Below are 144,179 nucleotides of genomic sequence, written 5' to 3' on the forward strand. Positions count from 1 at the left end.
ATCTACGGTAAATTCTCTTGGATTATTACTCGAGTACTGCCATAATATTACACAATTACAGCTCGCACAGTGATTATTCTGCTGATGTTTTAACGCTATGATAAATTCAACATCGAGATCAAAAGTCTCTTTTTTGTCACTTTGTTTATAACCGGCTAATTTTTTTCTTACTATATCACATTGACATTCGTCAAGGCCTCGACATTTATCGAGGACATCATCAATAATTTCTGTAAGTCTATGACAATTCTCCGTAGCTGAGATATTCTTCTGACTCGAGACACTGCCAAATAAACTAAGTTTGACCATTCGACACGATCATCTACAATCCAAACTCACGTAGATGGTTAACCCCTGAGATGAGTGAATTGTCATTGCGTATCCTAACGTCCACGGGGATTTATCCGTACTCAGCGCATCCTCAACAACACTAATATCAACCGCGATAACATCATTTAATACGAGATTCTGTTTCATAGTCTGTCATGATATATCAACGTCGATATTTTGTCGTCGTGTATCAGCTGGTCTATAACACAATTGTACATGTAGATCTGAAAATTTTTCTTTATGCTAGTCAAATAACCGCTGTTGAAGTGTATCACGAACTATCTTTCTACTTGCCACTATCAAATCATTTGGTCTCCACACTTGTAGAAAGTCGTTCATTGAATTTTCTGAATTATTTTACGCATTAATTCACATTGAATTTTATTCGGTTGTAGTCTGATTATTTTTTTTTAAATTCCCTTAATTCTAATCAAAAGATCTGTGATCATCAGTTATCTCCTCGTAATAATCTAAACAATTCTTTAGCCAATTATGTGGAGATGGTCCAACAAACGGTGGTGGTTGTCCGTGATCGGCGCACATTATCACAGCTGTATTTTTCAATAACAGCCAATCGAGAAACATTTTTAATATATCTTTACACATTGTGCACACTTCATCCGAAATAATAATTTTTGGAATATATTTAGCTCCCATTCGGTCAGGAGTCCATTTGTCGCCCTTGTTTTGAAAAAAGCTGTGATAAGTACATGATTAACTCCTCGTTGTTTCATATGTCTGGCAAGACTGTGTGTAGGTGTTAGCACAATCATGTCATCGCAATTCTGTTGAAATAATTCCATCACTTGAGTCGTCTTGCTAGAACCTCCTGGGCCGTTTAGATAGACTGTCTTATGTCTGGATACTGGATCATACACAGATGCCGCCCTCGACATTTGTCGAGGCGATAATTCTCATATCTGATTGCTACGATAACTATCTTTAATGGTAATATCTGCGGATTCAGTATAATTATATAACATTTCTTGTTTTATTCTCCACGACCCCCATGATGCATCAGTGTTTGTAAAACGAGTTACCAATGATGTATACTTGCTATCAATATAAAATGAATCCGTAGCAACTCTGACAGCGGTGTCACGGAATCTATTTAGCATCGATAATAAATTTATAGACACATAAGCAAGTGTTGAAGATCTTAAATGAGTATACTGAGGCGAATCGCCATTTATATAACCAACAACAATACCTAATCGTGTTCCATCAGAGAAGTAATCGTTTTTCCTACTTTCAAATATATTTCTTTCTGTTGCATCAGCGATTATAAATACATATTCAGCATCATCTAGAATTAATCGTGCATAAGGCCGTCGGTGATCATATGCTCCACCTTGAGTAAACTTGCCAATTATTCTTCTACCGAGATCCTTTGCGGCGCTATCATCACCAGGTGATGGTAACCAAACTTCGGTCTGCTTCCGATATGATATTACTGCCTCACTTAGAATCAGCGATATCAGTACTTTACAATCGTAATAAAACTATTGATGCCCAGCGTTTTTCTGAAAAGTGCCTACCAAACCAAACATAACAGATCGGATGAAGACCCATAGCCATTTCAAACGACACTTTACGAGCAAACCCGGTCAGGTCAAAGTCAGGTAGTGGTCCATTTGTCGATACTTTCGTCATGTCGTTTGTGGGGTGTCCAAATCTTTTAAAATGTCCAGAACACTCAACCGCTCCTAAAAAAAACTTCCTGGATAACACGCGGAAAAATCCACCGAGATAACGTCGTTGCGGTCATATATGGTATTCCACAATCCACCGTGTCCGTATTCACAGCAACTTAATTGAACGTCTTCAAGAAATTCAAATCGTGTTGGCTTCCACGAATTTTTCTCTCTTGCAAAGTGAGCTGCAACTGACGAAACTGTAAAACAATTATTTAGGAATTGCTTAATATTTTTTGAAAATTTCTGCGCAAGAATTTTAATCGTTTCGTGAAGAGATTCTTTAAGATATATTTAGCCGTTAGGTCGTACAAATTGATCATATTTTTCATCATCGGAACTTTTAAATAACCATACTGACACAGGATCGTTCTTACTTATTTCGTGAATAAAATCAAACATGTTTCTCCCAGAGTTCTCTGAGGGGTAAATTCTTACAGTTCGATCTCGAGGAAATATTGTGATTGCACTGGTCCACGCGTGAGCATTATGATCAAGAATTTCAATTGGTGTCCCCTTTCCTTTATTCTTTGATTCATATAAAACCTCTCTGGTAACGTTTTTACTACTATTGGAAATTTTAATTTACTTGATAACTCGGTAACATCATTAATTGTAGCTCCGGTATCCTTAACCGATTCAGCCCATTCATATGTTTTTTTTACGTCTTAAATCAGTTAACCCATTTCCACGTATCGAATTTGTAAAATGTTCGATTACTCGTTCGGCTACACAATTCAGTTTGGAAAATCTAATTGGTGCAAGATCATCGACTTTGGGTTTATCACTTAGCTGATAAATTCCATAAACAATCCCTGTTATAGGATACGCTCGTTCATAATATGGTCTGTCAATACCAGTCAGTAATCCTGGCTTGGAATTTTTACTTAACACAGCGGTTTTTCCATTAGCAAGGACAGGGTCACGTTTGTCACGGATAATCCACCCATCATCTGCTAGCACAATAAATTTTAATCTGAAAAATTATTTATGATCCAACTACATTCTCTCCAGTCGACCTTCCGGACATGTTTGCAAATTTCTTCCGTGACAAAGTACAAACTATTAGAGATAAGCCCGACATCACAATTTCAATTGACTTATCGTCACCATACAGTTGGGATACAGAATTTGAGCGGCAACCATTAGCAGCATTTGAACCTGTCTCTATGGATTTCGTACGTACAATCCTGATGAAGAATGCACCAAAGTCATGTGAACTTGATCCAATTCCAAGATCACTGCTGCTTGAGTGCTTAGATCCAGTATTGCCTTCACTAAATGATGTTATTAATACCTCTCTGTCATTTGGGGAATTCCCATCATTTTTCAAAACTGCCATTGTAAAGCCTCTGCTGAAGAAACCAACACTAGACCATAACGATTTAAAGAACTACCGCCCAGTTTCTAATCTCCCATTCCTATCAAAAATCTTAGAAAAGATTGTTCTATCCCAGCTTGTATCTCATCTCAATTTAAACAGTCTTTTTAGCAATGTACAATCTGCATATCGCCCTTGCCACAGTACTGAAACTACTCTTCTAAAAATAGTTAATGACATTCTCTTTGCTTTGGATAGCGGAAAGATTACAGTCCTCACCCTTCTTGATTTGTCGGCAGCATTTGACACAATAGACCATGGTATATTACTTCACCGTCTCCAGCATGTATTTGGCATTCATGATACAGCCTTACTGTGGTTCAAGTCCTACTTGGTCAACAGGACACAAATTGTATCTGCAAATGGAATACTCTCCAGCCCAGTTAATCTATGTTGTGGTGTTCCACAGGGGTCTGTTCTTGGACCTGTTCTCTTCATTCTATACACTCAGTAGCTCTCAAGTATCATAAATCATCTTCCAGTGTCTCACCAATTGTACGTTGATGACATCCAAATATACAAATCTAGCCACCCAACTGAAGTTGATGCTACCATCCAAGGTGTAGAGAGGTGCATTTCTGATGTGAAATCATGGATGACATGTAACAAGCTGCAGATGAATGATGATAAAACTGAGGCCATTCTGATCACAACACAAAGACTTTCTCATTCACATCCTTTACCTCAAACAATAAATATCAGCAACACCAACATTAAGTTCACACAATCAGTACGAAACCTAGGTGTTACTCTGGACAGTACTCTCATCTTGCACCAACATGTCATGAACATATGCAAGGCTGCATATCTTGAGCTGAGACGCATCAGCTCAATTCGCAAATAGCTTTCAGTTGATGCCACTAAAACACTTGTGTGTTCATTAGTACTTTCAAGATTGGACTACTGTAACTCAGTTATGTCTGGTTCATCTCAATATCTGCTCCAGAAACTTGAAAAAGTTCGAAACACAGCTGTTCGGATCATACTTAGAGTACCACAATCAGAGCACACCTCCCCGCTGCTCTGTACCCTACACTGGCTATCCATTCGATCCAGAATCAAACACAAAATTTGTTCTCTGTGCTACGTTTCACTGTCGGACTCTAGTCCAACTTACCTATCCGACCTCACCCATGTGGACACACCAACAAGATACTTACGCTCCTCTTCTGACAATCGTATGCTCATTATTCCCACTATCAAAACAAAGTCATATGGACAGCGTTCTTTTGCATACCAGGGCCCAGCAACGTGGAATGAATTGCCCACTGAACTTAGACACAAAGACACAGTGATCCCATTTAAGAATGCTCTCAAAACTCACTTATTTCGACAGCAAGAACAAACTTAAAGACCTAATAATGTTTCCTACCTTAAATATTCTCAGCATGTTTTTTGTTTTTTGTTTTCTACTTTGATGTTGTTTGTTTTTTGTAATCGTATCATTATATGGTTTTTATCTTATACGTGTTGTCTAAGGTTGTAAAGCTCTTAGAGCTTCTAAAGATTAGGCCTATAGAAAGTCCTCATTATTATTATTATTATAATCGAATATCTGTTCCGCTCGCGTATGGTGCATTGTAGCATCAATGACTTCGTCGGCGTCACGTACAATTTTGAATGATGACCATACGTGAGATGCTTTATCATCATGAAATTCATTGTTAGCATCACTGATAATATTAATCAGATTAATCGTCGGATCAGTCAGAGTTCGCCTCCGCAAATCAGGGGTTCTTCTGTCAAAATCGAATCTAGAAATTTTCAAAGGCTGGATTGTAGATAATCTCTCAGATTCTTCCATATTATATTTCAGACAAGTATTTAAATAGAAAAATTATATATACGATGGCTCAAGTAAGAATCAGTGTAAGTGGTTGATGGTAGGATCTTCAACTCCTTGTAATAAATCCTGCGTGAAGGAATTATGTGGTCAATATTTGCAAAGTGTGCGACCGGTGAGTCTTGGTCCACAGCCTTGTTTAGGATGTGGTGTTGGAGTTAGAGAAAAAACATACTTGTGTGCGTGCTGTGGTGGTGGTAAACGGTATAGAGAATTATAACGATATTACGATAAAAAAATAACATTCTTGACGCTAGGTCATATATAAGGTTATAAGAACCCCTGAAGATTATATAGCTAGATTTGAAGATAAGTTATAATTTAGACAAATAATATTATATATAAATGGAGCAAAAAGAATTTGTCAGACATTCCACCCTTAAAAATTATGAAGCATCTCGTGATGGTACAATCTATAACTGTCGGTTGAAAAGACCAGTTGGTGTAGTCAATAATACTGGTTATCTTAGTTTCACCGCTGGGAAAGAGAAGTATTACAATCACAGGTTTGTATTCGAGGTTTATCACGGGAAGATCAAAGACGGTCTTGTTCTCGATCATATGAACAGCAACAAACTAGATAATTCTCTTCAAAATTTACAGGCTATCACACAGAGCAAGAATTCTGCACCTGGAAGGACTGGAGGAAAGAAAAAGCCTAAGGCAGTTAAATCTTTCAATATAGAGACCGGTAACGAGAAAATATTTAAGTCAATAACCGCAGCTACCATGCATTTCAGTATTAACCCAGCGGGGGTACGACGTGTTGCAAATAAAGTGACCCAATCGGCCTTTTCTTACGGGTACGAAAATTGGATCTCATTCTCTTATGTAAAGATACAGGCAATAAACGGACATAACTCTACTGAGGTTATGTAACGCGGTTAACAGAGTTATCCTCGTTTCCTGTTCTGATTAACCGAATTCTAGTTTCACTATCGTTGTTCAATACTGTGCATCACAATGATACCTTTAATAACCTATACTTGTGTAGCCGAGTTTTTTCTTAATTGTATACACATTACAATTTTTCATAGACTCAGTGGTAAGTTATTATTCTTTCCTCTTTGCATTTCAGAATATTTTTTATGGTAATGGTTAACACAGAAGTAAAATATCTCCGATTACTCCCCGTAGATTGTATCAAGGGCTGTCAATACGGGCATGTGCAATTGACTACTGGGATAAATAATAATAACAAAATTCAGAGACGATATACATGTTTTACTGAATCCGTCTGGTTTTCTGGTTCATCTGTATTTTTTCTGCGATTATAATTAAGAAAAAATTAAGAATATAAGTCACACCTGTCTTTGAATTTCTAGGTATCAGTCCAGCTTATATACTAGAGGGTCCGTATTCTTAATTGGGGTTTTCGAAACTCAACAGGTAAACGCATCTTCCCGCCATGTCAACACATGGCGGGCGCCTTTTCTGCTCCCAGGAGTTGATTTTGGGGAAGGGTGTGCAAAATCTGTTGAGCGTAGAAAATAACCCCGTATCTGTCTGTTCCGCCCTATATGTATTGTACCGTCCTATATGTATTGTGCCGCCCTTGGAAAAACTACCTTGCTGTAAATACCGTAAATGTATTGTGCCGTCCTCCTCCACAGAGAATCTAAGTTAATTAAGTTAATTAAGATTTATGTGGTGTGATGTCCTTAATTAAGGTTTACTGTATCCTTGTAAACTCGCTAGATGCGGTGGCACCCTAGGAGTTTAAATAGTAAATACTATGTGCTGTGCCGTCCTTGGGAAACACGCACTTTTGAGTCTACTAGACTATTGTTTGACAGGTTAGAGGCTCACATAGGGGGTGTGTCGTCCTTATGTGTTGTGACGTCCTCGAGGCTTACATAGGGGGTTGTGTTTCGTATGCCCCTGAGCCTGCAGAAAGTCATTTAGGTACCCTAGAGGCTCATATGTGGTTCTGTTGTCCTTAGTGTACACTCCTCTTGACTTGCTAGGATATTATATGACACCCTAGGAGTTCATATAGGAGTGTAAAATATTTTTCTTTTAAATATATATATATATATATATATATATATATATATATATATATATATATATATATATATATATATAATGAATTATGAAAATATCAATGATGTTATTTCTGCGATTCAAAAATTAGAGCGCGACGGCATAAATATATCTGATGAACTAAATCCTGAAAAAAATTATTTCTGATTTTAAGACACTGCAAGAAAAAAAGAAGATAGAGGATATACTTTACCATCTGAATATCGATTCGTAAAGAAGATTCAGACAGCAACGTGTCAATCGCTAGCTACAATAAAAGATAGTGAAGTAAAGAAATTTCTCTCTCTCTCTCTCTCTCTCTCTCTCTCTCTCTCTCTCGTGCAATCGAAAAATTTAGATCAGAATTATCTCGTGAACATGAAGCAAAGAAGATAATTAATACTCGTGTGAGGCAACTAAGAAAGATTATTTCAGGTAATGAAAATGAAAGTTAGACTCCTTGATAAGAAAGTGAAAGTAGCATATCAGTCCAGCTCGTTGATACAAGGACAAGGACGGAGAATTACTTTTTTGTGCTGTTTCTGGCCAATTTTCAGTAAAAAAAATTTTAAAAATTGTGAAATCTGAGCGACAGTTTGGGTTTGATCCAGTATTAATCTCTGTCAGTCCCCCTTGGATGTCAAGGAAGAGAATGATTTTTTTGTGCTGTTCCTTAGATAACCGCAGATTTTTAAGATTGCAAATCATTAAGATTTTACATAAAAGTTCAGATTTAGCGTTTCATTTCTTAGGTTAGTCAAGTTCCCGGATTGGTCAGTTAATCTGAAATTTGTTCTTGATAACAGTGGATTATGACACCGCAAATAGACGGTATTGACTGGTTCTTGCACAATAAGAGACCCAGGTGGTACTTGTGGGGTAAAAGTGTACAAGATGTATCCTTGCTGCGCTTGTGTGGATATTTCTTTGTTTATCTGAGAACTTCCATTAGTTGCATCACAGACGAGGTTGACTGCGATCACCGAGGTTATATTTACAATTTCCGGAGATACACGACGGCCTGTCCCATCGGTGCCATTGTTGTGTCTGAGAATGTTGTCCCTGGATGGCGTTATCTTTCTCCACTCGGCGTGTATTTTAGGAAAGAACTCATCAATGATATCGTTGAGTGATTTTTGCAACTCGGTTGGGTAATACCCAGTAAACTTAAATGTCGGTAGATCAGCTTCTGTTATCTTATATTTATCAAGAAATGTTTGTTTATAGCGATTTCTTTCGTCCGTGTAATTAAGTATTGCCTGAATTACAAACTGGTTAAGATATTCCGTGTAGGATACAAGCTGATTTAATATTTCTATTTGTTTGATGATTTTCTCGCGTGAACTTATTATATCAAAACGATGTTCTTGGAAACTTTGCTGTAGTTTTTCTCGTGTTTTATTTTCTTGATTAATGTCTTTAAAATAGTCAATAATAAAGTCTAAGCGAATCTCAATAGATTTAGTTCCTCCTTCAGGGGACTTTTTAACAATGAAATTTCACACTATATGGTCGTTACTAAATAATCTAAAAGTAATACTCAACACCGTTAAATTTTTCAGATCAGGGAAATAATGATATTTGAACGATGGGGTAATTCCATGATACGAAATTTTGTCTGAAGTAAAATCAACCCTATGTAGGTTCAGGCGGTGGTGGAGGTATCGGCGGTGCAACATCAGGCCATCCTAATACTGATCTGATCGATGATTGATATACATCAACGGTGTAATCCGGAGAGGTTATCTCGACTGCAGATGATATTGTTGGTTCGTGGACGGTTATTGCTATCTTGGATTCCACTCCGGTGATATTTTTTATTCTACGTGCAAATTCATCATTGATCTGTTCGAATTGATAACTTTCGGTTGGTATTCCAACGACGTTCCAGTCGGGGGTTCCATCTGGTTTATTTTTATTTGCAAACACTAGTGAATTATTTGATTGTAATCTACCGACTGATTTCTGATTTAATATTTGGCCAACTGTGGTATACTCGCAAATGTGCAAGAGCGATCTCGCTTACTGAAATCGCAGTTGGAAAATTAATACTGAATTCAGTGGTTGTTGAGCTTGTCGATATCATTGTTGTTCTTACCGGCGCTGTGTTCGCGGCTATCTGCTGAAGTAGTTCGGTCATTATCATTTTCTTTTTCTTTCGAATGGTGGTTTTCTGAATCAATTTCTTCATTGTATATCTTCACCATGTTGGTAAATTCGAAATCTGATATTGTTGTGTCGTCGAGGCCGGATGATATCAGTGATGATAATTTGAATATGCTGTTGTTGCTGTACTTAACCGCGTAGAATGATCGTGCAATTTTGTATTCGTGCACGTGGATATCTTTTTCGCGATAATATTAAAAACACCTGTAATTCCTGCTGATGATGAAACACGTAATTTTGTTGCAGCTATAGCTGCCGCTGCAGTTATCGGAGTCAGCGCTGATAATACTATACCGGTGGAAGCAACTAACGTCGACACTGAATAAACCAAAACATTAATAGCAACTGCACGCTGCTTGTGTTTTTTACTTTCACGGTGTGCCTTTCAATGATGGTTTTGAACGCTGATTGCCATTCACGTACTTGATCATATCTATATTTTTGGACTTTTGATTCTGTTGGCGCCATTATCATTTTACGCACTTACCAATTGAGGCGTCCAAGCGAAAATTCCAGACACCACCAGTAAGATGTAGCGGTTAATTTCTTATCAGCTGCTTCCAGTATAAATATTTCTTCGGTTCTGATATTTCAGACAACAAACACAACCCCGGAAAACGTATCGGTTGAATGCCGCCAGGGATACGTTGTAAATATCTCAAATTTTGCAGCACTGAACACAGTCTATACACACCAGTAACTGTTGTGATATGTTTGAGAGCTTTATTCTGCTGTGACCATGTTGCGAATCCGGATGACACTGTGTATACTACGTTGGTGATCTGTTTGTGAGGAATTTTAATCAGACTAATTTTGTTAACGATATCAGGAATTCCACTTACGATGTCTTTGAGTGTTTTCTTAATCGTATCAATGTTCGTCTTGATATCAGAGAGTTTCATGTCAGCTGTGAGCGAAGTACCAAAGAAATTATCTGCGATTTCATCAATTTTTCTAAAATTTCTACGAAGATCCGTGAACATACTCACATGAACGTCATACTCGTCCCGTAATGTGGATAATTTATTATCTACGGTGCTGTAGTTAACGTCCACATATTTTTTGTTGCCGCGTCTTCGTCGGATGTTGGGTCTCCGAGCGTTACTATTTATTTCCGCTCATGCTGAGATCACCTGTCATTGTGTCACCAGTATTATTTAAACGATTAGCGATTTCATTTCTGATGGTTGTAAACGATATCCTTGAATCTCTGATTCTAACTTCGTCAGTAAACACTGGGATGTTATCCGTGACCGCACCGAGTACTCGTCGAGCTATATCATTCCATTTGATGTTGCTGGTTTTTAGCCTGCCATATCGGTCCTGAAAAACAACAACCTCATACCGGTCAACCCCAGCCAGGTTCATGAGATCATTAAGATCATCTCTGGTCACGTATTTTGATAAGTCTATGTCAATCTTTTTTTTACTAATATCACTACGAGATCTTCCGTAAATGTCAACCATTATTCATTTCGTTTTTTTTTTTTTCAAATCGTGGATTTCCAACGCTGACTTGTGTAATCATGGACAGCTTTGTGAGGCAGTAATGATGATTTTGATATAGCGTCAAGTACAGCAATTGCTTCACGGCCGCATATTGGCGGATCGGTTAATTTTTGTGTTGGTAACGTTGAGTACAAAATTTGGATCCCTGACTGTTTGACATACTTGATAAATTCCTGCGGGGGAGCTAACTCGTACGAGTCAAAATAAATAATCCCACGAGGGTCAATCGCGTAAGATACCTAGTGAGTTCCAGGTCCAGTGCTGTTATCGAGATTAATAATACCTGTTTCAGTGTAGTTTGGTTGTTGTGGTAATTGATCTCGCATTAAAAACCCTCTGAAATTTTTTTTATTTTGAGTTGTTTAGCCGCATCGATTAAATCAAAATTTGACATTGCTGTAAAACCCCAAGGTGAGTTCAACGTAGATAAGTTCCCGGAAGTCTTAGACCTTTTCCATAATAAGTTTCCGGAAGTCTTAGGCCGCTCCCCTTTTTTAATCCCTTTTCCCATTACTTTTTCTGCTACCTTGCTACCAAGATATCCAACACCACCTAACGCGGCTGCTTTTGCAATACCTGGGGCAGCATCAGATAACAACGCTGGTATTGCTGCAAGAAATGGAAATGTTCATCCCGTTTTAACTCCGTCGTTGATAGCACCAGCAGAAAGTTTAAATCGTACTCCAGTCTTGGATTGTTTAGCGTCATTGAGATGTTTAAGCTGACGCGCTGTCAACAACAGTTTATTTTCACCGCCTTTGATTTGATTGTGCTTTAGCATTATTGTTGTTCCTCATTTTTTTGCTGATACGGATTGTAGCTTTTTGATCTGACCAGGAGTCAGACTGACACTAGTATGATGGTAAGACATTTTTATAAAATACTCGTGTTTCTAAATAACGTGGATTAAAGATTTTCCACTGGTGCATTAACGACTCTCATTTGACCACTTCCACCTTCAAGTAACATTGCTTTGTCACTAAGTATAACCGTGATTACTCTGTAATTAACACCACCTGTATTTGTTCTGGCGTTGAAGTGTATATCAACGACAGACTGTTTGGATAAATCAAGATGCTGCAGTGAAAAGTAATAAATCGGATACAGATTTCTAAAATCATGCTGTGGATCTATAATCCAGTATCTACGTTTTGATCACGTCCCATAAACGTCATTAAGCGATGGTATGCACGCGCTACATGATTGTGTTCAAAATTCAATTTTATGCTTAATATTGGTTCTTGTTGTCCGTTTATCTGCAAAGAAACCTCGGTAACACCAAGTCGGTCAAATATCATATGACTACGTTCTTGTGAGTTCAATCGATCATAATTCTGAAAATCAACAAATATATACCGTGGTGTAGAAACATTTTTCTGTGATGCTATATGCCATGTAAAATCCCCGTTGACGGCAGATTGTGTACTAACTGTGGTTGTTGTCAACCAGGACAACAGAGACTTACCACCTGTGCTCATAAAAGATAATAGTCGCTGTTCTTCAGCAAGCGATTGAGTCATTACCGGCATCCACAACGAAAGTTTTGACAGTACTACTGTACCAGCATCACCAGCAGGTCTCCAGAGCGCGTCGTTGTCGGTATCCCTTCTCACAACAGCAACTGTGTGTTTAGCTCCAAAGATAACTTTTCTAACATTTCTGCAAAATCCAAAGATATGCAACAGTGGAATTGCGCATGAAAAATGTCTATATTCCCCCTTCAAATTGTTCGGCGTGTTGCAAATCCTAGGTTAAAATCTGGATTAGCGCTTAGACCACAGACTCTGCAAGTGCAATTCCGGCAGCATTAGTATGTTTTCTTGGCCGTCTTTCAGTATACTGTTTGGTAACGGGGGAATTAGAATTATCCTTCGCAAACAGCATTGTTGGACCTGCTGATTTTGTATAATCATCAGAGTATCTTGCTAGTCCTATTATTGTTGTAGCAACGTCAACATTTTGCTGAATCGTCTCGATGATGTCTCCATCAATCAAATAATTAGCGCTCTCAAACAATGCCATAATACCGTTGTTGACAAAGCCAATTTCAAACCCGGCTGCATATGTAGTATCATCTGTTTTTTATAATTTGACCTTCTACCTCAGTAAAAGCCTCGTCGGGTAAAATGTATCTGCTTGTATCATGAATTTGTAGTTCGTTGGGTTCGCGTGTGTTATAAGAATAAAATTGATAATCACGTACACTTTCGTCCTTAAGGACAGGTACTTCCATGTCTAATGCTGTGTCGGATATGTGCGCTTAAACATTTTTATTATAACTGTTTCCGTCTAACACGTGAATAGCTTCTTCGGGAAACTCCACTTCCTGATATTAAACTTGAAATATTATACCATGCTTCACCGAGTCCTTGATCTGCTAGCGCTGCCAGTTTCTGATTTGCAGCTTGATTTATTACTTCACTGACATTTGCAGGCATAACTTCAGTGCTTGTCAGTTTCACTGGTAGCTGTGATTTTCGTCGTATTAATCGTGATAGTCTTTCTTTGATTGCCGAGAATGCCTTACCAGCAACATTCACGATTGCACCAGGAGCTTTTTCACGAATAACATCAACGGCTTTCATTGACAATTGTTTTCAACAGGCGCTACTTTTGAAGCTAACCTTCTGAATAATCCCTGAACAACATCACCAAGTCCATCTCCATAAATCTCTTTGCAAACAGGTAATCGTGAGTTTACTGCTCTGACCATTACAGGTAAATGTTGACTATTGTGTATGATCATCTTATTTTACTTGCCGTTTATCTAATCACTTTAATCATCGAGTTCATCAATAAGTTCTCGGTAAACGCCAATATCCATGATATCACCTGTGAATAATCGCTGACAAATATCAACTGCTTCATTAATTATTTCCGGAGAATTATTACCAGCACGCGCTCCTCCTGAGAACTTCTAACCGTTGCACGTCATTGAGAATATTGTTAGGACAAGCAAGACTACTTCCCAAACCACTTCCGGTTGCTCCTTCTTCCTCATTTGTCATTTCCACGCTTTTCTTAAATAGTCTTAAGGGTGATCTTTCTTCTTTTGCTTTCTTAAGTAGCTCTTCAGACCTTTTAAGTTCTGACACCAACTTTTGCTGCAGTGAAGAAAATTGTTGTTCTATCTGTTGCTGCGGTGGAGGAAGTTGATATGAAGGTTCTTGCTGTTGTTCTATTTGTTTTAATGTCTCTCTATAAAGTCTTAGTACTTCTTCAACAAGACTTCTGTATTCTAAATCATCATCTCTGTTTTGTGTTTTGTTTCTATATATGCGATATATCCATTTCAAAAGATTATCATCGTTTACTTTTTCATAACCGGGTTTTAAAATACTAGATTTATTAAACATACTAATTAATATTTTTTCAGGTAGTGTTTCACTTTTGGTATTTCTAATATCTTCGCCAAAACGTCCTTTTTTAATCAATTCAATGTTTTCTCTTATTGGTTTAGGTACAAGTTCTTTTTTCGTGTCGGCGACTTCAGTACGAATTTTGTCAATACCCTCAAGCATTTCTTCATCGACAGATGGAGGTTGAGCTGCAGCTATTTCAGTTGGAAGTTCTCGTAAAAACTTTTTTGTTTTCTTAGTTGTCGCTGCTATTTTTTCAGTTTGCTCAGCGGTTTGTTTTGATACTTGAAGAAGACTTTCAGTACCTGTTGCCACTCTTTCAGTAGCTTTAGTGATGGGCTTAAATAATTGTTCTGTGCCTTTCACAAATTCAACTTGTGCTTCTTGTCGAGCCTGTAGATTTTCTCTAAAAGAATCTCTCACGGGGAGAAATTTCTTAATTGCTTCTAGTCGCTCACGAGCTAACCGGGCAGTATAAGATTCCGGATGAACCATTATTTGATATAACAATTTTTAATTAATAGAAGCAGAGAGGGTGAAGCCTCATACTTGGCACTCAGTTTGCAGTCCCTTTTTTTACGATTTCCAGGAAGGCTTAGTTTTTCTTATAACGAGTGAGTCAATTAGAGGTTGTTCGCCCTGTCTGCTGCTACCATTTTTCCATCCTTTGTTGTGTATTTAATGCTCGAGTTAACACAGATACTTTAATGCAATTTTGGTAAATTAATTCGTCCAGAGCTAATGTTGTTATGTTATCCACACTGACGACGTTAAATAAAATGTGTTATATATTGTATTTATAGTATCTAGCTTTCTTGAAAAGATATACTTGCACTACCTCTGGACTTTAGGAGGGCTGTCTGTTTCACAAATTGAGCAGTATGTTTTGCAGGCTGTCCTGGTAAGATTATTATCCTGTTTGTTAATAGGTCCTGTCTTCGTGCCTAAGAACTATTGATTATTTTCTCCCTTACAAGCACCACCTCCTTAGACGATGTGAATGAATCGGTCTTTACCGACACACACACACCACGATTTTCACAGAAAATACAAGTCACAATTCAGCTCCATGAGCGTTTTGAATTTGTTTTGGGAAAGATCTCAATAATAACATTACAACTTTATTTAAGCGTTTAGTACAATCAGAGCTGAAAAGTAGAGTCCTAACTTGATTGCATTAAGATTAAAGTTCAAACTTTTATCTTAGCCAATGAGGGACTTCAAAGTACACGGATGTAAAAGATCTTCTGTATATGTCTTTGAACAGTCCATCTGGCCCTTGCACAATGCATGTAGATAAAATCTGAAGACAAAAAATAGATTGCAGTAGATTTAGCGCAACTGTTGAGTTAATTGCACATATGTTTGCAACTCGTTGTAACTGGGCTTTTATATACATTCAATGGAAAAGTGTCTGAGTGGTTATTTTTTTGCGTCTTTCGCCACAAGTGTCGCGTTGTTAGAAATTTACTCATAAGATACAAAAAATTGTTTTTATATTCATCAATATAAAATTAGCCTTAAAAATGATCCTTTCCCCGGTTTAGCACACAAAAAAGATGGGGAGTGATTGCTAGTGTCCAGAAATACGGTGTCTTTTACTCGCCACTGGGACGTAATATAGTGACCATAATCCAGCTGAGTTCCAAATATATATATATATATATATATATATATATATATATATATATATATATATATATATATATATATATATATATATATATATATATATATTGTTGTTGTTGTTGTTGTTTTAGGGTTTAACGCCATTTTTCAGCACACGATAGGCTATACATGGCGGCCAGTATTAATGGTGGAGGAAGAACCCGGGAAAACCCCAGAAAGAACCACCGACCCACGAGAAGCTACTGGCAAGCTTTCTCACATACCCACATAGGCTGAATCCGAGACTCGAACCCACGCAGACAGAGGTGAGATGGCAGTGATCTGTAACGGAGAGCGCTTTAGACCACTCGGCCACTTATATATATATATTTTTTATAATAATAATAATAATAATAATAATAATAACAAACACCTCCGAACATAAATTAAATTGTGAACCAAGATTCTGGTTACATCACTATAGTGCACATCTGAGTTTACGGAACGGCCATCGAGTGTGAAGCTAACACAGTATAATATATTCCCATATAGTCTTGGATGTTGCACATACGAAGATTTTTATCCGTTTGTAACATGAAAATGATCGTTCGATTCGAAATCAATACAATGACTTTTCAGATTCCACGGAACACATAACCGGTACCGTATTTTAAAGTAAACAAAATGAGCGGTACTTCAAAGTAAGCGCTTGTTTGTTTTGTCTGTTTTTAAATATTAAATACGACATATTCTACGCGCTGATCTATCCCTGCATATAATAAAATGATAAGAAGATACAGTAGTCCCTTGCAGTTCTTACAAAAGTGAAAGAATAAAAACTATTCCTCCTTGCCATTTTTCCTGAATGCAGTTGTAGTTAAACGTGTGAATCCATAGCGTTATTGTTGTCATTTTTGTTATAGTTATTGTTTTTGTTGTAGTTATTTTTCTTCCTATTGCTGTTTATTGAGTTAGCATTGAGGTAGTAATTGATTGGATGAATTGCTTTCACCTTTAATACTATTGACAGTATTGTTCTTATAGGTTTATTTTGTCTTACTGTATCGGGGTTTGTGGACTCGTTAGTGTTCGAACACCAGCTTTACACAATTGCGGTCTCGAGATTGGTTTCCAGTGCCGACACGCTTTTCATTCTTATAATAAAAGTGAAGAACCATATCTGCATGACAGTAGTTGTGACTGTACTTGGTGCCGAAATTAAATACGTTACACGATTTATTTCTAATGAAGGTAGTCTTGGCATATCGTTTTTGTTTTAATATCTTAAACGTACTGCAGAGTGTACAGAAATGAGGTATTGTATAAAAAAAAGACATGACTAATAGCATGTACATTCCAACTTGTCATATACTAAAAGTTAATACAAATAAGACAACTAATGCGCATGTACATTCCAACTTGTCATATACTAAAAGTTTATAGAAAATATGACATAACTAATACGCACGTGCATTCCAACTTGTCATGTACTAAAACTTAATACAAAATAAGACACAACTAATACTCATGTACGTTCCAACTTGTCATATACTAAAACTTAATACAAACATTCACGGGGATAACATTTCGTGGTTTGGGAGTAAACGAACTATTTCGTGAGGATACAACTTCATGGGGTCACACTGTTTACCATATTGTTTGTTCTACCATATCTTCTTCCTGGTCGTTTTAAATTCGGGGATATAGCAACTAAAATAACGAAATGATTTTTGTTGCTGTGGGGCTTAACGCCATTTTCAGCACAAGATAGGCTATACATGGCGGCCGGTTTAAATAACGAAATGAAATCCTCCACGAATGTTACTAGTTTTACAATATACGCTCGAACAACTACATTCAAAAAGGTTGTCTATTGAACGGTAGTACATAATCTTCAGGCTTCTTTGTTTGACACTGTAATTTGACCGGTCACTCAGTTTGAAGGAAATGTTCACATTTTGAAGCGATATTTGAGCCTCTTCAACATAATCAGTTAATAAAGGGTTTAAACGTTGGGTGAAATATCTCACAATAGGTACACAAAGACACAAGCACATGTGATTGCCAAGTCAGTCAGTTAGTCAATAAATTTTATGGCATGTCATTCGTTTTCACATATGAATAAAGTCACATATGTTTTGTTATCGGTATTGTCTTTAAGTTTGTATTGTCTTTAAGAGTTTCCACCAATACTTGTAAAAAGTATAAATCGAGTATTTCAAGAGAGAGAGAGAGAGAGAGAGAGAGAGAGAGAGAGAATTACCTTGTGTTGGTGAAGTTCAATTCTTATCAATGTTAAACTATTGTACAAAATAAGCCGTGTTTATATCAGACATAGTTGTTAATATATTTAATATTTACCTGCTCGATTAATCCAACGAATCAAATACTAAGAGTCCCATTTGTCAAGCGTTTATAATGAGCTGCCGGTTTTGACCGAAGCTGGATCAACCGGGCGTAAAACCCACTCATCCGCCATCTCACCTAATACCGAAAAAAAAGGGAATTAATGTAATTTTTTAGTGTGTTTCGAACATTAATACCAGTACAGTGCATGTCTAAGGAATGGGACATCATCGAGGGACTAAATGTTCCAATCATAAGTTCAGAGGAAGATTTCCTGCGTTTACTCATAAACTTGAAATGGGTGAACATGAGATGATTCATTTCTACATGTACTGGTTATAGACCAGGGAAGCTTTTTGGATTCTCTGTTGTCTGTCTTCAATTATCACAAGTCGGTTATCACTACTCCTCCAAAACCACTTGGAAGACTGCCATGAAACTTTACATGCATATTCATCCAATAGTCTAGTTCGTTCTAAATGAAAACAGGGACGCTGGGACGTACAATATGGCTGCCACAGTAAATCCAGTTGATTCTAAATGAAAATGGTACAGATGGATGCTCAATATGCCACCACAGTGGCCATCTTAAAAAGCTGGGTATGGTCCAATCAAAATGGGTCTTTTACTGAAAGACTTCTTAGGGTGTTTAGTTGGTGTTACATGGAAATCGCGTCATCTGGTATCCAATATGGTCTTGACATCTGCCATCTTGAAAGAGTTGATATTGCTACTTCTCCTAAACAAAAATTAATTCTGCCATTGGATTTTCACCAGAAGACTTCGTATTATGTCCAATTTAGCCTTAATAAAACGACACGCCTACACATCTAAAATGGCCACCACCATGGCCATCTTGAATATATTATTCTTGCCCCTCCTCCTGAATTAATGATCGTATCAACTTGGGTTTTTACTACACGACTTCTACTTGGTCGCGAATGTAAATGGCGCCAATGTGACTTTTAATATGGCCACAAGAACGTCCATCTTTAAAAACTTGTTGTCACTACTTCATCTAGACGGCTGGTCAGATCGACATTGTGATTTCCGTGACATACAGCTGGTCCTAAATGAAAAAAGTGCCAATCTGATAGCCAATATGACCATCATGGCATCCATTTTTAAAATTATGTTATCGATACTCCTTTAAAACGGTAAGTCAGATCAATGCGGTGTTTCCACCAGTAAACGTATGATGTTTTGTTGGCCATTAATACAATGGGTCCAGTCTGACTTCAAGTATGTCCACCACAGCAGCTAATTTGAAAATATTGTCATCACTGAAGAATATCACAGAATGTTTCAGCACTCTCAGTTAAAAGGGAGAAATGGACTTCTCTTAAATTCATGGAAATTCTTTTATCCGGTAGAGTGTCAGTCTCTTCAAGGGGCTTCCTTAGCTTTTGGTTGTTTACGGCATATCAACACATGAAGGTTATTTAGTACAGAGGCAGTCTCGGTAAAGTGCCTGGCACAGGCACACACCACAGTAACCAACCCTGGCAGATCGAAAGATATGATGGATCGTGTGTGTGTGTGTGCACTATGCCTTCACCTTTATATATATATATACACACACACACACACATATATATATATATATATATATATATATATATATATATATATATATATATATATACACACACACAGGTAGATGAAAGATGTATGGTTAGATGTTTGGGTGGATAAAGGGATAGATATATGAACATATTAATGGATATATTGATGGATGGCCAGTAACAAATTTAATGGGTTTTTTCTTCTTAACACGGCATATAAAGTAAAAATAATTGAAAATAGAGTAAATAATGAACATACTTAGAAACAGATGCTCTATGATATATTGTACAGATGCGAAATACTTGCTAATTAACTTATAGTGTGTTGGCATCCGTTAGTCTCGTGAGACGATGGAACTGCGCCCATGAGAGATGTCCCGGTTGGTGGTTGTGCAGCGTCTGCTGTGGCTGTGAAGTCCAATGCGGGAGTGGCAGTCCATGCTGCACTTGCAGGTTGCGTCTGGTGTTGGTTGGAGCTGCTGCTTCTTCCTCTGCGATCGTCTTTCATCAGCTAGCAAGCGTAGCTTGTCCTCTCCGGCTTTCAGACCAGTGATCAGAGCATGTCGCCAGCTTGATCAGTCTAGCTCTTCCCAGGTGTTGACATCGATATCAAGGGCTTTCATGTCGTGCTTGCAGACATCCTTGAAGCGTAGATGTGGCCGTCCAATCGACCTTTTGACAGAGGCGAGTTCTGAAAAAAAGAATGTCTTTGGGGATCCGTCCGTCATCCATCCGACGTACATGGCCCAGCCATCTGATGCGACGCTGGCGGAGGAGTGCGACCATGCTGTGAATCTAGGCACGCTCAAGCACCTCGTTGTTTGTTACTCGATCGCTCCAGGTGATCCCGAGTATGCGTCGGAGGCATCGCATGTGAAAGGCGCTCAGTCTTTTCTCTTGTGAGGCGTACAGAGTCCAGGTTTCACTGGCGTACATGAGAGTGCTTAGCACGCAGGCACTATACACGGTGATCTTAGTGTTCAGGGTCAGCATGCTGTTGTTCCACACCCTCTGTGACAACCTAGAGGGAGTTGTTGATGCCTTTCCGACCCGCTTGTTGAGCTCAGCATCGAGCGAGAGGTTGATGGTGATGGTACGGCCGAGGTACATGAACTGACTCACCACCTCAAGTTCGTAGTTGTTGACTATGATGCTTGGGGGGTCCGCGTCCTGAACCATCACGTTTGTTTTATTTAGGCTTATGGTTAATCCAAACTCATCGCAAGCTTTAGCAAAGCGGCCCATCAGGCGCTGAAGCTCAGCTTCTGTGTGGGTGGCTAGAGCAGCATCGTCTTACTCTTTGCCTTCAGTCGTGCCAGGTTGAACAGTCTGCCGTCTGATCGTGTGTGCAGGTAAATCCCTTCTGTGGACGTCCCAAAGGCGTGCTTGAGCAGGACTGCGAAGAAGATGCCAAAGAGCGTGAGGCAAGGACGCAGCCCTGTTTAACTCCACTGCGGACGTCAAAGAGATCGGATGTTGAGCCATCGTACTGCACTGTGTCTTTCATGTCATCGTAGAGGGACTGGATCATGCTTACCAGCTTTGAAGGGCAACCAATTTTCGCCAGGATTGTGAAGAGTCCGTCTCTGCTGACCAGATCGAATGCTTTCATGAGGTCTATAAAGTCCAGGAAGAGGGGTCTGTGTTGTTCTCTGCATTTTTCCTGCAGTTGCCTGACAGAGAAGATCATGTCGATTGTGGACAGTTCGGAGTAGTATTCCACCCAACGCTCCATCTGCTTGCCCTTGTTGTGGATGGTTTCGCCTGTGGCAGACTTCAGCGGTGCTGTCACTTTCTTCGTGGGACCCATTGCTTTCTTTATGCCATCGTACATGCCTCTGATGTTTCCGATATCTGCTGCTGACTGGATGCTCTGACAGAGCTGAAGCCAGTATTCATTGGCACACTGCCGTGCTAATCTCTGCACTTTGCTTCTGGTAGACCTGTATGCCTGTAGTGTCTTCTGGCAGGGGGGTCGCTTGTATTGCAGGTGGGCACTGCGACGCTCTTCTATGGCTGGCATGAGCGTGGCAGAGTTAGCCTCAAACCAGTCATTGTTCTTTGATTGCTTCTTACCAAAATCACGCGTGGATGTGCTGTACACAGTCTCTCTTATGTGATCCCATCTTTCTTTGGCACTGCCGTTGGGGGGTTCTGAATCAAACGTCTTGGAAAGAGCATAGGTGAATTCCTCAGCCTTGTTTCGACATGATATTTTGCTCACATCAATGCGTGGTTGACCCTCTTGCCTAGAGCGGTGGATCTTCTTCGGCTGAAGCTTCATTTTGCAGCACACCAGCGAGTGGTCGGTGTCGCAGTCAGCACTGTGGAAGGTACGGGTAAGAAGCACACCCTTCATGGCTGACCGTCTTGTAATGATCAAGTCCAGCTGGTGCCAGTGTTTAGACCGGGGATGCCTCCAAGACACTTTGTGCTGTGGCTTTGTCTGAAAGAATGAATTGGTGATGCTGAGGTCGTGGTACGAGCACATCTCTAGAAGGCGCTGCCCATTCTCATTCATCTTCCCAACGCCAAACTTGCCAAGACAGGAGGGCCAAGAGTCATGGTCGGCACCCACCCTAGCATTGAAGTCGCCCAGCAAAACCAAGTTCTCTTCCTTGGGAATTTTGTCGATGAGCGAGTTTAACTCATCGTAAAACTCATCCTTGGTATCTGTGGAGGATCTTAGTGTGGGAGCGTAAACGCTGATCAGGTTGACAGGCCCGTTTGTAGTGTGGAGGGGAAGGGATAGCAGTCTTCCATTTCCTTGTTGGCAGGGTTCTATCATCCCCAGCAGAGTGTGTGTTCCTGACAGCGAATCCAACACAAGACTCTGGCTTCGTCGGCGCTCTTTCCTTGCCAGAAGAATTTATAGTTCTTTTCTCTGAGGGACCCGGAATATGGTAGTCGTGTCTCCTGTAGTGAGGCGATGTCGACCTGGAATCTTGCAAGTTCGTCGTTGATGACTGAAGTCTTTCGAACATCACTGATTGTCTGGAGATCATCTGAAAGCCCAGTCAGCATGGTCCGGACATTCCAGGTACATAGCTTGAGGACTTAAGTTTTCCTTGTTGGTTTTCTTATGTTATTTCTTGGTGCAGTAGTTGCAGTCCGCTTGTCGGGTACCTTAAGCCTTACGCACCCAGCAAGGCAGGCGAACTGTGGCGGGGACGGCACCTTATTAGCTGAGGGCTGCCCAGTTTGAGGTGGAAGGTAGCTGTCCAGTGAAATATGTTGGTCTCTCCCACCGTCAGAAGCAACCCCTGGCGTCTGGCTCTACGCCAATCGAGCGGTGACTTATAACCGGTAAACTGCTGCTTCCCGTGTTGTGTCGACGCTGTGGAGCGAAGCTGGAGTGTCCTCTCCAGGGCGCAAGCCTGGGCAGGGTGATATGGAGAATCAACTGTTGCCCATGCAGCTGATCCCCCTTCTCCACGCAGCTGATGGATCCAAGGGAAATGACAAGCCGATACATCATAGCACCAGCTGAGTCGAAGGAGTCGCCGAGATGACACTTAAATTAATGCCATTTCGCCTTAGGGACTCCGTCTCCGGATTTTCTGTTGGGGTTTACTCCCTTAGCCTTTCCCATGAGAGGGTATAGTCGCAAGGCAGCGAAGGTTTGAAATCGTAGGTTACCTTCTTTTAGGTGGGCGACCACCCAAGGTTAACGAGCCCCATCTGCCCGAAGCATCTGGTTTTGAGGCGCCAGAAACTCGCCTGTCATCCCTTCTCCAGTCAGTTTAAACAGGTTCCGCCACTCGTGAAGGCCTGGAGCTGGATTTGGTTGTCAGAGGCTCTATCAGACGCAAGCCATTGGGTGATTTCCAAGGGAAGTGGGTGCTTATCTCCCACATCTGCCCCCCGCGATGACAACCCACGGAACCCAACTTTTAGTATGATGTACATTACCTTCAATTGAATTAACAGACATGATTTTGGTATTCCACAAAGAAGCTGCAAATTTGAAAGGAGGGTTTGGGGTCCTCCCCCAACGGGGTCTCGAGGGGCAGCATCCCAGATCTGGGGGTCCATTTTACAATCATAAAAAAGTGCTCATGGTTCAACTTATGATCATAATATATAACAAAATAATCATTTGAAAAACTAACAAACTTACCAAAAAGTTTCAACTTGACTTGAATAATTGCACAATATTTATTGTCACATGAATATGTTCTCCAATGATATTGGTGCTTAAGTTACTTCATGTGCATGTCAGTGTTCGCACTGTAATTAAGACATAAAAAAATTCTAAATTTTTGCAGCAAATAGATTTTACTTATACTTTTTCATAACAAATCTGTAAAATAAACACCCTAGTACATCAACTATATACAAAAAATCCCATACATTCACTGGTATTTTTCTCCAATGGACACAACCTGTTGCTCTTCCAGTTGAGCTCTTTGTGCGGCTTTGGCAAAGATTTGTTTAGCCTTCCTTATTGACTGACTTTATGGGCTTGATGTGCAATCGTTTCTTTTCCTTCTCAATGAGAGCCTTTTTCCTTTCAAGATGGTGCTTGTATTGGTGACATGCAGTGCGCATATTCTGACAGAGAGCTGTATCTGTTCTCTCATGCAAAAAATCTTTCTACTTATAGTAATTAACTGCAATTTTTCCAGATGCCTACTAAGCTTCAATTTTTCCATATGCAGCTTCTTTTATAGGTGCCGTTCCTAACTTCCAACTGCGATTAACGTAGAGCAGAAGTCACAAAATGCGTCCTCTAGCGTTGTTTTCTTATAAACTGAACAGCTAAATTTCCGTTGACTTTTTGCTCCAGCCATTCCCATTGCCATATGTTTTTTAAACCTTTATCTAAACTTCTCATGTCGTGGTCACTACTCTCAACAACTCGGGATGCCATTTTTTGCAAACACATTTCTTATTTCCATTGCCATCAGTTTCCATTACATGAAGATTCACAGGATGAATTTAAACTTTTGACCAATCAGAATACTCTTTACAAGAGTCGTGGGCTAACTAATATATGGAACGAATACATTACATGGGTCATTGCGGAATGGCACCGAACAGACTGTTTTTTAAAAACCCAGATCGGACACAATTTTTAAAAAAAGGGCTATATCAAGAAAAATCTGATTCAAGTCAGGAGAAAATGGAATTCCGCTTTAAGACGGAGAAAAATCATGTCTGAATTAAGTTTACATGCTGCTCTTAATTACCGATTTAAATTAACAGTTGAATTCATAAATGTTAACCCACCTTTACTACCCATGAGTTTATACAAAATCTGATTCATTTCTAAAGGTAGATCTGCACCACAACAAAGAACATATTCAATACACAATAAAGAAAATCAACAATGATCAAACTGTACAATTATATATATTATCCACGCCTTAACAAAGGCTTTAACAAAAATTGCTTTATGTATCTAGCCAAATAAATCTCACTCTTAATCCGTGTTCCAAAGGCCTTTGGATAATCCCTAATGTATACTTGAATATGTATTGTTCCATGTAGGCCTTGATAAGAACGAGTAAATAAGAGGGTCAATCCACTGAAAGCAAAACGATTGACAATAAATTATAAGTAGATAAATACATTCAGGGTATGTAATTTGTATAGAAATTGATTATCTCCCAACATACATATTCACACACACACATATAAGTAAATGTAATTGAATTGCAGTGATTCTGCGTATAGTGTATAGGGTGGGTGTGGGATTTACATTATCACACAGAGGTGTAAATATTTGTTTCTTAATTTGTGCATACAAGTTTTAATAATATATTTTAAAAGACAAACCACGACCATGTTTTCGTATTCAAAGACATATTCAATTCAAAGTTTATGTATTAATAATAATAATAATAATGAGGACTTTGTATAGCACCTAATCTTTAGAAGCTCTAAGCGCTTTACAACATGTATTCCGCCCCTTTTAAGGATACCAAGTTTCAGATGATGATTATACCAAAATAATACAGACTGACATGTACACTGGTACATGGACCCATTGAAATTGCACTAAATATCAAACCATGAACACTGGATGGCAGTCCCTTCTGCTTTTATCTTTCTTACGTATTCCTACTCAGACCAGGTAAGTTTTACGTAACTCAGGCGAAGTTAGATGATAAAAGATGGGCATTTGGAAAAGATTACCTTGTAGAAAGGGAAGATGTTATTTTAATAGATATTTTGACAAAGGATGTCGGTAAATATAGTAAAGGGTACATATGTATGTAAGTATGTATGTATGTATGTATGTATGTATGTATGTATGTATGTATGTATGTTCACATGCATGTATCTATGAATTGTTATAACTCTATGTTCTTAAACTAAGTAACAGAAAAGTGAAAACCAACAAGTTTTGTCAAGTTCAACAAATAATCTATTTCCATCAAAAGCAAAATAAAATATTAAAAATATAACTTACAATTATGGTGAATGATATCCTAAATAGTCCTAAAGGTTATATCACAAGTCCAAAATTATAGAGTATTCCAAATGAGTACCAGTGGTGTTCTGAACGAAGTCCAATCTATTGTGCTGATATGCCAATAGTCTGGAATAGTTTGATGTTCTAAAAACAGGGTGCTCAAACTCAAACCACCCTGAGGGCCGCATGATGGAGTTTTCAATGGGCCAAGGGCCGCACCACATTTGTTATGTCTCACGACACCTTGTGATGCCAATCGTTTTGCAGGCCACAGGATAGGGCTTGGAGGGCCACATGTTTAAGACCCCTGTTCTAACATTATTGATGTATCTCAGTGATAAAATCCAAAATGCCTTTCAATGAAATTTACTGGAATTCCAAGACATGTATTTAATCAAAAGTTTATGAGCACCTTGTAATTCCAATGAATAATTAAATAAATTAAATCCTCTCAAGTGAACACAACTAAATGACTCCACTAAGAATGTCTTTAAGAGAGGTGTAACTAATTCTCAGGTAAACATCCTTATAAAAAGAATTATTAAAAAAAACAAGGCAGCAGTTTCAGAACCAGAACGAGGGTCAAATAATCATTAACAGAATATTTAATTTGTCAACAATGTTAGGTCTTTTAACAGTTAACCATATGAAAATTAGATCATCAAATACCAAGCTGATCATCAAGACTTTTTCTACAACTTCCAAGGTAAAAAGGCCAGAATAACTCCGATTAAAAGTACATCATACTATCTTGAAGCTATGTCATGTATTTTAAAATGACACAATCTATAATCATACAAATGAAAATACAATATAGATATATATAACAGTAAGTGTGTGTGTGTTTGTATGTATGAATTTAGCAATCTATAGATAGATAGATAAAAAGATAGACGCTATTGAATCCATCTATCTCAATGGTCCTGCATGGAAAGGATAAAGCCTATAACAGCATCGGAAATTAGGAATACACTTAAGGTTACACCCTTCATTCTTTGCTGCAGTTTTATACTTACATGTTTATATTTTATTTGCCTCTGCAGTTGTCTATATATGCTTCTCCATCCTTAAGCATCAATGACCTTCATTTCTCCATCCATGGCCTTGTTTTGTTTCAGTTCAAACTATCAACTACATGGATCACATTTTGTGTATCACATGAAACACGTAGCTCAATTTCTAAAATTGTTAACCATTTTGAAGATTTTGGCCATGTCTGGATTATTTAGAGAATCACAACTTACAGTCATCAAGTTCACACATAATAAAACAAGGTTGGTCAACACCCAATAGTTTGGATGTGTCTGTGTGATTTGGATCTTTAATGTAGCTTTAACAATTTTACAGTCATATCGCTACAATATCTGCAGTGTGACAGTTTATAGTGATGTCTAGCACTGGGGCATTATGCCACAGATATGCTGCATGACGTCCCACTCTATCACATTATCCCGACAAAAGGCCAACCAGTCTGAACACTAACCTCTTAATGCTGAGCGCCCAGCTTAGTACCATTTAAAAAAGTATTTGGTACAACTCGGACTGAGTTCAAACCAGAGAGATCCTCATGCATCCGAGGCCTCTCAAACACTAGGCCACCAGAGCGGTCCTGAAGTTTTGTTATCCTAACTTTGGTTTCACAACATAACTACCTATGCAACTATCATTTATAGTTCTAGTTACCACCACTGAAGCTACTAATGTGAGTTGAGGTGGGGTGGGGTGGGGGCAATGTGATTAGTTTGTAATGAAGTTCATGGGGATCTGTGTTAAAAATCCAAATCACACACACACACACACTTCTGGGTCATAACTCCTCTAAATGACAACAAGGGATGCATGATATCCAAGTCATTTTTAAGTCTCATCGGAATCAAGGGGTATGATGGATGTGATTGAAATCCAATATTTTCTATCAACATTTTGATGTTGCAACTTAAGCCAGACTGGTCGCCTATCTTACTTTATTGTAAAGATATGTGCAGTAGCTACATAACTGCAGGGAACCAGGTTACAAACTAAGTCAGTAGGATTGACAATCAGAAGCCATAACACCTGTAAATGATGTGGAATGCTGGGAATCAAAGTCACTGAAGGGCTCATCTGTACAATGCAGAATTCCAAATTTGGTTGAAATCAATCAATCCTTTGGGAAAGGAGACAAGCTAACTGTATAGAATCTGATTACCTTTCATTTTAACATTCATAAAACTTGCTGCCAGTTACGTTCTATACAATTCTGTTATGGCTAATCAACAGATCAATTTGTTGTCTAGAAGATAATTAAATTGGAAAATCGACAGCAATCTCAATCATGCTTAGCCATGTATTAAAAAACTAATCTAAGTTATGCTTGAATGAGATCACTAGCACAATGGATGAACAAGACTTAATTCAACAAAGTTATTCTTAATTTATTTCTTAAAAAAAGAAATAGAAAAATACAGCACACATTGGTGCAACAAACTGTGGGAACTGTAAATAACTTGCACAACCTTTCCTCCATGGTATTGAGAGGTTGCATGACTGACAAAATTTGCAATCCTGTAGCATCTCTGTATATACCTGGTTCTACTTTAAAAGTCACAAGCTGACATAGGTAATGGGCAACTCTAGAGACTACTGACCAGTGGTTTTCAGTGACCAAGACCATCTGTCAAGGTATGCAGTCTTGAACTAAACTTGCTGTTCATAATCCATTACAGTATTATCATAATGGATTTATCTGACCTCTAGATCCCATAATCAATAGGTGTATTTATTAACATTGTGCATGTCATCCACAAAGTTTGGTCAAATAACTTAATCTAGAACAAAAGATAATTTGCAAAACCCATTTTTATTTTGACCTTTTGTCCTCAGATCAATAGGGTTCTCCCAAATCCAAATGGCAATCCCTTCATAAACTTTGGCCAAGATACATGGTCTAGAACTGAAGTCGTTATGTAAAAGAGATTATGCTTCCTTCAGACACAGTGACATTCAGCATGGGGCCCCAATCGCCTGAGTGGTCTAAAGTGCTCACCGTTACGGATCATTGCCATCTCACCTCTGTCTACATGGGTTCGAGTCTCAGGTTCGGCCAATGTGGGTATGTGCGAAAGCATGCCAGTAGCATCTCATGGGCTGGTGGTTCTTTCCTGGGTTTGCCGGGTTCTTCCTAAACCATGTATAGTCTATCTTGTATTGAAAAATGGTGTTAAACCCTATGATAACAATGACATTGAGCTTTTCTATTTTGACCCAAACATCAGAAGGCTCCTTTTTTACTTATGTGGAAAAAATCTACAAACCTTGGTGAAGGTACATGTTTGAGAGCTGAAGTTTTTGTACTGACACCATTTTTCTTCTTCCAGTGTCCCTGACCTGACTTTATAACTCAATATCAATAGTCTCGATCTGTTATGGAGAAACAATATTTTTCTTCAAAATGACATCGACCTTTGGCCTTGTAACCCCAAAATTGAAAAGCTTATTCCATATCACATGTGCAAATCATCAACATAGCTTGTTAAGTGTAGAAGGTGAAGCAGCCAAGTTATTGTGCAGAAATGAAACAGAAAACAAATGATTGGACAGATATCACAATATAATAAGCTGTGCCTTATGGCAGACAGATACAAATGAAAACTGTAATTGCAATTTTTTATATTAAATTTAGACTGCTCTCACAATAATAAGACTGACATAGCTAATTAGAATGGACTATTTAAGTACAATTTATTAAAGTAATTAAACATACATGCCAACACTACAGTTCTGAGAGGAACATAAGCACAGAGCAGCCTGTACTTACAGGCTAATTTTTATTAAGGTTACTAAATTTATCAGCTTTTTCTTTTCTAAAAAAATTATAAATTCAAACACTGCTTGTCTATTTTTTTACAAAAGTTTGATGCATATTTTTTACAATGAACAGTGTGAATGTGATCCTCTAGTAAATTCCACAAAAATGATATCAATAAAAAAGAAACAAAGGAATATATTTCTTTCACTCAGCACAGTTAGGCAATATAAAAACCATGTAATAATGATTTAAGATAAGTACATTGCATTTACAATCATCAATGCCCACTCAGGCCAACCATATATATATGAACAAAAATATATAAATCTGAAACAGATTTCATAAAATGTACAATATGCAGGGGAATCCTGCAATAAGAAAATAGCTGGTATTCTTAACTGCTGAATATATTATATACCAAGCCAAGGTAATGGGTGGGAGCAGAATACACGAATTGGCAGTCAAACAGACAATAATAGCTTTACTACCAGCCAAATTTTTTTACCAAAACTGGAGTTAGATGCTGTATAAAACATTAAGTATAATCTTTAAGTTATTGGTTTCTGAAACTTAAAAAATTATTTTTATCTACTTGTCAGTGGGCTTATGTCTTGAGTAGTGTCAAGGAATAAGGGACATATAAAACTATAATCTCGCCAGCAATGATATGACCATGTTATGTCCAAATCTGTGTTTTAATAAAACATAATAGGGTGGCCCAGCAGTTAAACCTCCCACTGCAAATAGCCATGAACAAAAAAAAAAAAAAAAAAAAAAAAACAACATGCCCAGTAACAAGGATGTTTGAGTTCCATTTTCTATGTAAAAGAGGAAACATTTTTTTCTGAAATAAGACCATACCAAATTAAGACATGATTCATCAAGTCTGATTTGGTGGTCTTAATTGGGAAGTTTAATCTATTGCAAATCACAAAATGTTCAAAAGCAATCAAAATGTAGAAAATGAATTGGGCAAACTTCTATTTATATAAAATATAACATGGTCATATCAAATGTGCACCAGAAAAAAAATCATTAAACTGGTAAAATTTTATCTTCCATATACCGAGTTCTTTTTGTTTTGGAAAAATGTAATGTACTAAAATGTTATAACAGAATTTGGTCTATAATATTGACAGTCACATCATGGGAAGTTTTCACATACCAAGGAAAAAATATACAGAAAATATAATGATACATAAACACATATACATGCTCACTTCTCTCAAAACTTATATTCAATTAGATACCACAACATATGCTAATATTTAGTAAACAGAATACAAATCAAGAATTTTGCAAAGGCTAGCAGTTTAACAATTACAAACATAATTGATAAGCACACATTCATGGATAAAATGTGCAGGATTTGGAGGTTAAACAGAAAGCATATAAAGATGCATTTCCTCCCAAAACAAAGTTTAAACTAATATGATGAGTGAATTTTGTTTGTATTACATTTCTACTGAAAACAACTGCCTAACAGTCAAAAGTTATTATAACTCAAAACCAGTCAAACTTTTTCAGGTTTTAGGAAACAGTTGTTTGCAGACTAAACATAAATAATGACTGCATTCAGTAAAAGTGGTTCTGAAAAATCAGATTTGGTTCCCACAAATGTAAACATGCACTGTGTTTCGATGATCGTTCTTGTTTTCAATTGTATCTTACATCCATTTGGACTTGGACAGGAGGGTCACAAGTCAGGCACAGATCTCCACGTAGTGAAACTGGAACAATGACTACATATTCTCAGCTATTTGCTTTCCCAGCCCTCAGGTTACTCATCGATGGGTTATGCATGGTTGCATGTGACAAATTGTGTAGTGATGCCAGAACAGTGACAGAATGTGCAATACACAATGCTTTGTCATCCCAAAAGTTACTTATGAGTGGGTTGAGTATGGTTACATGTGCCAGACACGCTATATAGTAACAGTGGAACAAAGACATCATGCACTCTACCCCTTGTTTTGCCAACCATCAAGTTGCTGATGGGGGTGGGGGTGATATGGTTTGCATGTGACATGCTGCCACCTTTGGCAGTCTGTTGATCACAATTTACCATCATTTGCAAGTGAATAAAGCTTTAAACAAAGAACATACTTAATACAATATATTGGAATATAATGAAAGAAAACTTAAGTATATTTTTATTTGGAGACTAGATCCCTATTGTGTTATATCATTATTATATTTCTGATGACTGAAGAATTACACAGGACTAGAAACATTCCTTCACTGGCAGTGTAGGAATGATTGTAAATTCAATTTGCCAATTTATCTTAAGTGTTCACAATCTGGGCTTCATAATAGAACTGACAAAGGGAATTACCGCTGTCCAAGTGAACATACAAGAATGAAAAATAATGCTCTTTTCACACTCATGCTCCTCATATCATTCAACATCATAACATTGTCACTAAGAATGGGAGAATTAGGTTACTATCACCGATATTTGGAACTGTATCAAAATATTTTCACTGTGTACGAATATCCAAAATACATGGTGCATTTTAAAAATGACAATATTCAGTGGAGACTTAAAATCTGAGATTATATAGTTAGAGAAGTCTGAGAAGAAAAGACTGCCAAAAAATGAAAGAAAAAAGAAGCAATGACCTACTTCCCATAAATCAAAACAAATAATGTCATTACTTATGGTAAAAAGGATTCTAAGAAACCAAACAAGAAATTGGCCATGGCCTAAATATCAAACCTGCCCCCAAGCTTGAAAATGAAATACAAGTCATACTGAACCTACTTTTGGTGGAAATGTATTTTACCCACAACACATATAGATTTCAATTTCCATGATTTTGTGGTCAAAGGTGCCCAAGTCACTGACCAATATGTGCAACTTAAACAATATCAATAAAGTATGATATCTAGGTTTAACCAACACAATATACCCATACACATAACTGAATGTCTCTCTAACCAATATTAGTTAAGAAACTGAGGTACAAGAAAAACTTAATACAAGTCAGGAATATGTGAATGTATGTCACACTGATCAACTTTTTGATAGAATGGTGTTGTACACAATACATTTTATCCACATACTATGAAATGTGACTTAATTGTTGGTTAGCTTGTTTTAACTGTACTTTCAACACATTATTGGCCATCATATGCCAAGAAAATGGGAGACAAGTGCCCTTACCCAAGGGCACTATGAGGCAGCAGATCCAAGCTGGCATGGACTGGTATCAAAGCCATGACCATTTGACTATAAATCCAATCTCAACCACAGCCCTGTCATGGTCCCTCATGGCATGTGAAACACTTTATTTATTTATTTAATTAATTAGATGAAATTTGTGGGAAAAAACTCAATATTTTACATCATATTATCATTTAATAAAATCCTGTACTTGATATAACATGACTGAAAATGCAGCAAGAACATTTACATACACTTGCAATCCTAGTAAATTCGCATGCTCTCTCACACACAATAGTCAGGTCAAAAAAACAGATACAATAGAGCTAACATAACATGATAATAACCAGAAATGTCATTTACACATCACAAATGCTGTTGTTGTTTTTGTTGTTGTTGTTACAGGATTTAACGCCATTTTTCAGCACACGATAGGCTATGCATGGCCGCCAGTATTAATGGTGGAGGAAGAATGCCGGGAAAACCCCGGAAAGAACCACCAATCCACGAGAAGCTACTGGCAAGCTTTCTCACATTCCCACATTAGCCGAATCCGAGACTCGAACCCACGCAGACAGAGGTGAGATGGCAGTGATCCGTAATGGAGAACGCTTTAGACCACTTGGCCACCCCACCACTAAGGCAAACCTTATTTGTCTCAAAAATGAAAAAGTAAATGCTGATTCTATTCTAACCTGGCAGGCTGATGATTTTCAAATTTTACAGATGTATTTAAAAAATATCTACTGGGTGATTATATTTTATAATTTAACCTAAATCTTTCCCTGTATTACTGATAACTTTATCTGCTAAGTTATCTACGACTAGCAATAGTACATACCCCAGAATATAATATCATTAAAGTTAAGCTGAAAAAAAGGAATCTGACATAATCAGATAGCTGAAGTTTTGCCTAAAAAATATCACAAACATAAGAAACAAGAAATTTTGCAGACTGTCATGTATTGCTTTCTCTACCATGGCATGATCCACAAACCTGCCAAGTCATTAGAGCAAGACAAATATGTCACTGTGATCTAATTTGTGAGAATTATCTCTCATGATAAATGCATCTATCAAGTTTCATAAATGTATATGATAAAGCATCAAATAAACAAAATTACTAGCAAAAATGCAACATAATCACTCAACCATGAAATGTATGTCATTGTGACCTTTTTCTACCTGTGATAAACAGTATCTTACTTGTTTTTTACACCAATCATGCTCGATAACTCTACATGCAACAGTGTCAGACAAACTACAAAATTTAGAAACTTAACAATGATGCTGAAGTCAACAACAGCAACAACATCATTGTGAAAGTGATACTTATGTTTCACATATGCTTCACACGAGGCAATATTTTAAACTATTCAGACATGAAAGTTTTGTGACTGTAAAACCTGAGATGAAAAAACTGATTACAGACTCTCTTGACTCTTTATAAAAGCAGCATCAGAGGAAATGGGGTAAAACATAATCCCTGGTGCATGAAAAGTAGGCCATCATAAACTACATTTGTTTGCAATGAGTAGCACCCTCCAAGTTTCATGACTGTACACAAAATGGAATCAGAGAAACTGAGCTAAATGCCAGAAATGTACATAATTGAAAGTACACGACCTATTTTTGCCTGTGGCAACTAGTACCCTTAAAGATAAACACACCCATCAAGTTTCTTACTGTACATAAACTTTACTATAGTAACTAATCCAAATGAAAAACCCAAACACTGATACCTCCAGCACCACCAACAAAAAACAACATTGTTAGAAAAATAATCTGTGTCTTGCCTATTGTTAAAATAATAACCATTATGTATCGCTCAGGAAGCTGAGGAATAAGGAGTTAGATTCAATAATGCCTTGCTATTATATTATTAGTCATAACGAGCATCAGTAAATATTGACAGAGCATGTATTTATCACATCGTATACACTTTTGTTAGTGCCATTACAATATGTGATAAAAACAGATTGGCACAAAGTGGTGCAACACCTTATTAATGAAAATCAGCAGCATCATTGAGTAATGCAAAGCTCCAAGCCTTATGTGATAAAAAGAATTTTAAACTTTTGTTCATTATGTATAAAATTTATGAAATTGACATATTCTGTACAACAATACAAAATGAGGCTCAGTACAATAGTACAATAGTACAAATATGACACTTGCAGAGTAGTTACTATATAGTACAATATGCCACTTGGTATAACAGTACAACAATATGATATGTAACTTGGTACAACATTTACAATATGTATTTGCTGCACACAGCCCATGGTATATATTATTCAACTCGTGCAAAATGTTTTAGATTAACTGAACACATGCTTAACACAAGTTCTTCTGCATAAGGGATACAATTACACATATCCTGAAGAAGTGAAATGGCTAAATTATGTTGTAATACTGTCCAAAGATAGATTGTTAACAAGCTATCACCTACCTGTAATCATTCAATTTTTATATTATTTTATTTTTTAAGGATCAGATTATATTGTTAATAATAATTATGAGTCAATACACTTGTCAAAACAACCAAATCTGAGACGAGTTCATAAAACACAGATGCATAACTATACTGTCTGAAATTAGCTAAATGTGAAATTGAATCAAGTTGATGTATGGACAGACATGAGTAACAACAACATAGCCCCACCAGTATCATTATGGGGCATTGGAAATTGCTAATTTATCGCATGTTTGACGTATTTAGTATTACACTCACAAATAGTAGACTTCCTATCTTATTTACATTGGTGCAATGACCAATAAGAGCAAAGTTATCTTATTTACTTAGGCAATTACCAAAAAGAGGGAGGCCCTGAGTGGCTGAGTGATCTAAAGCATTCACTGTTCTGGAACATGCCATTTTTCAGCACAATATAGGCTATACATGGTGGACAGTATAAATAGTGGAGAAAGAACCCAGGAAAATCCTGGAAAGAACCAGCAACCCAGGCAAGCTTTCTCATGTACCCACAATGGCCGAGCCAGAGACTCAAACCCACACAGACAGATGTGAGATGGCAGTGATCCGTAATGGTTCATTCTTAATGATAATTCTCCCTAAATCACATAAACGCTTTATCTGATTTGTCACCAAAAAGAAGCAGACTATGAATTTCATAGATTAATTGAATGTGAACCTTTATTGGTACCTGACAAATCTACAAACTATTTTAAGTATTTCATTTTTGATCAGATTGTAAAGGTTTACATACTGTCAGCCTGCTACAGTACTATATTTTCTGTAGATATTTTCTGTGATATGAATTATATATATATATATGTATATATGCAAAAGTGTGAATTATACTATCTGACAGAAATTTTCATTTCCATATCTACTTCATAAACATACATGTGTATATCATACAAAACTTTTGTGCTTCGGTTTGAGACTGAGATCATTACAAAGCTGATCAAAAACATTGCTCAAAGTTTTGAGCAAAAATTCAATTTTAGTTTTACAATTTTATGATCATAGCCTCTGTATGAATAGGTTTGCCAATTTTGGACAAGGCACATCATAATTCTTATATAACATTGTATCCCTATGAACAAGTAATTTAAGGCTGGAAATAGACTCATCCTTCTACTTGGTTCCATTTGTGTGCTTGGTTTGCGTAACTTCTAACGAGATCTGGTTGTAAGCATCCAACATTTGTTGTCTGACTCTCTCTGTCAACTCCCCAACATCTGAAGCCTTAAGGCCTTTTGTTGGCAATGCGGGTAGACAGGTGATGATGAACTTTCCTGGAACAAATTTTGGAAGAAATGGCTGAATTCAGTTACAGAAGTCTCTTGCTATTAAAAATTTTCAAGTCTCAAAAAGAACACAAGACAGCGATGTTAAATATCCCAATAAAAAGAAACAACAGACCTATTGGCCTATGTCAGTCCAACTCTAACACTGGGTAATAACTTTGGACACCTGCGCAATATTATTTCCATGGAAGGTGTATCATAGCAAGCCATGGGCAAAAATTGGCTATGATTTATTTATCATCCAGGGCTGATTTTTTTAAATTATCTTTTCTTGCTTTCCTGAGTACACATACAAATACATGATCAACAACACAATGTAACAATTCCTACACATGAATGAAAACGCCTGTTTAATTGATTCGTAAGTATCCATGTTTGGAAGAGAAACTTTGATTGACTCATTTATACGGGAAAATGAGTCATGTTGTGTCAGTGATTTGTTAAGCAGGTTTATGAGAAACAAAGAACCTCAGGACAGGCAGCCATGGATGAAAAGGACAAGATGAATTATAGATGTACACTGTATTAGTGTTATACAGTGGTATTTGTTGCCAGTGGTATGTACCACAATAATTTGTCACTGCAATGGTGTCAGTAAGGAATGCATGGAAATTCCCAATTAATCTTGTTCTGAATTTAATTACAATAACAGCATGCTTTCATAATAAAATGGTTTATAAAAATAATATTTGTGTAAAACAGCTGCATTTGTCACAAATTAATTTTGAATATTAAAACTATTTAAGTCACATGACACTTGTCATGCATGCCATCATGCATGCCATCATGGCCAAGTGGGATGCAGTGAAAGCTTTTCAGGCAATATCCAACTTTTGATATTTTTCTCTTTTTTGGGGTGGGGGGCTATGATTTTCTTTTGAGCTATGATATTTTATTTTATCTTAAGATAATTAGTTTGTTTCAAATATAATGGATATCATAAGGTGTTATTTTGCTAAAAATCTGATCAAGATATTTGTCCAGCTATTAACAGATGGAATATTTAAAATTAACTGTCAGGTCTCTGCTGTAAAATATTATATTCTTGGTCATTAATCCAAGTGTGGTATACCATAGTACATATTGTGGCATGTTCAGTAGTACCACAGTAAACAGTAGTATAAAACTTTTCTTGGTACCCAGCTCAAATGGTTTGTGACCTGTGAGGATGGGTTAAATGTAAGGCATTATGTAATCGCTAGCATTATGGGTATCTGTTGGACATTCAAAACTCATGGCCATCACCTAGCTGTCACTATATCAACAAAAATTCAAATGGTTATACAATCTCAACATTTTTCAAGACTGTCAGTATATACTAAAAACAGGTCAAATTAAAATTAAAAGGTAAATTGTCAATTAAAAATATTGAGTGATGTGCTAACAAGTGAGCATGGTTATTTCATATCTGTATGGACCTTAATTCTTTTGCTGTACTGTCTTGTAAACTAAACAAGTTTGTACAAATGGATCTGTTGCACCTGCCAGAACAAGTGTCATGTGAAAAACATTATTTCTGATTCCCAAGGTACCTAACAGAGTTGTGTTTACAAAAACATTTTTAGTAATCTAAGGAAGGAAAAGAGAGACATTAACCTGTAGCCTGTATAAGTAGTAATGCTTAATGCTCATGAACAATATTACCATGGGACAGTTTACACAGCTGACTGTTATAGAGATGATTAAGCTGTAAAGCCAGTCAGAGAAAAACAACCACCTGTGCATATATAACTTAAATTACAACAGCTATTGTGATTTGTTGTTAAAAATTCTTGAAGCATTGCTGTGGGATAGCACATTAGGTTAATTTGCATAGGTGAAGTGCATGAACTGGAACAAAACAATTTGCTGGAAGTCACATAATCAAAAAGATGCTGTTTGAAGAAACAAGGTATTATACCTCAAGGTCTTGAACAAGAACATTTATTAAAGATTATCTGCACATTCATTGCCCTAAATAATACCTAAGCTCTGGTGCATCAAAGAATGAAGGTAGAAGGAGAAGGTAGCATGTAAACACCAAAACATGGCTTAAATAACATTCTCCAAAGATGCATGATGTTTGATATGCCCATGAGGTACCACCGCTCTGTTGGCCTTGTGGTTAGAGCGTCCGCCTCAGATGTGGGAGGTCGTGGGTTCGATCCCCAGCTGAGTCATACCAAAGACTTACAAAAATGGTACTATCAGCTGCCTCGTTTGGCGTTCAGCATTAAGAGGTTAGTGTTAGGATTGGTCGGCCTGGTGTCAGAATAATGTGACTGGGTGGGAATATCATGCTACATGCCTGCAGCATGATGCCCCAGTGCTAGACATCACTATAAACTGCCACACTGCAGACATCGTAGCGATATGACTGAAAAATTGTTAAAGCTACGTTAAAAATCCAAATCACACACATACACACCCATGAAGTAGAAAAGGCTCGAACATCATGGCATTAATCTTCATAAATGAAGGGACCATCTCAGTAAGGAACTGATAAAATCTCTTGATTAGTGGGACAATCCACATACAAATAGTTGATGCCAGAATATCAGCAGAGCCCTTTTAAAGAAAGGCAAAGATGCTTCCTACCCTTCCTTCTCCCTCTAGAAGCCATCAAATAGAATTGCAAAGCCCAATATGGACATAAGAGTTTATTTTATTTATCCCCAGTACATGTACAACTGACACTAGAGGTCTCAATAGGGTGGAGATGCTGAATGGAGGCCAGGTAGGGGAGTGTACTATGCAGCTCACTACCAAGGCTAAAAGTCGAAACATATCCTTATGCTGCCAGGCAAATTGTTTGAGAAAGCTCTATGCCCATAGCTGAATGGGAGATCAAAAGAAGATTTGGACATGAGGTAGCCTCAAAAAGTCTTTCCAAACTGGAGAGAATCTTCTCATCATCTGAGCCTGAGGGCTTGGCACACATATCCAACAGCAGAAGAAAAAATCTTTAATGACCAAATCTCTTAATCCTCTGCTGCCCAAGTTCAGCATCAAACTCATTTAAGTCACTCTAACCTGATCCTTTTCTTACTCCTGGGGGCGGGACACTGTTACGTTGTGTCTTACTGATGCTGGGGAGACCTGGAAGTAAGAGCAGCCTCATCCTATAACTCCTCACATGGAGCGAGGTGACAGAATCGGCTGCAGGAGGAGATGATGTCAACCTGTAATATCAACCATCCTATATGGCCAAGGCCCAGATTTCATTGGCAGCATAAATGGGAAGGACAATTCTCCTCCATGAAATGATGTCCCTACATCATGTTTGAATTTTGAAGGATTATAAGAAAGAGGGACAGGCCAATCTGATCCCCTTCCATATTATGGGGCATGTATGCCAACTCCAGTTCCCACTGGTAGCTTGGTGAAAGGGTGTCTCGTCCAGATCCCTATCCAAGTACTACAAGAACTCTAATGACTGGTGACCAGTAGTCACAGACTGAAAAATAAGCCCATCCATTGTTCTGTGACCTGCAGGAGGACCTCTCCTCAGATCTTATTGATCTGGATCACAACTTTCCCTTTCCACTGTGGTTTGATCATCTGGCTATCAGAACAATCATGGATGATTATAATATTTATGAAGGGCATGAGACCCAAACTGAAACGCAATGTAATAACAGCAATGCCTTACTTCCTTGTATTATATTAATGATAATGATGTCTGATGCGAGACCTGTGATTCGACAACATTAAACATCAGCAATACTTAACCTGGGTACTGATGACAACAAATGTAGTGAAACCAGCTACAAACAACATATTATTCTGAATAAAAAAGTGTGAGTGTGAGTTGAATTAACTCCAGATACCAATGAATGGCATACTACCTGTTGTCAAACACAAAGTAACATTAGCAATACTTAACCTGAGTACTTATGGTTATGAACATAGTGAAACCAGTAAAATCGCAATATAATTATAATGCATAAAAATAAGTGGAGTGTGATGACAACTCAGCTCAAATTAATGTCATGTGTCAACCTGAACATGCTAAAAGTAACGCTGGTGTATGACTCCCTTCTGCAAGTGTAAATTTAACATAAAGCATTAGTTAATGAAACATGACACCAGATGTCCACTAATTAACTGAAGACTGAAATGGAAGCCATAAGCAAATCTGAGTTGAATGGGGAGACAATACCTATAATAGAGTCTGGAAAATAATACTGATTTAGGAACAAATGTGAATTTCTCAGTCCCAATAGAGAAAGGGGAAATGGGCACCGCTGATAAATGGAATAACATATACTTAAATCTTTCAAATGAGCTAATACTACCACCAAATATGCAAAGGACTAAGGTTATAAACACTCAAGGAATATGGAAAACCATATTTCAGTGCCAAGTACGCATTCTTGGCACAAGTGAAGACAACACTTCTGAAGAAATTGCTTTGAAGTGAACTGATACAAAATGGCATCCAGAGAAGGCATCCATAAGATGGCTACTGCACATAGGCCACTGAGGTGGGGAACAGACTGAGTTTGCATTCTTCTAGTTCTTAACTTTCTCCAACTTTCCATCTCATGTAAGGTTGGAAATTTTATTATGTGGACAAAGATAATTTCCATGCTGGAAGGGTAAGCTACATAAGAGTAATGGATATCACATCACTGATATTAAATTATACATCTTCACATACTGTAAACACCAAATCGACATGAGTCATCCTGAAGTAGTGTATACAACATATGATGTCACAGCAATACCAGAGCATCAAGGCAGATGCAGCAAGCACAAGGGTCTTCAGGAAAGTTAAAACAACACTACCATCCAAGTCTCTATTGAGTGCAGCAATGACCAGCAATAACTCTCAGCATCACCTTCAAACCATTTAATGAACTATCAATAGCAGTGAAGACTATAAATTAATATTGTACAGTGAATCAACGAAGTCTTTAATTTATTATCTGTATGGCTGTGATTCTGTGAGTGTACCCACATGACTGTTTTGATGATACAAGATAGCGCAGACTTCCCAGCCAGTATATTAAATATGAGAAAAGAAAATGCATTTTATTTTCTTAATCTCTGGTCATCTTCTGTAGGTTTATATAAACTGATAACTCATTTTCAATTGTACAGTGTTATTTATATGGGTCATGTGCACTAACTGAATTTGCAAACACAAAAAACATACTGAGTTTCAAAACCCCCCAAATTTCTCTGAAAGGTTGACAGGTACACCTGTGTCTTGCTCAACATAATTCAGGTTGAAAGGAAGACTTGGCAGAGCTTGAACAATAATGATGGTATCATATATCATATATTTGAATGGGATGGTTCTGAAGAGGATTTTCAATGGGATATCAGGATGAGGGGTTCAGACTCTTCACTCATGTAACTTAGGAGTCTCCAGCATATTTGTAGTAGTTCCTGGCATAAACTCTAGTTTCCCTCATTTTCAAAGGGATAGAAGGAAAATGAAAAGAACACATGCAATTTATTTTATCACATAACATAAATAAATTCTAAGCTATTTTTATATATTCCCCTCCCCATTTCATTTGCCTGCCACGTGATTTTTGCTGAAATTCTGCTAATAAGTTTATTTTTTCTTGTTCAGAAAGATATGTCCTCAAAAAGGTTTAAAAAAGATTTAAAAACTGGAAAAATTGCTAAAAAGTGGCCTGAATATCTAATCAGGTCATATACATACAATACAAATATACCTACCAAATGTTCATTTTGTCTACCTCATGATTTTTGCTTAATCTTTCTTACAAAATCTCAGAGAAAAAAGTTAAAGCCAAAAAACTTAAAAAATCTGTTGAACAAAAAAAGGAGAAATTGCTATACAGACTGTAAAATCTTAGAGGTCATCTAAATATTACCTCATTAACCCCTGGTGCCACGTTTATGCATCAGGAGGTAGTACCCTACTTCCGAGCTCCGTAGCGTCAAGGTCATTTAAATTACACCAAAGTGGTTGGCATTGCAGAAAGATAGACAGATGTAACTCAACAATGATACCAGATAATCTGGACTTTCTACTCACATTAGAAATAAAGAGGGAAAAACATTTTTTGAGACCCGATATTTGTACATAAAAAATTCGCCCATTGTTGAAATTGGATTTTGTGTCTGGATTTTAGACTTTCTGGCCTCAGATTTAAGGCAGACTGGCTTGAACTGCTCTGGCAGTCAAACCCTTGCAAAAGGTAGCACAAGTTGGGGATTTGGAGTAAAAAGTGTCCAGGACATGAAAATGATGGGTCCAATAGGCCCAACAAAACTAAAAGAAACCTCCAACTTATACCCTTCTGCACATGCATGAACGAAATAGCTGATGAAAAATGTTTAAAACTTAACTAGGGATCAGGCAAAGTGAAAATTTGTTGGAAGCAGATTTATTTGGATATTTTCAGAAGTAGCCCCCAAGATACTTTATTAACTTGCATTTCAGGTGAAAATGACAACAAAACCACGAGTTAATCAGTTAATACAGTATGCAAATCTAGTTTTATTAGTCTACCTAAAGTGAATTTTTAGTTCAAGAAATGTTAAAAATTCCAAAAGTTATAACGAAATTATATGAAAAAATAGAGCACTTCCACCAGAATCAAATCAGGAGCTGAGACAGGCTCAGGGTATCTAAATATCCAATTTGGTCTGGTTTGGTTCAATAGTTTTGGGCCTAATTTGCTTACCAGAAAGTTGATAGGGAAGGGTTATAATGATCTGAAAACAACTCATTACTCAAATAACATGCTCTGTCCCATTGTAAAGCATTATCTTTTATGCACCTATAAGAAGTAGGAAACTAACAAGTTTTTCTTAATGGCACTTTGTTTGATTTTTCAGTTTACAGAGGTTGTAGTGATAGATCATTAGGTGATCAACTCCATTCATCCATAAATGAACAAAATGTTTATTGCCAAAATAATGCAAATTCATAGCATATTTAAGTATCAAATCTTACCTGTAGTGAACCTCTTTTCTCTTTTTGAATAAAATTCTGAATAAGAGGAAAATACAACTGGAACAATAGGCACCTGCAAGCAGAAATTGATTAAAAGTTCTGCAATCAAAATTAAATGTCAAAGAAACTGCAAATATTTGCACATTTTTAATCTGCTCCCCCATCCCTTATCCTGTTCACCAGCACCTTCAGCCTGCATTTTGGATACCAAAACATTTGTATTATCTTTACATCAACAAAAACAAACAGGCAAATACGATCTTTTCTTAATTTGTGTAGATGGAGTTCAGGTTACATGGAATAATCTATCTTACTGATAAAAGTGTGACTACACAACTTCCATATTGCCCAACAGTCAGGAGAAATTAATAAAACTTGCCGAGAGTCCCTCTGCCACAATCAGTGACCCAGGCAATTCCAAAGCCTTTCCTTTTTATGTGAGTCAACTTCCAGCATTTTATGCAATTTCACTGGCATAAGACAAAATCTGGTTCCTTCTTCACAGATCTCCCAGTGTTAAACAAATCTATGCTGCAGTAGGCTCTCGACTTTTTTCCAAACAGTGTTGGATCAATCTCTTTCCTCCGAGCGAGTAAGTGATCCTAATTACTTCAGAGTGCCTTCAGTTCTTGCTTTGCCAATATCCTCCCCTTTCCATCATCTCCATTTCTGATGAAGTACTGCTGAACTAGGTAAAGGAAACACCTTTGTAGCTAGGTTCCAGATGCTCATTAAAAAGTGGGTGGTGGAGAATGTGTGGCATGCACAATCTCAAGATGTTTCTGAATGCATTTTCTAGGTAAACACAGACCTTCCAAGCCCCAAACAAGACCATATCAGTAAATCGATTTTTAAAAAAAAGGCTGGACCAGTTTGAAACAAGGTGTGACAAAATATCATGTACTTGACACCACAATTGCAACTGACTCGTCATCACCATACAGCTGGGATACAGAATTTGTGCTGCAACCATTAGCAGCATTTGAACCTGTCTCTATGGATTTTGTACGTACAATCCTGATACAGAGTTCACCAAAGTCATGTGAACCTGATCCAATTCCAACATCACTGTTGCTTGAGTGTTTAGATCCAGTATTGCCTTCACTAACTGATGTTATTAATACCTTTCTCTCATCCGATGATTCCCATCATTTTTCAAAACTGCCATTGTAAAGCCTCTGCTGAAGAAACCAACACTAGACCATAATGATTTAAAGAACTACTGCCCAATTTCTAATCTCCCATTCATATCAAAAATCTTAGAAAAGGTTGTTTTATCCCAGCTTGTATCTCATCTCAATTCAAACAGTCTTTTTAGCAATGTACAATCTGCATATCACCCTTGCCACAGTACTGAAACTACTCTTCTAAAAGTAGTTAATGACATTCTCTCTGCTTTGGACAGTGGAAAGATTACAGTCCTCACCCTCCTTGATTTGTCTGCAGCATTTGACACAATAGACCATGATATATTGCTTCAACGTCTCCAGCATGTATTTGGCATGATACAGCCTTACTGTGGTTCAAGTCCTACTTGGTCAACAGGACACAAATTGTGTCTGCAAATGGAATACACTCCAGCCCAGTTAATCTATGTTGTGGTGTTCCACAGGGGTTTGTTCTTGGACCTGTTCTCTTCATTCTATACACTCAGCCACTCTCTTGTGTCATAGATCATCATCCAGTGTCTCACCAATTGTACGCTGATGACACCCAAATATATAAATCTAGCCACCCAACTGAAGCTGATGCTACCATCCAAGGTGTAGAGAGGTGCATTTCTGATGTGAAATCATGGATGACATGTAACAAGCTGCAGATGAATGATGATAAAACTGAGGCCATTCTGATCACAACACATGACTTTCTCTTTCACATCCTTTACCTCAAACAATATCAGCAACACCAATATTAAATTCACACAGTCAGTACGTAACATAGGTGTTACTCTGGACAGTACTCTCATCTTGCACCAACACGTCATACACATATGCAAGGCTGCATATCTTGAACTGAGACGCATCAGCTCCATTTGCAAATATCTTTCAGTTGATGCCAATAAAACACGTGTGTTCATTAGTACTTTCAAGACTGGACTATTGTAATTCGATTCTGCCTGGTTCATCTCAATATCTACTCCAGAAACTTCAAAAAGTTCAAAACACAGCTGCTCGGATCATACTTAGAGTACCACGATCAGAGCACACATCCCTGCTGCTCTGTACCCTACACTGGCTATCCATTTGATCCAGAATCAAACACAAAATTTGTTCTCTGTGCTACGTTTCACTGACAGACTCCAGTCCAACATACCTATCTGACTTCACCCATGTGTACACACCAGCAAGATACTTATGCTCCTCTTCTCACAATCGTATACTCATTATTCCCACTATGAAAACAAAGTCATATGGACAACGCTCTTATGCATACCAGGGCCCAGCAACGTGGAATGAACTGCCCACTGAACTTATTCACAAAGACACAGTGATCCCATTCAAGAGTGCTCTTAAAACTCACTTATTTCGATTGCAAGAACAAACTTAAAGACCTAATAATGTTTCCTACCTTAAATATTTTCAGCATGTTTTTTATGTTTTCTAATTTCATGGTGTTTGTTTTTTGTAATCATACCATTATATATGTTTTTTATTTTACAGGTGTTGTCTAATGTTGTAAAGTGTTTAGAGCTTCTAAAGATTAGGCGCTATACAAAGTCCTCATTATTATTATTATGTACTGCTCTTGTTAAGCTGGAGATAGAAGTGTGATTCAAGACTTATGCAGCTATGGTAAACATTACATTCAATTCAAAATGTTTGTGAAGTTCACTGGAACCTTAATTACCTCCAGTATTGTTTCACAAATTGGCTTCTTGATATCTCTCAATCTGACATATTTCACATAGGCCATGGCAACAGCAATCATCTTCCCCGCCTTGTGACATACTCAAATCAACACAAGACGTCCACCAAATGTAATTGTTGCCCTTCCTGCTTTTTTCCCCAAGAATGTGAATATTCCTTTTTATTCATTGGACACCATTTGTAAAAAAAAAAAAACAATAAGCAAAAGATTGATCATGCAGATGTTTTGCATCACAAAAATATGTGCAGTTTAAAGCATCTGAGGTACTCCTGTAAAGTTAGTCTGGTTCTCTAATTCCACTGAATCTAACAGGAATCCTGGATCTAACTCAAACACAGAAAAGCCAGTCTCCAGATTTTACCATAAACAATCTTATTCCATAATTTGTGCTTTTATCCCCATAGTTCATATTTTAAGCATCATTTCCATAAGGCCTGCTGCAAAATTGTAAGGGTTGGAAGGTCTGACAACAGCCAGTGGTATTCAAGGTGGAGACAAGAAGATCAGTTTAACTCTTCACCTATCTGAACTAAACTGCCACCTGTCTCAAGCTGAAAGATGCATATTTTTCTCATTCCCATCCATCCACCCTTATGGAAATTCCTGTGGATTACATCTCGAGAAACTGTTATCAGTTTCCTTCTCTATAACAGCTAATGATGATAATAATAATAATAATAATAATATAATAATAATAACAAGGACTTTGTATAATGCCTAATCTTTAGAAGCTCTGAAACCTAAAACATTCAAAACATATATAATGATATAATTACAAAAAACAAGCACCATGAAATTAGAAAACATAAAACATGCTGAAAATATTTAAGGCAGGAAACAATATTAGGTCTTTAAGTTTGTTCTTGCAGTCGAAATAGGTGAATTTAAAGATATTTGCAAATGGAACTGATGTCTCAGCTCAAAGATACACAGCCTTGCATATGTTCATGACATGTTGGTGTTGGTGCAATGTGAGAGTATTGTTGAAAGTAACACCTAGGTTTCATAGTGACTGTCAAATTAATGTTGGTGTTGCTGATATTTATTGTTTGAGGTAAAGGATGTGAATGAGAAAGTCTTTGTGTTGTAATCAAAATGGCTTCAGTTTTATCATTATTCATCTGCAGCTTGTTACATGTCATCAATGAATCTGGTAGAAAGCCAAAGCCTCTCAGCTTTATGGTGGTCTCTTTTAGCAGTGATGAAACTACTCCACTGCATTACATCTCCTGTTCTGTACAATTTCATCTTTTTCCATATTTGTATAACATTCTCCAGAAAAATATGGTCAATTCCATTCTAGTCAAAGGAAAGAATCATCTTGTTTCCCTATTATATCATCTAGGTTTTCTGATCAATTGGAAAGTCCATTCTTTGTCTATCCCATCAGTTCATCTAACTGGGTATGGAATTTCTAACCCACCTCAATCTGGTATACATTCCCCACCTTCAGGTGGTCCGAACATTTGTCCTTGTATAACTGATATACAACAGAAAATGGATCATAATCAGGGAGTTACTGCAACTCCTTGGATTCTTTTATTCAGCAGCTATATTTTCCTTTTGGGTTGCCTCAACAGGTACCTGGTGCAGATGACCATGTTATCTGTAGGGTGTCCCTCTTCCATGCCACTTGACTACAGCATCAGTGTAAAAAGTGAGATATTATCATTCCTGTACCAGTGATGCAACCATGGTTAACACACGTCAGGAATACCTCTTGAATGGCTGCACCTAGATGTGACCATGTGTACAAATATTAGCACCTGTGGTTGAGGATTTTGACACTGTTAATGACTCATGGGGTCCAGAGGACAAAGGTCTCCACATCAATCTCATGGCGATGAAAGCTACCAAAGTCTTTCATCTTTGATGTGCCCATCTTGAGAACAAGATTGTGCTCATCATACCATGTTAGAAAACTTGGTGATGGTGACTATCTCCTCAAAAAGGGCAGTACCAAATCACCTCAACTCTACATTATGTGCTGGGCATTTCACTGGTTGTGTGTACAATGCAACACCAACATCCAGATGTGACATATTTCTGGAAGATTCTATTTTGGCTGATTTTCTATCAAGGGGGAAACAGATTCTCCTCATGGAATTGTCCCTCTATCTGTCAGTCTTTCATCACACTTGACAGCAATGAAGGCATCTGATGATTTATCTTTTAACAACCAGGTGGAATCACAAACTGTCTACCTTCATTTCCCCAGAAATGAATCCCTGAGGTTTGGTCTGTCAGTGCTTTCTCTCACTTGAGAGGGTCTATGGCCCTTTGTCACCAACTAAGTTCCTACTGTTATAAAAAAAACTGAGAGGCTAGAAATGCAAAATGAATCTGATTGCTTTCTTCACTGGGACATGTCCTGGATCACAGATCTTCTTGAGCTAGCAATAGATCTACACAGGAAGATCCAAATCTTCTCTAAAGGCTCTGGATGCATGTGTTCCATCCTTACCCAGAACATCCTCTCCCGACCACTTCACTCCTGTCTAGACAGCCTTGCAGCAGAAAAAATTCAACCATCAATCTTAGCAAGAATGGTACAAGCTAGCAGGCCCTTCCCCTCCACTAGCAGGCTCTCCACTTAAGTGGCTTACAAAGGGAAATGGTGCATTTTCAGGGACTGACGCAAAGTAGAAAATATTGTCCTTTTGAGTGCTGTGTCCCACATTAGCTGACTCTTCTTTGCCTGCTCAAGAAAAAGTTGGCTCCAATTAATATTAAGGACATGCCCATCATCATCATAGGGATCAAAGTTGTCATAACAAAGACCTCTCTGACTTCCTGTCCAACTTAGACTTCACAGACCTCTAACCCACTCATTCTTTTCCCAAGTGGAGTCTTGCCTAGATTTTTACTAGGTTTAATTAAAACAAGTATGAGCCTTTAGCCAGGACCACACTGAAGCTCCTATCATACCAAACCTGTTTCCTGATAGTTTCCTGACAGTGTTCACTCTGACATCTAAAGTCTGTGAATTATATTTAATTTCTGTTGACCTAAAATTTCAGTCAGATGGCTCAGAGGTCCTTATGATGCAACCTGGTTTCATCACCAGGAATTGTTTATTGTAAGTGGCCATTCAAAAAGTGATCATATGACCGTCTCCTTTATCGATACAACCCAAAAGGCTTTTAAACAGGACCTGGTACATTTGGGTGGAGCTCAAAGATGCCCGTTTCTCCCAGATAAACCTACGAAAGAGGACATTCAAGCCCTCACATTGTAGTTGAAGTGAACATGTGTCCATGTCATAAATGGATTAACGTGATAAACAAAGGACATGAATTAATATCCTACAGTGAACTGATGAGATTCATATCTAGGTTTATGTATTTGTAACATCAATAAGGCAACCTTTACAATGACTATAGAATTAGTTAATCCAGAAATTGCTAGTAAAATTTAACGAGACATGGTCATTCACCCAGGACAATAATGTATTAACTCCAAAAGCCAAATAAGCCTTTCTACAGGGCAAAGTGATGGGTGAGGGATATCTCTCACTTTCATTAAGCAAAAAAAGTGTTTCCTATTGCTCTAGTTTTAAAATTAGGTTAGGCAGATCATTTAAAACAAAAAAAAATCATACATATTTAATTGGATTGTTTTAAAAATTTTGTTTTTAACCATGACGAAAAAATGTTAGAGTCAGCAAACAGGGACAGTCAGATTATTCTTTTGCCTTATCAGTTATATGTTGGCTTTACACAACAGAAAAAGAAACCATATGAACTCTGACCTGTGTACATCTATGAGCAATTGCATTAACTCTTTACCTTCTGCTGACGCATATATGCGACCATAAAAATAGCCTTGTAACCCCAGCGATGCATATATAAGCTGCTAATAATATTCTCTCTGTCCCGGCTGGCTGATACATGCGTTTCCAGCCAAGGGCTGGGAAACCCCCAATATGCATATACAAGTTTCACATTAAAGCTTTGTACTGGATGAAATTACAAACATCTGTTCTTTTTTAAAATATTTAGCCAATGAAAATAATCCTTACATAAAATGATGAACATATTCTATTAGTAGTTTTACAGCATATAAGTGGGAAATTCTACTGAAAACGAGGTCAATGGTAACAGTATAGCAAAATGTCAACATTCATGTATTCCAACGACGATTCTGATGGAAGTTTTGAAGGATTTGAAAGTGATGATATTGATTTTAATCAGATTCAAGATGAAGGATTGGACATTAGTATCAGTCCTGTTTCGACACCTGACATTTCAGATTTATTTGAATCCAAGGAAGAAACACGAGACAATCAAATCTGGTCGGAACAAGTGAGACCGGTAAATGTGGACAACTTTACAGCAGTTTCTGGGCCAACATTTATTTTAGAAGAAAATGCAAGGGAGATAGATTTCTTTTTACATGCTTCAGACAGTATCATAAAAAATTACCAAATCTGCAATAAAATAGTGGACACGTTGGTGTGCAAAATAGTGGTGAGAAAAGTAATCTAATATATATTATAAACACATATATTGGGGTATATTTTTTTTTAATTATAAATATGTGAATATAAACATTGATTCATGTGGATTATATGTACTTGTTGGTGAAAATGAGTAGCACAAAATATTGGTAAGTGCTTAAAATTTTATTTTTCATTAAATTACATAGTTTGCATGGGACACGACTGATACATGTAAACAGCATGTGCACAAACTCAAGAAGCTCTCACTCAGGTAGCTATTATGATGCTCTGGGGTTCAGCCTACAAACAGCTGCTAGAAGGCAGGCTGCTTATCAGGCTTAGTAGGCAGGGCTGCAAGTACTTGCAGAAGGTAAAGAGTTAAAGAAGAAATGGTTAATTGCAATATGGATTTATATGAACCTGGTTTACATAACAGTGTACGTACAATGATACCTGCTGGACTAAGAAAACCAAACTCCTTTTAATTTTTCATCTACATTAAAAACAAACAAGCTGTAATCTGTATTAGATCTTCATCAGCAATCAGAATTAAATGGCATTAAACAAATGTCAACAGTGTTTATATCAGAGGTTTTATGACATGGTCATTCATAACAGTGTTGAAACATACATTCTGCCAAAAATTAATTACTGCTGGTCAATATCATTAAGTGGCAGTTCAAGACAGTGCAATGATCCTGGTTGTAAATGACAGGTGGTCACTTGTAGTAGATCTTTCAAATCAGATTTCATTGTAATCCAATTTTATCTGCAGTAAGTCATAAAGGAGGTGTTTACTCATTGTCAAAAATATAAAATATAAAACATATAAAATATTGCTTTTCTTCTTTGCAGTAGATTTTAGAAACTAAGTCTCCATGAAACAAGGCCCATATGGTATGCCTATGAAATGTTTTAGATTTAAAATGCAGTAAGTAACAACGCTACTTTGGATCTTAACCTGTGCTTGAACAGCTAGATGGAAGCCCCCCTTCTTAAAAGATGCAATAGAACCTCCATAGTTCCGAGTGCCTTCTGGAAAGATGTACACTTTAAGCTGAAAAACAAACCATAGCAGGAAGTTTAATAAGAGAAAAGTACTCATTACAACTGAACTGTAGTCATTACAAATTAACAGTACTCATAAGTTAACAGTACTCATTACACATGAATAGAACTCAGTCTAAGAATTTAATACTGTGACATCATTTACTTTTGTAGATATAAATCATTGTGGTTTTGCAAGAATATGATTCTTCAAAACAACCCAAAGATCGGTAATGTATTTCATTTCAGATTATTTTTTCTTGTTTTGTTTCTTTTCTTCTGAAAAGTATCTTCACTTTCCCATTTATTTTTTTCATATCTTATCTATGGATAATTATTTCATAATGGTTACTGTATTAATCTAAAAGCCTTAACACTGTCTGAAATTGTATACGATATATAGATATATGCTGATATTGGCAATTAATGTAATAAAGCTATACAAAAACAGTTACTGAATGGGAGTAAAAGTTAAGTTTCAATAAAATGATAAAATGAATATCAACCAACCTTCTTCTCATGTAACATCATTGCCGTTGCTTGTAGAGTTTCTATGGCTTTCTCATGGTTAAGTCGGTCAATAAATATGGCATGACAAAGCCAAGCTGCTGGTCCAAAGGGTCCAGCATAAATAAGCTCTTTTTTCATTAAGCTGACACAGCGGTCTGGCCAAATCTCAAACATCCCTGAAATAAAATTATTTTTAAATAATCAGAAAAGCAAATTTTAAAGTAATTTATGTTTGTCTGAGAATACTTACCCAATCACATTATGTTAAGAATATCAGCCTGCCACCTCGCGAATCCAGCCCTACTAAAAGACATTAATTGTCTCATTGTCTATTTTTTTTAGACAAAGGGCAGTAGCTATTGTCCATTACCTCCCCTTGATACCACCAGGTGTCGCAAGTTTTTGCTGAGTGAGACATTAACACGGATACTTGTATGGCAAGGTGGTTGAGATGTTTTTAAGTAATGTGATTGGGTAAATATTCTCAGAGAAACAATTTACTGTAAAAATTTGCTTTCTCTTTTGAATATGCCCCCCCAATCACATTACGTTAGGAGAATAAGTAATGGGAGGAGGGAATGCTGAGCATCCGGCCTCTACCTCAGGTATTCTTCTGGAAATGAGTGGATGGATTCACCATATAAAAGATAACCCATTCTCCTAATAATCTAAGCAACACAGCCCAATATCCCTTGATTTGGGGACTCATATATGGCTGAAAAGATGAAATTGTGATTTTCTCATCTACCAAAATTTTCACTGGTGAATCCAGCTAAGCTAATGTCAGTGTTTGACTGATCATTTGAAAGCAAATTTTTAAGTAAACTATGTTTCTCAGAGGATACTTAGTACCCAATCATATTATATTAGGAATATTAGCCTGCTACCTCGTGAATCCAGCCCTACTAAAAGACAAAAATCATCTTTATCCTGTCTATTGTTAGATATACAAAGGGCAGTAGCTCTTGCCCATTACCTCCCCTTGATACCACCATGGGTTGCCAGTTTTTAGCTGAGTGAGACATTAACATGGATGCTTGCATTGTGGGCTATTCTTGGAGAAACTAATTTACTTTAAAAATTTGCTTTCTCCTTTGAATATGCCACCCAATCACATTACATTAATAAGTAATGACAGGAGGGAATGCTGAGCATCTGGCCTCTACCTCGTGTATCCTTCTGGAGATGAGTGGTTGGATTCCCCATATGAAAGATAACCCATTCTCCTAATGACCTAAGCAATACAGCCCAAGATCCCTTGATCTGGGACTCGTGTGTGTGTGTGTGTGTGTATATCTTGCAATCCCGCTGATAACGCGGTGTCCAGCGTGGCTCTAATTTTTTTCTCCAAAGAAAATATATTTTAAATATCTTTAAAATATGCTGAACGTGAAAAAATTATGATAAGAATTGGTAAATTAAACCTTGATACATCACTAGTTTTATCATCAAAAATGGTGATTAATGCCCGTAAAGATAAGATAGAATCCATATTGTGAAATTTGCAAGTTCTAAATAAGATATCATATATTATGTAAGTTTTTTTAATGATAAATAGTTGTCAATACACTCTAAATAAACAGTCTGGTGAAATATCGATCAATGAAAACTTCTGGTAAAAGAAAACTGGTGGCAACAGAGAATGAAATAAACACCAATAAAATGTCTTGCTATGAGAAAGTCACATTCTAATCCTTTAATTCCATTTCAGAGTAAACATTATAATCGCAACATATTCTGTTCTATGAAAACATGAAAAAAGCCAATCAACCGTAACATCGAAACCTGTGAGTACTTCTGTGAGAACCTAATTACATGCTTTGTTTTGATCAACAACTTGGGGAGGTGTTTGCTGCATTAAAAAATCATTTAAAAGAGACCTGTTTTGTTTTATCATTTTGAATATGTCTTTTGTAAGGTAGATACAAAGAAAAAATTCAAAGGCATGCAAATCTGAGCATAAGTTCATTTTATCTGACCAATCAAAAATGGTTTCACATTTTTATGTATTTAGCATCATTAAATTATGTATTACCAAACAGTAATGTTTCTTAATCATTTGTAAATGTGACCATGGAGAGTAAAGGAATCAAGTGAAATGCGTACTCAGTTACTGAAAAGCTGTGAATCATAGATAGGCTTCATAATGCTGAAGCAAGAGCCAAAGTTTGCAATGAACTAAAAATTGCTGAGTCAACACTTCGAGGTTGGCTTAATGATAAGCAGAAACTTCGGGATTACTTATATGATATTGATTCAGATGATGGGATCAAACAAAAATGAGCACAGACTGCACAAGGAACGAAGTTAGATGATGCTGTGTACACATGGTTCACACAGCAACGTTAACAAGGTGTTCCCATCTCTGGAACAATTCTCAAGGCACAAGCTGAGAAAATGGCAAAAATTATGGACAATGAATCTCATTTTAGGGCAAGACAAGAATGGCTTTGGAGATTCCAGTGCCGACATAGAATTAAACAAAATTCGTTGTCAGGAGAGATACACTCAGTGAATCAGGAAGCCGCATGTAATTATCCAAACCAGCTTAGACAGATAATCATCTGTGAACAATACACAGAAGACCAAATTTACAACTGTGATGAGGCTGGTCTTTGCTACAGAATGATGCCAGATAAAACTCTTGCTACCAGATATGACCCACACAAAAAGGAGGGCTTCAAGATGAACAAAGAGAGATTGACACTTTTGCTTTGTGTCTACAAAACTGGTACACACAAGATGAAACAGTTATGTATTGGCAAATACAAGTCCCCTCGTTGTTTCCATCATATGAACATGGACAGTCTTCCATTTGTATACAGAAACAGTGGAAATGCGTGGATGACTGTGACCATATTTACGGAGTGGTTTTTCAAGTTGTTTGTCCCAGCTGTCAGAAACCACCAGCTTTCCATGGGCTTAGAGGAGAAAGCTCTACTTTTATTAAATAACTGCACAGACCAGCCCGCTGCTGATTCACTCATAACAAGCTCTGGAAAGATATGGGTGGAATACCTCCCTATAAATAAAACATCTATATTCCAGCATAGCTGCCAACCTTCCAGGCTCACAATTAGTGAAAATAGGGATACAAAGTTGTGAATTTGGACATGAATTAGTGAAAAATACCATGACAATAACTCCATCCACTCTGACTGTCAATACTACACTATATCAAGATTGCAATATAAAACTAAAATACTACATATATGCAGAAATATTTTTTTATCAAGACATGATACTGTGGCAGACTTGAACTTCCTCAACTGCTTGATCATAAATTTGTTTTCTAAACAGTTCAGACTTCTTGAGTGCTAACTGATCTTGGGTCTCACTAAACACCCCAAGACACCCCAATACTCTCCAAGAACATCTTAAACTGTACATAATACCTGCTTTAAATTTCAACAACAGCACAAAAAACCCAAAAACAAACAAACAAACAAACAAACTGCAAATATTTAGCGATATCTTGTGTAACAGGAAAAGTAGTGAGGTCAGGAGTTGCCAAGGGAAATAACTCCCGTTTTGACGAAGAGTGTTCCGGTATAATAACGTGAATATTTATCAACATTTATAAATAATTAGCAATACCAAAAAGAAGTCGTTAAATAAGTTAAACAAAATTGCAATTATGCGCGTCAGGTAATTCTTGAAGCACTAATGAAAGTACCGCATGGTCGGCAAATGTCCTTTAGTGTTGCTTACTGTATCTGTAAGATCAAAAGCTCAAGCCAAATTACTACTCAAAACACCTGGATGTAAACCAATTTTAATCACGAGTATTTGGGGCTGCAAACATCTGTTTATTCCGGAACTTAGTTTAATACCCGTAACTCTTTAAGCGTATTCATGCCCGTACTCGTATACAATTAGTATATGCTAAGGCGAAGTTCTAATATATGTATGGCAAATTCTAAGGCAATAGGCGACAAAATAATCCAGTTGTTGTTTTATGAGTTCTTGTGACTAAGTCAAATACTTGAGTAAGTTTTAGGTTCATTAAAAAAAAGTCGATAAATACATTTGATGTTAAGTGGGCCTTATTAGTTTATTTTTTTGTATTTATTTTCTTGAGCACATTAATTTAAAGATTTTAATACACGTCGAAGGAGGCTACTTTTAAATATGTACGCTGTCAACCAAACCACCCACATCCCCAAGGGCTAGAAGTCCCAGTCAAGTATTAATAAATATATATATATATATATATATATATATATATATATATATATATATATATATATATATATATATATGGTGGTGGAAACATTTTGGTAGCCGTGGCCTGATACATTATTATTTATTCCACAATAATTTTGGTCTTTAGCAAATCAACCTTGATTAATGGAACGAACACATAGTATGTACTTTTAGCTAGATCTGTAGCAATATGCTCCATAAAGCTCTTGTAAGTATGTAAGAAGCGTGTGTGTGCAGAAGGACAGGATCACTACATATCGGATGTTCTTTTGTACTGTTTCCGACAACTATTTGATACATTATATCGTTTAACTCATCAATAACTGATACTTTATACTTTCATTTTACACTTCAAAAACTCGTTATGCAATTTGTTTTGTAAATATAATGCGAATAAAATAAGTTTTGCAAAAGAATTCAGTAATAAATAAATATGCATTATTGTTTGATAGTGTTGATAATGGCCTAATTTATGAAAAAGTTAACTTCATATTTTCTATATTGAAACATTGGAAAGTTATTTTGGTAAAAATAAATGTAAATGCGATAGCTCATATCTTGTTTCTGATTTAAGCTATAACCTTGATATATTAAATAAATGTAAAACTATGAAAATCGACCTTTTATATGCTCTTACTATGCTCGCAAAAACATTAATAACTTTTAAAGTAAACCAGGTATGTGTGTTTCTTTGTTTGTATTTCTTCTTTTAATCAGTCTGTAATTTGGGATGAATCAGCCCATAATTTGCACTGAATAAGCATGGTCCCAATCAGCCATTACCCGAATCAGCCTGATACAGAAAGCGGCAAAAGTGAGGAGGGGAGGCAAATTTTTAGTTGTGTTTTAAAAAAAAATGCTGCTTTTGAAACAAACAGTGAAGGTACTCATACAGAAAAATACCCTTTATAAATTGGACTCAGACTATATCTACGAGCTATGACATCTGCACCACTTACAACATCTTTAGATAAAGAGACAAACGCCCATTTCATCAATGTAACGGCATCATCTTTACTCAACATGTGTCATAGTTTTGGCATGTCCTCTCCATTCGCTATTGAGACAGGGTAATTCATATATTGACATAAAGAATGTAACATGTAGAAGACCACTAATTGTATTTATTTCAGTACATACGTCTTAGTATAAGGAATACATTTTATTTTTTAATATACAGCATAAAAGACACTTCAACTCCAGTCCAGGGACAATTCAGCCCCAATTCATGCATATTTAAAATAATAATTAGCATTAATATTAATTTCCACTAATCACACCATTATTCACTGACATCTACAATTAAAGATACCAACACATCTCTAAGTCGCCAAAAAAAATGTCAACAGTTAATTAAAATTAAAGTCACATTTATTAAGTTAATGAATGCACGCTAATCTGAATGAAAATAAATCACATTTACTGCACACTAGAAATTTGCATAAAAAATCTGATTTGTTTTAGAAACAATAATTAACACACTGTCCTCTTTATCCTTTTTGATTCTGTCTGTCTTCCTCTCTTAAATATTTATTTATCTATTTCTGAATTGAACATACCAAGTAGCATAGATGATGCTTGTATATTCATACATTTTAGATATGAAAGTATATATATAAAAAAAATTTCCTTCAAGCTTACCAACTTCATACAGTTATAGAATTTCTTTTCTTTTTTAGAACATAATGTAAATAATTAAATATTGAATCAATTAACGATTGGTAAAAACATCTTACTAATTTCAATATTTCAGGCTGACTCCAATATTGTTTGCAGTAATTGGGAAGTATTAAATGTTTGGCTTTAAATACCAATATATCATGTTCTGTAGTTTCCAAGGTATTTTATTTCTAAATTAATTATTAATGATCATGAAATTAGTAGCAAAATCTTCTGTACAATAAGTCAATACTACGATTACAGATACATGTAAATTCTTACTAACATTTAGCTTTCCAAAACAATGTTTATTTAATAATTAGTAGTATATAATAATAATAATAGCTTTATTAATTACGGTGTATTTTCCATTTTGTGATTTCACGTACTTTGATTTCTATATAAGTTTAATGTCCTTGAGGACGTTTGCGAAAATCTCTGTGTTTTGCTTTTCGGATTTGCACCTCCAGACGCTGTCATGTATGTGGCAAATGTGTTCTTTTTTAGTTACCATAACTGATAATTCCCGCTGTCGTAAAGAGCGCTTCTATCAACCATGAAATGGAGCTGTGTCATGCTGAAAAGTTTATGTATTAGATCTTGCGCGTGTTGTGGTTTCCAGTCAAACAGAAAGTTGTAGGATGTTATTGATGGATGCAATGTCATTAGTCAAATCAAGCATTCAGTATTTTTGCAGCTATCTTTTTGAAAAATATTTATGTAGTCTTGGTTTCAAGTTATTTATAAAGTATGGCGCAAATGTCGGATGCTGTTCATTGATGACTGTTTCCAAAAGTTCCGATAAACTTTCAAAATCTATTGTAGTATTTGCGTCTGTGATGACACTGGTATCAAATATTTGGGTCATTATTATATTACATTCACCCATTTCCACCCATATTTTATTCTGAAGGAAGTGCCTGACATTATTCTTCAGATGTTTCATGCAAAGATAGTGTGTAGCCGAGGGGAATACAGGCTCTATTAGCTTGGTTATTCTCTTCTCGTCATCACTTCCAAATTCCATCATTTCAGACACTCTTACTTCCACGGACTCAACACCTCTATATAGCTCTGTAGCAATATGTTCCAGAAAGCTCTTGTAAGTTCTGTAAGAAGCGCCTGTGTACGACACTGATATAAAATCGAAAGGAATTACAGAGTGACTTTCATGCACGGCTACATAAAATCAAGGGAAATCACTCACGTGGAGCTTGTAACACTCTTTGGTCATGTATTCTAAACGTCTCTGTCAAAAATATTGATGCACGATTTGAAATGAAATTTGTATATAAACAGTTTATAACAAAACAAATGAGAGAAGTATGGTACATAGCCATTAAAAAAGGAAATTGTTTAATAATATTATACAATTAAAGATATTTGATGCATAAGAGTTAGTTTCCGTAGCTTATTGGAAATAGGGACATCAACCAATACTATTAATCACTGATGGCAACAATGTATGTGTGTTTGCTTTTCTTTTCGCTTCTTAGTACGATTTTGAGAGCTTTGGTGCCAATATATGTAATATTGGGGTGTTCTTGGAGAGTCTTGGGGTGTCTTGGGTTGTCCTGGGGTGTCTAGAGAGACCGATTGATCTTGGTGGCTAAAATTGCTGACAAATTTTCTGAAGCTAAGGAGGCCCTAAAGTCTGTCTTATTTTTCCTCACTAGAGAAAATACTCTTTCGCTGTCACTGTCACTGTTGCTGTGAGGATTGCACAGGAGCTGCAGCACTTTTGGTTCTTCCACAGGAAAATTTGGAAGTGATTTTCGAGTCCGGGAACATTTGTCAGAACAAATGTTTAGCATGGTCTCCAGCTGATAAAGGTAGATTGTGTTCGACAAGAAAACTCACAAATAATGCTTCAGCATTGGTAGCTTGCAGGTCTTCCGCTGATGGCTTAAAATATTCCAGAGCTGAAATCTGCAAATTCTTAATTTTCTCAACTTCATATTTTTTGCAACTGATGTGCTTTCCTCACATCGTCTCTGTGACCGTGCCCAATACTACAATATGTGGCACACTGAGTGCAAAAAGCATGATGAATATCAATGTTTAATGGCAGAATGCATGGCCAATTTTTGATATATTCCAAATTAAACTTCACTTTTTGAGCAATACATTTCTTATTCCTTTTTGATGAAGACATTTTCAAGATCTTACATGCGATGCTGAACGGTAACTCAAATCAGTGTTGGTGATGCATGCGCGGAGCAAAATTCCAGTTACGCCCCAGTTTCTCTCAAAAGCATTTGTAAAACTACTCTTATACATATAGATTAAAATAGGCTAAAATGCTTGCTACCGGGCCAACTGTACTATTCTGTTGTAGTTCTACTAATATCGCGACCAGCAGTACCTGAGCGTTTCAGCAACTGCAAATATCATGACTAGCGCTTAACGGGAAATCGGTTATTTTATTAAAGATTTAAAATAATTGAGAATTGGAGAATTTGTGAATTTTTGGCTTGCGACGTGAATCCGTGAATCGCTGAAATTCACACCAAATTCATGAGGGTTGGCAGCTATGTTACAGCCACTGGATCAAGAAATTATCAGCACTTTTAAACAGAATTACCGTCAGCTGTGAATACAGTCAATACTGGACAGTGGAGAAGATGTTATGACCTTTCTCAAGAGTGTTGATTTTTAAAGAGGCTGTATTCATGGGTGGTCAGGCTTGGAAAGCAATCACTCCACAAGATCATAGAGAGGTGCTGGATTAAAGGTTTTGGAGCTGCCTTTAAAGTAAAGCAAAACAGCGGTGTTACGAAACACCCAAATCCACACCAAATCACATTTTGTCTGTCGTCTCATCTCTAAATTGCAACGGTACCTCCCCATCCCCCATTTTTTAAAAAAAAATTTAAAACAAATCTTTTTCCACAAATCGAATTATTTTTTTTATTGTGCAGTTTTACACAGTTCTATTGGGTTAGGTCTATTTAGACTGATGAGAAACCTATAAATTGGTATCATATTTGTCAAATTCGATGGTTGTTTAAGATTGATATGACTTATTTGCCAGTATGGAAGATGTTCGTATAGGCAGGCATGAAGACGTACTTAATAAGATACATACACATATTATATACTGTTGTATAGTTTTAATTACATGCTTTAATTCTTCACTGTTCTATTTCTATACAAAATTAGAGCCACATGTTCAACAAAATATCTATTCTAAGGTCATGCTCAACCTTTCAACAACACAGATTGATATAATCTATGTATCTTCAACGGCTATAGGTCGTGTAATCTGGAGAAAGAAAAAAAAACATTGGATATTAAAATTTCAAAAACGTTTTGAAAAGTACGAAGAGAAAAGCAAATTTTTTGTTATGTATCAAACACATTCATAACAATGTACGACGAAATCTTCAAGAAAACGGGGCATGTGTACTGGTCCGTAAAACAATAATCCAAATCATTTTAGAAGAAATGGAATAATATTTGCCTCAGATGATACGGAATTTGATTCAAAATGTCAGAATTTGGAACCCTATTTAAAACAATTTCCAGTTTTGAAATCATATTGGCAAAGATTCCTGTTGGGCAAAATCAGCAACAATATCCAGATATATCAGTGTTAGCAGCCTAGACTTTAAGTGTCTCAAGGGTTCCGAAAATGTTGGAAAAAGTCAGGCCAGCGGAAATGGCCAGCATCCGAACGGACAAAAAAATATTATAAATGACCAATTGGAGAAAGAAATGTACTTACAGATTATTCTTTTTCACCATCTTAATATTGAATCAATGTAATAACAAATCAAGTTAATTATGTAGGAGTGTGTGTGTGTGTGTGTGTGTGTGTGTGAGAGAGAGAGAGTGAGAGACAGACATACAGACAGGCAAACAGACAGAGACACATTGTACTGATCAAAAACCAATAAAACCCTAATGTTATCTAATAAACAGAATGTAAAAAGAAACAAAACTGCAATATTACATACGTGCTAATTATACTACAATTTTAATGGTTTTTTTTAGCAATTATAGGATTATGAACTTTTGGTGTGAGTTGAATAGCAGAAAGATAACTCGACCTTTGGGCAATCGAGGCCAGGTGTTAATTATAAGAGTTAGAAAATGTGAATAATAACAGGTAAATTGCTTCTTGTTGACGATTATGAAAAAGAAACCAATGAAAGAACCTGCCGAATAGTTGGTCGAGCGGCAAGTTCTCAGTTACTCAATTAATTTAAACATCATATTAGTTCACAATCAACCAGCTGAAACCAGCCTCGATTTGTTTTTTCATTGCATAATGAGTACTGACAATTGCCAGCGTGTTTTCTTTGGAATTTGTGTAAGTTTCAGTTTTTGTATTATTCATCATTAATAGACTAAATGACAGTCTAAACAAAACATTACTGTTAATTACAAGCAACTAAATACATAGTATATAATCTTAATGTTTCGTGAGCTTGTCTCTCATTTTGAAACAAAGCTTAAATACTGCACATTTCTTTTTTTCAATTGTGATTTTTAAAGTGAATCATGGCAGATTTCAGTAAGAAACGTGTAGCCAGGTTTCCATGTGGTGGATGCAAATCAAGATGTTCAAATGACTGTGTTAAATGTTCATTGTGTAAGAACTGGTATCATAGAAAATGTCAAGAAATCTCGGATGATGAATTGAAAACGTGGGGAAATACTGAACTGGACTATGCATGCGTTTCGTGTCGTACATTGGACGGTGAAGAGTTTGACTACCTGATGGCCATGCATCATCTGCAGAATGTAAGCATCGGCATTTATAATTTGTAACTAATTTTAATTCGCATATGTTAGCACACGCAAAAAATACATTCTTTTGCTTTAGGCCCCTAATTATTTATGCTTGAACGTGCAGGCAGGCGATAGTTGCCATATCTCGCAGCAGAGGGCCGTTCGAATCCCGATGTGGAACCAATATTGATTTAATAAAATAAAATCATAATAAAATAAACCTCGTAATATAATGTCTTGAGTAATTCTCCTAAGGCCCGTGCATAGGGTAATTATTTATTACTCTCTTAATAATTATTTTTATCTACAAGCAAATGCAGCCTATGCCCGAATTTACATAATTTAATGTGTCTAATATTTATATTTTTTTTAAAGCAACATAAATGTGTGCTATAAGTATGATACAACTGGATCACACTACATTGCAAATCTATCGCACCATGTCGCACCAGGTGAATTTCATAACATGATGTAAGTTACAGCCTTCACATCTGATGGGACAAGAATGCATTCATGTGTATATAGTGTATTGCACTTTTTGTGTGAAAACTGTTTTAAAATGATTCAATTATTAGAGTTTGATATGGTCCACGTGTCAATGTCTATTTCCACTCACCGTTGTATTAAGTTATTGTCAACCTCAATTTGGAATCTTATTATTATTAATTGTAATATATTATTGGCTAATAAAGTCTAGTAATGTTATGCCAGCCAAATGTCAAACAGTAGAAAAATAGTCGATGTTCAAGACGCATGCGATGATATGCAAATATTAAATTCCTTTGATTTGTAGCAGCAATTAATTAAGTCAATTGTCATCACATTCAAATCTATTACGTAATTGTAATCGGATTAAGGTCACACTCGACCATTCAACACCATGGATTGATCAAATCTATGTATCTTCAACGGCTATAGGCAATGTACAGGCGAAGAAGCAAGAAAACGTTGCATGATCATACAATTACCTAAATGCCCATTATGCAAAAAAGAAATTTTTTCAAAACTAAATACGATAGCCCAATGTGAAATAACAAAAATGAGTAGGATTAGTTTAATTATGGATATTTATAAAAAACATAAATATAACAAAAACAATATTTTATATCTAGACACTGTGATAATAAAGTAATTTTAAAAATCGTAAATTTTATTATAGATACAATGATGCAATGTGGCCAAGTTATAAGAATAAACAAATGATCGTATATAACAATTTTCATACATCCAAAATAAACTTGAAAAATCTAAAACTTAAAACTTGAAATAAACTTAAATTTGATTTAAATAACTTACTCAAAATTTAATTCTAAATTTAAATTAATTTAATATGTATACTGCATATTATTGTATGTGTATGTATGTGTATATGTATGTATATATATGTACGTAGTATATATATAGGTATATATGTGTGTATGTATGTATAGGTATGAATATATATGTATATAAAACATATATTTCATTTTTTCCCCCTCCTTTATTCTTTTTTTTCTACTTATTATTTTCAAACAAAATTAATACAGACGAAGGGAACACAGGGAACCACCGTGTGGGTGAAGTAAGTAGCATAGACGACACAGGGCTAAATCACATGGCGCTACGCGAAGTGGCCAGGCCTGCGGAAGAGTAGCAGAAAAACCCACATGGAGGAAAATGGACATACAAAACAAAAACAATACACACAAATAGAGTAGATGTCTACTAACCCATAACTAATATATCAAAAAAACAAAAACGAAACAACAAAAACAAAAAACAAAAATATTTCGAGAATTTTGTAGTACTTTTTATTAAAATAAAGGAGAATGACATATGCCGTATAAGGGGAAACATTCACAAAATAAATAAAAATGTGGACCCTTATCCGGATATAAATCCTTCGTATATAAAAATTGGAAAGGGGGCGGGCATTTGTCTGGTGCCCCCCAAGAAAGGTAATGTAATTGTATCACTTGTGCACGCTCTCTGACAAATAAATCTCTTGATTACAGGCAGTCGATATGAAGGTCATGGCGAAGTTAACAACGGCAGTCCAACGTGAGACCCTTTTTAAAATCGAGTTCAAACCAGTATGTGACAAGGATGTTGTTTTCCCTCCCATCAGAGTGGATGCCGTTGCGAAGGAAGTGATGATTAAATATTTTGATGAAGTCAGTGGTGACCCAATAATCACAACTGCCTATTCAATGCAGTGTCCCTTCTCCTGTATGGAGATGAAAGCAAATCAGTACAGTTACGGTATCATATCTGTCTCCGCATGGTACGAGCTTCAACATAGTACATGAATCATCCCCAAAGGAAGCGCATACAATGTTTATCACCATCTTTTGAAGCTACCTGTATTGACTGTGCTACAACTGGCGGTTTCTCATCTGCATGGACAATTTTGGCTCTATGTGATATTATCCAGCGTCCGGTGCGGATTTTGTACCCTTCAGTCAATGGCATGAACGACTTGGCACACACTTCTCTGAACACGACTTTCGAACCGTCTGCAGACGTACCAGCAGGACATTCAACAATCAGTATTCTCTGGTATGCTCTAGGGCAACTCCCAAAGCAAGGATCTTGGAATGCAGTAAAACACTTTGTCCCTGTAGTCAATTTGAAATGTAAGTCAAAAAAAAACTTTGACACATAATAAGGATGATATGGACCATAGATATGAAGAATATGAGAACAGCGAGATTGATAATTTATTAACTCCTGATTCGCAGAAATGCAGTGCAAGTTTACATGATTTAACTAACATTTTACAAACCGATGAGTATGAAGAAGACAGTTTCAGTATGGAAGCGGAAACCGCCGACGAATCTAGGGAATCACTATATCCTTGTACCGTATCTGACGTGTCAGAGGTCAATATTCACCGTAAGTCAGCTCCATTTCAAGCAATGATGCCAGCTAGCAGCCCTGGAAAGTTCATGACCAACGATGAATTACTGAAAGTTATCATGTGTACTGAAACAGGAGAAAAAAGCATCCCACAAGGAATAAAAAGTGATGTATACACTGTCATTGAAGCATCTGATGATGACAATGGTGCCAAAAACTTCCCCGATGACTGCGGTGTTTGGGATTGGTGAAGTGCTACAACTGTTAATCAGACTTTCGTTGTCACCGATTGTGTTGACAAAGTACATACAGTGTATATGAAAAAGGAACAGTACTGTGTCAAGAAAATGGTCAATGGAGAGATCACATATGAACCAATATTTCCTCAGCCATCGAGTGTTTTAACACTGCATAGATATTATACTAAAGTGATGGAAGACAAATCATTCAAAAAACGCGTAACAACAATTGCTGGACTGCCCGATTCTTTTCCTGTAGAGAAAAAAATGCTGGCCATTGTGGAATACTGCGGCAAAATGCCAACCATCTTCAAAAAGCACGGAAATTCTAAGAAATCGGAACCATATGCAAGGACAGACCCAAAAATTATTCAGAGAGCAGCTGAAATGGCAAAGCATGAGAACGTCAGCAGCATTCTCACAAAACTTATGGAAGACAACAGTTTCACTGCTCCGAAATCGATCAAACAAATGAACTGCAAGAAACTCAGAGACTGCAAATGAAAACGTGAAGAAAATATCAACTCCAAAATAAATATAGCTGATGATGTGGTTAGTGTTTTAAGTGAGCTTCACACTAAACCAGTCATCCAAGAAATAATTTTGACTAAACACAAAAAACCGGCTGTCATTGTTTACAGCAACCAACAGATGGATGATACAATCAGAAACTGTGAAGGTGATGATGGGAGTGTTCTAGGTGTTGATAGAACTTTCAACTTGGGAAATTTCTATATCACAGTCTTTTCCTACAGAAACCAATGTGTGATAAGCAACAGAACAAACGATTTTCCGGTAATGTTTGGGCCGTGCATGATACATTTTGATGCCAAAGAGGAAACTTACGGGAAATTTTTCTCAGACGTAAGCGATTGATTTGGACACAAAGCGCGATTAACCATTGGAAGTGATGAAGAAAAGAGTATGACAAACACCCTGAAAGCCAAATTCCCGCATGCAAATTTTTTGTTATGTACCAAACACATTTATGACAATGTCCAACGACATCTTCAAGAAAATGGGGCATGTGTACTGGCCCATAAAAGAATACTCCAAATCATTTTTGGAAAAAATGATGGAGTAATTTTTGCCTCAGATGATACGGAGTTTGAATCAAGATGTCAGAATTTGGAACCCTATTTAAAACAATTTCCAGTTTTTAAATCATATTGGCAAAGATTCCTGTTGGGCAAAATAAACACTTATGTTTTCCGCCCATTACGCGAAGGAGTAATCAGTGCACCATGGACTAATAATAACAGCGAGTCCATGAACCATAAGTTAAAGGCTGCAGTTAATTGGGACAGAAACAAATTCCCAGACCTTATTGAAGAGATCGGAACTATTATGAAAAACCAAATTCTGTTTCTCAGATGTGCTGTTTATAGCAAAGGAGACTGGCGTCTAGCACCTTCAATGGAAAAGCATGTTATTCCGCAACTAATATGGCATGGTATGCCACAAATGGAGAAAGACAGGCATATACACAAATTCATGCTGGCAAAACCACCAACAACAACAAAATCCAGATATATCAGTGCCAGCAACATAGACTTTAAGTGTCCCAAGGCTCCCGAAAATGTTGGGAAAAAGCCAGGCCAGCGGAAACGGCCAGCATCAGAACAGACTAAAAAATATTACAAATGACCAAAGAAATGTACTTACAGATTATTCTTTTTCACCATCATAATAATGAATCAATATAACATTTTCTGTATAACAATAAAATATTTGCAACATTTGTTTTTGGTCATTATTATATATTTTATAGGTCATTTATATGGAATCCTTTTAGGGACAATCGCTACATCTTGTAGTATTTGGCCGGGCGATGGAGCGATGAAGTGATGCGATGGAGCGATTTGTCATTTATTTATTAATTGAGTGGAGATTAAAGTCAAAAGATTGCACTAGGGTGTGGATTTGAGTGGATTTGGGTGGATTTGGGTGTTTCGTAACACCCGCAAAACAGTGACAGAGACAGTGATGATGAAGGTTTCAGTGACACTAATGTCATTAATGCAGAGGCTGTTTGGGAGAAATTCGTACAGACTCATGGTCCTGAGATGGGTGTTTACCTTGATGATATGGAGCAGTGGATTTGTGCTGACAATGACTGTCCCATGAAAGAAATGATTAATTCTATAACAAACAAATTTGCAGCAGAAGACGATACCAATATGAGTACCAACAGTGTAGAGAATGATGCAGACACAGATGTTGCACCACCTCCCCCCCTGCACAGGAAGCAATCAAATCTTTTAATATTGCCATATGGTGGCTGGAGACCCAAAATGTATACTATGTAAAGATCATACAGTTGAGAAATCTGCAGGATTTTGCTCGATGGCAGAAAAATCAAGGAGTAACACAAAAAAATTAACTGATTTTTTTCAAAATGTGAAGTTATATTTGTCAAGCGTGTCACAAACGGCAAGAATTATTGTGTTCAAATTTACGTCGTTTTAAATTTGTAGACCCATTAAATTCATGTTGGTAATGATTAACCCTTGTGATTTTTTTCTTCATTTTACTTCTACCACAATCAAATCTATCTATCTATCTATCTATCGTTTGATCGACAATGTTTAATAATCTTTTGTATTAAAAAAAACCTGTCTAAGCTGGATCAAACAACAAAACTAGAGGGGCCCCAAGTGGTCTAAAGTGCTCACCATTCCGGATCACTGCCATCTCACCTCTGTCTGCGTGTGTTCGAGTCCAAGGCTCGGCTAGTGTGGCTACGTGGGAAAGCCTGCCAGAAGCTTCTCATGGGTCGGTGGTTCTTCCCTGGGTTTTCCAGGGTTCTTCCTCCACCAGTTATACTGGCCGCCATGTATAGCCTATCTTGTGCTGAAAAATGGCATTAAACCCTAGAACAACAACAACAAAACTAGAATGTATTAAATTCAACACACAAATTAGTGATGTAGTACACAATGTGTGAAGTGGTACATGTGTTAAGTGAACAGAAACCATGTGGAATGTTTTTGATGATCTCCTCAATATACTGTAATTTATCCTAAAATTAATGTTGCTCTATGAGGAAAAAATAAAAAAAGTACACCGTTATGAAGAGATATTTATTCAGTTAATCTCAGCACGATTATAAATTGAGTATTCAACACTATAACCTGCCAACCCACCCCCAACCCCTTTTGCCGTTACGTCAATCCCTTTATTGGTTTTGGCTTTTTTTATATAGGTCCCTCGATAACTCGTGCCTCACTTATAGTGCGGTCAATGTCTTTGGACCCTGATGTGCGCAGGTTATCGAGGGAGATATATATATATATATCTGTACTGCTGCCACTGGCTATGCCAGATCCAATGTTTGTCTCTGCAACGCTAAATCTCTGAGGTAAAAACTCGAGAAGGTTGACTCTGCATGTCAGCCAACAGCTTCTATAATGTCTTGGATCGAAACATTGCATTCGAAAGCAAGGCTAGCAGAAATGGTTTTAATCTCGCGAGCTGTAATGCTCATGAGGTGACTCCATCTTGAGAGATCTCAGAGTACGCTGAGAATATAACCCACTTCAACCATGAAGCAAGGGCTTATGGGGTGATGCCTTGCTTGCAGACCTTGACTGGGAGGAAGTGATATTTGCACATCACGACTTGTCTCTGTGTGTCTAAAGTAGTGCCTGAGGGTGCAGACATGAGGCTACTTTGATCTGTAGAGATGTCAGAGTAAACAAAGCATATGACCCCCTTCAGCCAGGAATAATGGGCATAGAGCATGATATCTCGAAACTTCGAAGCAGTAAGCCACATGAGAAAATAGGCGTTGCCCGTGCCATGGCTTATTTTTGTGTATGAAGTAGTGCTTCATGGTACAGACAGGATCTTGCATGGATGCCTCTCCAGACTTGTCTTGTCTATGGAAGAGAGAGGATGGATGCCTCGTCAGTTACCTATGGACGGCAACTCATTCTTGGCATCTAGGCCTGGTTGTGTAAGCAGGACTACCGAATGATCCGAACTGAACAGAAGAGAGTTTGGGTCAACTGAAAGGGCATGTATCTCATTGATCATGCATGTGAAAGCTGAAGCTATTGGGAAGCATGTCTTGTATGATAGGAACTTTAGCGAAGCATGAGTGAGAGGTTCAAACTTGCTTGAGTTGAGCAAAGTTAGAACCCAAGGTAAGTCCCATTTCAGAAACAATGTTATGGATTTTGGTTGCTGGAGATCAATTTGTCTAACAGATCTGACAGGTCTTTATCATGCCCAATGTCACATCTGCTATGATGTCGGAATGTGTCCGATGGCATCTTGAGAACCACCAAACCCTATGATCTGAAATGAAGAGAATTCCAGTGAATGTAAAGGGGGATGCAGCCCTCTCACCCTGCATGCTGAAGCTAAAGTTATCAGTAAACATGTTCTGTATGATAGTGAATTTAGTGATGTGTAGGCTAGTTTGAAATTTGGAGACAAATAAGGGATATTGGTCAAGGAGACTAATATTGTCTAAAAGATCCAATAGGTCTTATCTGACCCAAACATGTTGTCATAATACCATAATGTGTTCAATATCAAAGGGCGGTAACCTTTGGTAATGATTGGGGTCCAACTATTTCTCCTCCAAGAACAGAGCCAGAGAAAGTCAGCCAGTTTTGGGAAAGAGGCAAGCAGATGGACAATATTAGATGGTTACTCTCTAGATTCTCTCCACAAATGAAGGTTTGAGTTTTCTGACTTGTAAAGTTGAACTGGTAAAAGCTGAGAATGTAGAAGAGGGCAGTCAATGCAGGTTGGCCGGAATCTTCCTGGGTGTATTATTGTCGGGAAAAATAGATCAGTGATACAGGGCTTGTGCCCTCAATGAAAGGCTATCGGAGTCATCTTGCAATTTTGACCCTGTAAGTGTAGCACTGTAGGAGGGGTGGCACAGGCCCACAACACCTCCCAGATGGCTGACATTGCATCACACTGCCAAAGCTGCTGTCTCTGGAACTGGGGGGACAAAGGTGGGTAGCTGTTGATCCCACCTCATTGCCAAGCAGTCAATCATTGAATGCCCTTTAAGTGTGTGAATCTGGGTGACAACATTCTGTGTGAAGGACATGGCCCCTTCTGGACTGATTCTCGACAAAGTCTTGATTAACTCATTGGGGAATGTATCCTTAGTGCAAGCTCCTGTGCCTTTTTTGAACTCCCGTATCCTCTGTTATCGAGAGGAGTGAGGTGATTGCTGATAAACGAAACACGAAACCCCACTGACTGACCCGGATCAGCCCTCCACTTCTGATGGAACAGGGAGGTCCAGTAAGCTCAAATCAGTTTCAGTTTCATACAGCCACTGTACTACTGCATGATGGGGTCGATGTGGGTGCAAATGTGACTTCTGATGACTCATCACCCTTACTGTGTTCTGGATTCTCATCTGGCTCAGCATAAGCCATGTCGTGTGGCCTTGACAACTTCGCTCGGTTGTATCTGTGCAAGACATGGATTTCCCCTTGATTATAAGCCATGAGTACTCTAATATCCGGCATTGTGGTAAAGACAGCACTGCTGGCATTGCCACACTGCCGGCCTTTCCAGCACTGCCTGAATCGCAGTCCTTTCCAACACTGTTGGCATCACTGTAATGCTGGCCTTTCCAACACAGCAGGTATCTCTGGCTTTTCCCATACTGCAGGTATCGCCACACTAACAGCCTTTCCAGCAATGTCACTGCATATATGTCCGTGCCAGCTGCTCCAAAGCCATGGATGAAAGGGCAGATTTCTCATCGAAATAAGTGAAAAAATTATATGTTGCTGACTGCCCAGCTAGATGGACAGATCAATCACTATGATCCCCTAAACACTGTGTAGTTGGCCCAGTCTGGCCAAGAGGTATTTATGCTGTTACGGCTGGACTGCTGGTAATGTCGGGGCAAATACTGGTGTATGCTGGACAGTATTATTTTGGTCCAGCTGATCAACTGTAAATTCCATGCACTTGCCCAAAGGCCATAGTCTGACATATGTGGAGAGTGCGGCTTCCACTGCTGTACCGATTGTTGCATCTTATCCAGCGACAGATGGTCCCTTCTTTTATCCTCTCTGTCCCCTGACGTAATAGTATGTGTTGGTTCTGTGTGATGAACTTAATCTGGTGTGTGTGTGTGTGTGTGTGTGATTCCAGTGACCTAACAGTTACATGGCTTGCCACTTAGGCCGATTTGTGGTGGATACTAAAGATGTTAGAGGCATCCTGCCATGACCTCGACCATCTCTCTTTCCCCTTTGCCGCTTTCTGAAATAAAAGAAGTGCATAATTTTTTTTACCAAACACGGCATATTTAGCTCCTTCCCGTCAATGCCAAACAGGGTGATCTTTGTGCATGTGCATGTCACGTGTGTAGTAAATGTTCTTATTGAAACAACACAAAATGAGAGAAAACAAAGCACAGATTAGCAAATTAGTATGTGATTAACTAGCTAATATCATAAATCATCTAACCAACTAACTCAGCCAATACTACAAATTATAGGCAATGTATATCCAAATTATAGGTGATGTATATCCAAAACAATGTATACATAACATAACAAAGCAAGAGTTATTGCAGACTTCCATGCTTTGAAACTACAATCAATAATATAAATATTCTGTGGATACGACACAAAAGATACAAAATAAAGCAAAATCTGGTAAAAGGTTGAAATTACTAGGTTGCTAAAACACTGCCATAATGAATAGACCCATAAACGTGTCGTCTCATAAACGTATGTCCGATATTAAGCTTAAGCACAATGCATAGTCACTAGAGAAGGGACAATGTGTACATGCTAGAAACCAATTCAGAGTCATGGTTGGCTACCATGCTCTGATACAAGAAACACATCTAAGTAGAAACTAGTAATATGCTGAAATTACTAGGTTGCTGAAACAAAACACTTTTGTAACCACATGTTATAGATGCTCTATAACAGAAACCATGCATACATAACATAAACAAAACAGGAGTCATGGCAAATTTTCATGCTCTGAAGTGGCCTGAAAATTGTTTAATTGATATATGCTGAAAAGACAATAGACACTACTGATATATGCTGAAATGACACTAGACACATAAATTAAAGCAGAAACTATGAATGTGAAATTACTAGGTCGCTAAAAACACTGTCATAACTAAAAGATTGGTGAACTGTCATATCAGAAACCTATGGCCCTGTTTAAAACTTAGGCTGCATGCTTGGTTAATACTAATTATATTAAAACAGCATGAAACATGAATAAATTAAGCATAATTATCAAGCAGCACTTCAGAATTCGCTATAAATAGCTCCATAGCAGACAGAGAAAGCGAATAAAGTAAAATGTACACTAACCCATAATGACCTTGTGCATGGTGGGATGGTGGTCCTGCAAGACGAAGTCCTGACAAGCAACAAATCTCTCAAATTATTGTCAGAAATATAAAGCATACAACCTACAGTAGATTGATAAATCTGCATTATAAATGCAAAATGAACATTGGATGGGTCCATAGGAACACAAAACAGGACTGGACTGTCGGAGGCTATTGCCCTGTATGTGTCTCAGGACACAGTGAAGCTAAAAACTGGCAACACCTGGTGGTATTAAGGGGAGGTAATGGGCAAGAGTTATTGCCCTTTGTCTCTCTAACAACAGACAATAAGATGATTTTACGTCTTTTAGTAGGACTGGATTCACGAGGAAGCTGGCTAATATTCCTAACTTAATGTGATTGGGTAACATATTCGAAGGAGAAACAATTATTAAAAGCATTTTCTTCCAAAAATTTCTTTCTTGGAAGACATAAAGCAAAACAAGAATGAAGAATCCCTCAGAGAGACTCAAGTTTCACTGGCTGAAAAGAATTTCCAGGAATCCTAAAGAAGTCCATTTCTTCCTTTTCACCAATGAGTATTGAAACCATCTCATATACTATATACCTCCAAGAACAGTTTAAAATTCTATTTCATGGCCTTTGACCTTGAAGGTTCAAGGTCAAAAGATATGACACAGAATTTTAACCCCGATTGTGGATGTATCTGAACCATAATTTGAATGATACCACTTAAGTAGCCTCATTTTCCCCAAAAAATGTTGGTTATATATTTATACAGACTTATCCAAACTTAACCTGTGATTTTATCTTGACATTGAGAGGACAGGTTCATTAATCTTCAATATTTGAAGCTAAGTCAAAGACTGGCTAGATTGTGAAAATGACTCATATTCACTGCCATATTTTGATGATGGTTAATTACATGTGGGTAGTGTAGTCTGAATTGCATGTGGCAATGTTTCTTTGACCAGATATAGTCACTTGTGTGTGTGTTTTTGTATTTTTAACATAGTTTTAACAATTTGAGTCATATCGCTAAATGTCTGCAGTGTTGCAGTTTATAGCAATGTCTAGCACTGTGGCATCATGCCCCAGATATGTGGCGTCATATCCCACCCAGTAACATTAACCTGACACCAGTCCTAGCACTAACCTGTTAATGATGAGTGCCAAGCGAGGCAGTTGCTAATACCATTTCTATATGACTTAACAAGGGTTCAAACCTACGACCTTCTGAATCCATTGCAGATGCTCTAACCACTTAGGCCATGGAAATAGTCAATTTAGTTGCTTCACAAGTCTTGAAAACTGAAGCTACAGAGACACAGTTTGCCACCGGATATGTGTTACTCTTATAGGTCTCCAATTTCATAATTTCCAGGCAGACTCTCCCATGTTGGAAATGTTGATATACTTTGAAGATATCCCACAGAATGCTTTGAATTTGGAAAAGGTTACCCAGTGAATCTATCCATGACAACACATGTAATACAATGAATGTTGCAAATAGTAAGCTAAAAAGTTGCAGTGAAAAAAATAATTTATTGTTTCTATAAAAAAAATTGTTTTGCTTTCTAAAATCAAAATCCAGGAAATCTGATGACAAGAAAGTAATTTTCATGGAAGTTTCCAAGATACTTTCATTGAAATTCCATTTGGATTCCAGTGACCTTTTAAAAATCAGAAGGGCATAAGAAATCTATTAATCAGAATTAGGACTAGGCCTTTCATTTGGGGGAAATGATTTGACCACTGGAAATTTTCGGAAAAATTGTGGGACAATGCTAAATTTGGAAATCCACACAATTTTGCAATATTTTATATTGAGATTCATGTTCTTTTACATTGAACTGGGGTTGGTCTAGTTTTGGCCCTTGAAGAACTCTAAAACAAGAGTCCCTCAAAGGGACTGATATTCTTTAGATTGAAAATGAATATGTATTCAATATAAGACCAGTTCTGTTATTCTTCAGCAATAATAGGATTTTCAAATTAGTTGATGTGGATCTCAAGTAGGCACCATTTTCATATAGGACCAACAAGACATCATAAGAAGACTTCTGGTGGAAAACCCATTGGATACCAGAATGGCATCATATCCAATGAGAACCAACTAGACATCATAAAAAGTATTTTAGTCAAAACCCCATGCTGTTATAAACCATTCATTAATCATAAAAAGATTTTGGAGATCTGGTCAGCATTTTCATTTGGGATCAAACAGACATCACAAGAAGTCATTTTTTAGGGCTGTTCCATTTAAACATACATGGTACCCAGGGAAGGCAGTTTTAAAAAATATATATGCCATGGTACTTTGATTTCACAGAGTTCATATTAAAATAATAAGAAAATTGTAAACTGCATCTATGGATAAGTATTTCACTTTACAAGTGCTTCTCTGGGTCCCATGTATGTTTTAATTGAACAGCCCTCAGTAAAACATGATCAAAAAGACATGCTTTTTGTCATTCAGGTGAAACAGCGATAAAAAAATTCAAGATAGCACAGTGGTGGACATTTTGGATGCGCAAAAGGTACCCTTTTTGTTTAGGACCATGCAGACATCGTGAGAAGTCTTCTGGTGAAAAACCAATGACAATATTATGTTTTATTCACAATGGCTGCCTTGGTGGTTATATTGGACATCAGATCTGCACCTAAAGGTATATACGCAGTGAATATACAAAATCTGAAATACCTTTTTGCCATGATGCATTCTCTTAAACTTTGTTAATTCTGTTAAATTGCGCTGGAAGTCATTATTAGGTTTTCTTCTTTTAGCAAAACAAGCCATATTTGATTCTGCACCGTTATCATTTGTATCAAACTGAAAGGCCTTCAGGTGAGGATGCTGTATGCAAAGGTAGTTGAAAAGTAGTGTCGAGTTTACTTTATTAAGAAGATACTATAAAAAGTAACTGTTGATGAATGCCATTTCAGAACCATACTATATGCTCACTTGGTCTTATGGCTAGGTTAGCTAACAAGAGGCCCAAGATGTGTTTATATCAAGCTTTTTCACATGGAAATTCTTACCTAAGACATCTAACGAACTCTGATGATTACACATCAAGATATAGGGCTCTGCTGACTCCAGATTTTCTTTACCTCTGATCTCTATCTCAATACCATACAATCTCTTCACGAGCTTCATAGCCATTATGACAAACCTGAAATTAAACAATTATCAAATCCACAAGAATACAAATTTTATTACTTGCTTGAATTCCAATTTTGTTTAAAAGCACATCATATTCAAATAAACATTCTATATATGCTAAATGTCCAAGGAACATTTAGGGTTGGATCAGTACTGTACGAAAAGGAACTGTTTTTGCTCAGAAAGTTCACAGTTTACATCCAGGCACTGTGTAAGGGTATGAGAGGTTGATAAGCACATACATGCTCATCACTGAGTATTAGGTAAATAAACTGATGTAAAGTTTGATCCTGTTTCTGCAAGCATGGTGTTAAGAAAGGATGCAGTTTTAGTTATTTACATGATGTTAAGAAAGGATTACTTTTAATTATTTATGTGGTGTGAAGAAAGGATGCTCTTTTAGTCTTTGCAAATGATGTTTATCTTAACTCTGTTTGTAAAACAAAGAAAACTTGGGTCAGATGTAATGCCTGAAAAAAAAATAAGGGCAGATAAAACTGAAAATGCTAATCTAAATGCCTGTCACAGATAAAACAAATTTTTGTAAATGATATAAAACTATAATCACAACTGTCTTGCCTATTATAGCTGACGAGCTATGAACACCTCTCCTTGTAGTGTTGAGCAAAGTTATTAACCATCCTCAAACATAATGACATCATCATTTATGTCACAGGATGTCATATATCAAAATGGTGGAACAGGGAAACATAACAGTATTTGTTCAAGGCAACTGCCATGAAATTAACCAGTGAAAAAAACTTAGAAATTCACTCAGAAAACATCTGTAAATCTTTGTTTTGAGCAATAAGATTGGGGACAGCAATGGGTTACTCTCCTGGAAGCAATTAAGGAAAAATGTGGGATTCAGTTTCCAGCAAGAATGGGTCCAGAACTTGTACTCGATGGTCCACAGGATGCATAACCTCAAAAAACAGGGAGTCCCAGGATAGCATTATATGGTCCAGGAGGTGATGGAAATGCTTACAGGTCCTCTGAACTCCAGCCCAGGATGTGCAAGAAGCCCCTACAAGAAGCTTTAAACAAAGGTCTAGGATGTGCAGAAATCAGCATCTAGTGCTAATATGAAGCTCTCAAATAGGCTCCAGAATGTGCTGAAAGCACTTCAAGGGAGCTCTAAACTGGAATACAGGATGCAATGGAAGCTGCAACAGGGAGCTATGAAATGGGCTATAGATTCTCTTCCTGATTTTTTAAATTTGTCCGATCCTGACATGTTATATTGACACTTTCCCTTTCCCCCCACCTACTTGCTTCAATCCAAGCCATGGGAAGCAGTCATATTCAAAAAGATTGATCTTTTACTTACTATCAATACTATAAAGAGCCCCAATCATACACTGGTAGTTTCTGCCAAAAAACTTGTATTCAGGCTTGACACTGTTTATCTGAAACTCAAACAAGGTTCTTGACCTATTTATCTTAAACTAATTAAACACAAAACTTATATTAATTTGCAAAAGGTGTGAAACTGCCCTGGGGCTTCAGTAAAAGGTATGATGTAATCTCAGGCGACAACTAGTTTCCTGCTTGAACCAGATCAAGTAGAAGAGGGATTCAAAATAAATAGGTCATCTTCAAAATGTCAATGAAAAGAAAGCGTGAAATAATTGTAGTGACGTCTAGCACTGGGGCGTCATGTAGACATGTAGCATCATGTCCCACCCTGAACAGATTGTTCCCACACCAGGCCGACCAGTCCTAACACTAACCTCTTAATGCTGAGCGCCAAGCAAGGCAGCAGTTAGTACCATTTTTGTAAGTCTTTGATATGACTCGACCGGGGTTCAAACCCACGACCTCCTGCATCCAAGATGGATGACTTAACAACTTAGGCCACCAGAGAGGTCTAATAATAATAATAACAACAACAATAATAATATGGTGGGAGTAAATGTGTATATCTTTCTTGAAAGGGCATTATGAAATTATTTTGTCATTGTGGGCATTATGAACTGTCATTGTAATTGTGCAAGATAATTATAATAATAATAATAATACAAATAATTATTATTATTATTATTAATGACAAGAACAACAATTCATGAAGAAAAAGGTGCCATTCCAGAATAATTAAAGTGTTTCAAGTGCCGATTCTGGGGAAACACTTTGACCATACTACATGTCAAGTGACATTGCAATTTCAATGTGTGATCTCCACATCATTAGATCACTATTTGAAGTTTCAATTCTATTCAGTTTCTTTATTGCCTTGGATTTCATTATGTTGGTAAATGACCAAGACTTAAGCTTTCTGAACAATATTCAGTTACGCGTAATCAGGAAGGAGTGATTTTTGCATGTGTAAACTCATGTATCACAAGCTACTTTTCTTGAAAACAAATTTAATTCAATTTTAGATAAAATTATGTGTGCATCGTTTTCAACTAAGAATAATTAGGAGTTCCAGATAAGCAGTGTACATGTATTTGCAGGGGTAGCAAAATTCATTGCCCAGGAGCCTAAGGCAACAACAAAAAAAGTAATGCCAGGCATCCAATTTTACCAACATGACATCCCAATCAGGCAATAAAAACAAATTTTTGTAAAAATATATTTTCCAGCAGCATTGTTGCTCTTGGTACCTACTTGCAAGTGTGTAAATTATCATTATATAATTCTATATTTGAGTGCTTGATGTATGATACAATAATCCCCAATGCTGGTTGCCCTGAAAACCATGAAGTTTCAAAACTGTTCTTCACTTGATCTGTATACCTTATTCACCATTTGCCCAAATATGCCCAAAGAAATATTTCAGTGCAAAAATTATGCAAAACAATTATATATGTAACATTTATTCCAAAGTTGTCAACATAATGCCCCTTGATTGTAGGCAGTCTATGCTTTAAGATGGTGCTTCTGATCGACATACGCATGAATCAAATGATAGTAAACAATAACTCATTCAAATGTCATTCATCAAATGTACTCTGTACCTTGGTCACTTAGCCATCTGACACATTCAAAAAGGCAAAATTAACATCTTGATGATTAAGAGTCAATCCTGAAGTACACGTTTTATGTTTTGCATTATACCCAAAAGAATCCACAGAATTAATCAAAATGCATACAGGGTGTAAAAATAACCTATTAAATTCTTATCTAGAGCTTTAGCTCTGTTAATTTGTTTTTGCTACTATCCAAACAAGCATCACAACTGCAGGGAAAGGGGGGGGCCAGGACCAGTGACGGCCAAAACTTCAAATTTATTTCTTGGGAGGGGGCAGTGTAATTGAATTGGAGGCAGGGTGGGGGTGGGCAGAATTTCAAGCTATGAAACTGCCATAAGACAGATTAATCATGGTTACACTAAGCAACACAATGGGCCAGAAAGGACACAATACACCTGACACCGAACAAGGTCAAGAGCAAAAATGAATAAATTTGTATGGAAGAAAAGGCCAAATGTATAATTTTCTGACAGTTTCAAAATTAAAATGTACATCATACAATAAACCCAACTGTCATGTGAATTAGAAATAGATATTGCTATGACTACCACACAAAACATGCAAACACTGCTATGGCCAGCAAATACCCTTTGCATATCAAGAAAACGCAGAAATGACAATATTCTTTCCAGATGAGTCATATGATGGCCATGTGAATAGTCCTTCTGAGTTAAGATAGTATAGCAACCACACAAATAGACTTTGCCTGATAATAAAGTCTTGTGTTCTACAAATATGTAAAAACAAGATCCCAACTTGAAATTTATATCTCAAGATTTTGATTGTGCTTGAATATACCCTTGTTAACCAGCTGATTAATTCTAGCCAAACAGGAATAACAAAGAGCAAAGCAGAACAATCATTGCTAATAACGAACAATTAGCTTCAGACAGAAAAATATTTCAAAAACATTAAATCATATTTCTTAAGATAATGTAAAGTTCCAAAAATCAAATTTTTTCCACTATTTATTGTTCCCATGTAACAATCATAGCATAACTGCATGACTGTAAATCTTTCTCATGAAAATTTGACCTATTTGAAAATATTAACTGTTATATATGCATGTCATGAACAAGAATCCCTGAGTGGTCAGAATAAAGCCAACACTAGTCCTACAATATAAGATGTTCACCCTTATATTTATGTCGTTTTAGGTCAACAACTTACTTTCAAAATATACAATTTTGTGTAGCATGTTCCCTTTTTGACTGACAGGACACCTGCAGGTCATGAATATCTTACACACCTGGCAGACAATAATGACACTTTTCCACAGATCAAAGCCTAACTGATTAGCTAAACTATACATACCCTGATATTCTCCTGTCGGAATTAAATTCTGACGCAAGCATGTGAATGTGTTTTCAAGTTGAACTGACATACATTTCAGCTGGTTGAAATGTGATGGTTGCCAAATAATGCCAAAGTGGCTTAACCCTTTACCTCATAAAGTATATGGCATTTTAGTCCTTCGATATACATGTACCAAAGTTACCCAGTGCAGTGCACTATAAATAGAACACCTGTTACCTATTTGACTCCATACACATAGGACTGTTAACTATTAAGCAGTGTAGTATATGTTACCTTTAATATCAATTTTAACCATTTACATTTTTGGTACACATACATAATGTATAGAAAGATTTAAGAGTAAAATCTGACTAATTTACAGCTGTATAATTATTTCACTGAAGAATATTTTATGTGCTTTAAAATCTTGAGAGAACTTGTTCACCGTCAAGCCAGTGAAGCCTTGTGACCAACTGTAGCTGCCATTTCTCATACCTGAAATTTACAAGTTCTTTGTCGGTGTCTGCATCATTAAATCATCTGAATTTGATAATTTATCAAAACTAATTGTTGTGGACATCAATATCATAGCCTTTACTTAAGTTATTGAAGCTTTTTCATAGCTGAGATTCTAATCTTGCAAACTCAAGAAAGTACTGAACGAAGTCTGTGGCCTCCGTATTGGAGAGTTGAGAATATGACCCAGTTACTTTAAATAGCAGATTACCATCAGATCTTAAACATCGACCATGTGATCAGATGCAATGGTCATTCACATCAATGAATGTAGTATCTAAATGGAGTTTTTCCCAGAAGGTGGTACAACGAAAACCCACTAAAAATGGTTGATGTTTACAGCAGGCGCTGAAAGGCACTTCTGTGAGAATGGTGTTACATATATCTGATTCAATTTATATTTGATTTAATTTAATTGTTTGTTTGTTAGTTTTAAATTTTTTTATTCCATTACATCAGGGCTGAGCAAATCCCATAGCCCGATGTCCCGGACTAGTCATTTTTGAAGTCGGGCAAGTAAAATTTTCCAGGTCGCTAGTCTGGGACAAGTGCTTATAAAAAAAGTCGGGCTAGTCCTTATTTTCGTGCTTTAATCACTATATCTACCTTTATCTGGCCAATCATGCCCTCTGGGCGTACTGAATACTTGATTCTACCCCTCTTCGTGTATACATTTACATCCTGTTACCGCTTGACTGCATATTGGGCTAAGCGACCAAATTATCGGCAAATCAAAACACATCAAACAAAAGAAAGCCAGTATGATCAATTAGCAGTGTTGTAAGCGGTTTTGCTGAATGAGTTCACTCAATCTAGATCATAACAAGCGGCTCACTATGATTTTAATCCAGCGACTCAGGGTAATTAAATTAATGAAAGGTACTTTACCAACATCAGTGTTTCCTTTATGAACTGATTAAATGACAGTAATGATTCTTTAATTTATAATTGATTATACAGATGATTAACTTCCATGTGCGATATTGTGTTTGAAGCGAAACAATGAGCTGTTTCAGTTCGTATTTAAAAGAGAAAATTCATGTTATGATCACTTTATAAGTAGTTGTCAAGCAAGCTGATACTTACTCTGTGGATAAAATGAGTTTGCTAAATTATTTTCGCAAGGAAGGGAAATAAAATACCCCATCAAAAAATTCTGTAACTAAACAAAAACACACGGCATATCTGAGGGGGTACACACAGATATAAAGCACCTTTTTCTTTTTTTTGGAAGTGGGGGGCGACATCTCTCTGGTGCCCCCCCCAAAAAAAAGCAAGGTAATAACAGCGATTCGGAGAAGACTTCTTTAAGGAATTCCTAAAAAACCAAAAGAGTTTACAAATGCTAGTGAACATTTCTGCAAATGGACCAGAGATTGAGGACTTTAACCCAGACACAGCTATCAACTGCTGGCTTAGTGCTGGTGCAGGTGGCAGACATATACATGGACATATTTTCAAATCCATCAGCTAAAACATATATACATGAACCTAAAGAAGCCAAATGTATAACAACCAATGTTTTTGAAAAATAAAAGTCTTTTAAGAAATAATTATGTTGTATATTATTTTTTTTATTTTTTTTTATGGATTAAGTACATACGTCTCATCAAATCTCGGCAAGTGATTACCATTTTGGGACCAGTGAAAAGTAAGGTGGGACTAGTGAAGAGTAAGGTGGGACTAGTGAAGAGAAAGGTGGGACTAGTGAATTTTCTGAAACCACTTGTCCTGGACTAGTGGTCAAAAAAAATTTGCTCAGCCCTGCATTACATGCTACTCTAATGTAATTTTATTTACTGGAGATTATATTCTCCAGAAATTCAGTTTAGTTTTTTAAAAACCTAAAATTAGGAACATTGTATCCAAGTTGACCTAGATTCTCACCTTAATACTTGATTTGATGTAAACACCTTTTTTATTTTTTTTAATCGTTCTTAGTGTGGGGTTTTATATAGGGTGAAACCAAGGCTATAATAGAGTATGTGACTTTAGACAGAAATAGTTTCTACATCATTTTGAAACATGAAGCAATTATTTCAAAATTCTGCGTTGTCATTTCACAATTCTGGTTTTACCTGAATTGTTTTATGCATTAGCCAGGTTTATTGGTTATGTTTTTAGAGATATTTTTCAGTTGGGCTATTAAACACTTTGATGTCAAGTGTTTTCTTCTGTTGTGACCAGTTTTTGAGTTTTATTTTAGCTTTTCTTCAAATTATTTGGATTCTAAGAGATTATTTTACTCTGGAAATACTTGTGCTCAGAATTAATTATTGGACAAAGACATTTATTGAAATTTTATTGCGAATTCAAACACCAAATTATTTTCTGTGGTTCAACAAAGAACTGTTGACACTTCAGTGCTTTACAGGCTGCAGCATATGTCATTGCCTTCCACTTTTGGATTTTTGTCAGGACTCAAACTCAGATTCATTAGAACATTTTATTATTAGGACTTTTAATTTTTAATTCTTGGTTTATTTGTGGATTTTATTCTTAAAAACTAAGTTCTATTTTTCATTTTTACCTTTTCTTTTTTTAATGAAATAAACTATTTGTTAAATTTTGCAAAGCTTGATGTCTTCACTTTTACTTTGTTAATAAAGCCTAAACACAACAATAGTGTCGAGGCATCAAAATGGACTTCCATGCAAATTGGGTAGAGGTGTGGAAAGGTGCTTCCATGAGAATGGAGTGTAGGCATCCAAAGGCGTTAACATGAGGTAAAGGGTTAAAGGAAGGACAAGTTTCTTTAAAAAAACAAAAATCTGGAATCCATTTTTGTCATCATTTGTAAGCTTTTCTTTGTTTTGTTAATGAAACATACTTCAAATGCAACTGACTTCAGCATTCCTTGGCTACTATTGCATTTGAACCAACTTAAATGCAAGTTGTATCTCAGCAGACCTGAAAACATCAGAGCAAGTATAGTCTGACTAAAGCAATTAGGCTTTAATCTGTGCAAGAGTATCAATATGGGCTGCTAAGTGTGCCAAATAGTCATGAAAATTTGGCATCTAGTTCCTGTCAGTTGCCTAGGAAACATGCAACACAATGCCATTTATTTTGGAAGTAAGACAAAGCCCATCTAACACAGGGTAGGAAACATCAATGGAAACTTGGACTTGCATGTTTCCTTTGTGATATATACACCATCATGTGTTGTGAATAGATCAACAAGTTGTTGTCTACCTCATGTAGTTTATTCTTCTCTCACATGAATGGTGGTGGTGACCAAATGTATGATGACAATTTGTGCTGGAGCATCAGCTTTGTTCTTGAGCTGGATTATCAGGCTACTCACTACTAATAAACAAAAGATTTATTTTGACAAACTTTTGTACTGAGACAGTAAGGATAATCACTTTGCTATACATCCACTGCATTTAACCCTTTAGATTAATCACTACTTTAGTATTAAACCCTGTCAGAACAGAATACTTGCGTATTCATCAGCCACCTACCTCAGATTTTAATTGCTGATATATGCATGGAAAGCAGCACTACCCCAAGAAAGAAGTAATGAGGTGACACTTCTGCAGATCTGTCCCAAGCCAGCTGCCAGTGATTATGGCCCTGCTGGATGGTTTCCACACATACCACTCCCCCGAGAACTCACACCCTGATAACTTGCTAATCTACTTATAATGCAGGGTCAGACGTGGATTCCCATTTTTTTAATCCAGAAAATGCACACAAAAAATGATCCAAATTTCTTTAAGTTGAAGAAAATTGTGATCAAAGTTGGTAACTAGAACATTGATATATTGCTTATTTTTAAGTCAAAAACTGTAGATAGAACCTTAAAATTTTAATCAACATTTTTGAAATTTTCAACTTTTAATGTGATGTGATGTGATTTTGATTTTTAACGTACTTTAAAAAAATTTCAGTCATATCGCTACGATGCCTGCAATGTGGCAGTTTATAGTGATGTCTAGCACTGGGGCATCATGCCGCAGACATGTAGCATGATGTCCCACCCAGTCACATTATCCTGACACCAGGCTGACCAGTCCTAACACTAACCTCTTAATGCTGAACGCCAAGCAAGGCAGCTGTTAGTACTATTTTTGTAAGTCTCTGGTATGTTTCAGCCGGGGATCGAACCCATGACCTCCCGCATCCAAGACGGACCTCTAACCACTAGGCCACCGGAGCAGTTTCAACTTTTAATAAGAAGTCACATAATTGTATTGTTGCACTGAATTAAAGGCCGGTCTCCTTTGTATTATCATGTTAATTATGTCTTTTCATTGAATCAAAGAAAGGATGTAGATTAAAAGAAAATTTAAAAGGCATGCAAATCCTACAAACTTAAAATCTAGTGGCCCCAATCGTATGTCAGGTGAACTAACTTTATTTGATCAAATGAACACTGTTAAAAATATTACTGTGTATGTAACATAAGCTAACTTAAATTAACTGACTCATTCATAACTATGATTAAAGATAGCAAGGCAACCAGGCTAAACAAATACTGTGTAAAATAAAGAGCTTGGTTTCATAGATACAGACCATTGTGAGCAAGCGAGTTTCATAGAATTCCCAAACTGGCACTTAAAGATTTCCTCTGGGATGATAAGTAGTACTTCCAATGAAATCACAACATCAAAACTGTACAAACTGAACAATACAAAAAGTGAGCTTCAAGATAAACGATTCTCTCATGAAAAAAATGTCGCTTGTTTCTGAAAAAAAAGGAATCTTGTTTGGTAGATGTGTCAACAGTTAGTCTAGTTCCCTGCTAACAGTCTCCCGATTTTGCAGGATACTATTAAATAGCACTCTGGAAACCAGACTAATCAACAAAACAAAAGTAGTGACGTAATACACAGATGTCTTCATGTACACGTAATGGTCGCTGAAACTAGTTGGAATGATCTTCCATATGTTGGACATTTTGAAAATAAATGTTATTTATAGAGAATAACAAGCAACTTCATTAAAAAAGATCACGTTATTATTATTTATTATCGACGTGATTGTAAAACGAGGATTCAGTCATTAAACAGCATGGTCCCCTAAACCCCCCTCGCGGTTTTCTCTATGTTTAAGCAGATGTTTAAGTTTAAATCTTGGTAACTTGCACACTCACTTATAATGCAACCTATGTTTGTGGACCCAATTATGCGCAAGTTATCGAGGGAGAGGTGTATTACTCTTGCCATGGGGTGGCAATTCAAATCCAAGATCAACAGATGCAGAATACACAGGTGTTCTGTTCTGACTGGGAAATCATAAAGAGTCCTACAATATAATACATTATCCTTGATATTTATGTTTTTTGGGTTGTTGTCTTACTGCCTAAATAATGGTGCTGTGTAGCATGTTCTGATGTCGACTAACATCAGACTGAGAAATTAAATTCTCTGGAATATTTTTCACACACCTGGCAGCCCATATTGACACCTTTAGACATATTAAAGTCATACTGCTTTATACAGGCTTACTCTGATGTTATTTTTCAAATAAATCCCACTGATCTATACTTAAGTTGGTTGGAATGCAATGGAAGCATGGAATGCCAAAATTGGTTAAAGGATGATAATATCTTTAACGATACAAAATTATCTGAGCCCTTTCTTCAATATTAATATATTTCGAATTGTTTCGTTAAAGACACATGCTTCCAACTTAATCTGATTTATGCATTCCCAGCTTCCTTTGCATCCCAGCCAACTGAAATGTAGGTCAACAAAACTTGAAAATATGTCCATTTGCTTGTATGAGAATTTAAAATTTATTAGAAAAAGACATCAGAGTATGTAAAGTCTATGTAAAGCAATATGATGCTAATTTTCTAATTTGAAGAAAAGTGTCAATATTGGCTTCCAAGTGTTTGAGATATTCCTGAAAATTTGACTTCATGCTCAGATGTTACTTGACACCAGAACACGCTATACAGTACCATTATTTTTGGCAATAAGACAGCGACCCAACAACATAAATATCAAGGTTAATGTCTTACAAGTCCTACTAAACACTGCAAAAGTCAGGCAAAGTCAGTTTAGTGTTGTTTTATTTATACATACATACATTATACTATATTAACTTTGTTTTGATATTTAAATTTATTTTAAAAAATGGTACATACGCACCCTTAGTTGTGTAGATAGAGTATGACAAAGTCATATAACACAGATAGTGTATGACACAAGCAATCTCAATGTGACAAAGCCAGATTTAATAATTTTATATAATAATTATCTTATTGAGAGACACATAATAATATTATGAAAGTAATATAAAATACATAAGTTTAATATAAGTATTTAATTGAATATAGTATGCCAACATGATGTAATAAACTTAAGATATTTTATGACAATGACAAATTCATTGTGACAAAGTAAGATGTACTAATACTTTTATTAAGAATCGATTATACTACAAACAGTAACAAATTACTCTGCCGCTGTAAGTAAAATAAAACAATGGTAATTAGTGATATTCTGCACCTGTAGCAGTTTGTGGCTAGTTTGCATTGTCTCGAGCAGTTACACAAATCTGTTCATGCAGTACTGTTCAAACAGTAATCATTTAATCAACCTTTAACTATATACCGGAGTGACAATCTCAAACACAGGTATTTCTTTTACTTTTGCATATGTATTCTTTTATATTATTTGACAATTAAATATTTTATTAACATTCATAATCATATATTCATGATGTCACTTTTGTCTGAACATGCGATTTTCAAAATTTACGATTACTACACCTCACATTATATCACTGTTCACTTGCTCGTGTCTTTGCAGACCTGTGTCATTATATAAAATTATTAAATCTGGTTTTGTCACATTGAGATTGCCTTTGTCATATGCTATCTGTGTTATATGACTTCATCATACTCTATCTGCCTTTGTTCTATTAAATGTATGTATGTACCAATTTTACTTTCAAACATTAAATTACGCTTTTAAAAAAATTAAATATCAAAGCAAAGTTAATATAGTATAATGTATAATGTATACAAATATGTACAAATAAAACAAAAATAAACAAAAATAAACAGACTTTGCCTGCCTTTGTCTGACTTTGTGGTGTTTGTAGAACCAGGATGAATACTACAATAGTGAGTGTTCTAAACTATTTAATGCCGTTGATCACTACAGGAGGGATTTTACCGACAGTCTAGATACAAAGGTTAATCGAAGTTTATTAATTAGTAGCCTGCTGAATAATAAAGCTGACGCTCCAGCCTCCATACACTGGCACAGTTGTTACCGCCATCAGTTACGTCACAAACTAGGCAGAGAAAAACTTGTTGGTCTAAATGTTGTGAATGGCTTTGCTCGTCTTTATTTGTGTGAAAATTGTGTCCTTTTCAGTCAACAGTGTCATTTGTTGTTCTTCGAGTCTCGTATGTGATATTCACAATGTAGTAGGACGCATTAAATTTAATCATACAAATCCTACCCATGGTTCCTGGTATCACGCGGTCGGAAGACACCGTAGATGATAACAATGCTGGATATCAACATAACAAGTGCGTAGTAAAGAGTAAACTTAGCATAGTATCTGAAAGTATTGCTGAGTTCGTATAATAGCGGTAATATTAACAGAAACCCAATTATAAGCCACTGAATCAATTCTAATGCCATGTTGATGGTCGAAGTCCACATCTGAGTTGGATTGGCGCTCAGGGCACCAAATAACCGGAGTTATAAACATCTATAGGATATCGATGAAGGAGTACTTAGACCGTTACCCTACCTCTCTTCACCATTCAAGAACTAATTTGTGATTAGTTCATACGAGTACAGTTCTGGTATGCAAAATGTATTTCGCTCCCTATAAATGACATCCCCAATTAAAAAATGAAATAAATAAATGTCACTCTGTAACTCGACTAAGCAAGCATGCAAAGAATCTAAATGCGATATGATCAAGTTATTCAACAGGGAAACGAACATCCTGCCAAAAAAAAAAAAAAAAACAAACCATACTCTCCAGAACAGCCAGACAAAACACAAAAGCCATGAGGAAACCTAAGCTATTTACATTATAGATGAAGTTGGAAATATACACAAACGTTAAATAATACACGGAAAGAAAAATCACATTAAAACAGTATCAACATATACAAATTACATGTCTATTTCGTGCTGGGGTCAGAATAGCAAAAGTTTAATATACTATGTTTAGTTGACAAATATCACCTTAAACTTTGACACACACGCCCGACTCAATGAAATAGAAGCAAAGCCAATAGCGAAACAAAGCTTAAAGACCACACAATAAATAAATAAATAAATAAATAAATGCAACAACATTAACAACAGCAGCAACAACAAAAACAACACATCGACATTGATGTGAATTAGGTTGGTCTATGTTGCACCTCGGAAATGTGGCCTTTGAATATATATTGCCCCTTACCCCTAGCGTATAAAATGACAGCATTACATTTCATTAATGAGAAGAACAACACAGACAGCATCACACACTGTCAATAATAACCAAGGTGTTATTAAAATATTTGTTTGCTGTGCAAAAGTGATTATCAACACCAAGATCGAAATTCAAAAACCCGACAGTAATTGAATGCTCATATATCCTTGAAATGATCTGCTTAATAACACACCTTTGAACTTAAGGATAAGATAAATAATTACACTGTCAGACGCAGTGTCTATTATTATTCATGGGTAGACTATGCCGTCATTTTAAAAATGACACATCTTTATCATTGTTAAACGTACATTTAGTTGTATGATTAAATAACTCGTATATGTTGTGATTGAAAACAAAGTGCATACCCAGCTATTGCACCTGGTTTTCGGCGGACGTACAGGTATAAAGTATTTATTTCCCTCCAAGAATCACATAAATTGCTTTAAGTTTAAATCATTCCACTGTAAATGCTATATTTAGTTCAGTATTCTTTTAGAAATACTATATACTAAAGAGAATAAACACAAACATGTAGGTGCATTGGCTTGTTAGACTGGCTGCATCTCCCCCCACCCCCCGGCTGTTGACCACCTCCACCGTGTTTCTGATTTGACTCTTACCTGCTTTCTTGATGGTGTGTTTGGTCGAATGAAAGTGTAGACTGTTGACTAGAATGAAAGACTACAAAACCAATTTACTTGCAAACAGGTAGCATAACGTTTCTTTATGTGGCCTAGAGTCTTCTTGGAGTTATGGTTACGATACTACCCTATTAATAAATATTACTAACTATATGTTTTTTTTATCCAAACACATCATGCATGCAGAGAGAGAGAGAGAGAGAGAGAGAGAGAGAGAGAGAGATTGGGATTTTTAACGTAGCTTTTTCAGTCATGTCGCTACGATGTCTACAATGTGGCAGTATATAGTGATGTCTAACAGCAGCAGAGAGGGCGGCCAGACCACTATAGGGAATGGTCACCCCCTTGTTTTTAGACCAAAAAAATAGTGACCCTTCATAGAGGTCAATAGCACGTCTACGGTTATTGTTTGTCCCAAACAGAATTGTAGACAAAGCCCTCTCTGCTGCTATGTTATTCTGAATAATCCTGGAAATCTTCTCAGAGATTTTCATCTGAATCCTGGGAATTTGTATCTAAATCCTGGGAATTTATTCTATGTTTTAAGTAATATTCAAGTTCTGATGGTGGTTTTTCTATTTTTGGATTTATGTTCTTTCTTTTTCTGTAATATATCATTAAACTTCTATATTGATCTCCACCGCCATTTGCACAAATCTGATATAATCCTCTAACGCCGTTGTTACATCCATCACAACTTCGTGGACCAGCATGAGAGTTTTTCTTTATGGTTTTTCTTTATAAGATAATTGTGTTTTTTACAATATTCTCCACGGCATTTTTTATCACATTTGTTATTGGTTCCTTGACGCAGCCACGTACAATTGTTCATTATATTAATGATATCTTTTTAATTCAATTTAATTTTATCATCACCCCTTCTGCTGCTATTAATTAAAAAATTGTTATATTAAAAATAATGGTACATCCAGAATCTCATACTGCAAGAATAGCAAGAGAAAGACTAGAAGCAATTAAAAAATTTCTTCCCGTGCGAGATTCATTTAGAAAAAATCTACAAGCACAGCAAGAAGCACAAGTTGAGTATGAAGAAGACACTAAAAAACTATTTAAACCCATCACTGCAGCTACTGAACAAGTTACAGCTGTCATCAAAGAAGATCTTCTTCCGGTATCAAAACAAACAGCAGAACAAACCGAAAAAATAGCAAGTAGAACTAAACAGACAAAGAAGATTTTACGAGATCTTCCAGCTGATATAGCTGGGGTTCAACCTCCACCTGCTGGTGAGGAAGTACCTGAAAGTATTGGAAAACTTTATACTGAAGTCACCGGCGTAGAAAAAGAACATACACCTGAACCCGGGCCAGTAAAAGAAAATATAAAATTAATTGCAAGATTCAAAGAAGGGGTTGTTGAAGGAATTTAAAATACTAAAAGAGAAGAATTACCCGAAAAAATATTAAATAGTATGTTTAATAAATCTGGTATTTTAAACCCCCCTTATGAAAAAACAAATAATGAAAATTTTATTAAATGGATATATCGCATATATGCAAACAAAAGACAAGCTAGAGATGATGATTTGGAATACAAAGCTCTTTATAAAGAAATAGACACACTTCATGGACAGAGACAGAGACAGAAACAAAAAGAACTCTCCCAGCAGAAACTTTCATATCAACTTCCTCCACCTTTGCAACAAATGGAACAACAACAATCTTCTTCACCGCATGATATCGGAATGATATCGGAAGCTGAAAAGTCTGAAGAGCTACTTAAAAAATCAGAAGAAGAATTAAAATTATTTAAGAAAAAAGCAGAAACAACAAGTAAGGAAAAAGGGGCAACTGGAAGTGGTTTTCTGACTACATCAGGAGAAAACAATTTTGTTTGTCCTGATAATATTATTAATGATGTGTCACGGTTAGAAGTTCTAATAGGAGGAAAACGAGCTGGAAATAATTCTCCAGAAATAATTAATGAAGCAGCTGATATTTGTCGGCGATTATTTCAAGGTGGTATCATGGATATCGGAGTTTACCGAGAACTTATCGATGAACTTGCTGATGATTACAGTGACTAATTGTTAGATAAATAGCAAATAAAATAATATGATCATACATAATAATCATCGTAAATCTGTACAGGTCAGAGCGGTGAACTCACGATTACCAATCTACAGAGCTACTTACGGAGACGGACTTGGTGATGTTATTCAGGGATTATTTACAAGGATAGCTCCAAAAGTAACACCCGTTGCAAAACAATTATCGATGAAAGCTATTGATATTGTTCGTGATAAAGTTCCTGGAGCAATTGTCAATGTTGTTGGTAAGGCGTTCTCGGCGATCAAAGATAGAATAGCACGATTATTGCGACGAAAACAACAATCACCAGTGAAACTGGCAAGTATTGAAATTATGCCCGCAGATGTCAGTAGAATAATAAATCAGGCTGCAAATCAAAAACTAGCGGCGTTAGCAGATCAAGGACTTGGTGAACCAGGGAATAATATTTCAAGTTTGATATCAGGGAGTGGAGTTTCCAAACCCGGTTTTCGTGTTAAACGAAAATAATTATAATAAAATGTTCAAGCGTGTATCCGATGAAGCATTTGCTATGGAGGCACCTATCCTTAAAGATGAATCAGTACGTGATTATCAGTTTTACTCTTATGAAGCACGAATACCAGATCAACTTGGAAGAATTGAACTACAAGTTCATGACACAAGTAAATACTTTTTACCCGCTGAGGCCTTTCTTGAGGTAGAAGGTACAATTGTAAAAACGGATGATACTAATTATGCAGATGCAGTAAAAATTGGTTTTGTCAACAACGGGATCATGGCACTGTTTGATAGCGCCACTTATATGATCGATGGAAAAAATATCGAAACGATTCAGAAAGATGTAGACGTTGCTACAACAATAATAGGATTAGCAAGGTATTCTGATGATTATACAAGATCAGCAGGTCCCACGATGATGTTTGTGAAAGATAATTCTAATCACCCTGAAAGTGATTCGTATAATATGAGACGACCAAGAAATTTTGCCAATAATGCTGATGCCGATGTGTGGCCGGTGGTTCATAGTTCTAATGAAAATTTCAACTTGGGATTTGCAGCACGCAGAAGTATGTTGTCTCCTGACAATAGAAAATTCTCATGTGCAATTCCACCATCGCATATTTTTGGATTTTGCAGAAATTTTAGGAAGGTTATTTTTGGAGCTAGACACTCGGTTGTTCTTGTAAGAAAGGGTGATGATAACGATGCTCTGTGGAGACCTGTTGGTGATGCTGGTGAAGTAGTATTATCGAAACGTTCACTGTGGATGCCAGTAATGACTCCAACGATCGCAGTAGAACAAAAATTAATTTCTTTCATGGACACTGGTGGTAAATCCTTGTTGTCATGGTTAACAACAAGCACAGATAGTATGCAAACTAACGTTGATGGTCAGTTTACATGGCATATAGCATCACAACAAGGTGTTTCTACACCGCTACATATTTTTGTTGCGTTTCAGGGAACTAATCGATTAAACTCACAAATTCACTCTCATATGATATTTGATAAACTAGGTGTCACAGATATTTCTTTACGGATAAACGGACAGCAAGAACCAACAGAAAAGTTACAACTAAATTATGAACAGAATCATATAGGACGTGTATATCATCGTTTGATGTCATTTATGGGACGTGATCAAAATGTAGATACTTGGTTGCAAATATCACAATATGATTTCAGAACTTTGTATCCGATTTATTATTTTTCACTGGAGCATCTTGATCTATCAAAACAATCTGGCGTTGATATACATCTTAAAGCAACATTAAATACAGGTGGTGTTAATTACAGAGCAATCGCGGTCATACTCACCGATAAAGCCATGTTGCTTGAAGGTGGTAGTGGTCGAATGAGAGTCGTTGATGCACCAGTGGAAAATCTTTGATCATGTTATTTAGAAAAATATTATTTATATAAAAATGTCGTATGGTCATGTTAATATTACTCTGACTCCTGGTCAGGTCAAAAAACTTCAATCAAAAACCGCTAGCAAATGCGGAACTAAAATATCGCTAAAACGAGATCAGATTGGTGGTGGTCCAAACAAATTATCGCTGACAAATAATCAGATTAAACATTTCAGTAAAGCCCTGGAATCAAAATCCGGAGTTCAATTACATCTTTCTCCGAGCGCCATCAAGGACATGGTTAAAACCGGTGGTATATTTCCACTTCTTGCAGCTATTCCAGCGTTAATAGCTGCTGCTGCTCCAGCCGTAGCAAAAGCAGCCGCGTTAGGTGCTGTTGGAACAGCTGCTTGAATGGCTCTAAAGAAAGCAGTAGGAAAGGGGTACAAAAAAAGGGACGCGGCCTAAGATTACCGGGATCTCGTTGGGGGAGAGGTCTGAGGCTTCCACGTTAGATGTTGCAGCATCAAATTTTGATTTACTTAATGCTGCTAAACAACTAAAAATAAAAGCCTTTAGAGGTGTTTTTATGCGAGATCAATTACCAAAACAACCGAACAAACTCGAAACAGGTATTATTAATCTCGACTCGAATTCAGGACCTGGTACTCATTGGGTATCATACGCGGTTGATCCACGTGGAATCGTTTATTTTGATTCATACGGGTTAGCTCCACCTGTTGAATTTATCAAGTATGTTGCACCACTTCACGCAAGAACCTCTGGTTCCAGAGTTTGGTATTCAACGCTGCCCACAAAACAATGACAGATCCGCCAATATGCGGCCGTGAAGTAATTAATGTACTCGACGCTATATCAAAATCATCCAAACCGCCACATAAAGTCGCGTATGATTATAAAAGCATCCGATTCGTTGCGCGTAAAACGTTTTAAACATATCTTGGATCTTATATAATGGTTGATATTTACGGAAGAAGATCTTCACGCGTTGAGAAAAAACCCGGCGACGTTGATCTGTCAAAGTACGCGACTAAAGATGAACTTGCTGATATTATGAACCTGTCTGGAGTTGACCCAGATGAGGTTGTTATTTTTCAGGATCGATACGGAAAACTAAAAACTAGCAATATTAAATGGAATGATATAGTTCGACGAGTACTCGGTGCGGTCACGGATAATATTCCTGTGTTTACTAACGGCGGCAGAATCAGGGATTCAAGTATATCGTTTACAGCCATTAGAGATGATATTGCAAAAAGTGTTGCTAATCGTGTAAGAAACACGGGCGACACAATGACAGGTGAACTCAGCATGAACGGGAACAAGATAGTAGTGTTAAGAGATCCAACATCCGACGAAGACGCAGGAACAAAAAAAAATATGTCGACGTCAACTACAACACCGTAGATGGTAAATTATCCACGTTGCGTGCCGAGTATGACGTTCACGTAGGCGCTTTTGGAAGATTTCGAAGAAATTTTCAAAAAACCGATGAATCTATAGATAAATTCTTCGGCACTCCGCACGCCGTTGACATAAATCTCGATGATATCAATACGAACATCGACACGATCAAACGAACACAGCAAGACATCGTAGAGGAGATTCCTGAGATCGTTAATAAAACCAATTTGATTAAAATCTCAGCCGGAATAACTCCCGGGCATATCACAAACATTGTATACACTGTATCATCGGGATTCGCAACCTGGTCGCAGCAAAATAAAACTATTAAATATACTGCAACAGTCACTGGCGTGTACAGGTTGTCTGTGTTCAGTGCTGCAAAATTTGAAATATTTACAACGTATCCATGGCGTCATTCAACTGATAAGTTTTCCGGGGTTGTATCTGTTATATTAAATAGCGGAACCGAAGAAACTTTTATTCTGGAAGCAGCTGATAAGAAATTAACCGCAACATCTTACTGGTGGTGTTTGAAATTTGTAGCTGAAACACCTCAATTGGTTACTGCATAAAAATATATGGATGGTGCACAATACAGGTATAATCAAGCGCGTGAATGGCAGGTAGCATTAAAAGATCGAGTCGAACAGTATACAGTAAAAGTAAAGAAATATCGACGACGATTAGTTATCGTTGATGTGGTGGTTTATTCAGCATCAGCTGTTGTTGCTGGAACGGGTGTTATATTATCAGCGGTGACAATGATGGTACCAGTAGCCGTAACTATTTGTGTTTCAGCAGCAACAACTATTACAGGTGTGCTTAATATCATCACAAAAAATATGCACCTGCATGAATGAAAAATTATCTGATTACATGATAAAATTACACACAACGACGGTAGCATACTCGAAATTGTCCTCGTTGTTATCAGCGAGTCTCAGTGATGGAATTATATCTGATTCCGAGTTTTCAATGATGACTAAAATATATGACGAAGGTATCGGTATTAAAGATACAAGTACTAATAATGACAGAATTACTCCAGCAGATCGTGACTAATACAACTCCATCAAAGATAACGATGATCTCGGTAAGTTCATCTAATCCTGAATTTAGTATTAACTTTCCTACTGCAATTCCAGTAAAGGAAATAGCACTAGCTCAATTACGGGTATATTACAGCTGGCCAAATATCAGATCAAAATCATTTAATGGTACACCAGCAAATAATTCGCTTGTATTTGCTAACAAGAACAAACCAGATGGTACTCCTGACTGGATAGATGTTGGAATACCCACTGGTAGTTATGAGATTGAACAGATTGATGAGGAATTTCAGCGTAGAATAAAATCAATAACCGGAAAGAAGCGAAAATATAAATTCGTGTTCATGAACCGACGCTATCTTCTGCGGTTGAGATACATTCTCCTGATTATGCCGTTGATATTTATCAATCCACGATAAGATCCGTACTAGGTTGGCCGGATGTTCCCCCAGTGTATGAAGGACCACCAGAACCAAACAAATCTGATTATGTCACAGATAGACAATCATATCATGAAATTAAACCATCATACAAAGATCATTTACTAGAAATAGCAAGCGCAACATTAGGCATTAGATTTACATTCAGTAATGCGGACCATATGCAGTGGGATTTTATTTATGAACAAAAAGACCGAGGAAGCACAGAATCTTATGCTATTCACCTGATTGAACTAAAAAAATATTTTGAGATCATTAATCAAGAGCATGGGATATATTTAGAAAAACTACAACAAGCTTTCCAGGAACATCTACTTAATCTGTCATCGGGAGATGAAACTTCCCATAACGAAATTATCAAACACCTAGAAATATTAAATCAGCTGGTATCCGATATGGAATATCTTCACCTGCGAGTAATTCAGGCAACAATTAATTATGTTGATGATAATATAAATCAACATAAACAAACATTTTTAACCACATACAATATAAAACAAGCAGACCTCGTGAATTTAAAATTTCCTGGGTATTAATGCGCTCCAGCTAAAAAAAATCCACCAATGATCTCATCGATAAATTTTTTCCTAAAATACTCGATGCGTGGAAAAAACCAGCATTACCTCCAACTGTTCTCAGATATAATAATGATCCACACGGCGGCGGCAGACACATATCTCCGGGAATCGTTAATATAACCAGCACGATCGTGGTCAATCTGGTTTGTGATGTAGTCGATGGTAGCTATCAAATAGATCTCGTAAAATCAAATCAAGCTCAACAAGGATATATTTTATATACATTTACACCACAAGTATCCCCTGGAAGTTTAATCGTGCAAGAACCAACTTATCCTGTGTATCTGCGGTGTCACAATAATATGTTAACACGAATAAATTTTAAGCTCACAGATCACCTTAATCTCTTAATTGACATACGTGGAGAGGAGCTTGTAATAAATCTGTATGTGAAATCTTAATTAATCAGGTAAATATTATATAATGTACCAGCACGTGAGGGTTTTTATACATGACAAAGAAGTACTTGAAAACGCCATCACAACAGCCTTTTCACAAAACACAGAGCAATTTAACGTTAATTTAGTTATTGATGAACACGGAAACGAGGATTTCTTATTAACACAAGAACAGTTAGATGAGCTCCGTCGAAAATATATTATCGAGATCATTTGTAACAGAGATCAGGTTATAAATTATACACATTCCTGTATTAAACTCGATCAACTTACAAAAATAATATTTCAAAATAAATAAATAAATAAATAAATAAAAATATTTTTTATTATTGATATGGGGTGATTAGATCTTTGATCATAGATCTTTGATCTTAATATTTTATTTTATTTTTATTTTATCAGAAATATTTTATTTTATTTTATTTTATCAGAAATATTTCAACATTTTTTGTCAAATTTGTTATTTTTTTCCAGCTATTTTAGTAGATTTGTCAAGGAAAATTTGTCAAATTACAGTTTATCGTCAGGTCAAACCTCAAGCGGTTCTCTAATTGTTTCATCGATAAATCGTTAAAAATCCTCATTTTTTTCGAAAATTACCAGAAAAAATAACAGAAATCGCATGAAAAATCTCATTTTTTGAGCTAATTTTACTGATTTTTAACGATTTATCGATGAAACAATTAGAGAACCGCTTGAGGTTTGACCCGAATGATATTGGAAAATTTATCAATTTTCCTTGACAAATCGACTGAATTATAGCTAAAAAAATAACAAATTTGACTAAAAATATTGAAATATTTCAGAAAATATAATATTTCACAATAAATATATAATATTTCTGATAAAATAAAATATTTCAGAATAAATATATAATATTTCTGATAAAATAAAATATTTCTGATAAAATAAAATATTTCAGACAGGGTTGCTTTGGTCGTTACCCGCTGACATAATTTTTCTTAAGTATCTTATGCGGGTACTGATTGTTCTTTTCGTTTCGTACTCGTTGGATAATCCCAATCTGACCTTCTCTATTGCAGCAGAAAGAGGAATAAATTCATTTACTTGATCATCGTTCACCATAGCTAGTGACTGAAACATAGCTGCCTGAATCCGCTTTATGAACTTATACTGAGATGATAGAACATACTTATTTTCATTTTTAAGTTCTTCTAACGTTTGAAAATCAGATTTTATTTTTTCAGGATTTAGTTCATCAGATATATTAATTCCATTTTCTTCTAGTTTTTTAATAGCAGAAATAATGTCTTCGATATTTTCATTGTTCATTATATAATATATAAATCTTTAAAATAAAAAAAATGTATCCCTATAGAACCCCTATCGAGTGTTTAGCGAGTTCGTTGGGATGTTTCAAGGACGGCACGGGTACACGAAACACTACCCCCTATGAGAACCCCTAATCCGTCAAACAACGGTCTAGAGGCCCAAGAGGGTATGTTTGGTGAAGACAATCCTCATTAAACTCGTAGCTTGCCATCGCATTCTACTAAGTTTAGAGGATATACACAGAGCACAACACATAATATTTACATATTTACAGCCTCATAAAACTCGTAGCTTGCCATCGCATTCTACTAAGTTTAGAGGATATACACAGAACATAACATATATTATGAATGACGAGCCCCTATCGAGTGTTTTAGCGAGCTCAGATTATGCATGTAATGAATGAATGACGGCACAACATATATTATGAATGAAGAGCCCCTATCGAGTGTTTTAGCGAGCTCATTAAGTATGAAATGAAATTTATACAATGAATGAATGACGGCACAACATATATTATGAAATGAACTTCTATTCAAGTGTTTTAGCAAGTTCATTAAGTATGAAATGGGTATATACAATGAATGGATATATACAATGAAATGGGTATATACAATGAATGGATATATACAATGAATGGATATATGCAATGAAATGGGTATATACAATGAATGGATATATACAATGAATGGATATATATAATGAATGAAGGACGGCACAAACATACAATGAATGAAGGACAGTACAAACATGTAATAAATAAAGGACAGTACAAACATATACGCTCAGCAGACCCACCCCCAATAATCAGTCCGTGGGTGATACGAAAATATGATATATGGTTGAGGGTTCACTGAGCGGAGGGGTTTTGTGGTTCCTCCAATTATTATAAAAATCGCAATTATGCGTAAATCACCGACAATTGTCAGCCATGGGGATTCGATCCTGGACCGCGAGCGTCACAGTCCAATACGTTACCGACTGAGCTATCGAAGCTTCTTACAAACATATGCTTCGGAAATTAATATATAGTTACGGTACATATATTTGCACTAAAACAACGGTTTCTGAATAATAATAGTTTCTACATTTAAATAACTATTTCTACATTAAAACAACTGTTTCTGAATATATCTGTATTATAACAATGGTTTCTGAATATATCTGTATTATAGCGTTTTTCGTAACAGACTGCAAATACAAACCTGCGAATCAATAACAGCGGTCCTCTAAGCGGTATGAATACAACATGTTCCACCTGCAGATCGATTTGTGCCATAACAACGGTTTCTAAGTAGATTGTAAATGCAGCGTGTTCTGCCTATATACCACTACCTGTGGATCAATAGCAACGGTTCCAAACAGATTGTAAATTGCCCTGATTTCTCGTAACAGATCTAAAAATAACCTCGCTACGTTGTATGATGGGAAATACGTTTATATATTTAAAAACCCATAAATATACTTCTGCTAGTAATTAATTACGACGTAAATGGTTAAACTGACTAATTACGATCATAAAAAATCAGAAATCTACAAATAAATATATGCATATAAAAGTAATCTCCCTTTCGTGAGTCAAAAATAAGTAATGTATGGAGGAAATACTGTGAGATAAATTTAAAAAATTAATTCGATGTAGTGATGATAATTATTAATATCGGAAGGTTATTCTCTGTTTATATTTTTTTGAGAAAGCGGTTTTATATATATTTTCTGCTACTTTTTGTACTGAATGTGAGTGAATATCAAAGTATTTCGCAGCAGAACATATCGAACGAAATATTATTTCTTCGCCAGTTTCTGTGTTTGTAGAATTTACCGCCCTCTTTCCGATTGTTTTGCATCTTCCAGTATTACCACGTGCAGAGTTCTCGCTTTGTGTAACAACTTGAAGGTTGGATAGGGAGTTGTTCTGAGGATCCCCGTCAATATGATCGATCACTAGACCATCTTTGATCACTCCGAAGAAACATTCGTAGATGAAACGATGATAGAGATAATGTTTTTTTCCTCCCTCGTATGTGAACATTAGATAACCAGTATTAATGACATGACCAACCGGTTTCTTCAACCTACAATTTCTAATCATGCCATTACGATCTGATTCATAGTTTGTTATGACAGGATGTGGGACAAATTTATTTTGCTCCATATATACAATAATATTATTTGTTTAAATCATTGTTTGTCTGAAATCTTGATATATAATCCTCCACCGATTTTATAGCGTTTTCACTGTTTTTTTTTTGTTGTTGTCATAATATCTCCTAAGTTCTCTGAAACGTTTTCCACCGCACTTTCCACATAATTCTGTTTTTCCTCTCTCTCCAATACCACATCGCAGACACGGTATTGGTCCTAGACTTCCTCGCCGTATGCCTTGTAAGTGCATCCAACAAAATTCACCTCTACAGGATTTGTTGCATCGATTTACTGAGCTGATCATGAGCCAAGGACAATGATTCATCATGTATATATAATATTCTTTATTTAAATACTTGTTTTAATTATATGAACGAATTCGAGAGATTATCCCAAACTAGGCCTTCTAAATATAAATTTAATCTCGACAGATTATCTCCTAACTTACCAGTACGAGATCTGGTTGATCCGAAAAATAAAAGTTTGATCTCAAAAATTCACGACGCCAAGAAAGAATTTTGCACAGATGGTGCATCTCATGTATGGTCAACGTTCAAGATTATTCGCAACACTGTCAAGGACGCCACAATGAATGACAAACGAGCGGCAACTATCATTAACTACATCACTGAATACGACGGCAATCAAAAATATTTCTTCAGAATAAAATTTATTGTATTAGCAGAAACAGATAGTTGGATTATCCGTGATAAATATGATCCTGTCCTTGGTAATAATAAAACTATCATATTAAGTAAAAATTCCAAACCGGGTTTATTGACGGGTATTGATAAACCGTATTATGAGCGAGCGTACCCTGTAACAGCAGTTATTTATGGAATCTATGAGATAAATAAAAAACCCAAAGTTGATAAACTGGCACCAATGAAATTTTCAAGATTAAATTGTGTAGCCGAACGAGTAATAGAACACTTTACAAACGCGATGCGTGGAAACGGATTAACTGATTTAAGACGTGAAAAAATAAACTCGTGGGCTGATTCAGTTAAGGATACCGGTGCTGCAATAAAAGATGTTGCTGAATTAGGAAAAATATTAAAATTTCCAATAAAAATATCAACGATAACGGAAGAAGTACTGCACGAATCAAAATATAAATCGAAAGGAGCTCCAATAAATATTATTGATCATAACGCGCAGTAACAATATTTCCAGGTGATCGAACTGTTAAATTTTACCCCTCAGATACGGGGGGGGGGCATGTTTGATATTATTAACGAAATAAGTAAAAACGATCCTGTATCGGTATGGTTATTTAAAAGTAACGAGGAAGGTGAATTTGATCAGTTTGTTAGACCGAATGGTGAAATATATCGAACGGAATATCTCCACGACGAGATGAAAAATCTCGCGGAGAAGTTTTTAGAGTGCAAGGACGCGGAAAATGCTGACAAATTACTAACTAATTGCTTTACCGTTCCATCTGTTGCGGCTCATTTTGCTAGAGAAAAAAATTTATGGAAACCAACACGATTTGATTTACTCGAGGACGTACGCGCAAGTTGCGTCGAATACGGACACGGCGGACTATGGAATACCAAATATAATTACAATGATGTTATTTCGGTTGATATGGTTGCATGTTATCCGGGAAGTTTTCTAGGATACGGAGATTGTTCTGTGTATTTTAAAAGATTTGGTCACCCTACAAACGAGATGACGCGAGTGGCAATTAATGGACCATTACCTGATTTTGATCTAACTGGATTCGCTTATGTTGAATCATTCGAGTTTAACGAAAATCTCCACCAAATTTGTTATGTTTGGTTTGGCAGACATTTTTGTGAAAAACGTTGGGTACCTATAGTTTTCTTACGATATATGCTAGATTGTTCAGTACTGACATCGCTGGTTGTCAGTGAGGCGATTATATCATATCACACGCAGACCGAAGTTTGGTTGCCCATGCCAGGTTCTATCAGTTTTGATGAAGTTATTAAGGAATTTAAGGAAAATTGTCCTGATGTTTCCGAAGATGATATTATCAAAGAAGCTCCTAAAATTCTCGAGATTAAACTTAAAACAGCAAAAGATCTCGGTAGAAGAATTATAGGTAAATTTACTCAGGGTGGAGCATATGATCATAAAAGACATCACGCACGATTAATTCTAGATGATGCCGAGTACGATTTTATAATCGCTGATACAACAGCAAGAAATATATTTGTAAATCGAGAAAGTGTTTATTTATCCGACGGAACAAAATTGGGCACGATCGTTAGTTACATAAATGATGTATCCCCACAGTATACTCATCTAAGATCTTCTATGTTGGCTTATGTTTCTATAAATTTATTATCGATGATTAATAGATTTCCTGAGAACGCAGTCAGAGTCGCAACAGATTCGTTTTATATTTCGAGTAAATATTTAGAGTCTGTTATGAAATTTACAAGTAATGATGAACGATGGAGTTCGTGGAGTATAAAAAAGGAAATATTGCACAATTATACAGAATCAGCAGATGTTCCAATGAAAGATTTTTATCGTAAACTTAATAAAATATCAGAAATGTCGAAAGCGCCGTCAGTGAGTGATCCAATAACTAGATATAAGACAGTATATCTCAATGGACCTGGTGGATGCGGCAAGACGACTCGAGCAATTAATGTTTTTAGAAATTCAGATATGATCGTGCTGACACCCACACATAGACTTGCACGAGAGATGAAACAACGGCAAATACAATCATGCACGTAACATAGTTTCTTTCGGTGGCGCGGGGATACATGGACTCCTGAACGAATGGGAGAAAAATATATACCTAAAATAATTATTTGGGACGAGATATGTACGGTGTCATTGAATACATTAAAAACGTTTCTTGATTGGTTGTTGACGAAAAATACCGCTATAATAATGTGTGGCGATCATGGTCAACCGCCGCCTTTTGTTGGACCATCTTCACATGATTGGTTATAAAATTTCGTTGATTATTACGAAGAAATAGATGATGATCATAGAGCTCTTGATGCAAATTTAAAGGAGTTTAAAAAATTAATCAGATTACAATCAAACAAAATTCAGTGTGAAATAATACGTGGAGTGATCTCAGAGACCTCAATGAACGATTTTTTAAATTTATGGAGACCCAACGATTTAAAAGTAGCAAGCAGAAAAATAATCAGAGACGCTTTACAACAGCAGTTATTTCAGCTGCATAAAGGAAAATATTCAGAATTACCCGTTCCGTTATGTTATAGACCATCAGATACACGAAAACAGAATATTAATGTTGATATTCCAGGACAGACTGAGAAGCAAAATCTCGTATTGAATGATATTGTCGCTGTTGATATCAGTGTGGTCGAAGATGCATTACGCGCTGACAAATCTCCATGGGTATTGGGATACGCTATGACGATCCACTCGTCTCAGGGATTAACTATTTCTGATACACAAGTTTGGATCGTAGACGATCGTATCGAGTGGTCAAATTTAGTCTATTTAGCGGTATCAAGGGTTAGAAAAATGTCTCAGTTACGGAGAATTATAATTCCTGAAATCGTTAATAAATTTAACATCATCGATGATGATATAATAAGAAAAAAATTAATCGGATACAAACAATCTGATAAAAAAAAATAAAAGCGACTTTGATTTTGATGCTGAATTTATTACTGAATTAAAACAACAGCAGAATAATCATTGCGCAAATTGTAATTGTACAATGCTGTGGAGGTATTCGAGTAATGATTCAAGACAATTTACCGTAGACAGAAAAGATAGTACTCGCGGTCATACACGAGAAAATACCATGTTGACCTGTCTCGAGTGTAATCGACGTAGAGGCGCTAGTTAAGTGATCGCGGTGGTAGTTGTGTATCCCCGGGAATTACTTGTAATTGTTCACGTGTAAATCCACGTTGAGGAGCAGCCGAATCTAATCTGTAGATTGTAGGTCTACCTGGGGATCTTGTCACGGTGGATATTTTGTGTGTGGTAACACTCCAAATAGGATCAGTAGCTCTTTTTTGCCACCTTCAAGTTCACCCGGTTCATATAAGTATCTAACTGTAACATCACCCAATATTTTTTGTTTTTCAATACCTTTTCGTTGCATTGGTATATGCGCTTTTGTAATTGCATGAATAGGTTTCATGTTGGTTGTTCGAGTAATCTCATTATTTAATGCAGTTATCACATTTGATAATCTTGCAACCCATTCATGAGATCTCGTATCCTGAATAAATTCCCTCGCGTATTGATATCCAAATAACCGCTCAGCGAGTGTTCGATTAAATCGTTCAACAATTGTCTAATCACGATGAATTGCAGAATGCCCTCGTCGTATTTTGGTATTATGTTGCTTCATCAACGATGATACTGGACCAAGAAATTCCTTGCCAGGATCAACCTGTAATAGATTTGGCCATCGCAGACCACCTTGTGGTCCGAGTCCTCGCTGATAAATTCGTTCAAACGCATCGGCTACTTCAGATGATGTTTTCGCTGATAGCGGTTCTGCATCTTTGTATCTACTTGCAACATCAACAACAGTTAACGCGTACTTGTATGTTTTTCTACGTGCAGTATCATGTGGTAAAAATAAAATATCTGCCTGATGAACTTCATTAGCAACACTAACATCGAAATACGCGTACTGAATTCGTTTCGGTGGTGGTAGGTAAATTTGCCATATTGCTTGTTTGGATAACCACGCTTTAGCAGTAGAATGTTTAACAACTGCTGCATCAGCAAGTTTACTAATTGCTGCTTTACCTTTCCAGTATCCTTTTGGTGAATAATAAATTGATTCCATTATATATTACCAGACCCAAACGCTAATTTACCTTTCATTGCAGATCTTACTAACCAATTAGCTAGTGATTCTCTGATATTTTTATTTTTTATAGAATTTAGCGCGTGAATTAATTTCACATCTGCAATATGCCTATCTTGTAGAGTTTTACTCTTATACGCAACATCATGAACATGACAAACTCGATCAATAGCTTTTACTGGTTCCTCACCTGTTTTTGGTTGATCCTGATTATCGAGCCTGATATCAAGTCTGGTACCAGGACCACAATAATTATATCCTGGTAGATGTTTTTCTCCTGGGTATTTAGACCATGGAGCACCTGGAAATTTTGACATCAAATTAGCAATATCACCACCGCGCTTATTAGGTAAAAATGAAAATTTCTTTCTACCGCATACAGAACATTTTCCACCATACGCTATTTTTTTATTTTTTGTTGTAACCGTAACTAAATCAGTAGTTGGAGTTTTAACTCTACAGCGTAAACAATATAAATTCATGATATAAAATATATGGATATAATTGATTTCTTAGCAACTCGGCGACGAGAGCCAGTTAAACACCACCCTGCGTTACCAAATTCCATCAGAATGATTATCATAGGACCATCTGGATCGGGTAAGACGCAATTATTACTTAATCTGATAATGAGATGGTTGAAATGGGATAGATTATATTTGGTAGCACCATCTGCTGATGATCAGAGGTGTTATGAAGTATTAAAAGATTTTAACGAAAATGCAGGATTAATAAATAACGGTGAAAATATTATTAATTTTATAACAGATATCGAAGAAGCACCGTCAGTAGATGTCTTAGACGGATTTATTAATAATTTAGTTGTATACGACGATGTGATGCTGGATAAACAAGCAAACCCAGCCAGAATATTTTCTCGAGGTAGACATAAAAATACAGATGTGATCTATGTTACTCAGCGGTATACACAAATTCCGAAAGTAATTAGAGAAAATTGCAATATTTTAGTTGTGTTTAATGGCTTAGACACACATACGTTGCGAAATATTCATCAAACCTGGTGCAGCCGTGACACGGATATAATTAAATTCAGAAATTTCTTCTCACGAGCGCAAGCTACTCCGCATGGATTTATAACGATAAATTTACATGATCCAAGAACAAGATATCGCGTGGGTCTTGATAAAATATTTGGATAGCAACAGAAGGGGTGATGATAAAATTAAATTGAATCAAAAAGATATCATTAATATAATGAACAATTGTACGTGGCTGCGTCAAGGAACCAATAACAAATGTGATAAAAAATGCCGTGGAGAATATTGTAAAAAATACAATTATCTTATAAAGAAAAACCCTCATGCTGGTCCACGAAGTTGTTTTTTATGTAACAACGGCGTTAGAGGATTATATCAGATTTGTGCAAATGGCGGTGGAGATCGATATAGAAGTTTAATGATATATTACAGAAAAAGAAAGAACATAAATCCAAAAATAGAAAAACCACCATCAGAACTTGAATATTACTTAAAACATAGAATAAATTCCCAGGATTCAGATGAAAATCTCTGAGAAGATTTCCAGGATTATTCAGAATAACACAGCAGCAGAGAGGGCTTTGTCTACAATTCTGTTTGGGACAAACAATAACCGTAGACGTGCTATTAAGCTCTATGAAGGGTCACTATTTTTTTGTCTAAATACAAGGGGGTGACCATTCCCTATAGTGGTCTGGCCGCCCTCTCTGCTGCTCTAGCACTGGGACATCATGCCACAGACATGTAGCGTCATGTCCCACCCACCCAGACACATTGTCGAGACCAGGCCTAGCAGTCCTAACAGTAACCTCCTAACTGCTGAGCGCCAAGCGAGACAGCTTCAAATCCAATTTTATTTAATGTCTTTGGTTTGACTCGGTTGGGGTTCGCACCAACGACATCCTGCATCCGAGGCGGACGCTGAAACTCTGAAACGACTTAGGCCACCGGAGAGGTCGCTAACAATATTAAAGTGCATTACAATATATAATCCGGCCCTCCTCAAAGAATAAAATAAAATGTTACATATTTGGTAGTGGAAACTTGCACTGATTGTCAGAATATCTTGGTACATATTAATTGTTCTTACAAAGTTATGCCTTATAAGCATTGTCAATGCAGTGTAAAAATATAACGTGTAGTAATGTTGTAGAGGACAGTGTACCAATTTTGTAGTATTTACAGTGTACAAATGTACATCATACCAAATTTGTTCAGGATGCATTATAAAAATGTAAAGTGTACCAGAATTGTACAGTATGCAGTGTACAGTGATAATTGTAAATAATCAGAGCTTAATGGGGTTATTTCTCTGGTTAGTGTGAAAATTATTCTGTGTTTTATTTCCCTGATCATGACTCGGGTACAACATTTCGCTTCCAAATTGATTTTATGGTTGTTTCTATTTCAATGATTTTATAAAATTAACCTCAACTAATTTGCAGTGCCTTACTACTTGCGTACGTACCTACATACATATCCACCATTCCACTCGCCTGTCATTGCCCAGCTACCCGATTATTCAACTATTAACTTACTAAACTTCCGATTCATCTCTCGCCTATCAATCTAAGAATTGTTATCTACCAATAAACTTACATGCCTATATAAATAAACATATCTCTACTACTACTACTACTACTACGAGAGAGAGAGAGAGAGAGAGAGAGAGAGAGAGAGAGAGAGATTTGGCTGTATTGTACAGCAATGAATAACATTATATTTAAAGGTGATACACAGTAAGTTATATACCGCTTTGCTTTCAAAACTAATCATGTATATCAAAACCTTATCGTTAGGACTGTGAACACATACAAAGGAACTTCATTTTTCGAGTATGAAAGCCAGGCTGTAATTTGATATGTAAATATTTTTGGTAGATATGAACACAATGGAAACAAGCTATACATAATCAGAAGAACTCATAATTATTGTATGTAACTACGATACTTTTAATATCAACAAACGTACTACCTTACTGTACATTTTACAGCTGGCATCTTTAACTACCCGATACATAAATTCCAAATACTTCAAGGAATAATTAAATTAGTATCATTGATGACAGCATGTGGCGTTACACCAGAATTGGAAGACGTCAGTCATGACAGAAATGCTGACGTTGTACGAACAATACACGTTTAGTCCTGTAATTAAAGCATTATCTCACAAAGAAGGCATGAGGACAATTTAAATGCTGTGAGGTTTTAAGACTAAGAAACATGTGCTATATATGTGTATTGTTATTTATTTTACTCTTGGGATACTGTCCAATTGTAGGTAAGTTTATACGTTTACATTTTGTCATTACAGAGCAGACTGTACCAATATACTGTATTATTTTTTAGTTCATTTAAATGCATCGATTTACTCAAAGTGAGTTTTCTGCCAGGTCGATAATATCTCTGCTTAAGGAATAAACAGACTTAATATAGTACAATATAAGAAGAAGAAGAAAAAAAAAACACCAAAATACGATCATATACAAACCATGTTTAAATATATTCACGTTTAACAGTGATTTTATAAGGAGGAAATTTACTGCCAATGCAATAGTTTTGTAAGTGTTGTAAATTTACACATGCCAGGACACGAAAATATTGGGCCTCATAAGCAAAAATGTAAATAATTTCACCCCTCTGTTAAAATTTCAAGAAATGATTTAGAGATTGAGCGCCACAATTAACTGTAAATGTAAATAATTAATAATGGGAACGCTGCGAGATGATAGAAATCGTGTATTGCATTGTCAGCTATTTAGTGTGACAATCCTTACACAAAACCGCAAAGAAAGAAGCAAGATATGCTTAGTTTTAACAAACCACAGCCACAGGCTAGTTAAAATCCATCGGAAGATCGTGCGGAAAATTGACTATATAAAACTATCTTCATCCCTAACAAACAATAAGAGCTACAAAAGTTTTAATTATTGTTCCTTTTTCATGCGTATTTATTACAAATTCTCTGTTTGACTTGTCATTGATTGCCTGTTGAAGGAGTGAGAAGCTTATTGCAACATGGGATAGCAATTAAAAGTCAAAGTCCATATTGTGGTTGTAGTAATGAACTACTTACTACTGAAACAAGTGTTGCAAGTTGATGATAATGAGTTCATGATGGAATGTCTCAGGAAAATTGTAATCACATTTTACATGTACATGAAAAGTCGAAACAGGTTAAAATGTCATGTTGCCAGAAGGATTATTAAAGTCAGTTAGAATTTATGTACAAGATAAAGCAAAACATCACATACAACAAATTACGCTTACAGTTTTATAAAACTATGACGAGAAGTTTAAAATTTTAATAAGACGCAATATCCATACATTAAAACATTTTGGGTATATTAACAATTTCTGCAAACGTATTGATTTCACAGACTGTCATTAGAATTTGGCTTATCAAGAATGAAATCAGACGGAGTAAATATTATTACTCTATGCGTATCACTATGGTGGTCGTGTAAATTTCTGGTCTCTACGTAAGAAAGCAAATCTTTAGATTTGGAGAAATGCTCCCGAACCCTTAGAACATCAAGGGGAATAAAGGAAGAACCCAAACAGGTCACGAAAGACAAGAAATGAAGACGAAAAGAAAATGAGGAAGAAGAGGAGAAGGAAAAACCCGTGAATGTTAAGAAATGCAAACAAATAACAAAAAGTAACCAAAAAAAAAACAAACAAAAAACAGAGAGAGAGAGAGAGAGAGAGAGAAGAATCTAATGAACTTTTTAAAGTGTTGTGTTGTGACATTGGATTGTACAATTGTACCAGATTAGACCGGAAAGAAAAACGTCTTAGTTTTGATTTGTATAACGATAAGGACCTACACTCATGCACTCACACACGTACATCATGGGGAAAAGGTGATTTCGAGCTTTTATAGGTTTCGGCAAGTTGACTAGTATCTCTTTTCGAGAGAAGTGGGTGGCGCTGAAAAGGACCGTTGGGTGTTTGTTTTTTGTTTTGTAAAAAGCAAACTCAGGAACGATAAGTAATCAGTTGCCACGACTAAGGCCTACGTTTGGACCAGCTTTTGTCAATGGTTTGGTAGAAATCACTACGGCGAGTATCTCAGGCGTAGCAGGTGTGTGAACGGGGTTGGGCTGTTTGGCACGGGAAGGTCTTTTTCTCTTGAAGTCTGATACATTTGTTTCAAACTCATTAACTCTGCCACAATGTCTAAGAGTACCGTCACCATTTAACTTTCACCGTCCTCCTTCTCTCCTAGACCATGTTTCTTCTTCTCTGCTTCTTCTTCCTGTCGTTTCATTCTTGCCTCTTCTTCTTCTTGCTGTTGCTGTTGAAGGATAAAAGCTTGTTCTGCTTCTTTCTGACGTTGCAAAACGTTCTCCAATTCTTTCTGTCTCTGTCTAAAGTCCTCGACGTGTGGCAAGGAAGGAGAAGGCAGCGAATGTGCTGGTTCAGGAAACAAATTTTGTGAAGAAGAGAGGAAATCCACTAAGTCCTAATGAAAATCGGTCTCTTATGGAAGTAGGACTGTGTTGGCTTTGGTAGCCGCTGCTATGCCATCACTTCTAGTCTCTACGACCGGTGCACCCCAATTCATCGTCTTCTTAGTTTCCGTCATGTTCTAACTCTGATTCACTGCGCACAGACCCTAGCGCACCTATATAGGGAATGTGACGTCACAGGTAGCTCTCTTCGGATCAGAAGACAGACTCAGCCGTGTGACTAAATTTTTTAACGCGTGTTTGGATTGGTGAAAGAACTCAATCCATTTCGATCCGCTCTTCCACTATAAATAACCGCAGTTCACTTCGTTCCTATTACCTATTATTTTCACAAGATGTGGACAAATGTAGAATCGTCCACCCTTAGATGCTGTTCAACCCGGACTATCACATGTATGTCAGATCATCATGGACAATCACTCGTACGACTGATACAGCCATTAGTAAACAATATGGTTTATGTGGAGAGGCAAGGATGTCTGAAGAGAGTCTTAATCTACGGTCCAGATGTCAAACGAAGTTTGAGGAAGAGAAGAAGTTCCGTGAGATGCCAAGCCAAAGGCCCTTTTCAGGGCCACTACATTGCCTTGAAAAGATAGCTATCTTCTTTGCCATTTTTTGTGTATTTGACTTTGTTTGTTTGTCTCTAAAGTTACATGTCTCGCCCCGCCAAACGTTATTAATTTTTTTCTTCCTGCTGTTTCACCCAGTTGAAGTCAGCCATTTACACCATTGTTGCCAATGTCCAGTACCCTGAAGTTATCTTTCCTATTGGCTCTATACAAACCCAACCTATGTTAAATTCCCATTGTCCCCAAACAGCCCATGACCTTTTTAAATGGATTTTCCATTGTCCCCAAACAGCCACACATCACTAATTTTATCTTCCAAAATCAAAATGCTTTTATACACTTAACGTCAACTCACCAGTTATTTTTGTCATGGTACTCAAGAAATGACAGAGAGTCTGCTTTCTCCTTGCTTGCTCGTAATGAGCTTAACATCGCGTGGTTAGATCTTAAGAAGAAAAACTTCTTTGTACCTTTGTGGGGATCATATCGGTAAGGGCTGATGCAAGTATGTTCAGCTTAACCCGAAGGAAGCTAGAAGCTAAAGTATGGAATATGGAGTGAGGGACAAAGTCAATATACGAAACGCAATAATCATTGATATGTCTGTTATTTGCTTTCACTTAGGTTTCTTGATGACTTTGCTGAAAAATTGTTTTGATTGGTTTACACCATCACCCATACTTCTGAAAACGAATATAATCTATTTAATGTTCTTTCTTTCTTTCTTTCTCTCCATCTCCCTCTCTCTCTCTCTCTCTCTCTCTCACACACACACACACACACACACTGCATGGCAAATGGCTTATGACTAAGTATATGACTACGAATACTTGTTATTTCTTTCTCATTCGTCTTGCTTTTATATAAAAAAGAAAAGTACCAGAGAGAAAGCAAAATATTTATATTAAAGAGAGCTTCATAACCCAACCTAGAAAAGGATCCAAATTAATTATCTTCATTAGTAATCGAAGGTGATTTACAAAGAGAAGATCAAAATCTCTATGTTTATGAATATGTTGTGTTAATCTCAAAAATTGAACTTCCTGCTGTTGTTGTTAATCGAATAAAACGCATTTTCATTTGATGTATGAATGTGTTAGGATGGAATTTTTCAGTAAATTGTATTAAAAACAATTATTTATTCTTGTAATATAAATGTGTACTATTTGAATAAAAAAAATTGTGCCTTTCTATGTCAATCAAAACAATCCTACACATATATAGGTTACTGCATTTGGGAAAATAGAGTTTTTTCGTATGTAAATATTGCACGACGTTGGGAGTGCAGAATGTTCTTCCGACAAAACGAGTTCATATTTTCCCCATACAAATGCAGTAACCTTTTTATTATACGCTAAATTTTTAAAAATTCTACCTAATGCTTAATTATATTAACAAAATACACAACAAGAAGCAAAATAACTGAATGTATGCCGTATTCCAAATTAAATACACAAGCGCAGATTCATCATTACACAATAACAACATTATTAATGCGCGCATAACTTCGCCCCCAGATAAATTTTAACTTAGTCACGCGCTGGACATAACTTTCGAAAACAAATGGCGCGACTAGTTAAAATTGAAATTTGGAGTCATATTGTGAATGAATGTGCATTGCAACCACTTTTCCATTTGATCTGGAATGAATAGATTTTGGTATATTTTTCAATTCTACGAATTTTCGTGATTATGGACTGGATTTATATGTAACAATTCCACATGAAATACATCGGATTGAAGAAGCGAGGGACAACCGCGTTGACATCTGCAGATGTGTTTCTGTTTCTGTCATTGAATGTTTGAAATCATAATGTGGGGAAAATATGAAGTCTTTCAATTGCAAATTATCAAAAAGACGCTATGGAATTTAATGCTTATTTCATTTTGAGTGCAGTAAGGAGGATGTAATTGCACTTATATTCGAAATTACAGTACAATTTTGAAATGTGTAATCAAGATTGAGAACCTATGACATGGCTAATGTAATTCGGATTTGCTAAGAAAGCACATTTTGAGGAAATTCAGGATGTAAAACTGTAAGTGTATTTTTTGACATTCTTATCACCAGCTAAAGAAGACAGTTTATGTCTTGACACTTGTATGTTATTTGTAAGGACCCTTTCATGCATCTATTGTATAGTTAGCCTAAATCCGAAACATTGTATCAAAAGGTTAACGCAGAATATGCCAAAAAGCAACTGGCATGTGGCAGTCTAGGAAACAATTGCTTTACTTCTTTCAGAAACAAATTGAAACAACCACAGCGTAAAACGCCAAGTACGCGAGTGTACATGATTTTTTTACAAATGAAAAGTACTGGCGTCTGAGTCCATTGTTTGTTTACAATAGAAAGTAGTTCCTTTATGCACTTGAATGGAATATGAAGGTGTGCAATATCGTAAAATACTGAATGATTCTGACAATGTATGGTTAACGGAGAAAAAAATGAGCATATAATAGTGTATAATGGTTAAGTTGGCAAATTTAGAACTCTGTAAGCAGCAGTGCTGGATAAGCAAATTCCTTTCTGCCGAATATATCATTAAGGTTTCACGTGTTCATGGAAAAATCTGCCTGGTGACGTACATGTACCCAGACGGTAGTCGGTAAGAAACGATGAAGCCTCACTTTGAGATTCTGGCGAAACCCAAGTACTAAGACGTATGACCATATTTGGCCGCGTGTATAAGAAGCGAGAAGATTTGCTTGGAAAAATTAGTCCGTTTCGTCGGAACTCAAAGAGGCTTGTATCATTACAGGTAAAATACCGTCTGCGTACAATTTTCTATAGAGTATAAGGATTTTTAATGTTAAGATGTTAAAGTAAGAGTTCAATCTAAAATTGGTACATTTGCAACATTGGTAATATTTCTTTACTATTCTTTAATATAATGTATTGGAAAGTAAAATTGTTTGAATAATTTATATTTACTTGTAATTATATTATTGATTATTGTAAAAGGCGACGTTTGCATCCAACTTCATACAGAGTGATAATTAATTCAGAAATAAAATGCTCTTTAAATTATAGAGTCTAATATGTTGGCAATTTAGATTAAATTCAATAAAATGTATTTCTACTAAATGATTGTGGTCATAGTCTGAAATATTGATGTTTAGAATACTTAGCTCTCGTGAATTTATTAGATATTTAATCGTCTGTATTATATTCTAAAAGGCAGAAATTATACAAATGAATGATGTTGATAAGTGAAGGAATATTCTAGATTTATATGTTTCTCTTACATCCGTAATTTAAATTTATGTAGATTAATATTGGAATGTAATTTTATATGTTGAGTATTTCAACAAAATTAGTTCGTTTCGTCGGAACTAAAAGAAGCTTGTATCATTGCAGCGATTCCCGAGCTTTTCTCGCATCGCCATTTTCCCCAGGATGTAGCCGTATCTACACCGTTATGAATGATAGTTTCTTTAAGAGAGCCTGAATCCTTTCTTTCTCTCTCTCTCCTTCTGGCCACGGAATATAGTATTGCAAAAGGGTTTAGAGTTTATGAGAGAAACAACTAATCTCATTAAAAATGTATTCTTTACCGCCATCATAGTTCTGCTTCTTTTTAAACATCGGGCTTGTGTAGATTGAATTGATTTACATACACTTTTATTTGGAGATAAACATCTTTTTGTTGCTGAAAACAGATAAATTCCATACTTTGCTTATTTTGCATTTCTATATGAATTATGCTCAATCATTATAGAAGTACATTTAAGATAATGTGCTTATGGCATGACTATATGTCAATGTATATGAATGTATGTAGGTTCGTTCGTATGTATGCAGCACGCACGTACGTACGCACGCACGTACGTATGTATGTATGTATGTATGTATGCATGCATGTATGTATGACAATTTATTGCATGTATATATGCATGTATGTATGACAATTTATTGCATGTATATATGCATGTATGTATGACAATTTATTGCATGTATGTATGCATGTATGCACAAAATAATAATACGTAAAAAGTGTTCGTCAATGAGATCATGTAGACACATTAACTAATTCTAAATTAAACATTAGTTGTTTTAAAATTTAATACTAATATAGTTTAACAAAAGTCTATTCAGTCCAGATTATTGAATGTTCTGCGACTTAACTCTCATCAAGAAACAAGGAGACGAAAATTAAAGCCTTCTACGGTTGTAGGAAGGTACTAAGCTGCATCAAGAAAAAGACTGCATCAATATAGGGTACTATTCATTTCTTTTATGAACATTTGGTGCCTAATTCTGAAATCACAGCGCGCGACGTTCAACCGGTGTGTACTGGGTCATCCATGTATTTAAACATTGACGTTTGAGATATGAATTTCTCGGGTGGATGTATGTGGATCAAAAAAGTGAATAAAAGCCATCTAAATGTATGTGTAATCGAATCTTAAAAAATATACCCGTGACTGAAATAGTCGGTATGACTTCTATTATATATACTGATATTTATATTTTTATAAAATATATGTAAATGACATTTTTCAATACATATTCGCACATATCTTCAGAAGCGCGTGTGTATGAATATCGAGTTTTAAATAATCACATTAACAACAAAACGTACATGTATAAATTAATATTATTTGGTAAATATTCTACAAATGGATAATGCAATTTTTATTTTCTTCGTTTATCAGAGGTGATAATGGTCAGTTTTAATTGTCCTAAATATGTTATTTAATTATGATGATGATGACGGCGATATGACGCTGTTTACTAAAGGAAAGTATAAATGGAATCTCGCAAATAATTTCAGAACCAGCATGTACATATCCTTCGGAGTTGCAGAATGCACAGTGGATCAGTTCTTTGACCGACACCTCCAAAAGCAACACCTATAGCACCTTGACATTCACTAGCAGCAACCTTACCATCGACTTTTACGACGCGAACTACTCGACATATTCATGTTTCCTTACCGATGGCGGAAATAAATATTTGCTACGGTGAGAACACAGTCTAATATGTCGCAAGACTATTTTGCATTCCTCTTTCATGTTTTAATGCAAAATCCTGCCTATGATGAACAGTTAATTGATATTTTAAAAATATTTTCAGCAATCTATATGTTACAGTTGATATAATCACAATATTTTCTGCAGACATATGTACCTTTTATAATTATGAAATCTTTCTGAATACGCAGTATTGAAACTGTTTAGCGCATTTAAGACAGTGTAATGCTTTTTGCATACTTGTCACAGATGACCATTGGTCACACACACACACACACACACACACACACACACATATATATATATATATATATATATATATATATATATATATATATATATATAAACTTATTCTAAATCTGCCTGTTCCTCGAACTTTTCCAAAGTATTTATTACTATTAATGACATTCATTATACAGCACAGTAATGGGTTCAATTGCACGGAAATGTTCGACTGTATTTGCCATTTAGTACCATAGGCTCCTCTACCATTTTGTAAATGGTGCAGATTGTCAGTACTCCTGTCTACAGATACATAATCTGGACTAGATTAATTGTCTGATTATTGAGACCAAATAATTACTGAAGAGAAATGTATCTTAATTCTTTGTTTTTTAATGCCCCAGATTTTAGTCTTTAAGCCCCACCCCAATCCCAATCCTAATGTACAAGATGATGATGTAAAATAATTAGACATTTATAACATGATTACTCTTATCCAAAATATGAATTTGATAAACGTATGCTTTATTAAAACAAATTCGATAGTATGCCCACGTCATAAATATGAATTTAGCCTCCTATAGAACTTGCTGAAATTTGTTAGATAATGGAGACATTAGGTGAACATGTGCTAATGTCGCATTGCTTTGATGTATTTTTAACAGTCATGCAGCGTTTTGATGATGCTAAATGTATGTACCATGTATGATAATTATTGTACGTGGAACTAAATCTCTTCATCGTATTTTTTGTAGGTTTATGCTCCGTTTATATTTTGAATGAGGTCGATTTTTTCTTTGACTAGTTGCAAATATAGATTTAAACCTGAGTACAGTTTCCCTGTATCACAACCAAATCTAATTACGCTTATTTATGAGTATTTTATGTCTCTGTTACTGATTATATTTCCCGAATCGGTGAGGCTTTTTGTTCATCTTACCTTCTGTATGTGTTGATATATCCATCTTACCTTCTGTATGTGTTGATATATCCATCTTACCTTAAGTATGTGTTGACATATCGATCTTACCTTCTGTATATGTTGATATATCGATCTTAATCAATCTAGTGCTCACATCTTTAGGATTATGTGTATATCGTCACTTTTATATTATCATCCCATCTATATATTTATCTGTCCTGTTTCCATTCTCTTTTGTATCTGGTGTGCTTTAATAAAAATAAAATGCAGACAATGTAAATATCAGCAATAAATTTAAGAGAAATACAATATGACCTCAACAACAATAAAGGAAAAATAGAGTGGTAGACATTTGACAGCAGATACAATTCTATGCTATGTCGCTCAGTAAAAACTGTAACGTTACAACTACCGGTGATGATGTCATCGCATAAATGGTAGCTGTTCAAGTCTGTATCGTACCTTTTCTCAGCTTGTTAAGGGGTGAAATTATGTCTTTCAGTGTAATAAACCCGACCCTTGATTATAATTTGAAACGGAATTCAACTTTCGAAATTTAACGGCAGCTTTAAATCAATCGATTTTCTGATCCATTCTTGAAATTCATTAACGTTTTGTTCCGGTTTCGTGTATCATTTTTCATTCTTTTGAGTTCCAGGTTTTACATTTCCCTCTCTGTTTTACTCAGAATGTATTCGTGATATCTCCTTCGTTCATTCTATAATTCTGTTTGCATTTTATTTCGTTTATTTTGCATTTAGGCTTGCTTGGCTGTGCACTTCGTTTTCATTTCACTGGTAAAATAACCATACATGCTGCTTTATTTGAATTTGCAAGATCAATAATTCATATAAATAAAATCTTCAACAAAGCATGGGACCTATCTTAGTGTTGATTGCGTATTACATGTGGGATTAATAAGTGTTTTGTATTTTTGTGGGATACAGATATATAAATATTTAATTACCTTCTTGCAGGACAAGCCTCCTCACCACATTTAGCAGTAATGGTTACAGATACCTTTGCTTTGACTTCAGGCGGCAAAATTCCTACTCCTATGCATTTTACGTTCTTTCAAGTAAGTTTCTAAAACAATAAGTTGACAATGTCTATCTTACCATTAGGTATTCCCTTCAAAAGATGTTTTATTATTCATAAGAAATGTTAAAAATATATATTTTCTTATAATAAATTGTATGTGTTTAAAATATTCCTCCTGCACTTACTGACATATACATATTCATACTTACCAGCACATTCCACGATGTAGCATTTATATTCTGAAATGGTAAGCATCCGTATGTACTTGTTGGCATGCGCATTGGTCTTTGATGTATACGATATAGTGCAAAAACACGTTTTGAATGTATTGAATATTTGGTGATGCTACAGCCAGTGTATTTTCAAAGCTTTTCTGAAAAATAACGGCTATTACGACGGATGTAAAGTATGCAAATTGTATCAAAACCGATGCATATGAAGTGTCCTATCATCCGTTGCTGAGATAGGAAGCTACTAGTTAATGTTGTTTTGCGATTGAGATAGATGGTAATTTAATTTTTAACCATTGTAACAGAATTTAACATTCACTGCATACCGAAATTCAACACAACCATTTTCTCTTTTATTGTTTTACGAGAAATCAGCCTAAAAAATTACCGATATATTATGATACAAGTAATACATCGTAAACAGCAATTGTTACAGAAATGACACAGCAAACACATACACATATGAGGTGTAGCTATACATACCTCATGCATGTATGCAACTTTGTAGCCTTGCATTTTCGTTAGGTCAGACTCTTGTGGCTAAAAATATTGAATAGTGCGAATGCAAAAGTGTTTCGTACTATTGCCCCTTTTATAAAACCTAGGCTGAAAAGATTTTTTCATTGCGGCTGGTAAGACATTCCAAAGTAAATCTATCTAAAAAAAGTGCTATGTATTAAGTTGGAGCCTACGTAAAATACCGGTTTACAGAGATTTGAAATTATCCTACTTTCAAAAAAGAAAACAAAATATTGAAAAATATCTTAACTTTCAGACATTAAATAAGATCTTATCTTTGAACCTCTGCTGACGCATCACATTGCATGGTGTTCAACATCAATCTACTCATTTCAGACTCGAATGGTACTTCTGTATATTATCAAGGTTTGGCAGACACCATTTCTGCTTCTATAGATACGGTTTGCAACAATACAAAAACCGACGGTGAATATTACGTCCTAATACGGAAAAGTAAGTATCTTTTTCATTCTCTTTCTCTTTTTCCATCTTTTGTTGTCTAAATGCATTTTAATTTATTAAAAGCTGACAATAGATGCTTCGATTTCCTTTCTAAACAATAATTTCCAGAGCATACATATAGCATACACAAATTAACAATTTGCTTTTTAGTATCAACATTGATAAATTTCCATCCATAGGAATATAAACTGTCACGATATATTGGTGTTACGGGAGGAGCATGACATTATGTTTAAGGAAATCATTTTATGTTTGAATCTCATTCGCTAGTCCAACACAACCTATGTTTGTCAGGTATTTAATATTTCCGGCTTTATGACAGATTACTATTTTTCTATGCATATTTCTAATTTATCTCCATCTTCCTATATATTCCAGCGTATACTAAAACCTTTTACAAAGCTTTAACTTCAAAGAATAATACCTAAAATTCATTGATCCGGAGTTAATATCAAGAACATTGTTTAAGATTATCAGCTATTCAAGACTAAAGATGACCAACGAATGCTGTTTGACCTTGAAAAAAAGCACAGACCTTTAACTATTTCCATCTTTTATTACTTTTCTATTTGCTATACCTTGTGTGAGCCATCCTTGTTTTGGCATATTGCTTTTCCGTTGGCAAAGCTATATGCATGGTACAGCTTACCGAAACATATTGTTTTCTTGTGCATTTGTTTAGTATCTTCCTTATGCACAATTGCCACCAACTGTTCATTTTACTATTTTTAAAATGATTTCATTCATAACATTAAGAACAAAGATTCTAAAAACTCCTTAAAAGAGTCTGCTGTTACAGTAGCTTTCGCAGAAACATCTGTATTTAAACCTTCATTGTCACTCGCTGATGGATAGAACTTTGTGAAATTTGCTTTTGTTAAGTGTTAATGTCATACTGTCCTCTCTTTATTGTTTTGTTGCAACGTTTGATGGCAACTCTTTCTTACTCATGTTTGTTTCATATATAGTTTTATTGACTATGGTAATTCGTAATATATACAGCCTAACTCAAAATCCTACTATTGATGCTTCTTTTATACTTAAAAGTCGATGATTCTCGAGAATGCACACACTACGTCAGTTTACAAATCTTAGAAACTATTTAAAGTATAAAATAATTTTGTGCTGGTCTTAAATAAAAATTACCAATATGTCACATGTATTAAAGGAAATGATGATACATATAACAATTGTTAAAAATATAATTATATTTTTAAAAGCGTTGTAAATAGGATATATTTATCCTTATGAAGTAATTGTTTCAAAAATATATCATTGTCTACACCATGACCAAATGAAATCTGTAAGAGCGTGTTTTATTTAATTTGTTTATTTATTATGCTGATTTGACATATTCTCATCGTAAATTATATGTAATTTGATCTTGATCTTGCATTCATACATGTGCTACCATTTAAAAGTATTGTGAGTACTGTGACATGTGGTTCAGTTAATTTTTCAATTTGTTGGAGACGAATTTGAAGCAGCCCTTTGAGCCCTTTGAAAATTGTTAGGGTTTGCGAAATATTTTTCAAAAAAGGTTGAGATAAAGTAAAGTAAATGGCTTCCTTTTCCTCTTTCATTAGATTTTGAGACTTCTGCCCAACAGATATGCATCACGCCATTGCTTGGCGTATTTTATTACTCACAGAGAGATAGCGTCACCACGTGTGCTTCAGGAAAATGGGACATCTGCAACAGCAACAGTACACAAATTTCCATCAGCAGAACTAGCTCAACTCAGTGCATTGCAAATGCAGGGACTATAAGTAATGCAAATGATCGATTCTATTTGTTCCGTATTTGTTTATTTTATTGTTAAAAGGTGTATCACGAAATATTTAGAAGCGCATGCATTATGATCGCAATTAATCGGCATTAGCCAAGGGTAGGTAATTCACTTCGCTTTTATGTCAAAAACAGAAAGAAAAAGCCTACCGAGATTGATCCTGACATTGCATGACAATAACAGCACAACTATATAAAGCTAAATGAACAATGAACAAGTTTGTTTTTCCTCCTGAAATAAACTTAAAGGAGGCACAAGTCAATCATCTCATTAAAGTTTCCGTTTCTGAAACCTTGAAACTATGTCTAGATAACCTTTCAAGGCTGATGTTGAGCAAAATGTGTAAATTGAGAGAGTTGTGTAAACTTGAGAAATTTTCAAACGTTTGGTGAATTTTGCAGCAAAGAAATGACTTGCATGTATTTTTAATTTACAACATATATTTTATATTTTTTAGACACAGCTACTGGTTATATTTTGTGTGTAGCGTCGGTTTTTGGTACTTATTATTATCAGACAACATACCATTCAAACACTCAAAAATTCGTCTGCATGGTAAGTTTCTTACTGCTCATTATAAAAGTTCTTCATACGTCTGTCTCTTTTTCTGTCAATTCCTTGGTCGAAGTTTATAGGTCAAACATTCATGCTTAGTTGCCCCAAAGAGTCCCTAACTGTATAACTATATTATAATTTAACGTTAAACTTTGCTTTATCTTTCCAAACATTGCATTACTTTGATACCCCCTCTCTCTCTCTCTCTCTCTCTCTCTATATATATATATATATATATATATATATATATATATATATATATATTGTTTTTTTGTATCATTTTCTTATCAAACAGTGTAAATGAACGTCTGCGTTAAATGTTACTAACCAGCCTAGGAATAGGTCTTCCACATGTCAAGCTATTGTGTGTATCAAAAGAACTAAAAGTGGTTGAAAACCTTAAGAAAACATGAAAGGACGAAGAATATTCAAATAAAAACACAGGCACGCCTAGTACTCAACGTATATAATTAATAAGCAAAACTACATCTTCGTGTCCTCAAATCACCTGAAAAGACATATATAATTTATACATCTGTAGAACGTCTGAAACAACGCTTAATGGAGATAATTTTCTGTTTTAATTTTTTTAAATTTTTTTTCTTCATTTGTTTCTTTTTTGCTTGTTAGCTTTACATAACCTGATGCATGTTAATTTTTCAGACAGTTGGATATAGTGGCAGCAATGTCTCAGTAACTCAAGTACCGAAAATCTGCGAATACTCTCAGACACCTACATATGTCTCGACTTCCGGAACTTACTTTACACTTGTCGTTAATGGTAAGATTTAGTCTGTTAAATGTATGACTGAGTTACTTACCGCTGCAATTAGGTTTCTCTAGAGTAGGGGTCCGACATAATAACATCTGACTGATTTACGTGCCGTTGCAGGTAAGATCCGACATAATAACATTTAATTCCTTATGTACCGTTGCTATTAGGATGCTATAGTGTATGGGTCCGAGATAATAACATTTGACTACTTTAGATACCGTTGCAATTAAGATTCTCTAGAGTTAGGAAATGACATCATAATGTTTACTCTGACCTTGCATAGTCCACCAGAAAAGACGAATTGTCGATATCGTATTACTATGGCTTATAATGTAAGACTTAGAAATAAGTATTATTTAATATGCTTGATATAACATCAAATATCTGTAACTGGAGTAGTATGAAATCATGAATGAATCTGATAACAATTTTGTAAAATTCATGCAGAAAAACAAGGTGCTTTGTTTTCAAAAACAAAGGAAGACAATTATAAGGGTTGTTACGAGTCTATGCTCTTAAAATAAGTAACAGAAAAGAGTGAAAGACAACAAGCTTTGTAAAATGTAACAAATAACTTATTTCCATAGAATACTAAATGAAAATGAGACAAAAGATGTTACGGTAGAGCGAATTAAATCCCAAACTAATCCAAGAATTACATACACAAGTCCTAGTAATTTAAAGTCTGATATGAAACTCATAAATCCAACTGACGGCGATGGCGTGTCTGTTGTAGCTTACAGAGTGTTGATGTGTCAACTATCTTTTGTTGAAGCACAGTAATATAATTTCATGTTTGAATTCAGTATCAATTCCAGTGAATGTCTTTATCAAAGAATTATATCAGAACACTTGTGTATTTCCAGAGATAATAATCAATTGAATTAAATAATTTGAAGAAAATAAAATTCGTCCCATCTGGACACAGCATAATACAAATGAATATGGCATTTGTAACTGATCGTAACAGTTACGATTATTATTTCATACTAAGATCCCAAAACCTGTCGACTTTGTTAGTGACCCAATTAAGAGTTAATTAGTTGTGTCTCATCACGCTTAACTCTATTTATTTCTACTTTCAGAGACCTGTGGTAAGTTATTTTTATTCACATTTATTGATTACTGATATTTTCGGTATCACTGTCAAGAATGAATTAAATTGCTTTTGATTTCAGTGCTTTTGCTATTATAAGCATTCATCGTTTCGGGATACTATTAACATTTTGAATGCCATGTTTGTATTTACCTGAACAGTAGGACAAATGAGATGTTCTTGGAATATTGTAACTTTGAAGCTTACACTATTCTTTGAAAGGTCACTTTATTGTGTCCACTAGATGCTCTTTCATCTGATATAGCTTGAATTTATGTTGATGACAATTAATGCTGTTATATAGTAAGTTTTGTGCTTGCTCTGCGAAAACAGTATGTAATGCCCCTTGATTAACAAGTTATCGCAGTTTCTCAATCAAAGTGTCGAAAGGTATTGTGTCTAAAATTGTTTCCCATGTACCTCAAATGTTTTACATATATATCCAAAGTCAACTCCCCCCACTACGCAATAAATATATGCTAATACCTATTATGTATTTACAATTTAAATTTGATACTCAGTGGATCAATATGACTGAATAATTTGGAAGAAGTTTTTTTTGTGCATTTAAATCAGACAACAGCTCAAGTGTGGACTGAGAATTTTTTTTCTTAATTACTCAAGATATGCAATTTACTGAAGACTGATACACATACAACTACTTTTCTAACTCTAGCATGAAAAAGCATGTCTTAATGTTTATTTGTTAATTGGACATAGTGTTATGCTAAATAACGTAATGCAGTTATGTTTTAAATTTGCATTGGCTAAATGCTTTATAATAAACGTTTGTTAACACTCCTGTCATAAAGTAAGTATAATATTTCAATAAATTCTCTTTATTTTGTTTAGTGCCCGTAACAGCACACAGTTCCACCTCCGGGAAAGACAATGTTGGTCTGATTGTAGGAGTTGTTGTTGGAGTTGTCATATTGTGTGCTATTGTGGGTGGAGTACTATGGTATGAGCTCTACTGGCTTAAAAAGAAAAAGGCATCTATTACGAAAATCACAGAAAATAGAAGAGAGAAGTTCCAAGGTAGGAGTATTCTACATGAAATGTATTTTCATAGATATTACAACATTATGAAAATAGTTGTGAACTTCAACATTTTGATGTCCTTCATATGATGTCTGATATTTTAGAGACGGAGTTAATATAAATTTATTCAAAAATACTTTTCCTGGAGTGTAGATATTTAAGACTTCTTGAGTGAAATCACGTGTCTGTCTTGTCTTTTACAATCAAATTAATAATATTTAATATTGTTCTCAAAAACAATGTTGAAAGGTCATCAGAGTCTTTGTTGAATAGCTGAATTAGCTCATATCGATAGTCGTAACGTTGGACACTTCCAGAAACTTGGTCAACGTTCGAAAGAAAGAACTGGATCATATAATATGAGTAATGGTCAGCGTTTCGAAACATTCTTTGCCTCCTTTAATAAAATGTATAAACTTCAAATATCAAAGCTTTGATTTGGTTGAAGAAAAAAATTAAGGATTTTTTAAAATGAGCTTCAATGACACTGAAAAGAACCTAAAAGTATAAATATTTTATTATGATAGTACAATACGTCAAATCTTATTTCTCATATTACATACATACATACATACATACACACACAGACACACACACACACACAGACACACACGTACGTACGTACATACATACACACATACAAGAAATTTATAACGAACAGAGCAAACTAGCATCTAACTAGCCTGAGCGCTTTCGAGTCTTAATGAGTCTTTTACTAAGGCAAAATGCAAAACATAGACAAGTCAAACAAATAAAACAAAAATCCATGTTGTGAATGCAAACTTTTACATGACTATTTCTACAGGAATGGAACCTGTAAATTTATTATGTTTGAATTAGTTTACTTCAACTATCTGATGTTGCTCTAAACAAAATACCGTGTTTCCAGCTCAGGCAAGATAGATACAAGTTTTGCACTGTTCGTTGTCATTTTAATGCATTTATCTTAATCAATCCCTGAAACAGTGCACTTGAAATGATTGTTATTCGCCATAAAATTTGAATATATATATATATATATATATATATATATATATATATATATATATGTATGTATATGCACATTTGTTTCTTCGTAGAAACAATGTTCTAGAATATACCGTACAGCACAATTTATTAAATCAAGATGTTGCATGTCGGTAAATATCTGTTTCAGATCCCTATTTGGAAGAGAAGGACAAAAAGAGCACTATTACAAGGGAAGACGTAATAGTTGACATCGAAGATGAAGACGGCATTACACCCACAGCTCCAAACATCACCATAGAAGGAGACACACACGGTTCAACAACGAAAGTAGCCAATGGCCATGCGATTACCCAAGACAACAGTCACGTGCCAAACAATGGCAACACCATGGAAGGACCGACAAGCGTTTCACCATACATGGAAGATCCTGCACCCATAGAAGACTCGTCCTCTGTGAACAGAAGACCTGGAAAGTTCAAATCCTTAGACCTGGACGAAGAATCGTCTTCACATCTTCAGACAATCAAGGATGTTGAGTATGAAGATATTCCTCCAGTGACGATGACCACAAAAACAACAAACATATCAGTCACAGTACCTTTCGCGCCTGAACCACTCACCCCTGTTTCGGGAGAAATTTAAAATACTGTGTCAAATAAGGATGCACATATAACTGTAATGCAGTAAATAAAAAGTTCGCAGCGAACGGTTGGAGACCCAAAAATTACTTCATTACCTTCATCATTCATTATATTCCGTTACATAGTATATATTACGCCAAGACGGGTACTCAAAATCTTACATCCATAAATTCGTTGTATAGGCAAGGGCGACTGCACACATTTTGTTGTTGCTGGCAAACATGTAGGCTGAAACACACACACACACACACACACACACACACACACATATATATATATATATATATATATATATATATATATATATATATATATATATATATATATATAATAGTGTAGTCTGTATGCATTCAAATTCAGAACGAATTCAAATTACCTCAGGAAAGTTTAATTCGAATCTGGTGTCAATTGGAATTCCAGTCTTTCCCTCCCTATACTGGGGCAACTTGGAATCATGTACATGGCAGTTGTAATAATGGTACATTGGGGGATTTCATGCATGACGCTAATACCTCCCAGAAATGAGCTATGTCAGATTTTTTTTTTTTTCTTTATCGTTTACTTTTGGCACACGGGAATGACATACACACATCAAAAAGTCTCACCTGTACAATATTAAGTATATATAATTATAGTGTATCATTGACTTTAGATATATATATATACAAGGCTCTCGTCTAATACTAGCTTTAGTGCGAAATGTTCAATAGACCGATGGAAAAATACACACAAATCGTTGGATTAGATATTGCAAATTTCAATAAAAAATTATAGAGAAATATCCTGAATAGTTAAAAATACAACATGATATTATCTCCATTGGAAGCAGCCCAAAATGTGTATCTGTGTACTGGTAGGATCACATTTTGATGTAACTTACTTTTCAAATTCGAAGAAACGCATAATTTATTTAATACTGTTCCCGTTCGTTCTATCTACGGGTGATCTGCAAACAACTGTTTGGAACCACACTAAAGATCATTTAAAAGTAGGTGTTTCTGAGAGAGAGAGAGAGAGAGAGAGAGGGAGAGAGAGTAAACAAAATTCATTTACTGATGAAATAAATAGAGTTTTAATTTTTTTATTTTGTTTTGTTTTATACAATGTCCTACTTGCCCAAACAGAACACCGTTAATAATTATACGACTGGTAAACCCATTATTCAATTCTTCCTCAGTGTAAATTGGAATTTAAAGCCGCCCTGGTAAATGTCAGGGTCCGAATGTCGTTCCAATGTATTCTAGGGTATTTCATTACTAACGACATGATCGTAATAATACACTCTTTATATATATTTTACATACAATACAAGGAGGGTTTTGAACTGGATGAAACCCGTTTGCCATATTGTATACATTTAATACATCAATGTTTGAAATATATCTACATAAACATTTGTGCTTCAAGTACATAATGTGAATATAAGTATGTTGGACATAGCAGAAACACAAAAATACAGGTCGGAAATATCTGAGTTCATCAACTCCACGTGAGCAGGAGAGTCATTAATTTGGTATTGAACCATCTAAGTAAACAAATTTGCAGTCTCAGAATCTTTGATGCAAGCGATATGCCGGTCTGAAGACATCGCTCACATTTTTCTTTGTAGTAAAATGGCCCGCCTGTTTTAAAGGCATATTTAATAAGTTTATTTAATTCTAAGGAATGCGTTTCTGTAAGTAACTAATTTCCACCAAGAACTTGAAGGTGAAAAAGCACGTCTGTCCATGTCATTGTTGTTTTAACACGTGCGGGAAAATTGTTATCCTAGTCATGAGTATACTTTTGGGATTTAAGCCAAGCTACTGTACTGATGAATTATGTTATTAATGTGTTGTTTTCAAATAATGTGTGAGCTCTGCAACAGAACTGTTTCAATTTCATTTTGATACTAGATGCATCTTCCTTCTTATCTCATACGGGATAAGTGTCCTCCAGAAGTTTCATTTCATTTTTTTATGTCCAGATCATTTTTTCATGCTTTGATAGTTTCATTGCCAATGCTTATTCATTAACTAACTCTGTGGATATAGAGAGACTTTACAGCAGAGTGCCAGTGCTTCTTTCAATCGTATGTTGTTAATGTTTTTACATTGACCAGATATTTTGTAAATATACCAACTGAATGAAGTATGTAAATGAGGAAAGAGGTATTGAATAAACGAATGATATTTAATTATGACTAGCACAGTGACTCCATTTGTAAAACAGTATATGAAAAAAGGCTTAGGAAGTGGTGACTCTAACATAGTATAGAAATATTTTATTTATTACAATGGATCGATGTGTTGAATATTGTAATCATCACACAGTTACGTTTTATGTATAACTTTTATTAAAAATTCTTATGCTGGGCAATGATCTAATCTCTATTTTTGTATATATAAGTTCCATTACAGCTGCAACACATTCTAATGTATCCACCATTATCTTTTTCTAGATCGTTCTAATACTAAAATTGATCTTATGCATTAGTCTGGAATGGGAAAACTTCACCATTAGAATTAGAATTGATCAGTATGAACTCAGACGAGCCTCGTTTCTACCACCAAATGTACAGATTCAGGTTTCCTTACACCACACCAGTACAAATGATAGATTATATTAATCTTACATATGCGAGTGAGAAATAAAATTACTTGGACTGCTCGAAGTAACTAATTTCATTTTCGATATAAATGTAACCCATTTTCGTCGCATCAGTCGCCCATTATGTGTAAGTACTAAACCCATGTAACAAACTATGACTCTTGGTTGGAAATCTGTACTGGAAATCATACATGTAAGAAAACAGATTACGAGATAATTATACTTAGTGTTAAAAATTATTTACTTTTATCAACCTATATTTCTTGTCTTGGAAAGTAAAATTAGTTCCTCCACTTATTGGCATAGAACCCCTCCCATCATAAGTGTAGATTACGGTAAAATATGTATGATAATAAGGGAATGTTGTAGTATAGTCATTTGGCTGGTTATATGGATCAGTACGCGGATAGCAGTGATGATAATGGAAATAATTTCCAATTTAATGCCATCTCTCACTGCAGGTTAGTTAGACTATACATGGCGGCCAGTATAACTATAGAGGAAGAACCCGGAAATGTCCCAGTAAAATCATCTAACAGACTGGAAGCTACAGGCAGCTTTCATAGATACCCATTTTGGTCGAGCACGAGACTCCAAACCACACAGACGAAAATTAAATGACAGTGATCTACAGCACGTTTGATCACTAGGCCGCCCCCCTCCAATCTGTCATTTGTGTAATAAATAATATATATATATATATATATATATATATATATATATATATATATATATATATATATATATATATATATATATATGAGACATGCACTTTAATTCATCATGATAGTAAAGAATTTTCGACGCTCAAGAAGTTTTGTGTTCTTTCGAAACTCTTTTTATTGTCCATCTAAGCTTCCATACATTATGCTATCCGTCTAGTTAACTTTGACTTTATCCTGGTCGGACTTGAAGGATTACTATATGCAGTAGTATAGTGGGATGCTTTAGGGTCTATGGAAATCCCAGTCAAAAAGGTCGTGGGACTGTTTAGGGTCTATGGGAAATTTAACATGAGTAAAACCTTGGAGTTATTATAGATTCAATGGAAGTCCCAGTCAAACAGGTGTCCCGGCACTATGGGGTCTATGGGAATTTAACATGGGCGGACATGTATAGGCACACTGGGAATTTAGCACGGGAATGGCACCTGGGGAATTGAACATGGTGACGTCACGGTGTTTACAGGGTCAAAACTATTTATAGGGTGAAAAAACTATTTATAGGGTGAAATGCATTTGTAGGGACAAAGGTTGATAGGGACAAACATAGACATACAGAAACAAACAAATACTCATTCAGACAAAGAAGATGGAAACACACGGAAAAGAGGACAGAAATATTCTAAAGAAAGACTCACATATACAAAACATTTATTCAAGTAGCTACATGGGTTCTCTAGCCTGTGCTTTGATCTAAGCATTATCAATTTAAAACATAAACATTTGGACATGAAACTAAACTATTTACGAGCTTTTTAGTTCATCTTTCTCGTCGCTTGTCCTCGCAATAAAGTGTCGTTCTTAGAAGTCGTCCCTTTTTATACTGGGTGAAGGTAAAGTTTGTTGGTATGGAAACTGCACTGGTTGCACGTAGTTTGTCATGACGTTAGTACATAAACAAGTAAGACGTGATACTGCATTAGTGATCGTCAGGCATAGCATCACACCTAAGTTTCTCGTTGGACTTGAGTCTTTCGCTCGATACTAGCTGTTTGAAAGGATTCATGTTTCTCGATTGACGTTGGTAGTTACAATGAACTATTGGTCTTGGACGTTGTCCCTTTTTATATAATGACCAGTTCGTCTTTGTAATTAACTAAGATCAAGTCATCACGAACGACGTTCACGTGTTTCATGTATTTGGTTTTGTCGTGAATCATCTGAAAGTAACGGGAAGGTTCGGTCAAATACTCCGTCTTGGGTAAACACGGTCGTTGTGCGATTTTACCCCACAAGCAATTTAACATCACTTTGGACCACGATCGCCTTCCTTCGTTTTTCTCCACGTCGTCTAAAGGGACGCCTTCCTGTTCCCAGTATTTCTTTTTGAATTTGTTTTGCTTTTCTGGAGAGTGGCACCATAAAGTATAGCCGCTGACATATTATTCAGTTTCAAAAAGGCATCCACGTAGTCTGCAAAAGTACCTTTCTGAGTCTCGTCGCCCTTGTGGCATTGTTCTATCTTGGGAAAGTGGTAAATTTCGTACACTTCTAACAATTGGTATTCCAGGTCCAGAGCATTAAACAATTCCACGCTGACCCTCGTTCCCGTCAAGGTGCGTTCTTCATATGTGTGCTGACAAGATCGGTCTTGGTTGCACGTTTCGGCACAATTATGGCACAAGGGAAACATCAGTTTTCCTTGGCAATGGTGAGGTGAAACGGGAAGGCACAAGTCTGTGGGAGGCAAGACTTTTCACTTCATAAATCAGTCGTATTGTCGAATGTTGTGAAGGTTGATGTCGATGTCTTCCGTCAGCAATTGCGGGTGCCCTGCGCTAAAGTGACGATATTTGCACACGTAAGGATACAGCGAACACACGTCCAAGTATTTGATTTCTTCTCCTTTCTCCTCGTCGGCTTGTTACAGCAAACATGTTGAATTTGTCCGTCCTCCTTCCCTCGGGTTCATTGGGTCCACCAGCTTGTAACTTTCCACGATGCGTTTAAACTCGTGATCTGTTTTCAAACGGTGATCGTACTCGTGTTCCCACATTTCCACCACTTGGTATCCTTGCTGTTCTAACTTCAAGCGCCGCTGACAAGTGGCCTCTTACATGGTACGTTGTAAAAACTGATTTTTAGTGTCACGTTGAGGGTAGCAGATGGGATATCCGTGAAATAAGCATCCGTTAAACTCGTACACAATCTTGGGGTTTCTTTAGTCCCAACCATCCACCTAATACGTTCCGACGGTCTTTTCGCCTCCTCCGTTTCTGGCATGTTGAATACATTGGTTGCACAAGTAATGTAGCCAGCATAGCCTTTCACCGAGTATTGACGTTTAACAAAATTCGTCGTTTTAAGGTTTATGACAACCAGTTTGTGTTCGGGCATGAATTGTTGGCGGTACACTAAGGAATACGCTTTGGCAATGGTGGAGGCTTCTTTCAAAGGATCGATCCCTCCGTGTTCCATGAACAGTTCTCGAAACTTTCCATAGCAACACAGTAAATTATCCACGTCAGAATGACAAAACTTTAATATTTCTTTATGAAAGTTGAAGGGGTCCGATTCGTGAGTCTGGTACCAAGCGTATAAAGCTCATCCTTGTTCGGTACGTATGTTGTCGGGGTCGTAATAGTTAGCCTCAGGCAAATGGGGTAGAACGGTGTGTTGACTGGCTTCGGTATTGAAAAAGTGCCTTAGGCCATTTCTGTCATTCCAGACGTTTTAGCATTTGACTCAAATGCATGGCTAAGTAACTCATCGAATCTTTAAACTGCACTCTGCTCACTTGCGTGGAAATGATTTTGGCTCCGTTCAAAGTCACTTTCGGACGTTAGGTACTTTGTTCCGTATAGTATCTCAAAAGAAACTGTCCATCGTATCCCGAGAAATTGTGAACCATCACCGTAACATGGCGATGACAATCTCCGTAAGGTTCGATGTCCTCTTGGCTCCACATATCGTCGATGGGGTATAAGATCCATTGGGCGAAATCGGGCAACGTGTTAGGTCCGCTAAATATTTTTTCACGTTCTCCTGGAATCTTGCTGCAGTGAGGGCAATGACTAAAGATAGGCTCTTGGATGCACTTCTCGCACACTCGGTGAGCCACGCAGAAATTATGAATGTGAATGCCAGTCTCTTGCATGCATTCGAAATCGAAAAAGATGAAATTACCTTTATGCATGTGGTCATCGCCTTCCTCTTGTTTGGAATGGTATTTTTGAATGTAGCGTTCGTGTTCCAAGTCCACGATTTGGTGACAAATGTAACATCGTTTCTTTCCTGAACATACGTGAGTCTTGGCCTTTTAAGGAAGATGCAAATCTCATGGTTCTTATTTACTTTGTTAAGGTGTAAAAAACTGGAGACTGTATTTGTTGTGCTTAGCAGTAGGTGCCATTTCTCGAAGAAGTGCGTCATTTCCTGCATGTCTTTGTTCAGTAATTCGTGAAGCTCAGTAAACAAGCGAACTTGGATCCCGAGAGCAATGTCATTTGTGTAGATGACCATGCGCTACTGTGTTTCAGGCAAGTCATTCATATAAACATTGAAGATACTTGGCGAAGGAACAGATCCCTGTGGGAGACCAGTAGTCCGAAGTCTTCAGCTGCAGCACTGTGAAGCGCCTGTCGAGAAGGAAAAGTTCAATAGTCTGGCTTATCCAGCGTAGCAATACTCTGGAAATTTTCAACAACAGCTCTACATGCCAAACCTCTTCATATGTCGCTGTTAGATCAAGGAAAACAACTCATGTTTTAAGGTACCTCTAAAACCCGTTTTGAACAAACGTATTCAGAATATGGACTCGATCGCAAGTGATGCGGCCTTTCCAGAAACCTGCGTGCTCAACAGTTATGATGTTCGACAAGTACAATTCTTTGGAAACTCAGGCGCTCCAGTATCTTAATACAGACTGAATGCAAGGAGATTGGCTGATCTCTCTTCACATTATGGAGATATTTGCTTCGCTTAGGTATCGCAATACCTTTCGCCTGGTGCCACAAGGTCGGCATGCACTTTTTCCTAGCAACCAGTGTGTATGAAGCGGCGAGCTACACATTTGCCAAGGTGCTTAAGGAACTCAGGCAGGATACTGTCATATCCTGCTGCTTTGCCTGATTTGATGTCGCATAACACCTTTCCAAACTATTTTGTTGATAATTCCTCTGGATTATTTAGATTAAGTTCCACCCACTTCCGACGGCAACATTGTCGACACTCATCGAGAACATTACGTAGGTGCTGTTTCTACATGGGTGCTTTTGCCACTTGTAGTAAATAGCTAGCAACAGCATTTGGTTTCACAACAGTGTAGGCTTTAATTGGTGGTTGCTGAGAGGTGCCAAGTCCGGCTGGAGCGCGTAAAGCTGGGTGACCCTGTAGTTTCCTCCCAGCAGTGAGCCTGGCAGTGTCCTTGGATTCAGCCAGTTGGTCTGCTATGTCTGGGTCTCCAGATGCTTCATATTGAGAAGAGCATGAAAATGTTCATCCATTATAGACTGGACGATGGCAACGAAGAACATACTGAGTGGCGGCCTTGGATATGGCTCTTTGGAAGCGATGGTAAGCTTCCTTGATTGAGATGCAGCGAGATGGTGTAGTGACTATGCATCTCCCAAATATGTCCAATATGGATAAGTATAGGTCTGTGCTGCCTGTATAGGAAGTCTTTAAGAACTGTTGCGCTTACTGACTGAGGATGACCACCAATGGAGCTGTTACAACAGAGGTCTGGTGAGTAGTCATTTTGCCATCTTGCAGAATGAAAAGTCCCACTTTGCTTGGAGTCGTGGATCAGAAGGAAATCGTTGTTTATTTCCAACTCTATCAAACGTTCCCCGTCTTCATCGAGTGCGAGTAGTCCTAGTCCGGGTGATGACTGTTGAAGTCGCCAATATGTGTATCCGAGAGTTGTAAGCATTTGATTGTCCCAATGGGCACCAGGTGGTTTGTAGACATTAGCAATCTTGTACCCTTGAACGTGTACCACATCGCCGAATCTGGTGCAGGAAACTGGAGAGGCATCAGTACTATCACAACGTGCTTGCGTTACACTGCCGAATTTGGAGTGAGGCGTTGATGGGATGAGGTAAACGCCTCCAATGGTGTATAGTCCTGATGCCTGATCTGCTACGTGAATCTCCTTCAGACATATTATATCAACATTTGACGGTGGGCGGGATATAGTGCTGATGAGGTTTTCTTTGGTTGCTGATAGATCCTCTACGTTATGTTGTAAACTTTAGGGTCGGTCCAATGGTTTCAAAGTAAGAGGACAATAGCACGTCGGGGACTGATCTCGGTAATATCACGTAATCGGGATTCAATGTTGAACTCGGTCTGCAAGTTGAATCCTTTGCTTCTCCAGTCTCGAGCTGAGCCTTGGCTGAGTACTGACGGGAAGCGCGACGTAAACTAGGACTATGCTGCCTATGATATCTTATTATCAATAAATAACTGGGACAAGAAATCTGAACAATTGGAATTATAGTGTAGCGAGATGTTAGCAATATACATCAAGGTAGCAATATAGATATGCACTGTTATGTGGTTAGGCTCGAATAAACAGTCACACAAGAAAGAGTGAAAATAACAAATAATTTATTTACCTGGAAAATACTGCAAAAAATAAATAAGAATTTAAGGTTTTAAGAATCAAATCCGAAAATAATCCAAGAATAATCAACGAAGAAAATTTTAGAAGTCCTAATAATCAAATATTCTATTGACCTCAAGTTCAGGTCCTGACGAAGAATCCAAGATGGAAGGCGATGACGTATGTTGTATCCGGTACTGTGTTGAAGTCTTCAGTTCCTTGTAGAAACACAAGAAATAATCCGGTGTATGAATTACTGAAATTACTTTGTTAAAAAATCTGCATGAGCACTCAAAATATTTCCAGAGCAACGAATTAATCTTTTAGAATCCAAATAATTCGAATAAAGATTAAAATGTCTTTCCCAAAATGACACAACAAAAGAAACCCCTTGTGTTTAGAAGCCCAACTGATCTCTCTCTCTCTCTCTCTCTCTCTTTCTCTCTAAGCTAATTAATGCGCAAGTTCAGAAATGCCTGAATTGAGAAATAGATGGTCACGTGATCATGTTTACATATACAAAATCACGTAGCCCCAGTATGACCTTGATAAAAAAACAATCATGTTACTCTAAGAATAAAATAAAAATAGTTGTTTACTTCACTAGATCTATTTACAAGCCTAGGGTCACGTATCCAATACAGCCACGATCTGGACCTTATTACCTCCACAATAAAAAAGAATTTAAAAAATCTTATTCACGCGGCTGTTACTAATTTTGAATTAAGGTCGGGAACTAGGTCAACATATGATACACTGTTCAGTGTTTGCGATCAAACTCTAAGGTCAAACTAATTTCTGGAAAATATCAAATTCCTAGTAAAGAAAACTACATTGTTTTGACATTTAATGAAATTAAAAATAAAAAGATTTTAAAACTCTCAAAAAATTAAATTAAACCAAATAGAAATTAAATCAAATATATCTAACATTATGTATGAGTGCGTTTGTTGTGTACGCTGAATCAATGATATACCACGAGATTTATACAGTTTTCATTATCGAGTTTTTTTTAATGAAAAAGTATACAACGAATTGTATATTATTGATACAGCGTATATACTATACATATATTTTATTTATATTACATACAAATAACATATTTGCCTCTTGAACGGAGCTAAGACTGACTACATGCAACTGTGTATTGACCAAGTGAATGAACACCTCACATCACAGTGTTTTCGATACAGTTGTACATCTATGACTGGTGTGGCTATTCACAGTCACCTTTGAAAACTGATAAGTTGACATATCTTTTCTGCGTTTCTATTTTCATTCACTCTGATTATATCAACATAAGACACACTTATGACTTAAACATAAATGATGTTTTAATGAACAAAGTCGAGCATGATAAACACACCGTTTGCTTCTTGAACGCAGTGAAAGCTTAGCCATTCAAATACGGGCGCATGGAATTTAGTGTGTATAGAAGCTAAGCGAAATGACGAACCAACAATAGGTAATTAAAATATTTTAATGTTTTTACATTTGATCTAAGTCATTATGCTGCTTTGCATTACTACCGATCATAAAATTCTCTGTCCGTCTGTCTGTCTGTCTGTCTCTCTCTCTCTCTCTTCCTTTGGTCGGTTTAACATGACCTTTACCATCATTCATAGGTCCCGAGATCAGATACATCGTCATACGACACAAGCAAAAAGACGATATGCTCGTCTTTTCATGGATTTTCGCCGGTATCTTGCTACAAATGATCCAGAGAGAGAGAGAGAGAGAGAGAGTTATTTAGACATTTCCATATTTACTTAATAATAAACAATATCATAGGTTTAAGAAACAACAACAAGAACAAAGCATTAAATACATTACAGTATGTGTTCCTGTTACAAACAAATTTACCGTATAGTGTTGCTAGGCTATTGCAACTTTGTATAATTGATTACATAAACACTGTATATAAATCGCAAGGAAAGTATACACACCCCGTTACGACGAACCATATTCTTGTAGGTTACTTGCTGTAAGTTCAGTTTCAAGGCTTTCATTCAGACCAAATTCTTTGTCTCTCTCGCTTCGGATTTCTGTGTATCTTGTCTCATGCACGGGAGGGGAGGGGGAACGGAAAGCAGAAAGGATTGCGATGAAATTGTGTGCCATGTTCAATTCACTTAGAAATCGAAGATTATTAACAGATTTTACCTTTATTTTCATACGTCACTAATAATTAATGAGTGGAAATTCATCATCGATATATAGGCCTAGAATCGACAGCATGCAGAGTAAAATAATAAATAAAGCTGCAAAAAATTAGCAGAGTTGGCTGGTGTACCCCTGTCAGAAAAAGAAACAATATAACTGCTAATCTAATAGCTGGAAGTGGTCTTCGTGTTAGACGATAACAGTGATAATAAAATGTTCAAACGCATATCTGATTCAGCATTTGATATGAATGCGCCAGCTCATAAAGATGAATCTGTGCTCGATTATCAATATTATTCTTTTGACGCAGGAGAGTCAAATCAGCGTGAACTAATCGAACTTCAAGTTCAGGATACAAGAAGAAATTTCTTACCTGCTCAAGCATTTATTGAAGTAGAAAGTGAAATTCTGAAAGCAGATAATGCTGAATACGGAGCTGATGTTAGAATTGTTTTAACGGCGCTAATTCATGATTGACGGAAAAAATTGAAATATCCCAGAACGACTATATTGGGTCTAGCAAGATATTCTGACGATTATTCAAGATCGTCTGGTCCGTCAATGATGTTTGCCAAAGACACTACTGACCACCCTAATAACATACAGTATATTAAAAGACGACCAAGAAATGCCGCCGACGCTGCTGATGTATGGGCGGTGGTACATCGTGCTAATCCAGAATTTAATTTATGATTTTCAACGCGTTGATCAACGCTGAAAGATGGAAGTAGAAGATTTTCAAGTGCAATTCCACTGTCCCAGAGTTTTGGATTTTGCAGAAATGTTAGAAAGTTTTTTCTTGGAGCCAAGCATACAGTTGTGCTTGTAAGAAAGGCTACTGACGATGATTCAATATGGCGTTCTATCGGTGATGCTGGTAAAGTAATACTGACAAAACTTTCGTCGTGGATGCCAACAATGATACCATCACTCGCCGAAGAACAACTGTTGCTCTCCTCTGTGGTGGTAAATCAGCATTATCATGGTGGACGGTGACAACAAATAGTAACACTAATGGATTATGCACATGGCAGATAGCATCACAACAAGGTATTTCTCCACCACAACATATATTTATTGCTTTCCAAGATTCTGCACGAGTAAACTCAGAAACACACAATATAATGATATTTGACAAACTTGGTATTACTAAAGTTTCACTGAGAATAACTGAATATGAATAACCATCTGAACATATATAATTGAATTTTGAGAATAATCATGTAGCACATGCAAATCATCGTTCATGGGACGTGATCAAAATATTGATTCTGGTCTACAAATATCACAACTAGATTTTACAACGCCGTATCCGATCTATTACTTTTCGCTGGAACACCTGGATTTATTTAGACATTCTGTCGTTGATATACACTTTCGAGCTCGTGTGGCAAGAGGAGCTTTATCTAATTATAGAGCAATCGCTGTTATACTCTCAGACAAAACAATGTTACTTGAAGGTGTTGGTGGACGAATGAGAGTTATTGATGACCCAGTTAAAAACATGTAGTTAAATCACTCATGATATTATAATGTCGTGTCATCGCGTTAGCGTCAGTCTGACTCCTGGTCAGATTGAAAAACTACATTCAATATCAAAAGAGAACTGTGCAATAAAAATATCACTAAAAATAACAAATGGCAGGAGGTCTAATTAAATTATATCCGACAGAACGTCAACTCAAACACTTCAATAAAGCCAAACTTAATATATCTGCGGGTGCCATTAAGGCGTTAATAGCCACTGCAGCCCCGGCTGTTGCAAAGCATCTGCACGTGGTGTTGTTGGATCTGCCGCAGGAATGACACTGATAAAAGCAACTGGAAAGAGAATTATGCACGCAGAAAGGTTTAAAAAAGATCACGACGGGTACAACACGGAAGACATCTAAGAGCGCCAAACGTTCCATAGCCCGACCGTCTAAGATTGTTAGGCCCACGATATGGTCGCGTCCTAAGATTGCAAGGAACTACTCACTCAATGTGCAGAACAGGTCTGAGACTTCCTGGGACACTTCGTTAGACACAGATCGTCTCCTTCCTACGTCCAATATTGATTTGATTAATGCTGATAAAAATTAAACATAAAAAACTTCAGAGGTTTTTTATGCGTGATCAATTACCAAAACAATCAAACAATGTTGTAACCGGTACAATTAATCTCGATAGAAGTTCTGGAAAAGTTACTCACTGGGTGGCATACGCGATTGATCCACGTGGAATTGTTTATTTTTATTTGCATGGGTTAGCGTCACCAAAATAATTTTAAAAATATGTCGGCACAATACAAAACCCGTCTGGTATTCAGCATTACCAACACAAACAATAACAGATCCGCCAATATGTGGCCGTGAAGTGATTGCTGTACTCGACGCTGTGTCAAAATTATCCTATGCACCTCATAAAGTTGTACACGAGTTCTGTTTTAAATAATTACTAATCATATAATGGTCGATATTTACGGAAGATCTTCTATCAAAGACAAGAAGAAGAAAAGGATGACATTGATTTGTCCAATTACGCGACTAGATATGATCTAGCTGATCTTATGAACCTCTCTGGAGTTGACTGGGATAAAGTTGTTATTTTTCAGGATGAATACGGTGTTTTAAAGAGGAGTAACATTAAGTGGGTTGACATAGTTCGTAGAGTTCTAGGTGCTACCACGGATAACATTCCAGTATTTACTGACCGCGTTAGAATCAGAGACTCAAATGGATCAATCAGAAAAAATGTTACTGATCCTTTACGATCCACCGGTGACATGTGAACTCAACAGGAATGGACATAACATAGTCGTTTTAAGAGAACCAACATCTGATGAAGATGCCGTAACAAAAACATATGTCGACAATAACCATACTACAGTAGATACTAAACTGACCATGCTGCGATCTGATTATGACATTCACTGAAAATATTTTCAAATCTTCTTAGAAATTTTCAAAACGTCAGTAAAATCACAGATGATGTCTTTGGAATCCGTTGTTTGTTGACGTAAAACTCGCTGAAATTAACACAAAACTCTGCGATATTAAAACAGCCGTAAGACATTGAAACGAATAATTAACAATAATGTGTTATCAGAGATCCTAAATCATTTTCAGATCTAATCACGATAGCGCAGAGTAATATCGATGATATTAAACAAAACTAGAAGATGTTATCAGTGGAATTCCTGATATTATTAAAAAAATTAATCTGATTAAAATGCCTCAGTAGGTTATCAACGTGGGATACACAGTATCATCAGGATCATCAACATGGTCACATCGAAATAACACTATCAAACATACCGCGGAAGTCACAGGTTTGTATAGGTGTCCGTGTTCAGCCGTGCAAAATTAATATATCTACCACGTATCAGTGGCATCATTCGACTGATATTTTTTCTGGAACCGTATCTATTGTGTTAAATAAAGCGGACGAAGAAAAGTTTATGCTGGAACCACCTGATACAAAATTAATCTCAGCGTCTTACTGGTGGTGTCTGGAATTTGTCGCTGCAACACCTCAATTGACTACTTAGTAAAAATATATGATTTCACAATTGCCAGATCTAAATTTTGTAAACGGATACAGATTCGAACAAGTATGAGAGTGGCAAACCAATGTGATAAATATCTTTGACGAGTATACAGTAAAAGTTAACAAAATATCGCAAACGTGTAGTTGTCGTTGACATAACTGCGTATCTGCCGTCCGCTGTTATCGCTAAAACCGGTGTATTGTTATCAACAATAACAATAACAATTGATCGTATTCTTAATATCATCGCAAAAAATATTAATATTGATACCCTTAGCTCCTGTGTGGCCTGTCATTGCTACATATTTAGGAAATTTACAAATTCGTGAATGCAATTAGAAATGGCCATCATAGTCACCCATCTTCAACATATCAAAATGTATGTGGCATATTCTCAAAATCAGACACAGAAGATCTCTGCATTCAATTAACCTGGCCAAGATCTAAAGAATGCGATGCAGACCATTCGACATCTAGCATTGCAGACTCTGTATAAAAGTTTTATTCAACAATATTCCCAAGAGACACAATGAGGCCATATTACGAAATACTGAAAACTCCAGGTAAGTTCCGTTCTTAGTTTTTCAGTTATTCTGTTAAAATTGTGCATATTAATTGTTCTTGGCGTTGTAGTCTCCGTCAGTGAGACGAGTCATTTGTTGCTCGTCACATTTCTTAAAAACATACTTGCAAGTACTGTAGGATCGGGGACTGGCATATCCATCGTGTTTAAGCATGTGCACTAAAAAATATATTTCAGCCTTAAGTAAAAAAGACAATAATAAGAATATGAAGTAAATGAGAAGAAATTCAATATTATAGAGAACTAGAAAAAGGTCATAGTCATATATACATGCATGGAAAGACTTTTCATTATTTATGTTACCCTTGTCATAATAGTTAATATTTTCTTTGTTACTAGACCTACATCGATTCTGCAAAAGTTGCACTTTGTGGTGTGAAAAGTATTGTTAGGTACACTAATTTCAGTCTTTAATATAGTTCTTTCAGAGAAAGTAAGCATGGCATCCTTGGTTACATCGCAGATATATATATATATATATATATATATATATATATATATATATATATATATATATATATATATATGTATATGTATATATATATATATATATATATATATATATATATATATATATATATATATATATATATATATATATATACAAGTTGATTAATTCAAAAGAGAACGTAAATTCTGTTCTTTAGTGTAATTAAAATAAATTAAATATCATCGAGTAAACAGAGAATAAATCAACAGTAAAATAGCATCTGTTATCAATTACAGCGGATACCATTCCATAAAATGTTACATCCATACGAAAGATGGTTGTGTTATTTTTAAATACTTATCTGTGGTAGCTTAAAACATATCCAGGACTATATAACACCATATCATGTTTGTTCGGAAACATTAATAAAAATGTGTTGTCAAGGGGATGGGGTTGGGAAGGTGTTAAATATTTATTTTTAAACAATCAATAGACAACTGAACCATTACCGAATCTTTTATCTACAATGATGAGAAACTACAAAAATGGCACGAGG

General features: G+C 36.2%; 2 protein-coding genes across 2 annotated transcripts; one reads left to right on the top strand and one right to left on the bottom strand.

The window, feature by feature from the left end:
• Positions 1-26,176: 26,176 nt before the first annotated feature.
• Positions 26,177-89,785, bottom strand: LOC149772603 (1-acyl-sn-glycerol-3-phosphate acyltransferase alpha-like). The gene is made up of 6 exons (XM_089947585.1): positions 89,138-89,785; positions 76,799-76,932; positions 52,766-52,941; positions 52,170-52,265; positions 43,900-43,972; positions 26,177-36,965 (listed from the first exon to the last, which is right to left on the bottom strand). The coding sequence occupies exons 1-6, from the start codon at positions 89,341-89,343 to the stop codon at positions 36,805-36,807; spliced, it is 846 nt and encodes a 281-aa protein (XP_089803711.1). The 5' UTR covers positions 89,344-89,785; the 3' UTR covers positions 26,177-36,804.
• A 19,958-nt stretch (positions 89,786-109,743) lies between these two features.
• Positions 109,744-130,418, top strand: LOC149772604 (uncharacterized). The gene is made up of 9 exons (XM_089947584.1): positions 109,744-110,055; positions 117,600-117,789; positions 119,920-120,020; positions 121,069-121,185; positions 122,781-122,963; positions 123,441-123,538; positions 124,202-124,319; positions 126,262-126,447; positions 127,607-130,418. Exons 1-9 carry the CDS (start codon positions 109,998-110,000, stop codon positions 128,059-128,061), a joined length of 1,506 nt encoding a protein of 501 aa, XP_089803710.1. The 5' UTR covers positions 109,744-109,997; the 3' UTR covers positions 128,062-130,418.
• Positions 130,419-144,179: the final 13,761 nt, after the last annotated feature.

Source organism: Sinohyriopsis cumingii, unplaced genomic scaffold (genome assembly GCF_028554795.1).
Source record: "Sinohyriopsis cumingii isolate HCF-2022 unplaced genomic scaffold, ASM2855479v2 utg001342l, whole genome shotgun sequence".
In the NCBI taxonomy this organism is placed as follows: domain Eukaryota; kingdom Metazoa; phylum Mollusca; class Bivalvia; order Unionida; family Unionidae; genus Sinohyriopsis; species Sinohyriopsis cumingii.

Bases quoted from the DNA above. Each gene is read 5' to 3' on its own strand.
- LOC149772603 (XM_089947585.1), bottom strand. From the start codon at position 89,343: ATGTGGACTTCGACCATCAACATGGCATTAGAATTGATTCAGTGGCTT. The intron at 52,942-76,798 runs GTAAGAATTTCC...ATTTTATTTCAG, and splicing joins GAGTTCGTTAGATGTCTTAG to GGATGTTTGAGATTTGGCCA. The intron at 43,973-52,169 runs GTTAAGATCCAA...TTCTGCTTGCAG, and splicing joins ATCTAGCTGTTCAAGCACAG to GTGCCTATTGTTCCAGTTGT.
- LOC149772604 (XM_089947584.1), top strand. From the start codon at position 109,998: ATGTGCTATATATGTGTATTGTTATTTATTTTACTCTTGGGATACTGT. The intron at 120,021-121,068 runs GTAAGTTTCTAA...TACTCATTTCAG, and splicing joins TGCATTTTACGTTCTTTCAA to ACTCGAATGGTACTTCTGTA. The intron at 121,186-122,780 runs GTAAGTATCTTT...CTCTTTCATTAG, and splicing joins TTACGTCCTAATACGGAAAA to ATTTTGAGACTTCTGCCCAA.